We start from the raw sequence: 123,433 nt of genomic DNA on the forward strand, positions 1-123,433 counted from the left end.
GATTGCTAGTCACCCTGCTAAAAAAATATAATACTTGCTGCAGCCACAATATTGTCGGGATAAAATCTTCAAAAAATTAGTCAGTTTTTAACCCTTTGAGGACCAGGCCCAAAATGACCCAGTGGACCGCGCAAATTTTGATCTTAGTGCTTTCGTTTTTCCCTCCTCCCCTTCTAAGAGCTCTAGCACTCTCAGTTTTCTATCTACAGGCCATGTAAGTGCTTGTTTTTTTCAGGAATAGTTGTACTGTGTAATGGCGTCATTCATTTTACCATAACATGTATGATGGAATTCCAAATACATTATTTATGAAGATATAAATAGGTGAAATCGTAAATAAGAATGCAATATGGTAACATTTGGGGGGTTCCTGTGTCTACGTAATGCACTATATGGTAACAGCGACATGACACTATTATTCTATAGGTCAGCCCGAACACAACCATATGCAGGTTACACAGATTCTCTAATGTTATATATGTATTTTTTTATGAAATCCTTTTTTTTGGCAATTAAATATTAATAAAATGGGCCTATTGTGACGCTTATAACGGTTTTATTTTTTCACCTACGGGGCTGTATGGGGGGTCATTTTTCCGCCATGATCTCTAGTTTTTATTAATACCATATTTGTGAAGATCGGACGTTTTGATCACTTTTTATTGATTTTTTTAATATATAATGTAACATAAAATCAGTAATCTGCGCACTTTTTCCCCTCTTTTCGTGTACGCCGTTTACCGATCGCAATGACGCTTGTTATATTTTAATAGATCGGACAATTACGCACGCTACGGTATGTTATATGTTTATCTATTTATTCATTTTTATATGTTTTATTTATATAATGGGAAAGGGGGGTGATTTAGACTTTTATTGGGGGAGGGGCTTTGGGGTAGTGTAATAGTGTTTTGAACTTTTTTTTTTTTTTTTACACTTTTGAAGTCCCTTTGGGGGACTTCTACATACACTACTTTGATTTCTACACTGATGAATGCTATGCCATAGGCATAGCATTGATCAGTGTTATCGGCGCTCTGCTCATTGAGCCTGCCTGTGCAGGCTCAGTGTAGCAGATCGCCGATCGGACCGCACGGAGGCAGGTGAGAGACCTCCGGCAGTCCGTTTCAAACGATCGGGACCCCCGCAGTCACACTGCGGGGGTCCCGATCGGTAAGTGACAGGGGACTCCCCCTGTCACTTACACTTAAACGCCGCGGTCGCGCCGCGATCGCGGCGTTTAAGGGGTTAATGACACGCGGCAGCGCGATCGCTGCAGCGTGTCATTACCGGTGAGGTCCCGGCTGCTGATTGCAGCCGGCCCCCACCTGCTATGAAGCGCGCTCCGCTCCGGAGCGCGCTTCATAGCGGGAAAAACACCCAGGACGTAAGGTTACGTCATGAGTCGTCTGGGGACAGACTTCCATGACGTAACCCTACGTCCAGGGTCGTCTAAGGGTTAAATTTCAAAATATAAAAAGTACCTTATACAACACGCAGAAACAATTTGTATTTCCCGCTATCTTGGAAGCATGGAAGAAGGAGCAAAATGCTGTGATACAACAAATTTCTGAAAATCCATTGTTATTAACAGGCGACGGACAAATGGCCAGTCCGGAATTTTCAGCGAAGTTTTGCATTTATACCATGATGGATATGGACCCCCCAAAAATTGTAAATTTTAATGTACAGCAGCTGGTTCCAGCTGTGTCTTCAGTAGAACTTGAGAAGTCTTCTTTTAAACAGTGCCTAGAAGAAATCTTGGCTTATGACTTAGAAGTTGCCCTAATTGCCACTGATCGTCACGTTTTGATTAGAAAGGTTATGAAAGACGATTGCCCACAGATCCATTATAAATTCGAAGTGTGGCAAGTAGCAAAGTCAGTGGGGAATAAACTTTACAATGCCAGTAAATTGAAACAGAACGAAAACTTGAGTTCCTGGGTTCAAGCGGTAAAAAAAACGTTTATGGTGGTGCTCACAAACTTGCAATAATGACCCATTGGAAATTGGAAATCGGTAGTGTAGCATACACGCAATGTACACTCCTGGACTCCGGACTCTGAGGAAAGAGAATGTTTACATGTACCACTAAATGATACTCAGCTATCTGAAACTAAATGGCTAAGGGAGAATACATCGGCACATAAAACGCTAAAAACAATTGTTGAAAATCCATGCCTAATCAAAGATTTATTCCATTTGTCCCGGTTTTGCCACACTGGAGAAATTGACATTTTTCATAGTGTCTGCTTGAAGTATAGGCCTAAATGGATGCACTTCTTCCTGGACGGCATGATCGCATGTAATCAACTTGCAGCTATGGATCATAATTTCAATTTAGGGCGAATAAAGGCAACAGTTAAAAAAGCCAACAGACACAGTGATCCAATAGCAACCACAAGACATTGCGTGGAGGATTCAAAAGGACGACATGCGTGGGTGGTAACAGCATTGTATGAGGCAACATCTCAAGATTTTCTAATTGACATACTGAAAAAAGTATTTGAATTTGTGCAAAATTCTTTAATTCAGTAAAGGGCACATGTCTTTTCGCCCTTAGCTACAAATCTGTAAAACGTTTTCAGCAGTTTATTTGAAGAATTAAAAAAAAATCTCTAGAGTGGCCCTTTAATATACAGTATTTCACTGTAAATAACTGGATTTTCAACAGTTAGTAATATTTTCAGCAGAGATCAGTAGCGTATAAGTTTATCTCTGTTCCTAAATTATAGAAATAGAGGACAAACTTCCTTTTCTACATCCAATAAACCAATAGAGAGCTCTAAAACTAATAAAGGAGTTGGTTATGCACAAATTGTCCTCTGTTGGATTGGAGCTTAGGAGCACCATCTATTAGCTAAGTAAGTAGAACCCTTTATTGGTCATTTGGATGTATTTAAGCAATAGCCTGTCAGTACTATGGGGTCAGCAGAAAATTTTTAAGTTCAGCAGGAAACTACCTTGTTCCAGACTGAAACTGTATTTTTCCAAAAGGCACTGAATGGCATAAAGATCCACTACAGGTTTTACGCAGCAGCCCTGGAATGAAATGTGTATTCACCATCAGGGGGAAGTTTTTTTGGGAGTGACCAAAGCAAGGGTGGGACAGTCGCTCCCACTCCCCATCAGAGTTTTCCCCCTTCCTAGTTTACCCCTTAACGACACATGATGAGTATACTCGCCATGCCGCTATTGAGGGATGCAGATAGAGCTCACGGCTGCCATCAACAGCCAGGGACCACGGTATTAACTCACGTGGCCGATTGCCACACCAGGCTAATTAGAAAAATAGATGTCCCCATCCCTGGTGTCGAGTAGGGGGAATCACCACCCGTGATGCAGGGTGATCCTTTCATCTTACTCCATCTCAATGAGGTTGATCCCAGCTCGGCAATCCATAACTCTGGGATGAAGCAGCCTAGAGCAATACTGCACTGATCTCATGGATCAGTGCTGTATATGTATATACATATTACTATGAGAGATCAGTCCCGTTGTATTAGAAGTCCACCAGGGGGACTTCAAGCGACTCTGTACCCACAATCTGACCCCCCAAAACCACTTGTACCTTCAGATAGCTGCTTTTAATCAAAGATCTGTCCTGCGGTCCATTAGGCAGGTAATGCAGTTATTGTCCTAAAAAACAACTTTTAAACATGCAGCCCATGCCAAACGGGAGTATCTGTGCCCTAACTTTGCACCACCCCTCCGTCCCTCCTGCCCACCCTCTTCATCATTAGGAATGCTCCAGGCAGATTGCCTCCTATTCCCCACCTATGTCAGCCCGGCACATCGGCTGGATCGTTAAGGATCTGTGCAATGTTCAGCATGGAGAAAATGTTTCAGTGGCATTCCTAATGATAAAGAGAGTGGGGAGGAGGGACGGAGGGGTGGTGCAAAGTTAGGGCACAGATACTCCTGTTTGGCACGGGGCTGCAAGTTTAAAGGTTTTTTTTTAGGACAATAACTGTATCACCTGCCAAATGGACCCTAGGACAGATCTTGGATTAAAAGCATCTGAAGGTACAAGTGGTTTGGGGGGGTCAGATTGTGGGTACAGAGTTGCTTTAAAGGGAACCAATCACTCTTGGACAGTAACGGTCTTCCACAGAGAGATCCCCGGACTATAAACTCTATTCTTCAATCTTATTATGAAACCCTCTACTCTTCCCCTGCCCCTGAGACTGGTATGGGGGTGCCAGATTGGCTGGGAGATCATGACCTGCCGGCGTTGTCGGAGGACCACCTTGCTATCCTTAACTCCCCGATTGGTGCAGAGGAACTTAAGCAGGCCATCTCCAAGCTAAAGTCCCACAAAGCTCCAGGCCCTGATGGCTACTCAGCGGACTTTTATAAGATACTATGTGATGATATTTCCCCTGCATTACTGTCCCTCTTCTCTTCCTATTTGGAAGGAGCCCCTGTGCCAAGCTCGTCCAACACCGCCTACATTAAAGTGTCACTGTCGTGAATTTTTTTTTTTCAGAAATCAATAGTCCAGGCGATTTTAAGAAACTTTGTAATTGGGTTTATTATCCGAAAAATGCATTTTTATCGTGAAAAAGCAGTTTGAAGCTCTCCCCCCTGTCTTCATTGTTCTCCTATGGAGAGAGCTAAAGAAAAGACCAAAACAGGACAACAAAGAGTTAATCTACAAATCCCTCACCCGTTATCTGTTCTGACCAGTAGCGAAATTTGATGGGGGGCAGAGGGGGCGGCCGCCCCCGGGCCCACTCTGGCAGGGGCCCACTGTGATCTCCAGAGATTATAATTTGACGCCGCTGCCCGCCGCTGTCCGCCGCTGCCCGCCGCTGTCCGCCGCTGTCCGCCGCTGTCCGCCGCTGCCTGCCATTGGATGGGTGAGTGCAGCCCCCCCCCCCTCTGTTACCGGCAGCCCGATGCAGCCCGGCCCCGGAGGCTCACAGCTCCAGCCCCGCCTCCTGCATCCCTCTCCTCTCCTGCGCGTCGGCAGACGTGTGACGTCATCCGTTGCTGCCCGCCCGAGCAGGAGGGGAGAGAGATGCAGGCGCCGCGGGTCTGGAGCTGTGAGCCTCCGGGGCCGGGCTGCATCGGGCTGCCGGTAACAGAATATGTAAGCAGCTAACGGCACCGGACCAGAGAGGACCTGCTGGATCCACCAGAGGTGAGTATACTTTTGTTTTTTTGTTTTTTACATGAATGCTCATGTGGGAGCTTCACTTGGGGCCTATAACATGTGGTTACAGAGGGGGTCCTATACTATGTGGGGGCTGTACAGGGGAAAAATGCCATGTGGGGGGCTACAGAGGGATGCTTTTACTGTGTGGGGGGCTTCAGGGGGGGATAATATGTTGTGATTATTCTATGTGGGGGCTGGCTGCACAGGGACCTATACTATGTGGGGGGGGGGGGATAATATGTTATGGCTATACTATCGGGGGAGGGAAATATGTGGGGGCTGGCTACACAGTGAGTGACATCCCCGTATACTGTGCATATACTGAGTGACATCCCTGTATACTGTGCATATAGTGAGTGACATCCCCCTATACTGTGCATATAGTGAGTGACATCCCTGTATACTGTGCATATACTGAGTGACATCCCTGTATACTGTGCATATACTGAGTGACATCCCTGTATACTGTGCATATACTGAGTGACATCCCTGTATACTGTGCATATACTGAGTGACATCCCTGTATACTGTGCATATACTGAGTGACATCCCTGTATACTGTGCATATACTGAGTGACATCCCTGTATACTGTGCATATACTGAGTGACATCCCTGTATACTGTGCATATACTGAGTGACATCCCCGTATACTGTGCATATAGTGAGTGACATCCCTATATACTGAGTGACATCCCTGTATACTGTGCATATAGTGAGTGACATCCCTATATACTGAGTGACATCCCTGTATACTGTGCATATAGTGAGTGACATCCCTGTATACTGTGCATATAGTGACATCCCCGTATACTGTGCATATAGTGAGTGACATCCCTGTATACTGTGCATATACTGAGTGACATCCCTGTATGTTGTGACTTTACTATGTGGGGGCTGGCTACACAGGGACCTATACTATTTGGGGGATACAAGAAGGGGGGAATAATATGTTGTGGCTATACTATGCGGGGGCTACAAAGGGGGATATACTATGGGCGCTACACAGGGGGAAGGGCTATACTATGCGGGGGGGCCTATATTATGTGGGACTGCACAGGGCATCTTTATTATGTGTGGGGGGCTATATGCCTGACTACTATTTGGAGGCACATATTGGGCCTGACTGCTTATGTGGAAGCACAGAGGGGGCACTGTTACTGTGTAAAGCAATGGGGAATATAAGGTTATAATGAGGTATAAGGTTAGGATGATGCTAGAACGTGGAGCCTAAAGTGTTTGTCTCGCAGATTCTGGGGAGACGAGTCATGGCTGGAGAATTCTTCATGATGGGATGAGCCAGATGAAAAGAAAAGGAAAAAACAGACAGCTTTCACTACCAAGAACGTCACTTATGATTCATGTAGGAAGACGCCTCCTGTAAGTCACTGGAAGTAACTGCACAATCATGCATAATCACTTTTTTGGTGCATTCACACGTACAGGATCTGCAGCAGATTTGATGTCGGGTTCCGTCATTGAGTAATAGAACAGGAAAAGAGTTGTCAGCTCACCCACTCAGCCTTGCTTCACCTGATGTGTGGATCTCCGTGATGTGGAAGCTCGCGGGTACTAATATTGGAGACCGCAGCCCGAATCATCCATGATAAGAAAAAATGTGTTCATCCGCAGCTTCATAAAATTCAATGGCTTTATTCAACATCACAAAACATAAAATAACAGGTGATTTAAAAGACACGCCGACGCGTTGCAGGGTGAGAACCCCTTAATCATGGGGATGATTAAGGGGTTCTCACCCTGCAACGCGTCGGCGTGTCTTTTAAATCACCTGTTATTTTATGTTTTGTGACGTTGAATAAAGCCATTGAATTTTATGAAGCTGCGGATGAACACATTTTTTCCGTCATTGAGTAACAAAGCTATCTGCAGCATCAAATCTGGTGCATATCCTTTATGTGTGAACACACTCTTAAAGGGGTAGTTCACCCCAAAAATTTTTCTTTCAAATCAACTGCTGCCATGAAGTGCCAGAGATTTGTTAGTTACTTCTATTAAAAAATCTCAAGCCTTCCAGTACTTATCAGCTGCTGTATGCCCAACAGGAAGTTGTATTATTTCCAGTCTGGAGAGCAGGAGATGTTTTCTATGGGGATTTGCTGCTGCTCTGGACAGTTCCTGACATGGACAAAGGAGGCAACAGAGAGCACTTTGTCAGACAGGAAAGAAAACACCACTTCGTGCTGGACACACAGCAGCTGATAAGTACTGGAAGACTTAAGATTTTTTAATAGAAGTGAATTACAAATCTCTGGCACTTCATGGCACCAGTTGATTTGAAAGAAATTATTTTTTGGTGGACTGCCCCTTTAAGGTCTGTAGATCCTTTGTATAGCTGGATCTCTACCTCTATTTGGTCACTGCTAGAGATGAGTGACCTTACAGTAAGTTCAGGTTCACATGAACCCAAATTCTCTGAACTTCATCTCTAGTCAATGCTGAGGTAGAATATTGCATTTTATATACTGGTGCTATAAAGGGAATATTATTTATAGACAGTACAGCAGTATTATCCAGTCACTGTATTGTGATGACGGCAGTGGTCATGGTATTATTTGTCCTGTGTATACTCATTTTATTGGTATTACTTGTGTTCGTGTAGTGGATTTTATTCAGTGACAGTATAGTGGTATTAGTCATGTTGTTGTAATGATGGTAGTGGCCATAGTGTTGAGGTATTATCTGTTACTTGTATACTGTAATAATGGTAGTATCAGTCTCTTTATAATAGATTGGCCAATAACAGTAATGATGATATTCGCTTCCTGTATACTGGTGTTTTTTGGTAACTATAATAGCTATTTAGAGATATACAGTATTATCATGCATAGAAAATTGTCTTACCAGTGCTAACATTATACAGGAAATGTGTAATATTATTTTACATATCCTACAAATTTCCCTAGGACCCTACTTATATATATTATCACTGCTGTAACCTGTTGTTGCATAATAGATAGATAGATAGATAGATAGATAGATAGATAGATAGATAGATAGATAGGAGATAGATAGGAGATAGATAGGAGATAGATGGATAGATAGATAGATAGATAGATAGATAGATAGATAGATAGATAGATAGATAGATAGATAGATAGATAGATAGATAGATAGGAGATAGATAGGAGATAGATAGATAGATAGATAGATAGATAGATAGATAGATAGATAGATAGGAGATAGATAGATAGTAGATAGATAGATAGATAGATAGATAGAAGATAGATAGATACAGTAGATAGATAGATAGATAATAGATAGATAGATAGGAGATAGATAGATGGGTAGATAGATAGATAGATGATAGATAGATAGGAGATAGATAGGAGATAGATAGATAGATAGATAGATAGATAGATAGATAGATAGATAGATAGATAGATAGATAGGAGATAGATAGATAGATAGATAGATAGATAGGAGATAGATAGGAGATGGATAGACTTGGCACCATTTCTGTAAATAAAAATGAGTTGAAATACAACACAACACGACCTAAGTGTGTTATGGTATGTGGGCTGGAGGGGTGTGAGTGCCAGGGCTGATTTTCAGTCCCAGTCCGGCCCTGCCCCCCCATGTCACTCCGCCGCGGCCGCCGCCATCTTAAGCTGATCGGGTGCACTGAGGTTGCGTATGGCCTCAGCGCACCACTGCTGGTACGTGCGCCGCCCACCTGTCAATCACCTCCGGCGCGGCGCTGTCCCTCTGGGTTCCGTCTCCCGCGCTCGCACCAGGTCAGTCACTTGCTGAACAGCATAGGAGCCGGACGGCCGCCTATGACTGCTGCTGCTGCACACAGAACAGGGGAAGGCCGACCTGGACATGTGGAAAACAGGGGGTGAGGCTGGACATGTGGAAAACAGAGGTGTGCTGGACATGTGGAAAAGGGGGGGTGGTGCTGGACATGTGGAAAAGGGGGGTGGGGTGCTGGACATGTGGAAAAGGGGGGGTGCTGGACATGTGGAAAAGGGGGGGTGCTGAACATGTGGAAAAGGGGGGAGCTGAACATGTGGAAACGGGGAGCTGGACATGTGGAAACAGGGGGAGCTGGACATGTGGAAACGGGGAGCTGGACATGTGGAAAACTGGGGGAGCTGGACATGTGGAAAACTGGGGGAGCTGGACATGTGGAAAAGGGGGGAGCTGAACATGTGGAAACTGGGGGGGCTGGACATGTGGAAACAGGGGGAGCTGGACATGTGGAAACAGGGGGAGCTGGACATGTGGAAACAGGGGGAGCTGGACATGTGGAAAACTGGGGGAGCTGGACATGTGGAAAACTGGGGGAGCTGGACATGTGGAAACTGGGGGGGCTGGACATGTGGAAAACTGGGGGAGCTGGACATGTGGAAACAGGGGGAGCTGGACATGTGGAAACAGGGGGAGCTGGACATGTGGAAACAGGGGGAGCTGGACATGTGAAAACAGGGGGAGCTGGACATGTGGAAACTGGGGGAGCTGGACATGTGGAAACAGGGGGAGCTGGACATGTGGAAAACTGGGGGAGCTGGACATGTGGAAACTGGGGGAGCTGGACATGTGGAAACTGAGGGAGCTGGACATGTGGAAACTGGGGGAGCTGAACATGTGGAAACTGGGGGAGCTGGACATGTGGAAACAGGGGGAGCTGGACATGTGGAAAACTGGGGGGGGCTGGACATGTGGAAACTGGGGGGGCTGGACATGTGGAAACAGGGGGAGCTGGACATGTGGAAACAGGGGGAGCTGGACATGTGGAAACAGGGGGAGCTGGACATGTGGAAACATGTGGAAAGCAACCGAGCTTCAATACCACACACACACACACACAAGATAAAGACAGGGGTGGTGTTTTTTTTTTTTTTCTAGAAGAGAGCAATCATGTTTTTCTTATCCTGAAGAACCTCTTTCATTTTATGTGTCTATATATGTAAATGTAGAAGCCTCTAACACTGCTCTTTATCTTAATTCACTATGAGTAATGGAGCAGAATATACCCTTTATTATTTAGAAAGCATTGTTGTTAAGTGAGGTTCCCTTTGGGTAACATAATCGGTTGGGGGCCCACTCAGACTTGCTCGCCCCCCCTAGGCTGAACCCCTAGCTACGCCCCTGGTTCTGACCATCACCAGTGACCTGTCTGAGCTCAGATTACAGCTGTCACCCAGCTCAGTGCCTGTAATCCTCTGTTATCTGCTTTCTGCTGCCGGCTAACTCCCTCCTTCCTCCTCCCCCCTCCCCTCTCCCTAGAGCAGACAGGGGACGTCTCCTGCAACAAGTCACAATTTTCAGATTTTTCAGAGTGGATGAAAAAGAGGAAGGAGGGGGGACCTGGGAAAAGGCTTTTTACATGCAGATAATGGCAGATTTGGCTAATAAACCCAATTACAAAGTTTCTTAAAATCGCCTGGACTATTGATTTCTGCAAAAAAAAAAAATACGACAGTGACTCTTTAAGCTATTACTGAAGCCTGGGAAAGACCCACAATCCCCAGCCTCTTATCGTCCAATTTCTCTAATGAACCTAGACGTTAAATTACTGTCCAAAATTATGGCTGATAGGTTGGCCTTAATCCTGCCAGACCTTATCTCCCCGACCCAGGTTGGATTTGTTAGAGGCCGCTCAGCGGTAATGAATGTGCGGAAAGTCATGGTGGTGTTGGACGAGGTGGCGAGACGACCTCATATGCATCCATCCCCAGCTCTGCTCTCCATTGACGCTGAAAAAGCTTTTGATAGCGTGAGCTGGGGATGGATGTTGAGGGTATTGTCGGAGATGGGCTTCTCAGGGCCCTTTCTTAGTTATATCAGATCCCTATATGCTGCCCCTGTGGCCCGAATCCATACTCCGGGGTTTCTCTCCACTGCATTCCCATTACAGCGGGGGACGCGGCAAGGGTGTCCCCTCTCCCCCCTGTTATTTAACATGGCCATTGAGCCATTGTCCCGAAGGTTACAGAGAGCTGTGGACATTGAGGGGGTGAAGGTGGGACCGTCCGAGATACGTATTGCTCTTTTCGCGGATGACCTGCTGGTCTTCCTTAACGACTCGAATAGAGACTTGACAACAGTCTTTCAATACCTGACGGATTTTGGATTACAGTCGGGGTTCAAGGTCAACGTGGAAAAGAGCAATCTACTAGATTTGTCGTCGGGTCGCTCCATTAACCCTGGACCTGCTTCGACCCTCCCTATACGGTCCACTAGACAATATATCACTTATTTAGGCATACGGGTGGGTACTACATCTAGTTCCCTATACTCACTTAATTTCCCCCCCATAATACAAAAGATCCGTTCGGACCTCCAGCGATGGTCCGCTTTGCCTCTCTCGCTGTTTGCCAGGGTAGCCCTAGTTAAGATGATGGGGTTCGCTAAACTACTCTACCCGCTACAAACCATTCCGCTTCTACTGAAGCATACGGATGTCACCCTTGTCACGACGGCTATCCGTAAATTCATATGGTCCTCTAGGAGACCTAGAATAGCTCATAAAAAGCTAATGCTACCTAAAGATAAGGGTGGGCTAAACCTGCCCGACGTTCGCCTGTATAACTTGGCCTGTCTCATGAGACATGGCCTGGACTGGCTACGAGGTTCTAGTAATTATTCTAACTATACCTTGGAGTCGCATCTAGCTCGCCCTTGGTCTCTGAATAGTCTCCTCCATACGAAATATGGTGAACTACCTCGGGACATTAAGCTTAATCTAGTTTTCCGGGATTCTATAAAAGCCTGGCAGATTTGCCGTGCCCTTTTGGGGTTACCCTGGCAAGTAAGCGCTTTTCTAGACTTATGGCACCATCCAGCTTTCCCACAAGGTCGCAATAACCCACTTTTTGTTTCATGGAGGGCTAAGGGGGTCATGCGAGTTTCAGACCTGATATGCAACACTGAAAGGCGATACCTGTCCTTTTCAGAGATGCAGGCAAAATATGACCTGAGCCATGGCCATTTCCTGGCCTACAATCAGGTCTATAGTTTTCTTACCTCTCGCCTAAGAAATCTCACTATGGAATTATCGGCCAATCCCATCTCTACCTATGTTACGATTTCTACGCCCCTACATTCCTTATCTGCCTTGTACATGACTCTTAGAGATTCTACCACTGAAGGGACGGTGTCCTCCCTACTGAGATACTGGGAAAATAAGTGGCCTATGGAAGACTGAGTAGCTGCTGCCCTTAAAGGTTGGAATCTGATCAGGTCCATTATTATCTCTGAGCAATGGCGTGAGTCTCAATTTCGTATAATGCACCATGCAACTTATGGATTTACTTTTCCCAGAACTCCGTCCCATCCGGACAGGATTATAGCCTGCCCAAAATGTGGGGAGGCCGGTACTGATCTGGAGCATGGTCTGTATTCCTGTCCTGATGTGCAATCTTTCTGGAAGTCTCTGGTGGACTGGCTACAGGACAAGCTTCATGTGACCTGCCCAATTACCCCTCATTTGATTGCTCTGCATATCCCTCCTCCGGGGGTCACGATTACTCACCTCCTTCATATCTGGATTTTAGTAGCTAAACGCTGCCTTTTGGCAAAGTGGCTTACGGGGGAGATACCCTCGAGGGAGTTTGTCCTTGCTCAGATGAAGCGCTATTTGCTCATGGATCAATTGGACGCTGAGCCAGCCAGAGAACAGAAGGCGAAACCATTTTTCAAAAAGTGGCGGACGTTTATAACTACCTTCTTAGATCAAGCTGAGATCAGGAAAGTGGTATTTCCTTTTCGCAACACTACATGGTACCTCAAGGCAGATATTGCGGGTACGTTAGGGGCCCTCAAAATCCGTGACTAATCTGCTAGCAGCTCTGGAGTGGAGTATGTGTGACCTTATTCCTGCGAGGGGGGGGAAGGGAGGGAGATTTGTTAGGGTGTGTGGGGGGAGGGGGGAAGGGAATGAAGGGGGGGGGGGGTTTTGCTGTTAAGGTTAGAGTTAATCCTTGATAGGAAGAACGCGATATACTTGTTATTGTTTTCAACTAAATTGTACATGGGGGGTTACCTCATACCTTTATTGCTCATATGATCTGTTTAACTGCTATTTTGAAAATTTTTGAAAATAAAATAAAAGTTTGCAAAAAAAAAAAAAAAAAGGGAACCAATCAGCCCACTCAGGCTGATATGGTTCCCTGAACCACTGTATACAGCTCCTGCAGCCGCTGCGGTACGGCTCTTCCTGTCAGCGCGCTCTGAGGGATGATTGACAGGCAGAGCGGCCATTAATGCCCAGATGACTACCTCCCTGTCTCTGCCTGTCACTTGCCCAGGGGATTAAACAGCTTTTTTTCGGTTATTCATCTTTTGCTGCAGCCGTGGCCAGTACGTGCCGCGGCTGCTGCAGGAGCTGTATACAGCGGTTAAGGGAACCATATCACCCCGATTGGGCTGATTGGTTCCCTTTAAGGGGGGGGGTGCCAAAAAAAAAGGTTTCGCACAGGGCGCCATTTACCCTAAGGCCGGCCCTGCCGCAGAGCTATTATTTAAAACCAATTGTTAGATTGCACTGGGAGAAGCGCTCGTTTAACTGTTTCTCTCCTCATCTCTCTGTCTCCTGCAAGTCTATGGAGCCCATCTATGTAGCAAACAGTGACATAGGGAGAGAAGCAATTAGCCGACTGATTAAAACTTTTGACACATCTCTATAACATGTCCAAAGTTTTACATGCATACATCTTTACGTATGCATTAACTATACTGTAACGTTAAAATTCAGCAATTTGTCACTTGAGTTCCTGCTTAGTTGTATGTTACTCTGAGAATCAGTATTTCCACAAATAAAAGAGAAGTGATGGTTAGGGAGGAAACCAAAGAAGAGGAAGAAGAGGAGGGCAATGTAGACAGAGTAAATTCTACTACACAAAGATACAATTAGGAGAGTGAAACATATAAATGGACCGAGACACAGCAAAGTAGAATGATAATGGAATAGAGAACGGAGGGAAACAGTAGTATATAAAAATAATCTGTTAGTAAGGTAGGGTACAATAGAATAAGTGAGCGAAGCAAGAATAATGGCTACCAGTAGGTGGAGAAGAAAGCAATGAAGAGGAAACAGTGTAAATCTAGAGTGACAGGAAAGAGGACATCGCACAAGGGAGGGGACATCGCACAAGCGGTAGCAGTAACGTAGGAACTTCATAAGCTTTGTGCTACAGCTCTACCCAACAAAACAAGCAAGAATTTTAAAAAAATTCTAAGAATTATATCCAGAATCCAGGCAAGAAGGTAAGTCAACGTTCATTGTATGGCGGGAGGTCAGAAAGTATAACTACTAGTAATATAGCTGTTTGGAGGGTTTATGGTTATGGACAGAGCTATCATGGTCTTTTGAGAGAGTGACTATGCTGTCTACCCATAGAATGGAAACATTATTACTATTTTCTATTGTACATTTGCAACCTTTCAGTCTGTAAATTCTTATAAGTGGAGTTGGTTTTAGAGTGCACTGTATGCCGAAGACAAGGGGGATCACTTCTAGTTTGTCCTGACACATGGTTGTCTACAATTACGAGAACTTCACATGAAAGACTTACCTCCTATCATAGCAGTCTAGCAGATCAGAAAAATATCTTAATTTTCATTCTTTAGCAGAACTAGAAGAGATCTCTGCCCCTATGGTTTAATATTTATTTGCCTAAACAGATCTTTTTCTTGTATTTCCGTGACTGTTCAAAGTACCCATATTGCAGAACTCCACAGAATCCACAGAAAGTGAATACAAACATGTCTAGGCCAAATATCTGCCCTAAGATTAGAAATAAAGGAAATAATATAAGGGCAGATTAGATTGACCATGTGGTCTTTTATACCAAAGATCTTCTATGTCTCCATCCTTGGTTGTTATAGGCAACTTCTTATATTTTATTTTGCATTTTTATAATAAATCTACCTGAATGTTTGGTCTGCCAATCTCCTTCAACAATCCATAGAAGAGGACAGTGGTGGCCATGCTGCCTGATCAGAGCAGGTTGCATGTAGAATGGTATCAGTATTAGGTGGCAACCTGTACCAGGGCAGTGCCCAATATGTGTTTGACATCTGCTATGAAAGCCAACCTCTAACAATTCTTTATTATACACAGCTGTATGAAATGGTTCCAAAACTGCATCTATGGAAAACCTTTTTTTACAGAGCTGGTAACGCCAAAAGCGGTAAAAATGCAGAAACCAGAAACAGAGAGAATATTCTGAGGATTCTAAAAAAAAGGAATGCAATAAAAATGTTTCCAAAATGCCTTGTTGATGGGATTACAGTAATCCTATTACCAACACAAATGTAACATGTGACCGCTGCAGTTTTTAAGATGCAGCAAGGTCCTATTACGCAGAGCAATAATCTGCCGAATCTACTGATAATCTGCCAGACTATTGTTCTGTGTAATGATCATCGGCTGATAATGTTTTTTTGTCCTGACCTAAAATCATTGGCCGCCAACTGCGCATCACTACATGTAATAGCGATGTGCAGATGACAACTTTGTAAAGAAATTAATAAAATACATACCTATCTGTACACTTTATTATTTTACACTAAAGGAAAGAGCTACGTGGGCATATATATATATATACAGCCCTTGCTGCATGATTATCGAGCTGTGTGCTGATCGGGCTGTGTAATACGGCCTTTAGTTAGCAAAATTTGCTGTAGATCCAAAGTAAAAGTTGGCAGTTTAAAATGTGAATTACAGCTGGCAGACTCCTTTTAAAGGGGTACTCCGGGCTGGGGTTATTTTTAGGGTACGGCCGGGGAAGGGGTGGAAATAGAGGCCCGCCTCGGCCGATGAATAGCTGAGCTGCCTTGAGACGTCATGTCTCAAGCCGCAGCTCGGACCAGGGAGCGGCCGTGGGACGGAAGAACGTGCCGGCGCGATCTGGGACCCGGTGCTTGAATCAGGGAGGTAAGTGACTGTTGGCGTCTATTTCCACCCCTTCCCCGGCCATACCCTAAAAATAACCCCAGCTCGGAGTTCCTCTTTAAGTCTAAGTTCACACTTGCATTTTGACTATTATTTATAATGGAAGCTAAGATGCAGTGCTGAAACCACCATAGTCAGGTTTGTGACTTGGATGGGTAACTAGTGCTGCATGCTGTGCTAATTCTTACAGTTACAGCAGTGAAATGTTTCTATTACTTACTATTGGAAACTAATGGGGTAAAAACCACAATACAACTGCAATGCAACCTGATAAAAGAAGGTTCTGCTGGCCTATTAGGATATAGTCCTGGTGACAGGATTAGATTTCTGCTCATACGTACCTTTTACACTAACAGTCATGAAAACAGAATGGTCCCCCTGACTTGTTATTCTACAATAGCTGCACCTGCACACACTATCTGCATTGTATCCAGAGCTGCCAAGCCTTGTATTGTCTATGTAATATACATTTCCAAATGCTATAAGTACTACAGATTCTTAATGTAATCTCTAACCTTGCTTTGCAGGGAGTTACTGCCTTCATTATAGTACCCTGCAAGTACAATTCGCTGTACTTTCTTGTATTGGCACTGCCCTCTGCAAAGTGTGCAATACTCATGTTAGGAAATATAAGAATTTCCTGTAAAAGGTGCGGTCCTGTGTGTTCTTACAGCAATGTAGTAACTATCAATAAGATGCTGTGTCAGGCCAGTGGACACTCCTGACTCAAACTATAGTCAGACGACGGTCACAACTACACAGTATTCTAAATATATGATCAGAAAAAGCGTATGTTTCTTGTGATCAAAGACGTTTCCTTTTCCTGCTCACACATCTACTAGCTGAAAGCACAACACATTGGGCTTGTTCAGCCTAGTGTTGGGGGTACAGGCTTGGTTCACACCAACATCATTTTTTCCATTGTTCTGTTTTGTCTTAGCAGAACAACAAAAATAATGGTGGTGCTGAAACCCTGGCATGCAATTGACCCCAGTGGTGTATTCCAAACCATTTAGATGGTGTATGTGATGGAGATACCTGTAAATGAAGCCTTGAGCAGCAGATTCATATACAGTATATAGACTGTTTATAATGCTGATTGGCCTAACATAAAAAGTTTTCTGGTTATATGTAACTAAAGTCTTATTGTGTCATGAAGAGGAATTGAAACACAAAGTATATTGGGAAGTTACAAAAGGTTTCAATGTAAAGTTCTGTGCTGGCTGTCAGCAAATCTAAAGATTGGTATATACTGCTATGGCCAGAGGCAGAAGACCTGCTGTGATCATGAAGCCAACCTAAGCATCATGTATTCTTTCTTCCTATCTGGTTTTAGTTTCAAATTAATAAAAATATTTTCTATACCTTATTATGAGCGGCCATCTTCACTAAGCTGCTTTTAAAGAGGACCTGTCACCCCCCCCTGCTGGGGTGACAGGCTCCCGACCCCCCGTTACAGCCCCCTATACTCACCTGATCCCGCTTCCTGATCCGGTCGGGTCATGGAGATATGAGCGCCCGAAGCCCGGCGCGCGCTCACAGGAGAGTCCGATGCCCATAGAGAATGATGGAGCATCGGACTCCCCATTCATTCTCTATGAGCGTTGGACTCTCCTGTGAGCGCACGCGCCGGGCTTTGGGCGCTCATATCTCCGTGACCCGACCGGATCAGGAAGCGGGACCCGGCGGGATCAGGTGAGTATAGGGGGCTGTAATGGGGGGTCGGGAGCCTGTCACCCCGCCACGGGGGGTGACAGGTCTCCTTTAAATTGTAACTATTATTTGTAAAAATGTCTGACATGTCAGAGGTGTGTACTGGTGGGGGTCCAGGTGCTCAGACCCCCGACGACCCCCGAAGCACTCAGCAGCGTGCACTCTGCCCCTTCATCTCCACTATATAGAGATGAATTCTGTAGACTGCTAATACAAGCAAATGTGGACTGCACTACGACTGTGTATCAGTCGTGCTCGGCAATTCATTGACCACTATATAGAAGATAGCCATCCGTGCCACAACTAGGACCTGTGCTTTTTTTGCGGCATAGATTACAGCCCTGTACTCACATACAGATGTGAACGGGACTATTGAAATACATTGGTCCTATTTTCTGTCCCCTACTGCGGCTCTGCAATTGCAAACAGAACTACAGTCATGTGAATAGGGCCTTAGGCTACAGCCTAATAGGCCATTTCCTACAGCGAGACTAAAAGGGTGACATGTTTGTGGGTTGCTGTGATATTTAAGCTAAAGAACATCTGAAATTATTCTAATTAACGGCATACACTAAAAATACTTCTTTTTGTCATGAAATTTAAATGATCACAATAAGCTGTATAGAGACATGAATGAATACTTTATATGCCTTTAATTGAACGTATTAATATTTCTTTGAAGACTAGGTCAACATGGCCGGAATTCAGACCGCAAGTGGAGAATATATAGATTCCTCTTGGGAACTTCAAGTCTATGTTGAGGACCTAGGAGAAGAGTCAGACCCAATAACTCTCCGAGTGACTGGGGAACAACACATTGGGGGAGTCATGTTACAACTTGTAGATAAAATAGGTAATTTTCATCTGAAGTATCTCTCCTAGCAGTGTTGTTCACACATTTTACAGGTCCACTTCTGTGGTATCTGCTGAGTGTTCCTGTAATGTAATCTTCTTATTCCAGGCTTCTCTGTGGTTATTACTTCCTCCTATCCCTGTCAAGGCATGACACTTAAGACACAAAAATAACTTATTAGAGATGGGAAAGAGGAAGATGTTTTGCAAGTAGACACTGAAGAGGAGCAGAAGCTTCATGGACATTAATGGACACAGAATCAACGACAAAAAAATTAGGAACCCTTATATAAAAAATGATTCACCAAACATGTAGCACCCTCACACACAATACACAGGCGTCTCCCGACTGAATCCTAGGTAGATGAAACACCCTTGAGAAAGTGCTACCTATAAATCCTACAGAGCTGTGCAGTCATTATTAGGGCAATACATTCTGGTCATGTAGGTTTCATAGGGACTTACTGTCAGTCTTTCCTAAGCTGTAGATTTAAGTCTCTCCTAAGTTATAGATCTCTCTCCTTACTTTAAGTCTGCTTAGTAAATTCTTGCAGTCCAAATAAAATTAGAATTCTGGAACATCATTTCTTATAGCTCTGTGCTGTATCGTTCCTCTGTTATTCTTCCTAGAAATATATGAATAAATTGATAACCCAGTGGTACCATTTGGGATCATGTCCCTGCAAGATACATCCTACTGATAAGGGGAATAGTTACACCCAATTGTCAATTTAAATATGGATTTCAGGGAGGAATAACAGAGGCAAGAAAATATGTATGTTTGCATTTTAAACAACAAACAATCTGTCTGCCAGTGACATCAGTGGGAGTACAAGAACAAAAAACACATAAAAGAAATTGATACCAATTATAGATACAAATATTATCCATTGCTCTTGCCATTCTACACAGCATCATCAGATATATATCAACTAAAGTGGGCATATACAATCAACATGGTATATAGCATAACTGTCCAAACCTTCATATATTATCTCAATGTCCTCCAACTTCCTCATCTCAATTATTCTATTGAACATTCATACATCTCTCTAGACCACTATGCTATTGAATTCAACCAACCTGCATGGGGTTCCAACATAGATTTATATGTTCCTTACTGGGTAGAGCCGGGTTATGTAATCTTGAATCTCTTTTTTATAAAATAGGTATTGCCAAGGACTGGTCGGATCATGCTATATGGTGGAAGCAGAAGCGTCAGTGGTTGCTTAAAACTAACTGGGCATTGGACAAATATGGTATCCTGGCAGATGCTCTTCTCTACTTTATGCCCCAACACAAGCCAATCATCTTATCTTTGCCTAACCAGTGTTCACTTAGGATTCGTGTTTGCTTCTCCAGCACCACATTTAGCGCATGTTCTGAGGTCTGTAGGATACTGGGTAAGTGTCTGAAATCACTGGTTCTTGACAAATCCTTCGCGCTAGAATGAGCAAAAGATGAATTATTTCCTTTCTACCAGGTATCAGGAATCCAGAAGAACTTTCTTTCTTGAAAGCTCCAGAAGAACGGGAAAAGAAGAAAAAAAAAGAGAAGGACCAAGTGACGCAAGAGATCTTTGACATCACTTCCTTCCAGCCCACAGTTGGTAATGGACCACATACACCAATATGTTCATGCTGGGTTAAGGGGTCTTCTGGTTGCAGTATTTTTACACAATCTGACTCAATTCCCTGCCACTGCATGTCCAACTTCCTGTCCCCACTGGCCCATAGACAGTGAATAGAGTGGTGGCCAAGTATGAAAACTTAGGCTTCCTTCACTCAGGGGTGAGTGATCATTCTTATGATCAGCCAGGGTCTCAGTAGTAGGACCCCTATGTCACCTATTATGTGGACAGGGGATAACATTTAATCTTGGGATAACCCCTTAATATTGTTGTCACGTCTCCCACTTGGTTTATTCTCTTCTTTAACATCAATGACTTCTGCTTTCTCTTTCATTTGATCTTTCTATCTCCTAACTATACAACCTCCTTACTCGCTTACAGCCAGAGAGGGACAGGTACAGTATGGGGGAGTTCCACCCCACTTTATCGGTACTCCTGAGGGACAGGAATGTTACAAAGCCTTATCCGTCTGCCGGACCGGACTGACTCCTGAAGATATACAAAAAAGATACAAGCCAACTTCAGTGACTGATAAAACAGCGGTGCATGGCAGGTATGAAATGCAATACAGACAGAAATGCATTATCGCTTAGGTTGTTGTCATAGTCTATGTGCAAATAACCACAGGAACACCAAAGACATTTGAGGGATAATGTTATATTATCAGCATCTAAAGGTGAAGTCCGGCAATTTGAAAAACTTCACAGATGACAGGGGCAAAGGTAGAACATAATGAACCATCATAACTCACCTCTCCCTCTGCCCACGAAGTGCCAGTTCACATGCCCTGGACCCTCACCAGAAGGGATTTTACACCGATTTCCGATGAAGTCCCGACTCGTCTTGGATGATGGATTGTGCTCTTAGCCAATTGGTGACTGCAGCGGTGTCCCGTCCCAGTTACTGACTGGCTGAGCAGGCACAATCCAAGTGAGCAGCAACAGAGACAGCACTGATATGTGAAAAATCCTGTGACTTTATTCACACCCCCTTGCCCAAAGTTTCAGCTTTAATCTAGTCTTTCTCAGACATGAGGAAGGCAATATTAAAACCAAAACATTGCACTAGAGAGTGTGAATACAGTCATAGGACATCTCACATATCAGTGCTGTCTCTGTTGCATGGACTGTGTCCGGACGGAGTCCAGTCTGGTGAGGCATACATTTACCTATCTTGATACTGGTGCTGCTTATATGTTTTGGATTGGCTTAGAGGGCAGTCCATCTACCATGATGTCTGTGCAGGAGATCCCGGAGCAGCAATCTAGCGCTGCAACGGCATGGGGTGAAGTGAGTTGGGATTGTTTGTTATGTTCCCCCCTGTTGGATGAAATTTTTTTTCAAATCAAAGAAATTCTCCTTTAAGTATATTTAATATATTTATATTCTCTAGGCTGTATTTTTAATCCCTCTTATGCTCTGTATCATACTCATACTCTCACCATGAGATCCTTGTATTGTGCTGCATATTTTTTGATAGATCTGCACGAAAAATGTTGACGCTTGTGGAATCCCCCTGATGGGATATATTAGGGTCGAGTGCATAGGGCAGTATAAGCTGCAAATATGGGCCGGTCTAAAGTTCTCCATTGACTGGGAACCTTTCATCACTTATGGACTCTCCTGTATGAATTGTGGTATGAACTTCTTACACTATAGGCTGATCTCTCTTATACAATAACCTTTTTGTCAGAGAACTTGAATTATACATTGAATGAATTGCAGATGTAGGCCATGATGCATGTTACTTAGTACAAGCTCTTGAATGGAGTTTAGGGATATTTGCATAGTGAGCTGAAGTTCTTTGATTCTGTCCACTCTTTCAGTAGTGAGGATGAGGAAGGTCTATCATGAGATCACACAGTTCCTCTAAATGCATGCCTAATAAAGATTACAACCAGCCAGCTAATATATTCTCTGACAATAAAAAAATGGCATTTGTGCCATTAAATAGGAAGAGTCTAGTTTCTAGTTTCTAGAGGAGAGTCTGGGGGTTAAAAAGTTCTAAATTGGCCTGTATTTGGTTTGCCTGATATGTGGTGGAAGTCTCTCTTAGTAACGTCATTCAATTCATCAGCAGATGAGACGTTGGTTTGGAGGAAAATGTAGATGATTCTGGTTGGTGTCATCCTAGAAAAACAGAACTTTAACCATGTTGAATTAGTGGTGACGCTAATCGATGGTTCAGATATTGCTATAGCAACAGATGAGACTGATGGCGGTGTTTGGTACTTTTGTACTAGAAGTTGTACATGCCAACGACTATTGTCCTCTTAACCAATAGAATGCAGTTATATTCCATACAAAGACTACTGACCATTTGGAGATTTGTTCATATTGCACCCAGTTATCCTATACTATCCTATAAACTCTAGCTGTATTTACAACATTGTCTTCTTATACACAGGTGGCTTGATTCTTCCAAGTCTCTCATGCAGCAAGGAGTCCAGGAAGGGGATAGACTATGGCTTCAATTTAAATATTACACTTTTCATGACTTAGATCCAAAGGTGAGACAAAATATAACGCCTATAGATAATGTGTGCACCAATTTAAATGCATTATCGGTCACACATCACCTCCTTAGACAGGGAGATGTACGGCCAATAATGATAATTTATAAGGCCGAACAAAAAATTCATCGGCTGATCGCTGGCTATTATACACAGGCCGATTATCCGGTAAATTATTGTTTCTAGGAACATTCATTACCGATAATCGGCTGTGTAAAAAAGCCCTCCAGCAATGCTTTCCAAAAAACTGCAGGTTACAGAAAATCTACAAAGAGAAGGGAACAATACTGGGGTTAATTCATTAACATGTCTACCTCAGATGGATGCTGTACGGATGAACCTGCTGTTTGAGCAGGCGCGGTGGGCCGTTCTTTTAGAGGAAACAGAATGTACAGAAGAAGAGATGATGATGTTTGGTGCTTTACAGGTAACAGATATATTAGTTATCAATTTTTCGGTAATGGTCACATTTATTTTGCCTCATTACATCTTCACACAAGGAAATGCTCACTTAGCCAATCTGTGTCCTAGGTGGGTCAAATTCCCTAAGTGAAAGTTTCAAACCAAAATTTTGTTCAGCTCTCTTATATAAAGCCAGGCTTTCTTTCCACTCCTAAGGTGGGGTCACACATAGGATATTGTTAAAGAGGAACTATATCCACCTTCTGCTCAGTAACCAATGTTTGCTGTGCTGGTCTTCCTTTTACTGTCGGTCCAAATGTTTTTGAGCAATTTGATTAAGATCAAATATGCTAATCAGCTTCTTAAGAGCACTGGAGGCGTTCCTGGCCCCACAGAGCACCCCCTCGGACCGTCCACATACATATTTGTCGGGGGGTTGCTGTGTCCATTATAACGTATGGAGGGGGGAGGGGCCAAGGGGGATGAGTGAGCAGGAAGAGGAGAGAACCAGCACCTACAGTTTGGAGACTGTCTGGTCACAGAAAATGCTGGATTCAGACTGCTCTGTGTTTGTCTGGGAACTTGGTGTGCTGGCTCCTATACTGCCAACTGCAGGGCCTGGTTCTCTCCTCTTCCTGCTCACTTATCCCCCTTGCCCCCCTCCCCCAGACCACAATGGACACAGCAAACCCATCTTTACTGTGCTTCTCTGCGACAGATGGAAAGTGCAGGTGGAGGGGCCATTTGGCTAATAAAACCAATTATAGAGTTTTTCTATAATCGCTTGTACTATTCATCTTGCTTGGAGACCTCATTGTATGCAAACCTCAGACCCTGAATAAGAATATCTGTAAAACAGAGATGTACGTATGATGTTAGTTTATAGTTATAGTTAGTTCATAATCAGCCCAGGACTTAAGGACATATAATCAATAATGCAGAAAGCTCCTTATTTGTACTAATTGTGTGTAAATGGAGAAAACTCTTAAAGGGAACCTGTCACCCCCCTGTCACCCCCCGGGCTGCAGCGGCTGAGATCTCCGGGACCCGACCGAATCCAGAAGCGGAACCCGGCGGGATTAGGTAAGTATAGGGGGCTCTAACGGGGGGTCGGGAGCCTGTCACCCCGGCACGGGGGGTGACAGGTTCCCTTTAAGAGTTAACAGAGTTGTTGCATGTTTGAAGTGCTAGCATACATTCTGGCAACAAGCATAGGGCCTGCAGCGGGTGACTACCCTGTATGTCCATGTACCCTTTGACACCAGCAAGGATTCCTAGTATAGTGCAGAATGTATTGTGGTATGTGTTAATGCCACACCAACATCATTATTATTATTTATTTATAAAGCACCCTTAATTCCAGAGAGTTAGCATCTATGTCCTCTGAATGTAACATACAAATATGCTAAATATATATATATATATATATATATATATATATATATGTAGAACTTTATTGCTGCAGTTTTTATTAGCAATTAGGAATGCCGAATACATTGATCATTTTATCTATCCCTTGGTAGCAATAGGACATTCATTAAGTGGGAATGGTTCTGTTAAGACTTTATGTTCTATATAAATGCCATTATTCCCTCTTGAGTTAAGGATGCAATTCTGCACGGGTAATTAAGCCATCTTTCATTAATGTTTCCAAATCATCCTTACAATATAAGTGCTCGGCGTTCATTTAAAAAATGATCTGGAGTCTGGAAAGTAAATTGAATTTGAGAGGGAGAAAAGATGTATAACTGGAAGTGTTTCTCTACACAACCACTTCACACTTCAGAGGACACTACCATGGTATAACGGCCGTTATACCACATTCCACATGTCAGTAGAGAGAAGGGTCGGGCATGATGGATTTTCAATGTCCGCTCTATTGTTGTAAAAGGAATACGCTGGCACCAGAGGTGTCTAGCAGTGTCTTACTTTTCCCTTGACAAAGGAAATGCAAAAATGTTTGAACGTTCACGTTTATTGGAAATACAGGAGAGAGAAATGTCAGCTGACAGTTGTTCAAAATGTATGGGCACCTTAATACTTACTATAAACTTCTATAGTCTCTCTGAAGCCTGTCTGCCCCTGGCTCTTTCTAGCCACTCCTTCTCCATAGACTTCTATGGGCAGCTCGCTGAGCTGTTTTTCAGTAGGAATGATAAGTTTAGAAGGTGGGTCTGGCAGGAAATAGAAAAAGAGATGTTTTTCTCTGATAAGATATATTAATAAGTTTCTAATATTTGCTTGCACTATTGGTGTAGATAAAGTTGTTACAATGACACAGACCCTTTAAAGGGAATTTATCATTGTGTTAGTGCACACTAACCTGATTTATTCATGTAGTAGCTTATGTCACCCCGAATCCAATACCATTTTTCTTTTTAAAATCCAGTCTGCTCTTCTCAAGATATAGTTGTCTAAAGTTATTTTAGCTTTGTCCAGAGAACAGCCAAATGGATATTAAAAAGGAAAAAGGCATTGGAATAGGGTGATTTGGGCTACTACATGAATAAATCAGGTTAGTGTACACTAACACAATGATAAAGTAAATATTTTATACGGAGCCAAGTTTCTTCCACATCATGATGGAAGAAATTGCACAGGATTATTTGATTGCATAGGGTCTGTAGAGGACCTGCTTACAGTATAAATACCATGTAATCTTTTGTAAAGCAGAATAGCCGTGTAGTACTCGATAAAATCACTGGGTAAATGACATGATAAATCACTGTGGTGTACACCTTCTGTATAAATAGTGCTGCTCTTTATTTGAGTAGCAGTAACCTACTTGCAACTTGTACCCTTATAGCTAGACCATTGCATTGAGCACAAGACGGCAAGCTTAGTGTAACCTGGGAGAAGTGGAGAAGTGGATAAGTTGATAAGTGGATAACATACAGAATGTAACATAAAATCAAGAAAAACAACATGAATAACATAAATGACACTGGTACATAGGGAGACGTGACCATGGTATTTCGGGATACTCACGCTGCACCCACCAACCTTGCCCAATAAGCATTAGGAAAATGTGCAAGGGATCTCCACCCCAGACAGAAAGGAATGAACAACATTCCTCCTATTTCTTCTACAAGGGAGAGAAAAAGAAGAAAAAAGCGGGCACCGGCACCTCGTGTGATACCTCAATACACCAAGGATAAGGATTATGTGAGAAGGTGCTCACCTGGCCGCCACTTGGGCTTTGTGCATATCACCCCTCAACAGGGTACAAATCCGAATCCAGGGTCTTGTTTGGTGACAGTCCACTGTATAGGGGCCTACTACCTCTAGGGACTGCTGAGCTGACTGTACCAAAAACACAGGATGCTCCCAAAATAATGGGGCCCGTGGAGAGAATAAGTGAATAAAATAAAAAGAAATTAAGGTACTCTAGGTCAGCGCTGTCCGCAAAGAGAAGTGGCCAAAAGCTTGAATAAATGAATTTAATATGTTAAAAAAATATACTTAGTATAGCGCAAACATGATGCGTTTCGAAGACATACGTCCACTTCATCAGATAAAACAAAGTGCATGCACTTTGTTTTATCTGATGCACTTTGTGCATGCATGCACTTAGTGCATGCATGCACTTAGTTTTATCTGATGAAGAGGACGTATGTCTTCGAAACGCGTCATGTTTGTGCTATACTAAGTATATTTTTTTACTATATTAAATTCATTTATTCAAGCTTTTGGCCACTTCTCTGTGTGGATAGTGCTGACCTAGAGTACCTTAATTTCTTTTTATTTTATTCACTTATCCTATTTCTCACATATAGAATAGGAAAAGGTGAACAAATAACAAATTGGCTAACCTGGCCCATGCAGTAATGGTAACCAGAAACAATAAAGGGTTCTAGCCTGTCATAGCCAAAACAAAATCCCCTTCAGAAAGACAAGAGTAAATATAAGATTAAAATATTTTTGTGGATGTGGACTTTTATTCTGCTGCAAATGATAGCCTGGATGCATCTGTTGCCATGTGGTTTGTGTGGTTAGGGTCGCTTATAGTAACGTCTCTTCCTTTAACCAATGCACAGCTGCTGAAAACCATGTTCAGCTTCACCCTATACAACCACATGACTGCTGCAGCTAGTCAGACGATTTTAAGAAACTTTGTAATTGGGTTTATTAGACAAATATTCCATTATCTGCATTCAAAAAGACTTTCCCCAGGTCCCCCCCCCCCCTCCTCTCTCTCACTCACTGCTTATTATCAGGAAATCTAGACTCTTTTACATCAGTTGAGCCCTGTGTAACCTATGGTGCGGGGAGGGGGGAGGAGGGATGTTAGTCGCCAGCAGAGAACAAAGGATTGCACAGCGGAATCTGTGTGAAAGCCTTTATTCAGAGGTCAGAGAGGTCAGTGCTGACTTCAGAGGAGATAGCCCAGTGATGTAGCAGTAAATTAACTCTTTGTTGTCCTGTTTTGGTGCCTCATCTCCCTCAACCCCTCTCCTCTCCATAAGAGAACTAAGCTTCAAACTGCTTTTTCATGATAAAAATGCATTTTTCAGCTAATAAACCCAATTACACAATTTCTTAAAATTGCCTGTACTATTGATTTTCACAAAAAAATCATTCCCTATGCTGGCGTATTGTGAAGAAAGTACGCCAAATTTCTGTGCTGCTTTGGCCCATAGCAGGAGTTTGCATAATTCTTTTACACAAAACAGAGCTTTTAGAGTATAGTACTCAGGACAACACGTGTTCTTTCACAAAACAGGGCTTCTGGGCTATTAAAAGCTCAGTCATTGTGGGCAGAGAAGGAGCCTCCTATAGATATAGGCCCACTGTGATAAGGTATACAGACATTACACTGACTACAGCTAAAATCCGGGGCACTGAATCCACCTGTACAACAATATCGTCAAAGTAATAATGAAAAAAAAAGCAATAACAGTAAAGTCTGTTACAAGCAAGCCTTCCTATCAGGCTTTAATATCGTCATGTGCAGCTTACCTATTTCTTGGTGTGGTAGGGATACATTAAGGATCTGAATGAAGGTATAGGTATAAAATATGTTGGTATAGAGAAATATAATTTATGTAACATTTTACATGTATTTTTTCCTCTGGCTCCTCTAGTATCATGTGAACAAACTGTCAGTAACCTCGGACCCCATGCATTTGCCCCAAGACCCTGCTCTTCAGGACCTGGATGCGGCTCTGGCACATCTGGAGGTTAAACTAGAGGCTACTACTCCCAGTGAGGCTCTGGTATGCTAGCATAGTATTCATAATTCAGAGTTTCATAACCAGTGGCTTTCCAGGTGTCTTTAAAACCTTTAAATGGTAGTTTTGCAACAGCTGGAAAGCCACTGCCATAGAGATTAATCTAATGTGCCTCAATACAATATACAGTACTATGTTTATGGATCTTTCTCTTTGCCAGGAAAGAATTGAACTTGAACCAGAACTGCAGGAGAATCTGAAAGTTTTCAGGTGATTCCTTCCCACCTTATAGTCCGTCTTTATACAACATACACTGTATACTACTGTATACATGATGCATGTACACTATTAACTATTTAATGTTGTGCTTAGACCACGGAAAATGACCCTCAAAGGCTACAAACAGAATTGGGTGATGCTGAAAGGAACTAATGTGTCGTGTTATAAAAGTAAAGAAGAGGCCAGAGGAGAACCATTGATTCTACTGGCCTTGAAGGGTGAGTATTGGCAATGGTGATAAAGTGGATCATAATAATACATAGAAGTCATGTGCGGGAATAGCTAGGCTTTCTTTCACCCTGGGCAATAATTTATTATGAAGCCCTAGCCCTGTCAAATAATAAGAAACATCCCTATTACAATGATTACCATATACAGTATAACAATACAACATGGATTTGTAGCTATGTGACCCAATCATCAGTCTGTCCTGCCACCAGGTAGCTGCCTCGCTCTTTTCCATAATGCAGAATATATACAATAGTATATACCTCTTAGGTACACCATTGACCCATATCTGCTTGGAAAGAAGAGCCCTTCCATGTTCTCCTGGGCTGTTTAGAACCCACCCTGTATCATACTGCATTTGTCAGATTGTACAGGTAAATATAGGGATACAAGACTTATATTGCTGGAAATCACATGCCCGTAAACCTCTTTCCAGGATGTGAAGTCATTCCAGAGGTCGATATTGCTTCTCACAAGTTTTGTATTAAGCTAATAGTCCCGTCCCCAGAAGGAATGAATGAGGTTTACCTTCGATGTGAAGATGTAAGTATCACTCAGGTCCCAGAAATCACTATATTACAGGAACTAGAAACTAGACTAATACGATGTACCAATTGGTCTTAGGAGCAACAATATGCCCGCTGGATGGCTGGTTGTCGATTGGCAGCAAAAGGACGCACCATGAGTGACCCGTCTTACAATGGAGAAGTGCAGAGTATACTCTCCTTCCTGACTCTTCAGAAATCCAATGCGCAGGCCTCAGCTTCAGCAGCAGAGTCTATCAACATGCTCGCCCTGGTGTCGCCAAGATACCAGAAAAAGCTCAAACTGAAGCAGGTGGGGAGTTACATCCCGTAAGGTGGATGCATATTGTTCTCTGTTTTCTCTATTATATTTTGCTGAATACAGATTTATGTCATTTTCTCAGTTATCACCGCGTATACTGGAGGCCTACCAGAATATTGCCCAGCTTACTCTCATGGAAGCTAAACTGCGCTTTATACAGGACTGGCAATCTCTGCCTGACTTTGGAATCTCATACTTCCTTGTAAGGTTAGTGATTTTCTCCATTTGTCTGGTAGAAAAACATCATCAGTGTAAGGAGATGCCCCAAGCCCCAGCTAAGGTTTATCTATGTAAACATGAACATATAGCTTGGTGTACTGGGGAACCAAGGCTGATTGCTGAGCCCCACAACTGGCACTGAGAGTGGAGCTGAAATGTTCTCTACTCTAATCCTAGACTGCTGCTTGGTGGTCTTTTCATCTAGGACCCTGAAAAATTTGGCCTTTGGCAAATGCCCAGTTTGCCATTTCCATGTCCATTCTATCATCCCATTTATTGCTGTCGACCTTCTATATGCCTGAACAGTTTGATCATTCCCTTTCACCTATATATCATTTCCATACAAAAAAATTTCAGGTTCAAAGGAGCTCGTCGGGATGAGATCCTGGGCATTGCCAGCAACCGTTTAATAAGAATAGACCTGAATGTTGGAGATGTGGTGAAAACCTGGATGTACAGTAACATGAAGCAGTGGAATGTCAACTGGGATATCAGACAGGTAAGAGGATGCAAGATACATTGGCAGTGGGAGATATATAAATGATCCTACATCTGCTATAGACAGATATTGTAGGTGATAAAATTAAAACTAGTTGGAGAAACCTAGGAGTATAATAGGGCAGCAAAAAATTATTATAGATATATTCTGGTGCTAGTAGCAGACTTAAGTGCAAGTAAGGGTCCTTTTACACTAGAGGATTTCTCAGTCACGGCCAGCTGCAAACCTACAGCGATAAGCGAGGACGGCACTTATTTTTAGTGTCTTTGCACGGGACAAGAAATTGAGCGCCCCCGGCTGCACTAATGATCCTTGTATCATTTGTGCGCCCATGGAAACTGACAGAACGGATATACATATATCACTGATGTCAGTTTCCAGATCACACAGAAATACAAACTGATCAAACTGTGCAAAAGGCCCTTTACATATTTTACTTTTATATTTTATATTTATATTTTATTTTACTCTTTTCCACATTTTTCTTTTTATTGCTGTCAGCTCCTGGTTCTGTTTAGTGTATTCTGTTGCTGCATACCCGGTAAACAGCAGATGAACACAGTGCCTTCCCCCCCACTGATCAGATATTGATGGCCTTTCCTAAACATGAGGATCTGGAACACTTAAATGGAACTGGCTGACCTTGAGTTGGGAGGCTGGGGGAGAGGGGATTGCGGTTGACCTGTAATTCTTATTAATAATTTCCTTACTGGTTTGTATTTCAGGTGTCCATTGAATTCACTGAGAATATTAACGTTGCCTTTACCTGTGTTTCCGCTTCATGCAAAGTTGTTCATGAATACATTGGCGGCTACATCTTCATGTCTACACGGGCAAAAGATGGTGGCAAAGGCCTTAATGAAGAGTTGTTCCATAAACTTACTGGTGGCCATGAGGCTCTCTAGGAATTTAGTGACGCTCAGCAATTATTGTTTTCCATATAGTATAAGATGAGTCTGTACAGCCTGTAGTCACTCTAAGTAACAATCACAGACAGTATTCTCCAGGTTATATTTCTGACTAGCTGACAACATTCTCACCATACAGAAAAACATAAAGCTCTAAGCCATGAATCATTACCTCTGCCAGCAGGCTCACTTCCTCAAAAAAAATGTGACGTCACGTCTCAAGTGCACGTCTTCCGGCAGGGTCCAGCAGGGGGCCCATGTAGAAGTATAGACGACTATGTAGAAGTGCATTGCTCTCTCCCTCCGTCCCTCCCTCCCTCCCTTCCCGTGCTGGCAATGTACCCCCTCCCTCCCATCTCTGTCTCCCTCCCTGTCCCGTGCAGAGGGGTGAGCGATGCTTATCTGCCACTCACCCCGCTGCACCTCCTTCCAAGCCCTCCTATCCTCTATGACCCCCTGCGGCTCCGTACCCCGCCACCCGGTCCCGTACAGGGGCACTCACCCTACCACCTGGTCCCATTGGGGTTAGAGCTCCTGCGCCTCCTCCCGTCTTCCGTGTGCCCCTGAGATCCCCTCTGCACCTCATCGCTCACCCCGGCCGCTTGGTCCTGTTCGGGGTGAGCGCTCCGGCACCTCCTCTTGTCCCCTCTGTTCTCCTTATCCATCTTGTCATTCAGCCCCTGCAGCTCTGTGCCCCGCTGTGCCTCAGCGCTCATCCTGACTCTTGGTCCCGTGCAGGAGTGCTCACCTTGACAGGACCGAGAGGCGGATGATCGCTGAGGCACAGCGGGGCACAGAGCTGCAGGGGCTGAATGACAAGGAGAACAGAGGGGACAAGAGGAGGTGCCGGAGCGCTCACCCCGAACAGGAGCACGCAGCCGGGGTGAGCACCGAGGTGCAGAAGGGATCGCAGGGCACACGGAAGACAGGAGGAGGCGCAGGAGCTCTAACCCCAATGGGACCAGGTGGTAGGGTGAGTGCTCCTGTACGGGATCGGGCACGGAGCCGCAGGGGGTCATAGAGGATAGGAGGACACGGGCAGCGTCTTGGAAGGAGGTGCAGCGGGGTGAGCGGCAGATAAGCATCGCTCACTCATTCATAGGAGCCCCTGGCAGATAAAGCTCTCTAAAATTGCTTCATTTTATCTGTTGACAGTGTCACCTCAAGTGGGTAGAGTGCCCAACTGCCCTGAAGCTTTGCCTAGATGACACTGTCCACCGATGAAGTGAAGCGATTTTAGGGCAGTAAGAAGACGCAGACAAGTGTTAAACAGGTATATATCAAATGTGCAGCATCTAAGCTTGTGGATGGTGCGGAAAACCGCACATAGAGTATCGGGCTGACATCACTTTAAAGTTCTTAACACAAACACAGATGGCTGGGGAGACAAACAGCAGCCATAAACTCAGCTGCCCGTGTTATCTCACTATATAGCTCCTCGCTCCTGTAGATGCTCGGATTCAAAGTCCGACAGCAATGGCACTTCAATAAATAAACTCCATATCACAGACTTAATAAATATTTATTCGCACTCCACATCATACCAGCTGATAAAAATAACCGATTTGGGGCAGAGGTCATTCAAGTTTAAGCAGTTTTCCTGCAAAACATAAAAGTTGAGGTTAAATCAACACCCTGTAAAATATACTTGGATATTCTAGAGTTTCAGATATATGTGGATAGCAAAAACTCAATTAACGTAGGTCAGAATTTTAATACCTCTTTTCTGTCTACAATAATGTAGGGATGCACGGCTTTTGTGCATACAATCGTATACGGCCATAAAAAAAAAACCTTGCAAAGACACAGTGGTTTAACTTAAAGTGTAACTGTCATTTTTTTGGGGGGGACAAGTCAATAGTACAAGCAATTTTAATAAATCTTATTTTAATAAATCTGTAATAGGTTTTATTAGGCAACTGTACTTAAAAAGCAATTTTGGGGTTTCCAGGGGAGGTTTGTTTTGGTTATTCCCTATCTTCTTCCTTTTTGAGACAACGAGATACAGAATCTCGGGATGTGTATTACTCCTGTGATCAGGAGATGGGACTCGTGTGTTAATGTCTCTCAGCCATACTAGGGGGTCAAGGTCATGGCAAGTGCTCTTTGTGATGTTCGTGGTGTTGGACCCATCAAGGACACTTATTATTGGACTACGAGACAAGTTGGAAAGTGTCTTATGAGAACACTGTGGACGCTCTTGTATACGCCCTCTCAGTACGCATTCATGTGAATGTATCTGTTGTTTCCTTTTTTTTTCTGTGAGAACATAATAAAAATGTTAAAAAAAAAGAAAGACTATGGTTACACGTCAAAATGATGCCTGTTTATATTAGACGGCTGCAATTTAACGACAAATAACAACTATTTTTTGTTGTTTAATAATAGCCAATAAAAATGTCCATAACTTTAATGGTGTGTGACCATAGCCTATAAATACATTGGATTTTCAGTGTGTCTCTAACTTTCCATGCAGTGCTGCCATACTGTACGATGTATCATGTGGTTATTATATTTATATGCTCTTATTAGATAGCCTCTTACACTTTTGTACTGATATCTGGGCACAATGCAATGCTAAAGAAAACCACTATGTGTCTCTGTTGCTGCAGGATCAAGGGGAAGATCCTATAGCTACAAAGATTTCTCAATTTTGCTTCTTTTCCTGAAATGTTAATATGTGACTTACTGTGAGGTCTGAGCTGTAGAACCTGTAGAAAATATTTAGGTAGGAGGACACCATCAGCATTCCCGGGTGTGAGGAGGACACGGTTAGCAGACCAGAAGAATGGGATTTGATCTAGAAAGCAAGACAGGATGAAATATGTATCTGCAACATGCGGTATTCTTAATACCACACAACCACATGTGCTGCACCCCCACAACTGCTACTTTTAGTCCATTGTAAGTTGTAACATAATGTCCTCGGTGCGGCTATAGCATTGTAGTTTTAACCTTTGCATTTAATTTATTCTAGTAATAATATTGTGCGAGAAATGCTTATGTCTGATTATGAATGAAATATTGGAACAATTGTATAACAGATGGAGAGAAAGAACAGACTCACCCGCTATGGCTTTTGAAAGGTCTATAAATATTGCTAGTTCACAGTCCCTACGCATGCCTGTGGAGAGACATATTGACCATTAAGTCAATTTACAACGCTGACAAGCATCCTCGGTAAATGAGCCAGTGACCACTTAGGAGTGAGATTTGCCAGACGCCACTTATATCATGTCACAGTTTAATGAATGTATTGCAATGCTCTGTGCCGCTCATGAGGTTCCATCCCCGGTGACCGAGTACACAATGGGTGCCCCATGAGACCAGGCTCAGCTGAAAGTGCATTCACTGCTGGGAAGCTGGTCAAGTCTTTACAGGAAGCAACAATGGCCGTAGCATAATAAATAAGATACACAATAGCTGGAGTTACTCCGTACAGCAGTGATTCCTCTAACTATTCTCTAGTTGGGCAGAAGCCTAAAAGTTACACATTTTCTGCAGGATAATGCCTACGAGTTCCACATAAAAGCCCCCATAGGAGCAGGTTCACATGACTGATTTTGCAACCAAAAAAATCCATTGTGGATTTTAAATACAATTTAAAAAAACCTCTGTACTGTAATAAAATGTAGATTCCCAATGTAAACAAGATATGAAAAAGGAGGAAAGAAAACATATCCCTGCTCATCTATATCTAGCATGTCCCGTTGTGAACAAGGTCTATGTGTTCTTCTCAGTCCCCATGACAACATATCCTGCCATGTGTGCCTTAAAGGGGAACTTAAAAGGCAAAGGGCAAACTGGGGCCAGAAAGTTATATAGATTTGTAATTTACTTCAGCTTAAAAATCTCAAGTCTTCCAGAACTTATCAGTTGCTGTATGTCCTGCAGGAACTGCTGTATTCTTAGAAAGAAAACACCACTTCCTGCAGGACATACAGCAGTTGATACATACTGGAAGGATTGAGATTTACAAATCTACAAGTGAATTGCAAATCTATATAACGTAAGATGACGGAGTTCCCCTTTAAGTTTGGTTAGTAGGACGCCCAGGTAGTACAATCCACAGATGACACAAAGATCACTTTTTACTGGAACAAGCACCATGACGTATGATATAAAATAAGGTATGAAAAACTGCAAAATTTACCCTTTACACCTGTGTAGAGAATAATAATGCAAGGGGGTGACAGTGTCACTTTAAAGGAGCTTTTATACAGGTCTTGTGGGGCTTCCTGTTTAAATAAAATGTACCACCGTTACATTGCTTTTCTGATATTTACATAGATAGAACGGCCCAGCGCGAGGATGCCGGTGCCGCTGTTCTTTTTTTAACCCGGTTCCCACGTACAGCGCCGTTCTATTCCCAGGCACCGGCCGGGGGTGAAGCACTGGAGGTGGGCCGGCCCGCCTCCAGTAGGAGGAAACCCTTGCCCCTCTATGACTTGGCTCAATTGATTGGAATAGAACAGCCCCGGGCCGTGGATTGGAACTGGGCCGTGGTTCAAAAAAGGACAGCGGCATCGGCATCCTCGTGCCAGGCCGCTCTATGTAAATATCAGAAAAGCATTGTACAGGTGGTACATCCGCTTGTTTTTACACACTGCATATTTGAGTTGGATTTCGAGTTGTGGCCCAAAAACTATGGCACAAAGTACAGTACAATGCAAGGATATTGTGCATTTTGAAGCATATTTTTAGGCTTTATTCTATTCTTTTTATTTTATTCTATTCAATTTTTCAACTCCGAGTCAGGTATCATAGAATGTACTTATCTTGTAGAATCTCCCTGAAAGAAAATAAATGATGTCTTATTATCCCATCTGGAACCAATACCAAGGGTTATAAACTATGAAGCATTTCCAGAAGGTTCAACGGGATAATGTTACCATACAGAGATTAAGGGATTTCTGTATCCACTACCTGTAATCTTTCTTTAATAACAAGTGCTGACTGATTAAACCAGTGATTTCAACCTTTTTTGAGCCGCGGCACACTTTTTATACTTAAAAAATCCCGGGGCACACCACCAACCAAAATGGCACAAAATGACACTAAAACAGTACATATTATACATATAGTTAATAATATAGATTCTAAATGTATTTATACTCACTCAGTGTGAAACCTGGGCCTGTTTTCTTCTCCCCCCCTGCTTCTCTCCTGTGCTTCTCTCCACCATACTTCTCCCCCCTACTTCTCTCCTGTGCTTCTTTCCACCATACTTCTCCCCCCTGCTTCTCTCCTGTGCTTCTCTCCACCATACTTCTCCCCCCTGCTTCTCTCCTGTGCTTCTCTCCACCATACTTCTCCCCCCTACTTCTCTCCTGTGCTTCTCTCCACCATACTTCTCCCCCCTGCTTCTCTCCTGTGCTTCTCTCCCCCATGCTTCTCTCCTGTGCTTTTCTCCCCCATGCTTCTCTCCTGTGCTTTTCTCCCCCATGCTTCTTTCCTGTGCTTCTCTCCACCAAACTTCTTTCCCCCCTCCTCTCCGCTGTTTCTCTCCTCCATCCCCATGTTTCTCTCCCCCCTGCTTCTCTCCCCTGTTTCTCCCCCATCCCCAGGTTTCTCTCTCCCATTGTTTTCTCCTGTTTCACAGGGGCACCATAGTTTGGGGAACTTTCCCCGCGGCACACCCAACCATGTGTCGTGGCACACTGCATTAAACTATGCAGAAGTCTATAGAAGAATATGATAATTTATTGCCAAAACCATATGCTGCCTAATGACAAGAGGCGAGCCCTAAAGACAAGCCTGAATCACTGACCGCTGATCACGCCTTCTCCTTCTCCTGGAAGCTGAGTAGAAAGGTGGATATGTGTCCTGTTCATACGAGAAAGGCCACAGCGGAGAATTGAAGGCCAGTGACGGAGATATGTCCCGTGTATGGCTTGTGGAGGAAGCTCGGCTCCTAATGGCGTGAGTTCAACCTCCACCTGGAAACACAAGTTAAAGTATGAGGACACCTTAATGTTCGCACATTCTCTCCTAAAGAATCAAATAGAATGTGTGGTACCTGTATTGAATGTCCTTGGTTAGCTCGGATTTCCAGTGTCCCCTCGTGTTCAGAGGTTCTTATGGTAAACCGCTGCTTATCATTACATCTGACAATGCGTTCAATGTCACCCTGAGAAAAGGAGCGGAACTGTCGCAGGTGGAGCAGGAAGGAAACGGGGACAAAGCCATCTAATGAATGGGAAGACAAGGGGCTGAACTATAACCAATAGACATAAGGAAATCTATAGTAAAATGGCCGAACCCCAAGTTTAACAAATCTGCTACTGATTCATTTATTCTTGTAAAAATCTCTTGGCTTTCCAAGTGTTCTGATCCCGATTGGGATGAGACTCTGGATTGTCACATTACAGACTTCTCCGTCGAATTAGAACGAATAAATGTATCGATAGCTGATCCATTAGATATGGGTTTGGGGTCTGCTATTTTCTATTTAAAAAAAGCTGAACAAGTTAATGAAGCTTATAACAATAATGTTTAAATCGCTTACATTTTTCAAAAATTGGGAGTGGTGAAATAAGTGATGTCTTTGTTTTGTGGAGGTGTAGGGTGTTTTATTTTGTATGGGGCTGGTGGGGCTTGTGGGCCAGGGCTGATTTTTAGCCCCATTTGAGTCCTTACAGATACTGTTATTAAACTGCAGAAATTCGTAAAATAACCCATAAATTGTAAGCATTTCTTCTTTACAAAACATCCATTTGTGCATAGATGATAAGAAATACAATAAATCATAATACAAAGCACCAACCTGACCCCATGGGCAAGCCCAGTTCATTGGCTCCATGGCGCAGAGCATAAGATAAAAGCTTTGATAACCGCACATCAGGGTCCTGTGAACAACAAATATTAAGTTACAGTTCTACACATCACAAGTGAAACAGTGACCGGCTCTGTGCGGTCCACTTCATAGGGCTGCTGGCGAGAACAGATCTGCCGCAGGCTCTGCAACCTGGGACCTGTAGTACATAAGGCAAAAGGGCCAGGGGACCGGGACAATTTCCATTTTAGGTTATGTTCACACTACGTAAAAGTACAGCCGTTGCCGTACTTTTGGCGCGGTGGAACAATGGCTTGCTTTCAATGGGATCCCGGACAGAAATAACTGACATGTCAGTTTTCTGCGTCCGCAATTCAATGAATTGCGGCCGTAGGAAACCCTGTCAGTTCACACTATGAAGCCAGCGGCTCCAGACACTTGCTTCATTGTGTGCAGGGAAGCTCTGATGCGGGCGCGCGCTGATGCGCCCGCATCAGAGCTCTGTGGCCGGACAGATCATCCGGCCAGTACTTAAGTACCGGTCGCGATGATCCTGGCAGAGACCGGCCGTTCCGTCACCCAGCCGGGGTCACGGAACGGCCGGTCTCTTACGACGTGTGCACATAGCCTTAAAGTGTATTTTATTTTAGACATAGTTTTCCTGTTCATCTCTTCACATATATCCTGTGTAGGTATAAATTTGTGCTGTAACCCTCTACTTCAATGTGGAATACAGCAGCCGCAGAACTGACTTAACGTGCACCTAGCTGTCCTATAATCGTGCATTCAGTAAGATGGTGAGATACTTGTAGAGAAACAGATGATATCCGTCCAGGGCTGTATTTAGCACTGGGCACCCATGGTCTGGTGCCTAGGACAGCACATTACAAGGGGGCAGCACCAGAAAGCAGGGGGAAGGAAATTTACTTTTTTTTTTTTTTCTAGTCTTCCACCTACTGTTCAGACTTGCCAGTAAATCTAGTGTCTTTTCGAAGGGGGGGTTGGTATGGTGATATTAGTCAGGTTTGGTGTAGCGGTGTTAAATGTGACGCCAGATGTTCTGCCAGCCACGCAGTTGATCTCAGGAGTGAGACCCAGTGTGATCAGTAACTTTGGACAAGTCTGAGGACATACCATGCTGGTGGACTCTCTTTGTATTACATGCCTAATGACATGTCAAAAATGACTGCAAATGAAAGTAACGCTTTAAATTGTTGTTAGAAAGGCTGTGTCTGGTGTAACCCAGTGCTATTCACATGGTCCATATGTAACATACAGCTAGCCCTGCCATGGGCTGTTTACTGCATGGGGATGATACTAATCTTTTTGCATCTGTAATACAGCCAAAAGTCGGATGTCCTGAACTGATATTATAGGAATCTTCAATACTTTCAATTCTAGTCATTAGATTCATGATCATACCAAAACTTGTGGTTATGATACCAACGTAAAAATGCAGCTGTATTACACTCTTCTGAAACCAGCCCCAAAGTTATTGGCATCATATACAAAGGACAACCGGCATAACACTAAGGGCCCTATGGTTTGAAAAATCGTTAGATTATTCGGATTTGAAGGATAATCGTTTAGTGTAATAGCAGACAACGATTAAACGACCAACGAGAAATCAATGGTCGTTTGATAGAATTTGGACCTATTTTGTAATGTAATAAGACGTTGTTCAGTCGTTCACAGTAATGACGAACGCAATAGCGACAACAAAACGACCGCAAGAACGATCATAAGTATCTATCATCGTTCTGTGTAATTGTGTGAATGATTTCAGGTCGTTCGACATAGTGGTCGTTTGAGCTGTTTATCATCGAAAAATCGCTTTGTGTAATAGTACCTTAAAGCCCCTATTCCACGGGGCGACTATGAGAAGCAAACACGCGCTATTAGCGTTCCCCGCTTGCTGCCACCACTATTACATGCAGCAGCAGCGAGCAGGTTAGTACTGGAGGGGCCAGGGGGAGGTGCAGGGGGGCTGCCCGGGTGATCGCTAGATAGTCTGTGCAGCCCATAGAGGATAGTTGCGGTCTGCTGCCGCCACTCCTATTCCACGGGGCGATGGCAGCAGATCGCTGCTATCACAGTCGTTTGTTTTTCAACATGTTTGAAAGGCAAACGAGCAACGATCAGCCGACATGAACGATGTTGGCTGATTGTTGCCTTCTATTCAACGGGATGATTATCGGCGGTAACGGCCGATAGTCATTCCGTAGAATAGGGCCTTAAAGAGTCACTGTCGTATTTTTTTTTTTGCAGAAATCAATAGTCCAGGCGATTTTAAGAAACTTTGTAATTGGGTTTATTAGCCAAATCTGCCATTATCTGCATGTAAAAAGCCTTTTCCCAGGTCCCCCCCTCCTTCCTCTTTTTCATCCACTCTGAAAAATCTGAAAATTGTGACTTGTTGCAGGAGATGTACTCTGTCTGTTCCTATAGAGAGGGGAGGGGGGAGGAGGAAGGAGGGAGTTAGCCGGCAGCAGAAAGCAGATAACAGAGGATTACAGGCACAGAGCTGGGTGACAGCTGTAATCCGAGCTCAGACAGGTCACTGGTGACTGTCACAGGAGATATCCCGAGGGATTTGTAGATTAACTCTTTGTTGTCCTGTTTTGGTCTTTTCTTTAGCTCTCTCCATAGGAGAACAATGAAGACAGGGGGGAGAGCTTCAAACTGCTTTTTCATGATAAAAATGCATTTTTCGGATAATAAACCCAATTACAAAGTTTCTTAAAATCGCCTGGACTATTGATTTCTGCAAAAAAAAATTTCACGACAGTGACACTTTAAAAGCCTGAATTCTGGAAATGAGTCCTAGGCCCTATTCACACATGCATAGCGTGGAGATTAGACAGTTTCAGAGCTCATGGCACTATAATGAATGATGATGCCTGGAGGTTCGAGGTCTGGTCCGTAGTGTACAGTCCATGCACGGACTATAGATTACACACATGAGAAAAGGGCACTACCAGCCCTTAATATTTTAACAAAGTCTAATCATGTTTGTAAGTTTCAACTTGTGGAGGCTGGACCTACTGTAAAAGACAAGTTGTGATTTGGTCCAGAACCTCAGTGATCAGTATGGTGAGTGGTACATGCTGCTTAGTTGATGCTGGTGATGAGGAGTTACTAGTCTATGTATGTGTACGTATATGTGTATGTGTATAGCTCTATACTTGCCTGGTTTCTCCCTTCCTTCCTCCTGTGACCAGAGTGTGATCCTTCCATACTTTTCAACCTTTTGCACATAAAACAAAACAGACAAATGTTTTAAACAGTAGTCACAATATATATATATATATATATATATATATATATATAAACACAGTACATATATATACACAGTGGTACCTCGGTTCTCGAACTTAATTGGTTCTGGAAGGCAGTTTGAGAACCGAGCAGTGTCTTCCCATAGGAAATAATGTAAATGTGATTAATGTGATAATTACCTACAATACTCATTTATTACACTGATAAGTGCTCAGTATAATCACTACAGTACAGTACAGCACTATATACTGTACAGGACATTAAACATAACTCCTCACCCATCCTTTACTGTATAGCGTCCCCCCCATCCAAGCACTGTAATGTATGGGAGATGGTGGTGCACTGCCTGTACTACTACTGCACTGTATATGCACTCCAGCAGTCTTATACAGCACTGTACTGTATGTGAAGCCTCACCACTGCTTAACTCGCCAGGTACAACCCACCATCCACCCTCGCAAAAACATTCGAAAAACGTTCGAAAACCGAGCAAAGTTCGAATTCCAAACACTACTTCTGGGTAAATTTTCTATCGAATACCAAGCAGTTCGAGTTCCAAAGCGTTCGAAAACTGAGGTATTACTGTATATATATATAATGTTCACTTAGATCAAAAGTTGTCTACTAGTGACTAGGTTGGGTAGTATGACGCATGATTCTGCACTGTATGATAGCTTTATGCATGGATCAGCACTGTATGCTAATACTATTTGGTTACTATGCTAGTATTACACATGATTTAGCACTGTATGGTGGTATTATCCGGTCCCTGCATGGTAGTATTATGCTTGATTTAGCGCTGTATGTTTTCACTGTGTGGTAGTAATATTTGCTCACTGTATGGCGGTATTACACAGTAGTGGATTATAATAGGGGCGTTCCGGGCGGCAGCCCGGGGCCCTGAGTTCCTGGGGGGCCCATGACTACCCAAAAAGACTTATACTTTCAGTGGTGTACTGTCTCCTGGCTACACTTCCGCCATGATTTGCAAAAAATCACAGTTTTTTTTATGGCAATTTTGCACAAATAAGGACATCATGACATTATCTATACTATACTATGAACGCCAGGCTAGTGCTTCCATAGTTACAGTGGGGTGGGGGGGCCCAGGCTTGGTGAACAGCCTGGGGCCTATGGTAAAGTTAATCCGCCCCTGGTATTACATATGATTTGGCACCATTATTTGCTAACTTAATGGCAATATATGGTAGTACTACACATGATTTAGCAGTGTATAGCAGTATTATTTGTTCGCTGTATGGCGGTATTACACATGATTTGGCACCATATGGTGTTATTACTTGGTAACTTAATGGCAAGGTATGGTAGTACTACACATGATTTAGCAGTGTATAGCAGTATTATTTGTTCGCTGTGTGGCACTTCAGCACTGTGTCCATACACATGCTGTATCTCCCTTCCCCGGGTCAGTGTCCCGCTGTGGGCCGCTGTTTCCCAGCTTGTGGCTCCCCAGCTGTATCCCGCCGGCACGCTGGGCTCTGCAGTTCAGCAGCAGCTGCGGGGCCTCTGGTTGGGGGGGACACTGATAAGAGATAAAGCTGGGAACACGGTGGAACAAACCACCTGCTCAGTGTACGCGGGGGTGCTCCACCACCCGACACCCAGACCTTCCAGCTTACACTGCGATGTCACTAAGCGCCGGAACAACGCAGAGCCGCCAGCCGCCCGAGCATCACCACCCGGTCCCTACAGGAGCGCTACAGGCCTCGTATACACCGAAGCTCCGCCCTTACCTCGCCTCCTGTCTGTATAGCGACAGTACGACGATCAGACGGGATGCATGCTGGGAAATGTAGTTTTACAGGATTAAGTATTTATACTGTGGTGCAGAGACAGGGGAGGAGTGTGGTGTGAATGTTTGGGGAGCGATGGGTGAACTCTGACCTGGCAGGGAAACTGGAGATCTATTCCTAGCAGCCTGAGGCTTTGCTTTCCCTTGGATCTGTCCTTGTTCTTGTGCCTTTCAGCACCATGAGGCGGATTTATATATTCTAGTGTAAAAACATTGATGATGGTTGTAGCATATACATAGAGTGCACCAGTAATAGTACATCCCTACATCATGTCCCTTGTATATTGCCTCAGTATGGCAGTAAGAACCCTTTACACCAGTACATGTGGCCCTATGGGTCCCACTGATAGCTGGTGCCTCTATGACAACGATCGTCTTGCCTAGAAGCAATGATGGCCCTGGGGGTGACTACCTGTGAAACACAGAACGACCTTGCAGCTGTTCCTTACCTTGGCGCACTCTGCCATGCTGTGGTTCCTTGCCTTGGTGCACTGTGCCATTTAGCGGTTTCTTGCCTTGGTGCACTCTGCCATGCTGTGGTTCCTTGCCTTGGCGCACTGTGCCATGCAGCTGTTCCTTGCCTTGGTGCACTGTGCCATGTAGCTGTTCCTTGCCTTGGTGCACTGTGCCATGCAGCTGTTCCTTGCCTTGGTGCACTGTGCCATGTAGCTGTTCCTTGCCTTGGTGCACTGTGCCATGTAGCTGTTCCTTGCCTTGGCGCACTCTGCCATTTAGCGGTTCCTTGCCTTGGTGCACTGTGCCATGTTGTGGTTTCTTGCCTTGGTGCACTGTGCCATGTAGCTGTTCCTTGCCTTGGTGCACTGTGCCATGTAGCTGTTTCTTGCCTTGGTGCACTGTGCCATGTAGCTGTTCCTTGCCTTAGTGCACTGTGCCATGTTGTGGTTTCTTGCCTTGGTGCACTGTGTAATGTAGCGGTTCCTTGCCTTGGCTACTGTGCCATGTAGCCTTGCTGCACTGTGCCAGGTTGCGGTTCCTTGCCTAGGTGCGCACTGTACAAGGTAGCGGTTCCTTGCCGTGACGAACTGTACCAGGTAGTGGTTCCTTGCCTTGACGAACTTTGCCAGGTAGCGGTTCCTTGCCTTGCTGCACTGTGCCAGGTAGCGGTTCCTCGCCTTGCTGCACTGTGCCAGGTAAAGGTTCCTTGCCTTGGTGCACTGTGCCAGGTAGAGGTCCCTTGCCTTGGTGCACTGTGCCAGGTAGAGGTTCCTTGCCTTGCTGCACTGTACCAGGTAGCGGTTCCTTTCCTTGGCGCACTGTACCAGGTAGCGGTTCCTTGCCTTGATGAACTGTACCACGTAGCGGTTCTTGGCGCACTGTACCAGGTAGCGGTTCCTTTTCTTGGCGCACTGTACCAGGTAGCGGTTCCTTGCCTTGCTGCACTGTGCCAGGTAGCGGTTCCTTGCCTTGGTGCATTGTGCCAGGAGGCGGTTCCTTGCCTTGGTGCACTGTGCCATGTAGAGGTTCCTTGCCTTGGTGCACTGTATCAGGTAGCAGTTCCTTGCCTTGGTGCACTGTGCTGTACATGTTTGGCGTGCTTGCACTACAGGACACAAATAATTTATTTGTTTTTCTGTATATTTTATAGTAAAATGAAAAATTACATTACAAAGTACAAGATCCCAGATGGCTGTGTGGATGAAAAAGTAAAGTTCTGTCTCTTAGAAGACGAAGAGGAAAAGGGAAAATGAAAATTGGCTGTATCCTCTTGGCCAATTCAGATGGCGTTCTTAAAGGGTAAATATATATTCCTTCTATAGTAGTTAATCTTTTTTTGTTATGTAACATAATCTGGAGAAAATATGCATCATGTTTCAGTTCCTTAATATGATGTGGAATACTTTCCATACATGACCCTATAGGGGGAGCTATAGCACACTTATGTTATAGTAAGGTTTTATTTATTGCCCATAGCAACCAATGACACTTCAGCTTTTTCATATGGCCCAGGAAAAATGAAAGCTGAGCTGTGATTGATTGTTATAGATAACAAAAAAGTGTTCCCCCCATAGTGTATACCCTTTCTCATTTTCATGGCTGTCACAATGTAATTCTCAGCACCTCCATCCCTTTCTTTTACGTTTGGCTTGTTCCTATATAAACAACACAGATGGGGCCTCACTTAAACCGAAACTAAACCTCCCAGCCCGGGGCCAGCGCTCTGAACCAGTGGTCATTGCTCTCTGCTTATTGACCTCTTCCTCCAACAAGCACTCCATTCAGACTGACATTCCCAACAGGATGCCTCCTCCAGCGGCCTGCGGGGCGCTGCTCTCCTCTACACCCCCTTCATATGTCACAACTTTACGCTCAAGAAGCCAACAACATTGCCTAATGCATAAACAAGTAGGGTTTGTTCCCATTAAATGTTATTAGAAAAAAAATAGTCAGTGTTTTTCACTTTTTATGCCCTTTTATTATCATCATCTATCTATAGAATAGGGGATAAATAACTGATGGAGGGGGGGGGGTCTAACTTCTGGGGCAGTACTGGGGATAGTGGTTAACTTTATTAGATTGGGGGGCTGAAAGGCAATTGCCCCCATTATAACCTGCTTTCAGCAGTATGCACAGATGCAATTACAGGTGATCTGTTGGTGTAAGCTGCAGTCAGTGTCTGTCCTGCTTGGTACATGTAGGGGGTTGGAACAGCCCCTTTAACCCTTTGAGGACCAAGCCTAAAAATACCAAGTGGACCGCGCCAATTTTTATTTTTGCATTTTCCTTTTTTCCTCCTCCCCTTCTAAGAGCTCTAGCTCTTTTTCTATCTACAGGGCCATGTAAGGGCTTGTTTTTTCAGGAATAGTTGTACATTGTAATGGCGTCTTTCATTCTACCATAACATGTATGATGGAATCCCAAATATATTATTTATGCAATATCGAAACTTTTGGGGGGTTCCTGTGTCTACGTAATGCACTATATGGTAAAAGCAACATGATACCATTATTCTATAGGTCAGCGCAAACACAACCATATACAGGTTTACACAGATTCTCTAATGTTTTTTTTTTTTTTGCAAATAACTATTAATAGAATAGTCCTATTGTGACTCTTATAATGGTTTTAGTTTTTCATCTATGGGGCTTTATGGGGTGTCATTTTTTGCGCCATGATCTCTAGTTTTTATACCATATTTGTGTAGCTTAAACGTTTTGTTCATCTTTTATTTGTATTTGTAATCCTGGCTCTTTTTTCCCGCTTTTTGTTTACGCCGTTTGCCATATGGGATGATAATTGTTATATTTTAATAGATCGGACAATTATGGTATATAATATGTTTATTTAATTATTTCTATAAATTTTTATTAGGGGAGGGGCTTTGGGGTATCTTTTAAAACATTTTTTTTTTTTACACTTTTTAAGTCCTTTAACATGCAATCACTGGATTGCATACACTGTTCATCGCTATGCCGTAGGCATAGCATTGATCATTGTTATCGGTGCTCTGATCATTGAGCCTGCCTGTGACAGACTTACTTAATGAGCAGAGCGCCAATCAGACCACATAAAGGAAGGTAAGAGACCTCCAGTGGTTCAGCACAGTGATTCTGTCCTGTCTCTTACATTTAAACGCTGCAGCGTTTAAGAGGTTAATGACAGGCTGCAGCACGATTGGTGCAGCCTGTCATTAAAGGGGTAGTGCGGCGCTAAGAAATTATTCACAAAATAATACACATTACAAAGTTATACAACTTTGTAATGTATGTTATGTATGTGAATGGCCCCCTTCCCCGTGTCCCACCACCCCCTTCTGTAATCTTCGGGAGGTCGGCCGACCCGCTCCTGCCGTCCCTCATGCTGCCCCCCCCCCCCCTCTGCCGTGGCATAACTGTGCTCAGCCGCGATTGGCTGAGCATAACTGTGCTCAGCCAATCGGGGCTGAGCAGCTGATGACATGTGCCGCATCATCAGCTGCTCAGCCGCGATTGGCTGAGTATAACTGTGCTCAGCTAACTGCGGCTGAGCATAGTTATGACGCGGCAGAGGGGGGCCGGCATGAGGGACAGCAGGAACGGGTCGGCCGGCCGGCCTCCCGAAGATTACAGAAGACGGCGGACGGGGGTTGACACGTATCAGGTATGTATAATACACTACACTTCCGGGTCCACGGTCGGGGAACACGGGAAGGGGGCCATTCACATACATACACTACCGTTCAAAAGTTTGGGGTCACATTGAAATGTCCTTATTTTTGAAGGAAAAGCACTGTACTTTTGAATTAAGCTAACTTTAAACTAGTCCTAACTTTAAACAAATACACTCTATACATTGCTAATGTGGTAAATGACTATTCTAGCTGCCAATGTCTGGTTTTGGTGCAATATCTACATAGGTGTATAGAGGCCCATTTCCAGCAACTATCACTCCAGTGTTCTAATGGTACAGTGTGTTTGCTCATTGGCTCAGAAGGCTAATTGATGATAGAAAACCCTTGTGCAATCATGTTCACACATCTGAAAACAGTCTAGCTCGTTACAGAAGCTACAAAACTGACCTTCCTTTGAGCAGATTGTGTTTCTGGAGCATCACATTTGTGGGGTCAATTAAACGCTCAAAATGGCCAGAAAAAGAGAACTTCCATCTGAAACTCGACAGTCTATTCTTGTTCTTAGAAATGAAGGCTATTCCATGCGAGAAATTGCTAAGAAATTTAAGATTTCCTACAACGGTGTGTACTACTCCCTTCAGAGGACAGCAAAAACAGGCTCTAACAAGAGTAGAAAAAGAAGTGGGAGGCCGCGTTGCACAACTAAGCAAGAAGATAAGCACATTAGAGTCTCTAGTTTGAGAAACAGACGCCTCACAGGTCCCCAACTGGCATGTTCATTAAATAGTACCCGCAAAACACCAGTGTCAACATCTACAGTGAAGAGGCGGCTGCGGGATTTTGGGCTTCAAGGCAGAGTGGCAAAGAAAAAGCGTTGTGGACGAATGAATCCAAGTTTGAGGTGTTTGGATCACAAAGAAGAACGTTTGTGAGACGCAGAACAAATGAAAAGATGCTGGAAGAATGCCTGACACCATCTTTTAAGCATGGTGGAGGTAATGTGATGGTCTGGGGTTGCTTTGGTTCTAGTAAGGTGGGAGATTTGTACAGGGTAAAAAGGATCCTGAATAAGGAAGGCTATCACTCAATTTTGCAATGCCATGCCATACCCAGTGGACAGCGCTTGATTGGAGCCAATTTCATCCTACAACAGGACAATGACCCTAAACACACCTCCAAATTGTGCAAGAACTATTTACAGCAGAAGCAGGCAGCTGGTATTCTATCGGTAACAGTGGCGGATTAAATGTAACCTGGGCCCCGGTCTGTCCACCCAACCTGGGCCCCCGCCCGGTCAATCCGCCCACATTATAATCCACTACTGCCCCCCCCCCCCAATGCTGTCCCCAATAAACATAATGTTTGGTCCCTTGCTGCACAGAGGATGTCAGGAGAGGAGGGGGCTGATCTTATAGGGGAGGTCACAGCAGCACAGAGGATGTCAGGAGAGGAGGGTGCTGATCTTATAGGGGAGGTCACAGCAGCACAGAGGATGTCAGGAGAGGAGGGTGCTGATCTTATAGGAGAGGTCACAGCAGTGCAGAGGATGTCAGGAGAGGAGGGTGCTGATCTTATAGGGGAGGTTGCAGGGTCCCAGCAGCACAGAGGATGTCAGAAAAGGAGGGTGCTGATCTTATAGGGGAGGTCACAGCGTCCCAGCAGCACAGAGGATGTCAGGAGAGGAGGGTGCTGATCTTATAGGGGAGGTCACAGCAGCACAGAGGATGTCAGGAGAGGAGGGTGCTAATCCTATAGGAGATGGTCCCCCTCTTCCCCCCTTATAGATGGTCACCCTCTTCCCTCCTTATAGATGGCCCCCCTCTTCCCTCCTTATAGATGGTCCCCCCTCTTCCCCCCTTATAGATGGTACCCCTCTTATAGATGGTCCCCCTCTTCCCCCCCCCTTATAGATGGTCCCCCCCTTATAGATGGTCTTCCTCTTCCCCCCTTATAGATGGTCCCCCTCTTCACCCCCTTATAGATGGTCCCCCTCTTCCCCCCTTATAGATGGTCACCCTCTTTCCCCCCCTTTTAGATGGTCCCCCTCTTCCCCCCCTTATAGCTGGTCCCCCTCTCCCACCCCCCTTATAGCTGGTCCCCCTCCCCCCCCTTATAGCTGGTCCCCCCTCTTTCCCCCCTTATAGATGGTCCCCCTTCCCCCCCTTATCGCTGGTCCCCCTTCCCCTCCCCTTATAGATGGTCGCCCTCCCCCCCCCTTATAGATGGTCCCCCTCCCCCCCCCCTTATAGCTGGTCCCCCTTCCCCCCCCCCTTATAGCTGGTCCCCCTTCCCCTCCCCTTATAGATGGTCGCCCTTCCCCTCCTTTAGATGGTCCCCCTCTTCCCCCCCTTATAATTGGTCCCCCTCTTCCCTCCTTATAGATGGTCCCCCTCTTCCCTCCTTATAGATGGTCCCCCTCTTCCCCCCTTTTAGATGGTCCCCCCCTTATAGATGGTCACCCCTCTCCCCCCCCCTTATAGATGGTCACCCTCTGCCCCCCCTTTATAGCTGGTCCCCCTTCCCCCCCCCCCCTTATAGCTGTTCCCCCCTCTTTCCCCCCTTATAGCTGGTCCCCCTCCCCCCCCCCTTATAGCTGGTCCCCCTTCCCCTCCCCTTATAGATGGTCCCCCTTTCCCCCCCTTATAGATGGTCCCCCTCTTCCCCCCCTTATAGCTGGTCCCCCCTCTTTCCACTCCCTTATAGCTGGTCCCCCTCTCCCCCCCCCCCTTATAGCTGGTCCCCACTCTTCCCCCCCTTATAGCTGGTCCCCCCTCTTCCCCCTCCCTTATAGCTGGTCCCCCCCCCCCCCCCCTTATAGCTGGTCCCCCCTCTTCCCCCCCTTATAGATGGTCCCCCTTTCCCCCCCTTATAGATGGTCCCCCTTCCCCCCCCCCCTTATAGATGGCCCCCCTCTTGCCAGCAGATAACACAACAAAAACAAAAAACAACACAACTCACCTGCCGTCCATTCCCCCGTCGAGCCTCTCTCCTTCTGCAGCCTCCGGCTGATGTGCGGCTGCCGGGGGTGTCCCGTCCTATCCCCGGCAGCGCACGCATCAGAGAGCTCTTCCCTCCTTATAGATGGTCCCCCTCTTTCCCCCCTTATAGCTGGTCCCCCTCTTCCCCCCCCTTATAGATGGTCCCCCTCTTCCCCCCCTTATAGCTGGTCCCCCTCTTCCCCCCCTTATAGCTGGTCCCCCTCTTCCCCCCCTTATAGATGGTCCCCCCTCTTCCCCCCCTTATAGATGGTCCCCCCTCTTCCCCCCCTTATAGATGGTTCCTTCTCTGCCCCCCTTATAGCTGGTCCCCCCTCTTTCCCCCCTTATAGCTGGTCCCCCCTCTTTCCCCCCTTATAGATGGTCCCCCTTCCCCCCCCCCCCCCCTTATAGCTGGTCCCCCTTCCCCTCTCCTTATAGATGGTCGCCCTCCCCCCCCCCTTATAGATGGTCCCCCTTTTCCCCCCCTTATAGCTGGTCCCCCCTCTTCCCCATCCCTTATAGCTGGTCCCCCTCTTCCCCCCCCCCCCTTATAGCTGGTCCCCCCCTCTTCCCCCCCTTATAGCTGGTCCCCCTCTTGCCAGCAGATAACACAAAAAACCCAAAAAACAACACAACTCACCTGCCGTCCGTTCCCCCGTCGAGCCTCTCTCCTTCTGCAGCCTCCGGCTGATGTGTGGCTGCCGGGGGTGTCCCGTCCAATCCCCGGCAGTGCACGCATCAGAGAGCTCCCCGTGCGCCGGAAGTCACAGCCACAGGCGCACAGGGAGCTGTCTGATGCGCGCGCTGCCGGGGATAGGACGGGACACCCCCGGCAGCCGCACATCAGAGAGTCAGTGGCGGATTATAATGTGGGCGGCGTGGCGTTGGCCCCCCGGAGCCTCGGTCCCCGGCCGGCCGCCCAAACCGTCCATTTTATAATCCGCCACTGATCGGTAATGGAGTGGCCAGCGCAGTCACCAGATCTGAACCCCATTGAGCTGTTGTGGGAGCAGCTTGACCGTATGGTATGCCAGAAGTGCCCATCCAACCAATCCAACTTGTGGGAGCTGCTTCTAGAAGTGTGGGGTGCAATTTCTCCAGCTTACCTCAACAGATTAATAGCTAGAATGCCAAAGGTGTGCAATGCTGTAATTGCTGCAAAAGGTGGATTCTTTGACGAAAGCAAAGTTTGATGTAAAAACAATGTTATTTCAAATACAAATCATTATTTCTAACCTTGTGAAGGTCTTGACTCTATTTTCTATTCATTTCACAACGTATGGTGGTGAAGAAGTGTGACTTTTCATGGAAAACACAAAATTGTTTGGGTGACCCCAAACTTTTGAACGGTAGTGTAACATACATTACAAAGCTGTATAACTTTGTAATGTGTGTTATTTTGTGAATAATTTCTTAGCGCCGCACTACCCCTTTAATGGTAAAGGCCCAGCTGCGGAGCGCGCTTCATAGCACATTAGACACCCAGGACCTACATGTATGCCCAGGGTCATTTGGTGACAGGAGGCCAGGGCGTACATGTACGTCCTAGGTCATCTAGGATTTAAGAGACTCTGTCAGTAGGTTTCTGCTGTCCTATATAAATGTAGCATAAACTAGTGACAGGTGTTTCATTGATGGAAAGAAGGAAGAAGCAGGAAGCTTTATGGCGCTGCAATATGTGATGGACCCCCAACACAACACATTATAATCAGGTGTTAGATGGTCACAATTTTATTTAAAATCATGCAACACTAGAAAACAGGTAAACCATTTTGAAGGGCCTTGTGCTGTTAGCGCTGCCCTTATATGAGATGGAAGAAGCATGGCGGAAAGATAAATAATCAACAATAGAGATGAATAGATAGATAGGGGATATATAAATATATCCAGTATGAAATAAATATCTAGCAGCTCATCATGTATGTTAAATTGCACATACATGTATAATTCCAATGTAAGAACTTAACCAGCAGCCACCTTTTAATGAATAAAAGCAGAGCTGCAGATCTCATCAGAGAGGAGTTACCGCCAGCGATGACGTAGCCGCTCCAGGGACCGCTAAGGGGCCGCTGGTCTTCACCAGAGCCCACCACTAGGCGGCATGGACTTGCTGCGGCAGACAACCCCCAGGTCACCACCCCTGGCTAGGCTAGGCCTGGCTAACGGCAGCAGACAAGGTGCAGCTGGAGATAGACAGCAGTGCTGACGCGCGTGAAGAGACGCTGCGGCCAGGGAGGACTGCTGAGGGGGGAACCGCAGCTAGGGCAGACAGCCACGGCTGTAACACTGATCATCGCTTGTAAACTTTAATATCGTCCTATTCTTGACCAGCTGAAGTGTCACAGCGACAGCTGCAGCGATGCCCTATATGTCAGTTAGTCAGCAGGAAGGGCGGGGTGAGAGGTGCTGCTGTGACTCAGCTCCGCCTCTATGACACTTCAACTGGTAACAAAAAGAACAATTAAAAAATGTTGTAAACAGTGATCAGCAGCACTAAAGGTCATATCTAAAGACCAGCGAATCTACAGTAGAAACAAAGCGAAGTGCTTTGTTCCTATTGAGATTCTGCTCATCAGGCTGTGGACTTTGAAGTTTCCCAGGACTGGATCCATCTTTTCCCATCACCTGGGGAGGAGCCGCTTGGAGCAGAGCAGACTTCAAGGCCCACAGCCTGGTAAGCAGAATCCTGATAGGAACAAAGCGAATCGCTCATCTCTAGTCATATGAGTTATATCTCATCACCATATGTCTGCCAGGACCTTTAGCTCTCTACCTGATAGGGACCTCACATAATCTATGGGTACGGTCACACTTTATCCTTTGCACATCTGGTGCTGCCTATTTCATAAATTTAAATACATTCCTAAAACCTGCAACATCAGATCCAGAGCAGATTAAGTACATGTGAACGTAGAGATTGTCCTCTACTTGTAGGCCTTTTCTGTGTGCTTGCACCCCAGGCTACATATATCCTGCTTAATAGTAGGCTGGTGAGGGGTTGCCATGTGAGATGCCAGTCTTAGTCATTTTCCCCCAAAAGTTTACAATCAGTGATGGCCCTGCGTAACAATATCTAATAATATACAATGTACACTTGGTGCATACAGTAATATGAGGATTTTCTTATTCTTATGCGTTAATTTAGATCTTCTTACAGAAAAGGATCTGCGCTTCACTAATCTACCTGATAGGACTAGTAATCAGCCTGAGGTGCTTAGAGTGTCTCCCTCTGCTGTATACACAAGGTATTGCATGTTCTTTTTTATACACTTACAAGCTATGCATGTTTCTAATCCAGGTTGCAGTTATATGGAATAAAATAAACCTTTATCGTTGCCAAAATGCTAACGTCCACTGTTCCCACATTGCTGCTGTGTCTTTCCTATAGGGACAGCATGTCACATCGGCGAGCACATCAGCTGTAGTGATGCCACTGTGGTCGACATGTCGCTGCAGTCATGTTGGAAAGTCACATTCCTATTATTTCCCACCATCATCTCATCCACTGCTCACGCTGACAGTGCAGTTCTCCAGGATACATCTGTTATTATCTGGATTTGTTAGTGAAAGGACTAAACTACTTATTAACCCACATGAACTCATGAAGCTGGATCCTGACAGTTGTATTGATAAGTCACTTGTTTTGCACGTTCACTGATATCCGCTCACAGCATGTAAAGACTTTATATAAGCACAAATGCTGTTTGGCCAGTGGTTATCACACCTAATGCCCATAATAACACGCTGCTATGGAGCTAGGAAGGATGAGCAGCTGCTAGAAAGGACAGAACAAGATCATATGAAAAGAAATCCAACATGTCTGAAAGGGAATGTGTCAGCAGAAAATTACCTTTTGTTTAAATCAAGTTTTTCATTTTTATTATGTCATAAAAATAATTGTGAAAGTTTTTAGTCTGGCTACAAAGCCTAATAAAATAAAGCCTAATAAAATGGTGCTTCCTGATCGGTATAGAACACTTTTCAGCAGTCTTCTCCTTACCAACAGGAGCACAATGAAAAGTGACATCCAGGGGCGTAGCTAAGGACTGATGGGCCCTGGTGCAAAATTTTAGTTGCCCCCCCCCCCTTATAGTCACTGTAAGGTGACGCCCCCTAATGTGGCACTGTGTCCCCTCACGTACTGTACTACTGCCCCCTATTATTAATTGACTGTACTGTGTCATTCTGTAATTGTTTTCTAACCTTTGACTCAACAGCTGTATCACTCCATGTCCCCCTGTATATAGCAGACCAGTACTCCTCCCTGTGCCCCCTGTGTATAGCAGACCAGTATCCCTCCATGTCCCCCTGTATATAGCAGATCAGTATCCCTCCCTGTGTCCCCCTGTATATAGCAGACCAGTATCCCTCCATGTCCCCCTGTATATAGCAGATGGAGAGAAAATGGAGAGCAATCGCCTCAGATCAAAGAAGATGTCACCTGTGAGTTACTGAATTACGTTTTTTTTCGGTATTTTGTCAAACTTTATTTGGTAGGTGTGCCCCGAGGTGTGCTATACCAAGGGGCCTGTTGAGGCTTTCTCGCCCAAGGGGCCACAAAAACCTGGAGCCGGCCCTGACTGTAGGCTCCTGCAGGGTGTAGGCCCCTCCCCCAGACCAGGTCACGACCCCATACTCACTGATGCTTTCCTTTCCTGCTGCACAGCGTTGTGACCTGGCCTGGGGGAGGAGCCTCCACCCTGCAGGAGCCGCATACAGTGATGAGGAGATGAGAGGAGGATTGCAGCAGCGCGATCCTCTCAGTTGAAGCGCCGCCTGCACGGAGGAGGCAGGAGGAGAGGACGCTGGTACTAGCTGTCATCTGACTAGGTAAGAGATCGAGTCAGATGACAGCAAGTGCCATCAGTTATGTGCGTGGGCTGGGCTGGGCTGGCCCACAGGAGGAAGTGGCGAGGGGGCCGGCGGGCCCCCCTAGCGTAGGGGCCCTGTCGCCATGGCGACTGTTGCGACCCCTATAGCTACGCCACTGGTGACATCCATGTATAGATAACACAGAGTCCACCATTCACAATCAGTAATTACAGCTTACAGATTACAGCTCCCCTCCCTGCACAGTCTATTGTTCCCTATGACCAGGCAGCTGCTGAAAAGCATCTCTACAAACGCTCTGTTGAAATCTCAAGCAATATTTCTGTCCCCCAAATCAAATAAAAAAAAAAAAAAAATACAATTAGAAAAAAAAACAGAAGAGAAAACATGCTTCAGTGTCTGTATGTGGCTCAAATCAGTAGAAAAAAACTTAGTTATTAGTATATTCCCTTGAAAGTAATCGAGTCACCTAGATTTTTTCATTATCAATACTGAAACATTTTTTATTAACCTGTTTTTCATTCATTAGCTATGTTCACATGCTGTACAAACAATGGCCACTCCGCGTGAAAGGCCATTGTTTAACGCTACCTACAGCCGGAATTAATTGCAATTATTTATACATTATTATGGTGGCAGCCATATTGCCTGAGCTTCTATTTTGGTCTATTAACAGCATTTAAAGATATGCTTTACAACAGCGACATGGACTATAGGAAACAATAGACTGGAGTTGACTCATTGACTTCTATAGGAGAGTTTTGCTCTGTCATTTGTGCAGAGATTACTGTGCAGTAAGGTGGAGGACATGGCCTGTAACATCACCTATTTTGAATAGTGAATCCTGTCTTATCTTTACTCTGGTGTCACCTTTACTATAATCCTGTCTTTATTAAGGACGACACCGTTGGAAAGTGATATCTACAGAGCAAAAAGTGTCAGCTTATCATTAGACTTAGCCGCCAGAATAAACTACAATATTTCAGGAGTACTTTACAATATACATAGTAAAATGAAACATTTGAAAAACATTACCAAAATTCTTTAGCAGATATCATTAAAGGAGGAGTCGAGCGTTTTCTAAAAGCCGTCAGCCTGCAGGGGGAAATTGATTTCAAGTAACAACTTACCTCTCCCCATGAGAGGTCCCTGGAGCAGCCACGGGACCCCCGCTAGTCATCTTCCCCCCTCACCAAATCGGTGACTGAAGTGGCGTCCCTCAGCGGTGGCCATCAGCTGGGCCGTGACGTGGACACCCCGGAGGTCCCGGAGCTTGGTGGGGGTCCCGCGGCCACTTCTGCTGCTTAGCGAGGGCATGGGGAGAGGTAAGTTGTTATTTGAAATTAATGTCCCCCCTCCCCCTGCAGGCTGCCGACTTTCAGAAAACGACAGACTTCTTTAACATATAAATTTGATTTGACATCCCGCTGCGAGTATGTAAGTTAACCTCCCGGTGCTCTGGCTTGCTTCAGGGGTTCCTGGCAGGACGTCACGCTCAGCCAATCAGTGGCTGCGGCGGGGCAGCCCACTGATTGGCTGAGCAGGACCAGCAGACGCCGGGAACCCCCAAAGCAAGCCGGAGCGGGGAGGAGTTGATGTACAACTTGACATCCCGCTGTGAGTATGTATTCTCATAGGGACGCTGGACCCGCAGCGGATTTCCATACGAATCCGCAGCGTGAAATCCGCTGCGGATCCGGTGTGTGTGAAGGCACCCTAAACGGTTATTCCCATCCCAACTAATATAGTTAATCTCATAGGGCTAAGTCAAGTTATATATCTTTGCAAATACATTTATTTAGCCCATTTGCCTCCCTCTACTGTTATGCTGCCTTTCCCTACCATTGTTGACAGCTCGTTGTCTAGGTTACAGACCACCACTCTGCTCTAAATACATGTCTGTTAGTGTATATATAAGCGAAGTAAATTTAGAAATATTTTACAGTATTAACACACTATCTTGCTATACGTCTACATTGTAGCTATATAGGGTGGTCAGTAACCTAGACAACGAGCTGTCAACAATGGGAGGGAAAGCACAGCATTTACGAGTCCTACAAGTATAACTATATTAGTTGAGATGTACCGGATCACGCTGCAAGTTTTGGTACTGTCATTTAGGTACTGTCATTTTCTATGGGATTACATACTCGCAGCAGATTTTTCATTTCCCTGCGATATGTAAACCCATAGAAAATGACATTACACAGGATCACAGTGTATTTCGCTGAAGAACACACAGAGTGAAATCCGCTGCGGATCTTTTACGTGTGAAGCTACCCTTAAACTCTTTTACATCAGTCACAGGTATCCATACACATGGAGCCCAAGGAAGACAATAGGACCTGTCCCCAAAAGACCAATGTGTGTGGACAATGTTAAACCCCTCAGTGTTATTTTCACACTGAAATTTAGACACTGGCTTTTTTCACTTAGGGCCCTATTCCACCATACGATTATCGTTTAGATTATCGTTAAATCGTTCGAATCTAAACGATAATCGTTCGGTTGAAATGCAGTTAACGATTAACGACCGAACGAGAAATCGTTGATCGCCTTATAAGACCTGGACCTATTTTTATCGTTGCTCGTTCGCAAAACGTTCGCAAATCATTCACATTGAATAAGACATCGTTCGGTCGTTCGCAATAGATACGAACGCAATAGCGAATAAATAGCGAAGAAAAAACTATCGCACTTACGATCATAAGTAACGATTATCGTTCCATGGAAATGAGTGAACGTTTTCAGGTCTTTCGCAATAGCGGTCGTTTGAGATCGTTAATCGTTAACGATTATGCAACGATAATCGTCCGGTGGAATAGGGCCCTTACAAACAGGAGACGTGGATTGATTACTCTGTTATTAGTAAGAACTGGGTGTACCATGATGCGGTTGGCAAGCATAACAATACTTTGACCAAAATAAGCAGCAAAGCCCTCAACTTTCATTAAACAAATAGAGAAGTCCTCTAAGCCTTCAAGAGGACTGCACGTTTCACAATACAATGTTTGTTCATGTCTGTTTATGTTTGGTGTGTGTCAGCTCTGTGTAATATTCAGCCTAATGCTGGGTATGACATGTCTCTCCCTTAGGTTTTTGTATCCTGAATGCCCTTAGACACTTATAGTAGACAGTCATTAGTCATTTATAAAAACATGGTCAGGGGACAAAGGCGTCATAGAGGAGAGAGCTGGACAGATCTCATTGCTTGTTTAGGGATTTTAAATGTTTGCTTCAATGAGACGCAGCAACTGTGTACTTAAACCCCTTAACAACCCATGACGTACCTCGTCATGGCGTCGTTAGGGGAGTTCAGAGAGGGTCTGCGCTGCGACCCTCCTGCCACTAATTAGAACATTTAAATGCAGCTGTCAAACATGACAGCTGCATTTAAATGCCCTGCAGTGCCCCTCCGTGCTGGTCTAGTGGAGGGGATTCTCCCCTCTACGATGCAATCCCAGAGGGAGCATCCCTTCTCCTTACCTGGCCGAGCTTGTCCCTGGACAACACTAAAGTGTTCCTAGAAAAAAATGTCAAATGTTGGCAACTAGGTTTTTGTAGTAGTGAAATACAATCAAATGTTGTTGCAATGGGATCAATACATGTTGATAGTAGTGAAATACAGAACTTAAAGGACAATTCCGGGCAGGGAGATTCTTTGTAAAAGTGCCAGGGAGGCTGAAAGAAATAACATGCTCTTACCACATCACGACCCGGGTCCCCTCTCTAAGCAGGAAGCGGCCAGATGACCGCAGCGGCAGTATGTGGCGTCAGCGCTGGAGCCGGGAGGTGAGAGCACATTATTTCTTTCAGCCTCCCCATCACTTTTACAAAAAATCACCCTGACCGGAGTTGTCTTTTAGCCAGGCAAGAAATAAAAAGGATTTATCTGCATCTTTGTCAGTGTTTTGTTTTCTTTTTATTCTTTATGCTATTCTTATCTTCAAATTTTTATCTTTATTTTCAAATTTTATTTATATGGAGTACACACAATGATAAAGATGTCAAGAAGATTCAAAAGGTGCCTCTGTTTTACAGATCACCTATTCATATGGATTCTATATTGTATACACACTTTATATTGTTCTTGTAGGTCCAATAGGTAAGTTATATTAGAGAATTAAAATTCTCCTAGATTATGATAAATCCAAGTGTCAATATTTTCAGTATGAAAGTACCCTCATAGCCATCTGTTTGCTTTATGTTACAATAAGGCCACAAGTTTCACATACTAATCTTCAAGATCGAACTAACCTTCACCAGTATCCTGATCCTGATCTGTACCCATATTGTGTAACGTTAGATTGGCACATCAGAAGGCATTTTTTTCATTGACCTTGTGAGCAGCAGCAAATTAACATTGAAACTGCCTAAACTTGAATGATAAATTGCATTAAGAACGGATAATACCATCAGTGCCAAGTGCTACTGGTGTGTACTTGTCTGGGGTGAGGGATGTGGTTTAGTGGAGCAAGAAACTTATTAGCTATAATTGGAGAGAATGTACAATGAGAATACAGGATGCAAATCGGATTGATGTCATTACCTAATGGATTTAAAGGGAAACTAACAGCAGTTTAGAAGACTCTAACCAGCTGTTACCTTCCAATAGAGGAAGAGATGCTGAGGAAGAAGGTACTTTTCTTACCTTCATCTGCAGCACCGTTTTCCTTTAATCCTCCATTTTATTGATATGTTAATTAGGCGGTTCAATCCACCAGCTGCCTGTCCTTACAAATATTTATCTGGCGCTCTGCAGGGAGGAGCAGCCAGAGTGATGTAATTACAGAGCACTGCCCTAATACTCAGGGGCGGTATACCGAGCTCTGTAGTTTCTTCTTCAGGGCACAGAACCGCCTGATTTACATATTAGGAAAATGCAGAATTTAACGAAAATTATGCTGAGGATAAAGATAAGAAAGCTATCCTCTTCCTCAGCATGTGGCCCCTGTGTGGCGCACTGTGTTCAAGCCTTTCAGCGGAAGTATCTATCAGAAAGTTAGTCTCTGACATTTGTGAGTACATAGGCATACAATAGTATGTCGTCCATTGACTCTAGTTGTAAAAAGAAAATGGTACCACTTTTTAAAAATTAAATTTTACTTTTTTTCTATGCAGTGCAATATGCTGCACTTTTCTATATACTGTAGTAGAAAAATATACCTGCCTGATAGAGGCCAAAGACACATGTTTTCAGCCTCCATTGGGTGAATTAAGCCCTATAGGTATTGATGTAAATGACTCTTGGTCTTAAAATTATAAGCCTTGACCAGTAGATCTACATAAAGGACATACAACCCACAGTCGCCGTCCTTCTAGGCGCTGTCTGATGCCTATATAGTCTTCTATATGATTCTATTTTTACTAGTGCCCAAAATGAATACTTTATATAGTTATCTCAGAGACATCTCACCTTAGGCCTCATGCAGGAGCTGTATATTTAGTGTCAAATAGGGGATGGATTTAGCTCTTGTCTACTAAAACCTGAAAGGGGAAGGGTTTGCTATTATGTATGTCCTGTGTATGACCCACACTATGGGAAGATATACAGTATGTGTGGAAAATGATCACATGAAGTCTCTATGGGTAAAAATACACATAACAATTATAGAAAGCTGTCTGGGGTTTACTAAAAAGCCTCCAAATAAAGCAATCCATAAATAAGCTAGTACATTTTTTTACAGGACTATTTTGTGGTCAGTATTTTTCCTCAGTTTTTTATATCCAAAACCAGTGAGTTAAACCTACTCGGGTTTGCGCCTTTTCCATGGTCTAGATCCTCTCCTAGATTTTGCTTACATGTACTGACAAAAAATATGGGCCAAAATACTGACATGTAAAGTGACAGGATTAATATGATAGTATGAGCCATAAAGGCATTTTACCATCATAATGGTAGACGCTGTGCTCAATGACTGTGCTGCTGTGCATGTATAATTCCAAATACAGTGATTATACAATAGCAGCAAGCACAGTAGTCATATGATGTCAGCCATAATGGACATATAACACTAGCCAAAAATTACAAATATAATGCCTACCAAAATGCCCATACAGTGAAGTAACTGCCACAATAGCAGTTTGTAATTTACTTCTATTTAAAAATCTCAAGTCTTCTAGTACTTATCAGCTGCTGTATGTCCAGCAGTAGTTCCTTACAGTCTGGAGAGCAGGAGAGGTTTTCTATGGGGAATTTCTGCTGCTCTGGACAGTTCCTGATGTGGACAGTGAATTAGACTTGTGGCCTATGAGGCTATGGGAGCATGCCAATTATGCCAGCTGCCCAATGCAGGCATCAAACTGCAAGCAGTGTGGCACCACTGATGTGCTCAGTGTGCTTCCAGATGAAAGGAAGGCGCTGTTGCTGTTTTTAGGGGACATTATTGGCGTTTTGGTGGCATTACTGTTTTTGCACAATTCTACAAATTGCAGTAGAGCAGCACCAAAATACATCACAAATGCTACATGAGAAGAGAGCCACTTTCATCTACAGCACAAGTGTCAAACCTGTGAGCCTCCAGCTGAACTACAATTCCCATCATGCCTGGATAGCCAAAGCTTTTTAAGGCATGATGGAAGGTGTAGTTTTGCCACACCCGAAGGGCAACCAGTTTGACACCACTGATCTACAGCATCAGATCATTTATTTGAAATTATATAAGCTGCAGTACCAGGCACAGCCACAACTAAGTGTATGGTGCTGTGCCTGGGTAAAAAAGGGGGTTAAGCACTTGGAGGATGATTGCAGCTACTTCATTTAGCTGACTGGTGGGGACGCTGAGAAATAATCCATCATTATTACTGTCTCCTTAACCTTTTACATTTCTCTTTGCCATTGCTGCTTCAGGACTATTCAGCCAGTTACCAGGAGACTGATTATTACTGTGAAAAATTTGTACAATGGACAAGTAGGTCGCTCAGCACATCCTAATCTAAGGGAGCAAACAATGGTTTTTGCCTCCGTTCTTTCTATATTTATAGTGTTTCATATCCTATACAGCAGCCTGCTGTTCAGTGTACATTTGTCTGCTGGTAAATCTGCATACTGTCATTTATGTCAATGGACAAACCTATTTAGCAGAGAAAGTTACGGTGAAGAAACCTTTGAGCTTTCTTAGCTACTTGTAACAACATGTGACACTGTTATCTATTGCAGCCTTATAGTCCCAGTTGCCTATGAGTAACTAGACAGGGGGTTCTGGAAAAGTATAGAATGAGGATTTCTGTATTACGGTTGGTCTGACCACAGGTCTAATGGCCTGGACTGACAGCTGACATTCTGGGGCATGAGACCGGCGGTCAGGCCAGACCTTGAGGCCATAATAAAGCCGTATGGACCCCTAATCAGCTATATGCTTTCTATAGTAAATATACACACACAAAATACATCACTATTTGAAAATATCGTATATTGATAAATGATAGTATAAATACATTTGTATATATATACACATGTGAATAGCTTTACTGTGCAGTAACAAAAAGTATAGTATATCATACAAAGATAAATACATTAATACATGTTGAATGGATAAATAAATATAGTCTTTATTAGTTTTGTTTGTTAGCATTTCCTTAAAGGAGAAGTCTAGCCAAAATTTTTATTGAAATATTGTATTGCCCCTCAAATGTTATACAAATCACCAATATACACTTATTACAGGAAATACTTATAAAGTGCTTTTTTCCCTGTACTTACTACTGCATCAAGGCTTCACTTCCTGGATAAAATGGTGATGTCATGACCCGACTCCCAGAGCTGTGCGGCTGTGGCTGCTGGAGAGGATGATGGCAGGGGGATACTGAGGGACACAGGGCACTGGAGGGACACTGAGCATCCCCCTGCCATCATCCTCTCCAGCAGCCACAGCCCGCACAGCTCTGGGAGTCGGGTCGTGACATCACCATTTTATCCAGGAAGTGAAGCCTTGATTCAGTAGTAAGTGCAGGGAAAAAAGCACAAGTGTATATTGGTGATTTGTATATCTTTTGGGGGGCAATACAATACTTTAATAAAAAATTTTGCCGGACTTCTCCTTTAAGTAGGTATACTTACTACACCCATAGAAGAACCTTGGCTATAGCAAGAGCTGATTTTCTAGTTTTATGCACTAGTGTTATAGACTTAAAGTTGTACATTTGGGATAAAGATAGCTCAGACATTTTCGATAGTATATGAAAATGTCTACCAACATAGACTCAATATAGGAGATGTCTGATCACGGCTGCCAAACTGCTGGGACCCCCTGCGAGAACGGGCCTGAACGAAGTAACAGCTTAGCCAAATACAGCTCTTGCTGTATCTTTCCTATTACTTCTTAGGGTATTTTCTTATATGCCAGATATATGCACACATTTCTGTAGCTGAAAAACAACTTCATCCGTCTGAATAGCATTGGTTCTGCATCGTATGCATGGATTTTATGCTAGCCATATTTAGAGGAAATTTGTGAAAAACATCTCCTGTGGGTGAATATACCCTCCGTTTTTTCGATTTCTTTTTAGGTTTTACATTATTGATAATGAAATCTAGAGCTGTAAAACACTCCACAGTATTAGCCCCACTGATACTTACGGACTAGGGCTTTTCTGGACATTTGGGGTAAATTATTAGTTTAGTTGTTAATAGGGTATTCCTATCTAATATGTTCAGAATAATAATAAAAAAATGTCCTGTATGGTCCTGATGGCTTATTTCTTGTACAGCGATGCCCTTGGCTTCCTACATATGAGGGGAAGTAAGACAAGGCACTTTTTAAGTGAATGTGGCTATGCTGCAGTTACCTGAACATCAAGTGTCCTGGTACGTCAATGTGCACAAAAAAATGTGTAAAGAAGCACCAGCAGTAATACTCCTCCACCCTGAGGAACGCTTAGCATACTGGCAGTGGGACCGAACAGTGATGGTATACTAGCAATATGCTATCATTTATGACAGGTATAGAGGATAACTAGCTGATCATTCAGGGTTCAACTGCTGTGTGTTGTGACCCCCACCAATCACTGGAATGGACATAATTAAACCCCCCCCCCCAAATGAATGGAGCCGCAGTGCGCAAGCTTGACCCTGGGGGCTGGCATTGCACAGCAGCGTGCCAATGTCTTTACTACGCCGCACATGCACAGTAGAGCAACGTCTTCTCCCGCTGTACTGTGCATGTGCGGCGTAGTAAAGAGGTTGGCCGCGCAATGCCGGCCCCAAGTGACATCACAGGAGAACAGCGCTTTCAACTACGCCCAGAGGGAGGTGATTACAGCACTGAAACCTGAGCAAGACGAGGACTAGATGGAGGAGCCACACGCCCAGATGACTACTTGCCCGTAATTTACATACAGCGGGGGAGATTATGAAAGTAAGATTACAGTTTATATACACATGGGACGCAGGCTACAAGGGTATGTTTGGGAAGCGTGCTGGGTGATGTACAAGCACGTTTCCATAGTGTTAGGGACGTTTTGGGCGTGATTGGTTCCTTTTTAAGACAATAGCTATGTTCTGCACTTGGCAATGTGCGAAAGTCCCATGGGAAATCAATACAAATGGATTATGTGTGCCTTAGCTCCATTCATTTGGGGGTCAATTGTTCTCCTAAACCCTACTGATCAGCCGGTTACAAGATAGGAGATAACAGTTAATCTTGGGAACACATCTTTACCGTAAATGCAGGAAAATACTAGGACTGTGTATACATACACAGTATGTGTGTAAAACAAAATCAGTATCTCATTTCAATCACAAGAATTACATTAGCATCAACGGGTTACTTTACATTCACGATTTTGGAATCTCCCAGCATTTCTTGTCCTGCTGGTTTGCCTGCACCAGACACTGTATAGTAATCCAATGTATAATCTGTATAATATTATGAGTTTCTTATATAAGGAGATACAGGCTGGCTAGAGATTGCAGTCCTAAATTGCAGGAGAACCTGGATTTGCTATATTGAACAGAGGCGAGTCTAGGTGCAGTCCACAATTGTCACAGCCCCAAAAAGTACTAGCGTCTAGCTATAGCCACTAGTTCTTGTGATTCACCAAAAAATGTGGTTTGCACCTGGACTCGAATTTGTTTAAAGGGCAACCATCAGCAGGTTAAATTAATCTAATCTGCTAATAGCCCCCTATAGTGCCTGTGACGTGGAGGAAGGTAAGAGACGTACCTTTCTCCTCCATGTCCTGGGCGCTAAAGGGGATCTCAGAAGGTCTAACCTGCTGATAGTTCCCCTTTAAGGCGGCCAATCCAGGTCTGGCCTACAATTTAGGACTGCAACCATCAGTCACAGCCATAGCACTGTGTGTAGGAGGACTCCCTTATGCTAAGAAAGTGTGAACCTGGCTTAAAGGTTAGTGGTATTACAGTGTTCCCTTTCAGCTCACACTTGATAGAACAAGCTGTCCCCAGTCCCATATACTCTAATACTCCTGTTGATATCCTTGATTATGAATGTTAGGCGTCTTTATGGACATTTGTGACGTGTATCTAGGGTATAAGGCAATTTTGAAAGTAACACCGTCAACTGTTAACTACATACAGCCTTATCATTGTAATGTACAAGCTATAAGAATGGATTTATTTGACAGACTATTTGTCACTTGTATTATATGCATTGCCTTTGCTTTTGTGTGCAAATGTAGAGGTCACTGTTCAGCATGTCCACCTTTTATACAGCAACCAGGTAGGATGCCAGTGTGACTGTGTATAGATGGCGGAGATGACTCCCGTATCTATAACCATGATATTTAGTGGCTGATATTTTCCAGTTGCTATGTCCTGTTTACCAGCGAGTTTTCGGCACTGACACTGAATCTGGCTCTGCACGGTAAACCTTTCAGTCTGTAACGATTCTGTTTGCCAGGTGACTGTCAGCTTCTTGGCTTCTCACACCTGCCAAGAAGAGCAGTGATGAAAGAATATTTAGCAATACCTTTAAGTAATCATACGCGTATTAAACATACATTAAACGGCCTCTAAGTAATGTCTACTGGCACATCTCTTCTTAAGGGTTTGTCTGGTTTAGCAAATTCCTTTTTTAAATCCCCCTATTAAATATTGGAAGTGAGGCCTCATTTGTAGTCTTCATCAAGATGGAGCCAAGAGGAGCCTATAAATATAATCTCCTGCTCTGGAAGACCCAGCCATACCATCCAGAAATGCACAGCATGTCATTTTTTATTTGCCCTGTTGGGGTGCTGCAGGGAAATTGAACATTTGCTGCAAGGTTCATCCCTAAATGACAGCTGGTTGCTGGCAGACACAGCAGTCGTACAGCTTGTGTTCAGATTCTCGGGGGGAGATCCTTCTAACAAGGTAAGTGTATAAGGTGATTTTTCTTTTCTGTATTTGGAGTGATACTCCATCCTGGGCTATGATGCTTTAGCACATTCTTATCATAGCTTCTCTAGGTACCTGGGCAGGGAGGGGCACACAGGGACGTTACCTGCAGCGCTCTGTATTCAGTATCAGGCCTCGCCAGTTACATTTTGCTTCACTTAAGTCACAGACACATTTGCAGTTTTTAGGATTTAAAGTTCTGCGCCGGCCACATGGTGGACAAATAGACCTGAGAGAAGGAAGAAAGAGGTAAATTAGTAAATTTAGTCTTTTTATGTCGTCCTGTAAATGTGTAACCTGAACAGATATATCTAAACCTATGTTTAGTAACACAGCAGGAAAATCCAGATGTGTATTGAAAGTTTATGAGATACTATACTTTTTGCTTACTCATTGTAAGTGAAAATACAGTAGGGGGTCAGGCAATGGTTCACCATTTCCTCCATCCTAGAGTTTACTGCCATGAAATATAGTTGTCCCCAGGGCATACAATAAAGAGACTCTTCATATGCTAAAGCCAGAGACAGTTGTGCTTTGGGAGCCATATTACTGGCAATTACCGTAGCACAAGCAACTAGTGTACTTGCATCAAGGGAGATGTCATCTGCAACACCACAAGTGATAAGTGTGAGCAGACACAACAGTAGTGCCATGACCTTGTTGAACCAAGGTTTATAGTTGAATGAGGAATGAATAGCGAGCCCGCTTTGTTTGACAAAGCGAAGAAGAAAAGGCAGACATCCATTGAGACAAGCTACTCAATTACCTGGAAGATGGAGTAAGGAAAGGAACATGTGAGAGATGATGCCATTGACTTTAATAGTCTAGCCAAAAGACAGGAGAAGTGTGAAAAGCACTGATCCGTAGAAAATAGCTAGTTCAGCCTTTTACTTGATAAGAGTATTAAGTCCAGGCAGACAGATGCTCCTGTTGATCATAGTAGGGTTATGGGATGAAAAAGCCATATTCTATTCTGGATTTTGTTCTGGTTTCTGCCTGAGTAATATGGTTTGCCCTGGGAGTACATGGATGGACTTAAAGAAATAATTAACATAAAGGGAACTTATCGGCGTGATTGTGCTGGTAAAGCTGCTAGCAGCACCAAACAGATGCCCTAAAAAGCAGCTCTACCATATTTTCTGTTGGTGCTTTGGTATCTATATATCCTGGAAAAATGTCTTTTATTCTGGTACGTGGGGTATGCAGCGATCTAGGCATCGGTATGGAGTGCGGGCCGTAACTAGTCACAACTGTCTACCTGTGAGTGCGTCTGCAGGGTGACTGGCAGGAAGGGCCTGTTAAAACCTCTTTGCTGTCAATCAACCCTACAGAGGGCAATGACAGTGATAGGGCCGTGACTAGTTACAGTCCAGTCTCTGCCCCGATGTCTAGTGGGAATTTGAATAACCCACGCACTAGAATTAAAGATGTTTTACCCTAGTACAAACTGAATATATGAGAGGGGAGCTGTTTAGGACATCTATTTTATGCTAGCAGTTTTATCAGCACAATAGTGCTGATTGGTTTCCTTTAAAGGCAATGTATCATCGGAAAATGACCTATTGTTTAAATCAAGCTTTTATGTTAAAAATATTTTTGAAGAATTTTTGTTGATATTTTTTCTAATTTGCCATTATACTATCTATATGAATAATAATAATAAGTACCCCTTTAACCCCCAGTGTTTTCTGATGGAACCACTGAGTAGCAGCAAGACACACACATTACCTTTTGTCTCAATTTAAAATCTGGGATAAGCCCTTTAAAGCGACTCTGTACCCACAATCTGACCCCCCCCCCCAAACCACTTGTACTTTCAGATAGCTGCTTTTAATCCAAGATCTGTCCTGCGGTCCGTTCGGCAGGTGATGCAGTTATTGTCCTAAAAAAACAACTTTTAAACTTGCAGCCCCGTGCCCAACGGGAGTATCTGCGCCCTAACTTTGCACCACCCCTCCGTCCCTCCTCCCCACCCTCTTCATCATTAGGAATGCCACTGGAACGTTTTCTCCTGTCTGAACATTGCACAGGTGCCTTAACGATCCAGCCCATGTTCAGTATTCACACAGTTGATGAATAGGAGACAATCTGCCTGGAGCATTCCTAATGATGAGTAGGGTGGGGAGGAGGGACAGAGAGGGTGTGCCAGCCTAATGCATACATAATCTAAGCCCCCGACGTTGTTTTTTAGGACAAAAGCTGCATCACCCATCGAACGGACCCCAGGACAGATGTTGGAATAAAAGCAGCTATCTGAAGGTACAAGCGGGGGGGGGGGGGGGGGGCAGATTGTGGGTACAGAGTCGCTTTAATATATGGTTGTATACTAGTGCATAAAATATAAATATAAAATAAGGTATTGTCATGCTTTATGTCTGTGTATCAGTTTTGATCATCTGATTTTTTCTTTTAAATATAAAAACTCCAAAACACAACAGTTAATGGTAAGGACTGGTTTTAATATACAGTATATAAAAAAATGTTAGGAAAAAAAAGCAGCGCTATTTCTACGGATAGAATATAAAAACTGTAACAGTTAAGATTGTAGACAATTGATGACGATGCATATTGCTACTTGATGTGTATGGGAGTTAGTGTCAGTTCATTTCCAGTGTTACTATTCAGAAAAGCAAACTAACATGATCCCTTTTTCAGAGTCTTTCTCTTTGATCTCTACCCTTTGACTTCCCAGAAGACCTTCCCATGACCCAGCGATTGCTACCACACGCTAACATGTCACTCACCCTCCTTCCTGCTACAAACCTGGCATTTTTAGAGGCTCCCTTCCCCTTTTTCCCTTTCCGCCTTCTTTTCTTTGCCTTTTTGTCACCTGAAGTAGAAGTGAGCCTGTGGAGAGAAAAGCAAAGCAGAGATGAGGGAAGTGGATGTAATGGGGACAATATGTTCTATATTTCAAGAAGAGGTCTAGGAACAGGTCACATTTTGTGCTGTGGTATAAAAGAAGCAAAGTCGTTCTAGACAAGAAGCAGAGATGGCACAATGAATGAGTGCCACATCCTGGCTGTACGGATGTTAGGTGGCATCGGCAGCAGCCAGCCAGTGACTCACCAATGTTGTTCAACTAGTCAGAGATTTAGCAGAGATTTAGCAGAAGGCACAATAAAGCTATGTAGTTCATCCATCAAGCTCTTTGTGACATCAGCAAATAAAACTTAGCTGATGAAAGGAAAAAAGTCAACTAATGGGTTTATTTGAGGTGAGGAAGCATGAAATGCACTAAACTAAACTGGTCCCACTGTATTCTGCTTAGAGACACAAATATCAAGTCTATGGGACACTCTTGGGTAGTCCCCCCCTGGGATATATTAGATTGTTGAAGGGTCTGAGTATTGGGTGTCCTGCCGATCACAGCTGTGGGAGTCCTGGGCCACTTCTATGCTGAGATCTACCTGCTGTACAACTTTTTACTCCATTATTGTATTGAATCTGGTCTCCCATGTGCCCTTCTCTACAATGTATATGTATTTTTCTTTTGGTTGTCAAAACTTCAACAAAAATGTATTTATGCAAAAGTAGATAATATGCATATATATATATATATATATATATATATATATATATATATTTGTTTTAGTGAAATGATAGAATCCAGGGATTTGATCAAATCCCAGGAAATGATGAATTGAACAGGCCGTTCCATCATTTTCCTAGGGATTTGATCAAATCACTGACCCCTTTCAGGGAAATGATGGAATGAACGATAGAGGAGTCCCCCGGCTCTATGTTTGGCGGCGGAGGCAGTCAGGGCAGGCATATGGCGGCGGGGGCGGACAGGAACTCGCGGCAGGCATGGCGGCGGAGGCGGATGGGAGAGCAGAGCGGCACACCTCCCCGGAAGGCATATGGCGGCTGGGGAGACCAGGGGAGCAGAGTGGCACACCTCTGGGCAGGCATATGGCGGCGGGGCGGACGGGGAGCAGAGTAGCACACCTCCCGGCGTGCATATGGCCTTGGGGAAAACGGGTAGCAGAGCGGACAGGCCGGGGGAGCAGTAGGCATGTCGCAGGGCGGAGTGGACAAGACCGGAAGGAGAGCGGCAGTCATATGGCGGCGGGGGCGGACGTGGAGCAGAGTGGACAAGCTGGGGGAGAAGGAGGCATGAAGCAGGGGAAATGAGCAGAACGGGGAGGATAGAGGTGGAGGAGGTGGATGGGGAGCATAGCGGACAGGCCGGGGGAGCAGGAGGCATGTCGCAGGGCGGAGTGGACAAGACTGGAGGCAGAGCGGCAGTCATATGGCGGCGGGGGCGGACGGGGAGCAGAGTGGACAAGCTGGGGGAGAAGGAGGCATGAAGCAGGGAAAATAAGCAGAATGGGGAGCAGAGAGGTGGCGGAGGTGGACGGGGAGCAGAGCGGACAGGCTGGGGGGAGTAGAGAGGCTATACGGTAAGCAAATTCTATGTTGCAGGGGGAAATGAGGGATTTTATTCCATCATTTCCCTGAAAGGGGTCAGGGATTTGATCAAATCCGTAGGGAATTGATGGAACAGCGTGTATATTTAATTATTTCCCAGGATTTCATCAAATCCCTTAGGGATTTGATCAAATTCTTGATTCTATCATTTCACTGCAATATATATACATATATATATATATATATATAATTACAGGCATAAATTGTAAAAGAGCAGAGATATTGAAACCGGAAACGACAGTGGTAGGTAGAGCTGGTACCTGCTCGCCTTCAGTGTGATATTGCCATGAGGTCTGCAATGCAGAAAGAGAATAGAGATTATATTGTTGTTCATAGACACGAGACATAATTGGAATTTACTTTATAAACATTTACTATTCAACTGCCTAAAGGAAGGCTCCTGATTACTAATTTATGAGGCATGAAAATCCCATTATCCAAATGAATCTCGCTTACAAGGTGGAATTTCAATCACACAGAGTTACGACCAGACATGAGATTACAGCATATAGCTCTTATGGTACAATAAAAAAAAACTCTTTAGAGGATTAATTGGAGAAAAAAGGTAAAATTAATAGTAATGCTCTGATATATGCCTAATATATTGGTGTTTGGGGTCAGTGGTGTAGCTATAAGAGTTGCTGTAGTCGCCATTGTGACCAGGTTTGTATGCTAGGGGGGCCCGCATTCTGTCACTTTGCAGTTCTTTTGAATATATAATAGTCGATTTGGCAAATCTGCAGACTTCCAGGAAAGAGTGATTAAAGAAGCTTTTTCCTGCCAGACGTGACTAGTTACCAGCAGAGCGCTGCCCACATGCCTGCATAGGTAGGAATTACAAACTGTGTTTTGGGGCCATATAAGTAAAGCTCATATGCCTGGAAACAGTGCTGGGATCTGTATACCAACTTATTTATAGCTACGGTTGGGGTGGGAATTTTATGATGACTGAAGTCCCGCTTGTCTGACAGGCCGGCAAGCAGGCGCATCAAGGTGGGGAGGAGGCGTGGCCCTCTCCTGCGTCTGATTTATCACAATTTACGCCTGCAAACAGGTGCAAACCATGGCAGAAATCTTTCTGCACCTGCATGCACCTTTTGGTAAATCTGGTGGACTGCATGGGGGCTTTATTTAAGACCTTGATAAATCTCCTAAATCAGCTAAATCACCTTTTACCTTACACCTTTACTTGACCCCTTTACCTCAGTAAAAAAAAAGCTTTACAGTCTTGACCACTAGGGGTCTTACTTCTCTGCAATCTAATGTCCTGGAAAAATCTCCAAAAGTCTCCACCCTCCTGGGGATTTATACTGTCCTTAAAGGGTAAATCAAGACTTCCCTATCATCTCAACAGCAGCTCAAGCAGTTTTTTCCTTCTTAGTATAACATATTCATGCTTTCTGCTGCAGTTTTATTAATTTCCGCTCACATAATACCTTGCAAAATCAGTGCACCAGTAACCCCTTCTCCTACCACGCCATTAGACTTGGTGTTCAATCATTCCCTAGCACTATGCCAGCCTATTCAGTCCAGTGCACTTTCACGAGCACTATGTCAAGTCATACTAGTATACAGGGACGACTCCAGACTTTTGTGGGCCCTTGGGCGACAGAGCCTCAACGGGCCCCTTTGTGGACCACTCACGTGGCGACAGTAACACAATTGGTCCCCCTCTGTGTAGCCCTCTTATACATGCCCCCTCTTACACACAAACATCTTAGGCAGTTCAACACCTTCCTCTATACAAGCTCCCAACAGTAACAGGACCCTCTTTGTGCCTTTAAAGTTATCTCCTTTCTTTATGCCTTTCTGTGGTTATGATCCCATCTGAAGTTGAGCCCCCTCTTTTTACCCCTATCTGTAGCTCTGCCCCCTCTTAGTGCGCATATCTGTTAGGCCTACTTTCTGCCCTTCAGGCTTAAATCTGTAGTAAGGCCCCCTCTTTGTGCAAAAAGAACTTTGCCCTTATGAACTGTACCACTACTCCCCCCTCTTCCCAATAAACTGTGCCACTTTCCCCCTATAAACTGTGCCACTGCTCCCCCCAATAATTTGTTACACTGCCCCCAATAATCTGTGCCACTGCCCCCCAATAAACTGTGCCACTGCTCCCCCCATTAATCTGTGCCACTGCCCCCAATAAACTGTGCCACTGCTCCCCCCCCAATAATCTGTGTCACTGCTCCCCAATAAACTTTGCCACTGCCCCAATAAATTGTGCCATTGTCCTCATAAATCAGTGTTTCCTAACCCAAGAATCAACAGTTGTTGTCAAACTACAATTCCCATCATGTCCTGCAAGTAGTGGATGATGGAAGTTGTCGTTTTGCAGCAACTGGAGAGTGAGTCACATGTTGGAGAATACTGCACTAAATAAACTGTCCTCATAAATCTTTGTTTCCCAATCAGTGGCTTTTCAGCTGTTGCGAAAACTACAACTCCCATTATGCCCTGCCAGCAATGCATGAGGGGAGTTGTAGTTTTTGAGCAACTGGAAAGTCACGTGTCACTGAACTTATAAACTGTCCCACAAGTCACTGTTTCCCAGCAAGTGACTCTTCAGTTGTTGTCTAACTACAACTCCCATCATGTCCTGCTAGCAGTGCATGATTGGAGTTGTAGTTTTACTGCAATTTGAGAGTCACATGTTCTCTAAACACCCCACAAAACACTGCCCTCTTCCTCTTTGTACACTCACCATCACCTGGCCCAGGAGCTGAGCTGCTCTGGCCTCCTCTAATCAGGTCTGGGCCAGAGCAGAAAGATGCAGGGAGTGCAGATCCCACTGATCTGCTGCATGTAGGAGACGCTGGCCCGCGGGGCATGGAGATGACTGTTCGCTACCTCCAGCCAGTCTCAGTGAGGAAAGAAAGGAGCCCTGGTGTGACTGGGCCCCTAGAGATGCTTTGGGCCCCTGCACTTGCCCAGGTAAGCCGGGTGCTGACGCCAGCCCTGGTAGTAAAGACTGGGTGCTGTGCTGTGACTGGCCAGACAACTAAGGAAAAAGAACAAACTGTGGGTGTACTTTTGGCAAACATCCAGCTGTGGTTCTGGTCACTAAAATGGGGGTAATAAGAAATAGCCTCTCAGAGGCTAAAAAACTGTAGTGAGAGCCCAACAATCACCTTGTACAAAAGCACCAAACTGGCCCCGTCTGTTCTTCAGCAAATACTGACAGGTCCACAATCCCATCATTGCACAAGCTGTTCATTGATTTCATTGATAGTAAATGTTTTCCCGCTACCTGTGTGAACATGCTGAATAAATACTTTGTTCTAATGAAAGTTTTGTGAAACCCTAAGGTGTTTGCCTCTCTTTTCATCTGTGTAGATTACATTGTTATTATCATTATGAATTTAGCCAAATTACGCATAGCAAAGGACCCAATTAAATTATTCTTTATGAATAGGTTTCACATGGAAATCATTAACAGGAGTGGTTGGCTACCGACCATCTGGGAGCCACAACAATGACTAGCTGATATTTAGGAGTCACAAACATGAAAGCACAACATGAAAACACCCTAGTCCAAGGCCAGGATGCACCTGCAGAACCAGCCCTAGCTGTAACGTCAGGACCATTGTATGTAACACAGCTAGTGACGTAGCTTACAGCGATCAGTAGCCGCACCATTGTCACTTGTTTCTAGAGAATTTAGCTAATAGTGAATAACATGACACACAGTACAGTGGTTAACTCTGTAAGCTAGTGAGGGGGGGGGGGGTCTTGGATTAATACATGGTACTCAGCAAAGGTTTAAGTAATAGAGCAGATAAATTCAGCCCTATGTCATGCGGTCACATTTGTTGCCATTATGTATGGCATAAAACTATGTACATGCCTCAACTATAATCTGTGAACACATGGTGTGAATAGACCTAATATTAAACAGATTTAATGTTTCTATAATGTTGGGTTAAGACATAGTCAGCCACAACCAGAAGAGGAACCACCACAAAGAAAAAGGAAGGCTTCTGATTACTTTTATGGAAGTTTTGCATCCACTCCTGGTTGGTACTGACCAAATATACTGTACAATGTGTGAACCCAGCCCAAGCACCATTCTGTCATTAGATATCGATGGACTTTTCACATCAGTATCTAACAAGCTGTGTCCCTGCTTTACACCTCCTGGAATCATGTAGTAAGAAGGTGTTATATCCCGTGTCGGCGCTTTTATAAATATGGTGCCAGACTCCAGGGACAGCTTTCTGCACAAGCACCACTTTTATGGCATAGGTACAATGATAAACCCACTAATGTGCATATTATGTAACAGATACGAGTTGCATATACCATGCATTGCAAAGAAAAGTCTTTTATACATATGCATCCACATTTTTATTAGTAACAGTCCATCCGTCTAGTAAGAATGAGATCAGAGATCAGGCACATCATGAATTTACCTGCATTCACACTCTGTGTGTTGAAGAACAGAGATTTCAGTGTACTCTGGATCCGAATAGGTTTTATGAACTTGAACCTGAGAAAAAGGAAATAAGATGAGTGGTCTATTCTCAGAATATCAGATAAGATATAGATCAATGGGGGGACAGTGTGCAGTGCGGGGATGATTGGCAAGCAGAGAGACCCGTTAGATGTATAGTTGCTGCCCCTCTCCTGATTTGTGCTGATTTGTTCCCTTTAAAGGAGAAGTTTGGCAAAAAATTTTATTAAAGTATTGTATTGCCCCCTAAAAGTTATACAAATCACCAATATACACTTATTATGGGAAATGCACATAAAGTTCTTTTTTCCCTGACCTTACTACTGCATCAAGGCTTCACTTCCTGGATAAAATGGTGATGTCAAGACCCGACTGCCAGAGTTGTGCGGGCTGTGGCTGCTGGAGAGGATGATGGCAGAGGGACACTGAGGGACACAGGGCACTGGGAGGGACACTGAGCATCCCTCTACCATTATCCTCTCCAGCAGCCACAGCCCGCACAGCTCTGGGAGTCGGGTTGTGACATCACCATTTTATCCAGGAAGCGAAGCCTTGATGCAGTAGTAAGAGCAGGGAAAAAAGCACTTTATAAGCATTTCCCAGAATAAGTGTATATTGGGGATTTGTATAACTTTTGGGGGGCAATACAATACTTTAATAAAAAATTTCACCAGACTTCTCCCTTAAAGAGTCACTGTCGTATTTTTTTTTTTTTGCAGAAATCAATAGTCCAGGCAATTTTAAGAAACTTTGTAATTGGGTTTATTAGCCAAATCTGCCATTATCTGCATGTAAAAAGCCTTTTCCCAGGTCCCCCCCTCCTTCCTCTTTTTCATCCACTCCAAAAAATCTGAAAATTGTGACTTGTTGCAGGAGTCGTACCCTGTCTGCTCTAGGGAGAGGGGAGGGGGGAGGAGGAAGGAGGGAGTTAGCCGGCAGCAGAAAGCAGATAACAGAGGATTACAGGCACGGAGCTGGGTGACAGCTGTAATCTGAGCTCAGACAGGTCACTGGTGACTGTCACAGGAGATATCCCGTGAGGGATTTGTAGATTAACTCTTTGTTGTCCTGTTTTGGTCTTTTCTTTAGCTCTCTCCATAGGAGAACAATGAAGACAGGGGGGAGAGCTTCAAACTGCTTTTTCATGATAAAAATGCATTTTTCGGATAATAAACCCAATTACAAAGTTTCTTAAAATCGCCTGGACTATTGATTTCTGCAAAAAAAAAAATTCACGACAGTGACACTTTAAGCTTGAACAGTCTTCTGCACATGGCTCTGCTGTGTAGTGCCTTATAGGTACTGTCCTGCTAAGGGTCTAAGGCCACACTTACTAAAAGGCACTGTTGGTGTGTCATTAGGCGAGACCATGTGTGTTTTACCATGGATTGCCGCAAGAGTTAGTGTGTGTTTCTAGAGAGCTTTATCTGACAGATTGTTGAAGCCAAAGCCAGGAACAGACTATAAACAGAGAACAGGCCATAAAGGAAAGACAGCAATTTTTTCCTTTTTTAAAATCAATTCCTGGCTTTGGCTTCAAAAAATCTTTCTGTGTAAATGCACCATAGCCCTTCTAAATTTTTATAGCAGTTGTTCCTTGGGAAGCTCAGCAGAATAGTGAGCATTGAAGTGAAGCTGCGTATTGCATGGGTGTAAGGTTTGGTTTCACATTTGCATTCGGGATGCAATTGTGGACAATTGTGCATAAAATGTCAGACATTAATATTAAGCTACTCCAGCGTATTTCTTTGGACGGCAACTGTAGCTGTTCATTACTTTTCTTACAGAACTTAATGAAGATGGCTAATAATCGTAATCACCTGCATTCTGATAATATTCGATTGCAAGGGAAAGCAACTCTGAGCTTCATCCAGGCAGCAGCCGGCACAGCGCAGGACTGACACACACGGCGGTTTGAAGAGAAAGTCGGAAAATTGTGGTAACTCATTTAGCAGATTAAGAAGCACCCACCGAGGCTGGCACTTACTCCTGTTAAATATATCCATCCAGGCCTGGCCTGAAAAACACACATCATAACAATCATGTTATTATGTCACGTAGGAGAACCTTCCCCCCAGGCGTTAATCCAGCTCTAGTTATAAGGCTTTTCTAGAGTATGTATGGTGGACTACAGAAGAAAGAGTGTTTACATGCAATGAGATAAAAGGGTCTAAACTAAAGCTGGCCATACACATGAGTTATTGTTGTAGGAAACATCCTGGGCCCAGCAATTAACACCGCTGATCCCCCATTAGCCAATAACATGCATACTTGGCAGTGTAATAGAGGGACAGAGAAAAAAATGCATTTTGTTTAGTATGCCTAAAGTGAATATCCACCGTTCTGGGATGAATTATTTCGTAATATATGTTCATAGCGGTTAGAGCTCTGTTTTTCTAAACTGGAGCTTTAAATCATATATCGATATAGATTTGGAACATCACAAAGAATACAAACCTACCATTCTCTCTGTATTACAATTAGGGCCTTAATGCATATTGCTTTATTATTGTCTTTAATGCACAGTATTAGACTATGGAATAAGAGCCAACGCTTCATCTTACCATCTGTGTACAAATCAGGAAGAGGCAAATCTCCATTAATATAAGAACACAGTAAATAATTTACCAGCATAAAAAAAAAAAATAACATGGTTTATAGGTGGACATTCACTTTACCCTGATCAAATGTTAATATATTAGTCAATTACAACACAAACAATATGTATATAATTACTATATAATATAACCACAATATAATAATTTAGAGGCAAGGCTTCTGTTTCCTGCAGCGAGTCCTTTCTAACAATATCATCTAAAGCTGGAGGCTACATAAGGTTACTAGACATATGTTATAGGGAAGGGAGAAGTATTAACTCCCAAATCACTATTTCCTTGTAGAAATAAACTTGCTTTTATCCATATCATCTGAATCCGAAAGATTTTTAACGCCACATTGTTTCTACTCTATGTCTTGTGTTTTTTAAAGTATCATTGCTCTATATCAGTATTCAGGACTGTAGAAACATATTACTTACAAATTTAATGATTTGTGGATAAGTTGTCCAGAAAGAAGAAAACTTCTGACAAGAAACTTCTGGTCCTACTGTTGACCCACCTTGGTAAACAGCTCACCTATTCTATGTCTGGCATTGAAGGGGTTATCCAGTGCTACAAAAACATGGCCAGTTTTGACCCACTCTTGTCTCCAGGTCAGGTGTGGTTTGTAATTAAGCTCCATTTAGTGGGAGTTCTACACACAGAAGATTTCACTTTTGGTCCCTATTGTTCTAATAGTTCAGTACTTTAGAACCCAACTAGTTCTAACAATTGGTGAGGGTCCAGACCATGACCGATAAAGTTCCATTCTGCTCCTTCCAGGTGATGGTCCTCCCAGGGATTGAGTCTATCCTCTCTCCTTGCCTGACAGTGAAGTGATGTCCAATAACATTAGAGTAAATCCTCCAGAAGTGTTCTTCACTTGCTGGAGCCAAAACAGATGGATCCATATCACCTTGTATAGACTACCACGGCCAGAGTAATATCACAGTAAAGAATACATACTCACATCTGCTCATACCATAAAAGAAGTTTGTTATTTCTCTAAACTGCATCAAGATTGAGATTTAGACAAAAGAGAGAGATGAATGAAAGAATGCTTTCAGCACCTCGTATGGGCAGTATGAAAATCTATATGGACTTGTAATTTACTTCTTTTTAAAAATCTTCCAGTACTTATCAGCTGCTGTCCATAGCAGTAGCAAATCTGCGCAGAAAACCTTTCCTGCTTTGGTCAGTTCCTTGAGGTCCTTAAGACTTGAGATTTTTAAATAAAAGCACATTACAAATCTATATAACTTTCTGACACCAGTTGATTTGAAAGAATTTTTTTGCCAGAGTTCCCCTTTAATTCTATGGTCTGTCACATTTCTGATTGATCTTGTGGCAATGACCCTAAGCTCCATTTATCCTCCTCTGCAAAACATTAATGACTATAGTGGGTACCACAACCTGCAATAAAGTTTAAGGATAAACCTTGTGGAGGTTAAGGGCAGGGCCGTATTAACAGCTGCTGCTGCCCTAGGCACTAAACCTGAAGATGCCCGCATCTTGGGGAGCGTGGGGGAGCATGGTTTTGGCCACATGGTTTTCTCTATATGTAGAAACATTGTCTGAATCGTGTTTTTCATGTTTTTTTACTGCTTAAACATAAACAAATTTCCACATTGAATCAATGATTAGAGCAGTCAGCATATTGTCTGAAGGAATTCTTACCACATGATTGGTAGATTGGTAGGTAATAGCTCCAGGCATTACATTTACCACCACCATACCAGACCTGACCAATACCGCCATACTGTGACTGGATAACACTGCCATACCAGATCTGACCAATACTGCCATACTGTGACTGGATAACACCGCCATACCAGACCTGACCAATACCACCATACTGTGACTGGATAACACCGCCACACCAGACCTGACCAATACCACCATACTGTGACTGGATAACACCACCATATCAGATCTGACCAATAACACCATACTATGATGACTTGATAACACCGCCACACCAGACCTGACCAATACCACCATACTGTGACTGGATAACACCGCCATATCAGACCTTACCAATACCACCATAGTGTGAATGGATAACACCACCATACCATATCAGACCTGACCAATACCACCATACTGTGACTGGATAACACTGCCATATCAAACCTGACCAATACCACCATACTGTGACTGGATAACACCACCATATCAGATCTGACCAATAACACCATACTATGATGACTTGATAACACCGCCACACCAGACCTGACCAATACCACCATACTGTGACTGGATAACACCGCCATATCAGATCTTACCAATAACACCATAGTGTGAATGGATAACACCACCATACCATACCAGACCTCACAATACCACCGTACTGTGACTTGATAACACCGCCATATCAGACCTGACCAATACCACCATACTGTGACTGAATAACACTGCCATACCAGACCTGACCAATACCACCATACTGTGACTGGATAACACCGCCATATCAGACCTTACCAATACCACCATAGTGTGAATGGATAACACCACCATACCAGACCTGACAATACCGCCATACTGTGACTGGATAACACTGCCATACCAGACCTGACCAATACCACCATACTGTGACTGAATAACACTGCCATACCAGACCTGACCAATACCACCATACTGTGACTGGATAACACCGCCATATCAGACCTTACCAATACCACCATAGTGTGAATGGATAACACCACCATACCAGACCTGACAATACCGCCATACTGTGACTGGATAACACTGCCATACCAGACCTGACCAATACCACCATACTGTGACTGCATAACACTGCCATACCAGACCTGACCAATACCACCATACTGTGACTAGATAATACCACCATACCAGACCTGACCAATACTGCCATCCCCCCTCCCCCCTCTCGAAAAGACACCAGATTTACTGACATGTCTGAATGGGAGGTGGGAAAGAAATGTAAAAAAAAAAGTTGTTTCTTTCCCCCTGCTCCCTGGGGCTGCCCCCCTGCAAGGTGCTGCCCTAGGCACCGGACCACGGGTACCTAGTGGTAAATACGGCCCTGGTTAAGGGTAATGACCAGGGAGTTCCACAAACTTGAATGAACTGTGACCTAGAGAATCCCTATTCTGGTACTGTAATGTCCCAGAGGGGCCACACTTAAAATATTTAGTATGATATAAATTAAATATATATTTGTTCACATCAATGAGGAAACAGAACGAAACCTATTGAGCAAAATACGATGCATTTCAATCCTAACCTACTCTATGACTATTTTCTCAGTAGGTCATGTAGTGCCAGATCATGCACTGAGTTCTGTTTCTGAAAGCAATTTACTGATATAGGGGGTAATAGTTATACCTTACTCATCCAGTGGGCAATTGCCAAAAACTAGACATCTCAATGGAAAACAAGTGATTCAGCTAAAGACAGGAAATGCTTAGATCATCATCTCTACTCGATTGGGAAAAAAACTTAAAAGCACCAAAATGTTTTTTTTTACAACTTAACATCTGCAGACGATAAGAGAATGTGACAGGGGTGCTTTATCATCATTAAGCTGATATATGGTTGTACATTCACCACTACAGAGAATTGAAAGTGTTAAAGTGACAGCCATGTGTTGTTGTGATAGATATGTGTATATTTTACAGTGGCAGGATAAAGTGTGGTTCCTTACCCCAATTGTATTCTGAATGTTTTAATATCCTTGAATAGCATACGTTAGGTTGTCCATTGACTTACCCATTATACAATATGGCTACATGCATACACTCTTATGCTGAATGAATATTGTAAGGCACATACTGTGATGCAAGAAGTATTTTCCACACTGTTTAGAGCAGTGATGGCTAACCTTGACACTCCAGCTGTTGCAAAACTACAATTCCCATCATGCCTGAACAACCAAAGATATGGGAGCTGGAGTGTCAAGGTTAGCCATCACTGGTCTACAGTCAACAATTAGAGGGACATGGCAACCCTATGGCTCAATATTTCAACTTTATCATGTGCAAGAGAGTCTGAATTTCTTCCTCCGCACATTATGGTGCATTCCCTTCCCACTATAGACAGTTATAACGTATCCATAAGATCTAATAGGGGTTGATAGGTGCAGGTCCCACTTTAGGCCCCCCCCCCCACTTATCTTTAGAACAGGGGTCTCCTGGCCTTCCTTTCACCTAGTAAAGTGGGTGCACTATTCAGGGAAAATTATTGGAATGGTAGCGGTGCACATTATTAAGCAAGACTGTGGACTGTAAATAGTGTGAATTGTCAGTGAAATCCACAACGTATGACTTCACCGTTAAATCAATGTAACTTAAAGTCAGCTACTGAAATATGTTTTAATTTTTTCTAGATTTTGATTATAGATTTTTTCGTATATTATTATGGGGTTGACTATCTTGCCCGAGCTGTTTTGAACTGCATTTAGAGATATACTTTACAGTTTTCTAGGTATGCCCCGTGACCTGTGCAGAGGTCATTAGCCAGGGAGGGGAAGGTTGAGCTCTGTTGTGAATGATCTTATTCCATCTTATGTATACACTGGTGTCACGTTTTACTCTAATCATGTCTGTAATGTTAAGTAGAAGACTCCTTGAAAGCTATTTCTTTAGAACAGTGTAAACTTATTGTTAGGCTTAAGGGCCAGAATGAAAACTGAAAGATTTCAGGATTATTTTATAATATAGGTAGTAAAATGGAAAACTGAAAAAAAAAAAAAAAACTATTCATAAAACATCTGACAAAATGAAAATGTTATAAGCTTATGGTTTGATATACCACTATGAGGCTATGTACCGAATACAGGAATGTGCCGTCATTTAGCTGGGAAAGGTCATTATTTGTGGCCATCGTTATGAATAGACGGCCACCCCCCCCCAATTGAAAGGATAATTCAGTAGTGGGACATAGCCTGATTGCTATAGGGGTTTTGATGATCTAAAATCACCTCAGCACAATCCTATGAGGTCTGGGTGTTGTGGCTGTAAGATTAACACTACATTACAGCTACGATAATATATTACATGTATTGGCAGGTATAGGATGAATTGCAACAGATAGAAGTATTGAATAATAACCATGCACATAATACCTTCTAATCTCTGGGTCTGTGAAGTCTGAGATACTGAAAGCTGAAAACAGAAGAAAATATGGTTTTAATAAGGCTCTAAAAAAATCCTTTTGCGCAGTCTCTTACCCAGAATGCACTCATCACCCCAGCCTATTCTTCATTTTGACATGACATTGTATAGTTTTCACTTGACTCTTTTCGGCCTGTATGCACCCTCACCTTCCCCCACAGGCTCTATGCAGCTTCTGCTACCCTTTCCTCTATAAACAGCCAAGTACTTTTCCCCTATTACAGATATAATCTGATCACAGTAGCCAGACTGTCTGCAGAATCGTACTTTTCCACAAAACATATCTGCATACAACACACGCTATCCACAGACCATAGTGGCAGGGATAGATGTGGAGATCACTGGTGACATCCCTGTGACATTCAAAGATGCAACGAGGTCCCAATAATGTGTAATGTACAGGTCGCTTCATCCACCTTCTGCCAGTAGTACAGGAGGCATAGTATAAATCCCTGCATGATGCCACCTATATAAGGTGATGTATGAAGTAATTATTATAATCATCAAAGTCTTGGAGCCAAAACTCATTATGTCAGATAATTACAGCTTTATTCTATGATATACAATCTACTTTTTGGCACTATGTATTTATGGGAGTCTTACATGCCCATTTCATGCTAAACCAAACTCGGCTGCAATTTTTATTTTGGAAATTATTAATATCAGATCAGTGGCCCCTTCTGATCAGCTGACTGAGGGAGCCGTGGCACATGGACAAGCACAGACCCTCTTTATTACCAGACAAAGCATCGTACATTTATAGCAGCTATGCCTGGTACTATACATAGTACAGTAAGCTGCAGTACCAGGCATAGATGCTACAAAATGTATGATATGATGCAGGGCCTGGGAATGAGGAGGGTGTCGTGCCTACTACAGTGCTATGTCCCCCTCAAGCAACTGATCTGTGGGGGCATTGAGAGTTAGAACCCCATGGTTTTGTTGACAATGATTAAAAAAACTGAAATGTTGTAGAGTGGGGGTGTCGAACTGGCGGCCATCCAGCTGTACAGTTTCTATCATGCCTGGACAGCCAAAGCTTTAGCTTTGAATGTCCAGGCATGATGGTAATTGTAGTTTTGCAACAGCTGGAGGGCCGCCAGTTAATGAGGGGAATCATTGGGGTTAACCCAGGGACAAAGGAATATCATTGATTGTTAACTACAGGATCATGGGGGGTTAACTACAGGACCAGGACATCATTGGGGGTTAATCACAGGACAAGGGATATCATTGGAAAGTTAACTACATGACATGGGGGAAATTATTAGGGGTTAAAGTGACTCTGTACCCACAATCTAACCCCCCAAACCACTTGTACCTTCGGATAGCTGCTTTTAATCCAAGATCTGTCCTGGGGTCCGTTCGGCAGGTGATGAAGTTATTGTCCTAAAAAAACAACTTTTAAACGGGCAGCCCCGTGCTCAACGGTCGGGGCTTACATTGCATATGCATTAGGCTGGCACAACCTCTCTGTCCCTCCTCCCCACCCTCTTCATCATTAGGAGTGCTCCAGGCAGATTGCCTCCTATTCCCCACCTGTGGCAGCCCGGAACATGGGCTGGATCGTTAAGGCACCTGTGCAAATGTTCAGCATGGAGAAAATGTTCCAGTAGCATTCCTAATGATGAGGAGGGTGGGGAGGAGGGACGGAGGGGTGGTGCAAAGTTAGGCCACAAATACTCCCGTTTGGCATGGGCTGCAATTTTAAAAGTTGTTTTTTAGGACGATAACTGCATCACCTGCTGAACGGACCGCAGGACAGATCTTAGATTAAAAGCAGCTATCTGAAGGTATAACTGGTTTGGGGATGTCAAATTGCGGGTACAGAGTCGCTTTAATTATAGGACCAGGGGTATCATTGGGAGTTAACTACAAGACCCGGGCACCATTGGGAGGTTAATTACAGGTACAGGGCACCATGTTGGGCTAACTGGAGGACCAGGGGCACCATTGGGAGTTAATTGCAATACCGGGGCACCATTGGGGGTTAACTGCAATGCCAGCAGCATCATTGAGGGTTAACTGCCCAAATGGCCCTCAACCAGAAAAATGTTCCCCACCCTTGCTATCAGGCATCTGCATGATGGAGTTTTTTTTACCAAAAGATGTTTAAAGGGAATGTATTACCTAGATTTTCTTTTACTGTTCTATTAGCATAATCTGTTTCTATTTACTGACTGTAATTTCCCTTTTTGTATGTTGTTATGGGGGCTGCCATCTTGCCTAAGCTGTTCTAAACAGCATTTAGTGACATGCTTAACAGCAAGGCTCATGGACATAGACCACAATAGACAGAGTGTGTTCCCTTGAGATAAATGTGTATATTAACTGAGTGTACTCTGTGACCTTTCAAGAGGTCACTCCACAGGAAGCTGCTATTTTCTTATACTGATGCTACCTATCTACTGATGTCACATGTCATTGCAATGCTGTACAGATCACTTTACAGCAGCCTCCTCAATGGGAGACAATTACGGTGGTTGACTATTTTCTTTGGGCCCATAGACTGCATGCACCCTACGTGTCCATCAGCCACTCTACCCCATGGGGTTTTAGCTTTCTTCAGTCAACTCTATGGAATAACAAGCTGATAATGTTATCCATTTTCTGTGCACATCTATGTTAACACTAAAGTCAGTAACAAAATATTTGATGGTAGGAATAGCATAGCATGTAGCATATTACACAGACAACTGTGTTATTTGTAGAATTCCATGGAACTAGTAAAACTTGACTTTAAACTCTATGTACAAAAGAGACTATTCAGGGACAAATGGTTCTCAGTTATATTTGTAATAGCTGATATATTATATAACAGGGTTGACATGCAGCACTGGGTCTGAAAACAGAATCCCCAGTGCATCAGCCAGCGGTACTCTCAATTTGGTTTCCTATTTGATCAACTTCTTTATAGATGAAGTTTATTCTACATTCATCTTTGCATGTACACTAAGTACGAATTTTCAGTAGTTCACCAATATGGGCAACTAAATTCTACAGTTTAGGAGGCAGAACATTCAATTAAAGTCAGCTCGAACATGGCTAATGATGAGCTTTATTCTACTGGAACCGTGTTTAAGAAATACTATATGCACCAACCCCCCCCCCCCCCCATCAAACTGCTGGTACCATAGGTTTGATAAGATTAAGTCCTTCCTGGGCATGTCTTTTAAAATGTGCCCAGTACCTTGGTTAGGGCAAAAAAATTATGTTTTAATCTTCAGCAGCCGAGTCAATGTCGTGTGGCTTCTCCTATCTGTATGTTTTTGGGTGTGGGAGGAAACCGGAGTACCCAGAGAAAACCCACGCAACACAGAGAGAACATACAAACTCTTTGCAGATGTTGCCTTGGTGGGATTTTAACCCAGGACTCGCTGCAAGGCTACATTGCTAACCACTGAGCCACCGTGCTGCCCCTTTCTACTTTCCCGCCCTCCTCATCTTTAGGAATACCCCTGGCAGGGTTTTTTCTATTCATTGCTTGTCTAGACAAGTGATGAATAGAAGAAATCATGGTCAGGGGTATTGCTAATGATAAGGAGGGCGGGAAGGAAGAAAGGAGAGGCATTGCAGGACTAGGGCACAGACACTCTTGGCCACATTACATTGACTCAGCTACTACACATTAAGGGTAGCTTCACACGTACTGTATTGCAGTGGATTTTCTGCTGCAGATTTGCAGCAGATTTGACTAAATGAATGAACACAGCAATAAATCCCCACTGTCAAATGTGCTGCGGATCTGCAGATTTGATGCTGTATCCTTTCATTTAGTAAAATCTGCAGCGGATCCGCAGCAGAAAATCTGCTCCAATACGGTATGTGTGCAGCTACCCTAAAAGATAAAGACCCGACAGGGAAGGACTTACTCTCATCAAATCAGCTGTTTGATTGAGTAGGTTGGTGAATACAGTTTCTCTTTAAAGAGTTCCTCTCATTAGAAGTTTTGATCGGTTGAGCTGCAAAATGTCAAGAGTTTTTTTCTAATTGTTGGGAAACTGTAAAAAGACATCAAACTTAATGTATCAACTAGATATTTTTCTCAACTAAATTCTTTTTTCATAAAAGCGCGATCTGCGAGGATGATTGACAGGCAGGGAGACCACTAACGAGGCTCTCTGCCTGTCAATCATCCCACAGAGCGTGCAGACAGTCAAATAGCCATCACTAGTCACAGGTGGCTCTCCACTCAGATAAATTGTTGCCGCCCCTCTCCTAGTCGTGAGCACCGGAATAAAACTCCTTTTTTCTAAATGTTATTTCCACAAACATGGTTGGGCTGGGGAGCTGCACAGAAGATCTTTAGTGCTGTGTGCTGATTGGTTCCCTTTAATGGTATATTTCCCTTAGCATGCTGCTAAAATGTGGCAACCAATGGCCACAGGTGTATACTGGCAAACTCTTGTGGCCATTGGCTGTTGTACTTCAGCTGCATGTGGCCAATGGCTTGTGTGGTTTCACCCTTAAAGTGTACCTGTCGTTATAACTTTTAAAGCCTAAATCAACATTAGTTGTGAAATAAAGCAATTCATTTTTATTTTTTTTATTATCATGGAAAACACGGCACCTTCTGTGTTCTGACTCTTTTTTTTTCAGTCTAAACACAGAAAGGCCTGTGTTTCCCGGGTCATCTGCACGCTCACAAAGAAGGCAGTCATGTGGTTGATGGATACATTAAGCCGAGACACTTTATGTCAGTGTTTCCCAACAGGGGTGCTACGGCACACTGGGGTGCCGGGAGAACCCTCCAGGGGTGTCGTGGGATCATGGTGGGAATAGTGACGCTTTAAGCATCTCCAGAAGCTGCGGCCGTGCAGCTTCTCGGGATGCACAGATCACTTTGATATTCCGCCTGCACTGTGAGCGGGCGGAACATTAAAGTGAACAGAATGTAGGAGCAGAACCTGTCAGTGTCCTGCTCCTACATTCACTCCCATAAGCCACCAGCACTTCATGCCAGCAGCCTATGGGCCTCTGGGACGTGACCTCTCCATCTTGCAAGCCGCGGGTATGGAACCTACGGCAGGCGTGATGACGTCACATCATCACGCCTGCCGTAGGTTCCATACCCGCGGCTTGCAAGATGGAGCCCGAAGAGGAAGGAGAGCTACTGCCTGCAGCCACACAGCCCGGATTAGGGGAGTATGTTTTTTTTTTTTTTTAACTATTAGTGCACAGCAGGTGGGGGGCTTAGAAGTATGGGGGGGGGGGAAATCATGGGGGCAATAATTACAAGGGGCAGAGCTGAGGCATTATTATTGTATGAGGGTACACAGCAGGCAGCATTATTAGTATATGAGGGCACAGAAGGGGGCATTATTATTTGATGGGGGTACACAGCAGGGGGCATTATTAGTAAATGAGGGCACAGCAGGGGCATTATTAGTGTATAAGGGCACACTGGGGGGGCATTATTATTGTATGGGGGTACACATCAGGGGGCATTATTAGTATATGAGGGCACAGCAGGGGAACCTACATTCCTACTCGCTTTACAGAGCATAACACCAAATAGCGCAGTTACTACTGTATGGGAGCCTATAGGTGGGAGAAAGGATAGGAGGTTGCTAAAAAATGTGCAGAGCCTAAGATGTTTGGCAGGTTCTGAAGAGATGAAATGTAGCTGGAAGAAATCATCATGGAGGTCTGGGCCGTATAGAGAGGAAAAGGGAAAGTGATGCCTCAGATCGAAGAAGACGTCACCTGTGAGTCAGTGAATGACGGTTTTCGTATTTTGTAGAACATTATTTAGTAGGGGTGCACCGAGGTAATTTTTTTTCCGAGGGATGCCTTTTTTTTCAACCAGCACAAGACTAAAAATCTGCCTTCCGGAGACTGGACCTGGATTTTGTTATATCAATGCCCCATACAGCTCCTTATATATTACCACAACCAAACATACCTCCCACCTTACAGATAGCCAGTGGCTACCATTTAATGTAGATTTATAGAACATATTCAGCATTTAGGGTGGAGTAACCATACTCAGCTAGATATCTTGAGTCAATTGACTTGCCAGGACTGAGATTTATAGTAACCGAGTTTGATTCACATTTTAGCAGATTAGAGTGTTGCCTTATCTCTGATAAGCAAAGCACAGATCGTAACGTAGTAACGTTCAGGTTGACTGCTATTGTAACTCAGTGTGAGAGGTTATCAGATTGGGATAATTCTGCAAACAAGGTAAAACAAGGTGAGACTGTTCAATGGGCTATGGGGAAAAAAAATTGACTGTCCCATCGGTAGGGGCAGAGGGAAAGTTTCCCAATGTTTCCCAACGTCTGACTCTCCAGCTGTTCCAAAACTACAATTGTCATCATGCATGGACAGCTGGTGGTGGTCTGACCACCCTGAGAGTTGTAGTTCTGCTCAAAACAGTTCTGTAACCTCTATGAAACATTACAAAATTCTGATAGTATAGCGTGATGTTAATAACTGCACCCCCGATTCTGGATACAATGCAGTATATCAGATTGTATAGAACATAGCTGAATTTGTCCATTCATTCTTTAATACTGCGCACAGTGATAGCACTTTCACTATAGTGAATGCATTTATTTTTAGTTCTTTATAAAAAAAAAAAAAAAACTATTCGGGGACTTTATTAATGGTTTTGTTTAGGTTTTGGTGTCAATCTGTTGCACATATTTGAGCAATCACTTATCTATTCAAACATTTGCAACTTTCCATGTGTTTTGTGCAATTATTTGAGAACATTGGCCCACATTTACTAAAAGTGCAAACTTAGACTGGACAGTCTTTAAATGTGCCGGAGTTATTAGGATGTTTGATCTGTCGTACTTAAGGACTGTCTAGTTTTTTGGTGCAAAGTTGACACCATCTATTACTTGGCTTGAAGTCTGCCAGAATTTTCTGCCAGATTCAGGTGCATTTTTCGGTGCAACAAAGACCACGCCTCATTTCTGCACAAACCCCACCCCTTTTTTCGTACCAGAGTGTCTGAAAGTGGTAGAAAAGTGTCTAAAATTAATAATAAATGTGGAAAAGGTCCCGTGCACGAATATTCAGAGACACATTAGTAAATCTGGGCCATTGTGCCAAAAATGCCAAAAAACTTGAAGGCTATGTTCCCACATGTCTTTTTTCACAATCATTATTTGCGGCTGTCTTTTGTTGCTGAAATGCCAACAAAAAGAAGGCTGCAAAAAAATAAAATAGCCTTAGGCTATGTACCCACTAGGTAAAAATAAGGGCAAGTAACGGCCATTATTTGCCCTTATTTTTACATTGTGGGAACATTATCTGTTGAACGCATGGAAAAACTCCCCCCATTGTCGTATAACACACAGCGATATCATTATGTGTTGTACCAAATGATAGTTAGCTCTGCTACATATATAACTACTTGGAGTCAGAATACAGTGCACTAAATCATTTGCGACACTTACCGGAGTCAGGATACAATGCACGAGGATAGAAAGCCATACGAGAGAGCTGCCAATCATGCAGTCCATTTTACTGGATGGTTATCCCAGATCCTGTCCTCAGAAGCCAATCCTAAATCTTGCAAGGCAATTGTCCGGCAGCGTCTTTTCTCCACAGATTCATTCACATGCACAGTCTGTTCAATAGAGAAGGAAGGTAAGAGAGGGACAAGAGCAGAGAGCTAAGAGAAAAGCAGCCTTAGACTGGACATAGTTATTCCAAAGGGTCCAGCCACCCCCATCCTATGTAAACTCTCACAAACTAAACACAACATTCCTTGTCCAAAAGAAAATAGTCCCAATTACCAGGATTTGCGTGTGTCATAGAAGAATGTGTATGGATCGAGCCCTTCTCCTTCCTTTACTGCTTCTTTCATTCTGTTCCCTTGTCTCTCTCCCCCCTGTATCCTCCCCTTTGTCTGTATCCTCTCTTCTCTCCTTATGATCTGCTGTCTCTCTAACTTGTACTGAGCACAGGAGACCCTGACTCTTCACACAGATAGGTAGGAGAGATAGGCAGATAAGCAGAGGGGAGGAGGGATAGAATAGGTCACATCCAGGGATGAAACAAGAGAGAGTTTAGGTGGTTTGGATGTGTGGCTGAGAGCTGAGCGAGCACTCACACCCAGTCCACTTTCCCAGGAATAGACAGCACAGCACATTCTGTCAGTGAGTGGTTGACACTGCATGTGTATAAAGAGAGTGACTCCCAATGTGCTCGGGCTGTGACTCCATGCACGTATAACATGGGTCTGTACTGGCTGAACTCTACTATTGTACGGCATTGTCTAGATATGATTACAGAGCAAAGATTTCTGGACATTAACCACTCAGCTTTTCTGGAAGTTTAACCCCCAGACACCTTTACTGTTCAACATGCGGAAAAGAATTACATAAATAGTTGAGTACGTGACTTACCGTGTACTTATCCTGTATTATAGCACAGAGCTCCCTTTACTATTTCAGGTCACACAAAGCTAAAATCTCCCGATACATCCAGCTGAGTTAGTAGCAATGTGCGCAGAACTAAAAGGTCTAACTCCTGAGCTGTATCATATATTTCGTTTTATATTCCTATACATCGAGGCAGATTTACTATGTCAAATGCAATAGAGTTCTAGCAAAATTTTTCACATGATTAGCGTCAAGTTTATTATAAGCATTGAACACATTTTAGATGCTTATTTGTTGCATACAGAGTATCAGCAGAGGGGGGCATGGCTTTGGTTAAAGGGGCTTGCCCTTAGAAGCAACATCATGCGCCAAAAATGCACCAGAACAAAGCTAGCCTAATAGTTGTTTTCAAATTTAGACTAGACAGTCTAAGAATACAAGAGATTTTACAAACACGGTCTAGTCTAGGTTCCCCCAGACTAAAAATTAGACAGTTTTAGGAGATCTGGGCCATTATTTTCATTCATTATACGTTGATGAATAGGTATTCCCATCAGTATTAGTGTATCAATAGGATATGACATTGTAACAGACAGTGAGTGTGGGCCCAATATGCTACTCAACCGTTTTGGCTTTGGGATGTGCCCTCTAGGTCTTTACCCTTTATCCCACTCCAGGATGCTGCTAGAGGACACCAGGTTGTTCCACAAGTGTGGTCCCGGTGTGGGCAGCAGTTGGCCCCCTAGGTCCAGACAATTGGTGCAGGCCGGGTTGTCAGCAGGAGAGTCAACATGGTACCAGGAATGAGATGGGTATTGTAGTCAGGCAGGCAGCTTCAGAGGCAGGTAAGACAATCAGAGTTGGCAAAGGGAGAGGCAAAAGGCACAGACAGGGGTCAGGCAGGAAGTGTAATCTGAAGAACAGGCACAACAGGCAGAATACACAGGGATTAAGCAGAAATAGCAGTCAGACACCTTTGCTACATATGCAGGAATGCAATAACGCTCAGGCAAGGAGGAACAGGCAGAGGGACTTTAAAGATAATGTGTCTTCAGAAAATGAATTGTTTAAATGTTTTTATGTTAAACATATGTTTTAACAATTTTTGGTGTTTTTTTTCTACTTTTGCTTTTTACTATATATATTATAAAATAATATTGCAGTTTTCATTTTCACCATGGAGGCTTAAACTAAGCCGAGACATCCTGTTCTGTCTGTGGTGATAAGAGGAGGCTGTTGTGAAGTGATCGATACAGAATTACAGCAACATGTGACATCAGATAGCCCCTATGGAATGACCTCTTCAGAGGTCACAGAGTACGCTCAGTTATGTTTCACTTTCATCTCAATTTATCTCTATTGTCTTCTACGTCCATGAGTCTTGCTGTAAAGCATGTCACTAAATGCTGTTAAAAACCACTCAGACATGTCCACGATTATACTGCAGATTGCTCTGTACTACCGCTGTTTATTGTGTACTGCATTCTTGTACTGTTTTTATGAAAACTTTAATAAACATTACAGTTATAAAAAAAAAAAACCACTCAGACAAAATGGCAGCTCCATAACAATGTCCAAAAAGTGAAATACAAAAGAATTACAGCCAGAAAATAGAAACAGATTAGAATAAAAGAACAACTTTTAGTATCTGACTCTAATCAGTAAAAGAAAATCTAGGTGACACATTCCCTTTAAATACGTACAGGTGGAGTTTGATTGCAAGAAAGGAACCACCAGGTTGAGATAGGTTGGCCATAAAAGTTCAGAGCAGGTTGCCACATGCATGTCCTAGTAGCCAGAGGTGTCAGGTGACAATACAACAGGGATCAGGAGGAAGCAGATCCCGCGAGATGTGAAGGCTGGCAGAGACGAGCATTGAGTACAGCAGATGACTGGATAGAGCGTTAAGGCGAGCAGGTGTGGGACCTGGACAGCACCCTCGCCAGTGGGTATGTTCAGGTGGTGTTACATCCTTTCACTCTGGGACTCCAGCGATCTTGAGAATGAAGGGGATGCAGCACTATATCTGTGCTACATTCTCTTCATTCTCGTGATCATTGGGGGTCCCAGTGTTTAAACTGATACTATCATAATTTTCAGGCATGTCAAAAGTTATTGATCACAGCGGGTCTCACTCCTGAGACCTGCTGTAGCTAGGCAGAAAGTATGTCAGCGCACTTCATTCCTCAGCTTCCAAGTATATTTTTTAAAGTGAAAGAGTCAACTGTTAGGCTGGCTGGGGAGCAGAGAGCTTGCCCCCTCTTCTCAGGCTGTATCTGACAATTGTAGCTGCCTACGACCTGCTGTGATCAATAACTTTTGACATGTCCAATAATATGTTATGTAAAGACAATAACGCTTTGTACCATAGTGATGTGTCATCACTTAAACTATGGGTAACCCCTTAATGGATGCATCCCACAGCCATCTTGTTACCTGTCATCACTGTTACCAGTGAACTATAAAGTTGGCCATATACATCAGATGACTTTACACCCAGCCTATCTCTTCTAGTGAAATTGGCTTACTATCCAATACCTGGATTTCAACACGCCCAAACTTTTGTTTTCCTGTGAAATAAACAGTTGCCAGAGGTGTCGGAAAATGCCTTATTAACTCCCCCTATTAAAATAAATATGTACACTTATATTCTAAGTATGCTGTTAGCTGGCAGCTATTTTCTGTCTATGGGCAGCTCAGGACCTGTGCAAAATAACTGAACACTTAGCAGAGTTACTCAACATTTCCAGTCACATAGTAACTGTGTCCCTGGTTATGTCCTAGACCATATCTCTGAATTTTGTGGCTGACCAGTTCTTACTCAGTTCTCCTATGTGTCCAATCTGTGTGTCTTGTCCTAGGGACCACAAGTACTTCCCTAAATTATCTTCAATGTTGGACTGAACCAGAGGCCTGTACAGTAAAACGAGAGGCCGGTCACAAAAGTAATTTGTTCATCCCTATTAGTGGACCCGGCTTATCATGCTGTAATGAGTCACTGAGGACTAGAAGGTGGAAACCTCTTCTGGAGACTTGGGAGTAAATCGCTTAGCACTAGGGTCTATAGTTTATGGAATGACCAAAATATTCTATTACAGCCTCTATTACAGCTGCACCTTCAGAATGATTTTCTATGGTGGGCCCAAGTAACCCCAGTCCACCACTGGCCATACACTAATGTGTATGGCCACCTGATCATAGTGGAGAACTGCATTATAAATGTCCTCATTCTGTATGCAAGTGATATTACCACTGTTATTAACAGCACATAAAGTGGAAATAACTGCTCAATAATAAATTATTCCAATACATGCTTGCACTTTGTTTGCAGTCCTCCTGATCCTGAGACTTTGGAATCAAACTTTCAATTATTTATTCTCTCTAAAATGGAAAAAATAATGAATCGACTTTGCCATCAGTCTGAACTAAATATTCCTTATTTAATTAAGGCCTGTGCAGGCCTATGCATCTCCATGGTAACAGACAGCAAGCAAAATCTGTGTAGTCTGATTCTGAAGTCATGCTTGCTTTATTGCGTGCCCTACCTCTTGTTACCCTAATGAATATATGTTAGTAAGAATTAGAGAACAAACAAAAGATATTATGAGTGAAGGATCAGACTACATAGTGTTTGTTTGTAGTCTAATATCATGGAGACACATTGGATGTAGGAACTATAGTAGCAAAATGGTAGGGAATTATAATCAAGTCTTTTTTCAGGATGGTCTATTTTTCATTTTTGATGCATTGGTACATTAACAACTGTCTGTTATGGTGAACTTAACCTTTAAATAAGAACATAAATGCAATATAAACTGCTAAAAGGTATATTAAAAAGCAGCAGACACATGAAATACAATATGGACAATGTGAGAAATAAAAATCTAGAGATTTGCACATACAAATATACTATGTACATACATAAAGCCCCCCAGCCAGTCAACACATGTCTCTCCCATTGACAGGTAGAGGAAACACACTGTGATTCATATACTAGTCAGCTGCACATGTTTCTGCAGCAGAGCTATGAAACACAGAAAGTCATGCTGGATACAAGCTGGAAGATAGAAATCATATGCAGGCTACATCTACTAAGATTGTGCACCTGGATCTATGTACTGAACCCACCTTATTGTAATAACAACCTTAAGTTAGGTAAAGGCACAAGTGTCTGTACCATGGGGACAGCCATGAGATTGTTATGGCATCTTAGAGACAGTAGCACATTTTAGGTCTGTGACATCCTCATTTTCTATTTCAGAAGTTTATAAAATAAAGGTTAACAGGTAAATAGTCATTATTGAGATATGACATATGCATCACAGTATAGCATGTTTAGGTACACAAAAAGCAAAATAATAATCAAAATATGAACTAGCCTGAATACAATAAAAACTATGTAAAATACACAATGCAACAGCCTAGAAAACAAGCAATTTTAAGCTTCCTAACGCTAAATATTAATATTTTATATGTTAGTTAATAGTGATGAGCGAATACTTTTCGATCGAATAGTACACTATTTGAGCTATTCGAATGCATTTGAATATTCGAACGCCAACACATTAAAAATTCAATTAGTCCTCCCACCCCCCATGGTGCTTTTTTCCAGCCAATAAACATGCAGGGGGAAGGGATAGGCACTAAGAATAGGCAGGACTTTAAAAAAAAACTCTAACCGTGATTGGCTGGCTAAACTACGTCACCTCCTGAATATAAGAATAATGATTTCAGATTTGTGTCAGTTGGTGGTTGGAGCTAGAGAGGGACAGGCTGTACAACAGGGAAAGAAAGGTTTTAGGTGAAGTTAGGTAGGGAGGGACCCCCAAAAGCCCTTGTTAAGGCTAAAAGTATAAAAACCATATATTTAGAAGCTGTTGTGAGACAGGCAGTGTGTTCAGACATCTACTGATAGTGTATATGGGATAATAACTGTTATCTTGCTATTACTGATTTGCGCAGTCTGTGTCCTGTAAAGGAGTTGACCAGCTCTTTAATTTTATTATTTTAAAAACCAATTATATATCCGGTATACGGCTGTATACTGTGAGTGTAGGATAATAACTGTTATCTTGCTACTACTGATTTGTAGTTATCGTTAATTTTCGTTATTACATATTTTACACTGCACCTGACCTGATATGTACTCAAGTGCATACTGCTAGAATCAAACGTACGCTTCTACTTTACGTTCATAATTTTTTTGTGAATCTTCGGCGTACACTTGGGAAAATTGTGATGTTCACTTATCGCTAGTGTTAGATGCACCCAGGCATTCTTCCCCTGGTGTTCTATATGCATTCCAGAGGTGTTGGCATCATTTCCTAAAGGTGTCACTGGGCACTTGGTGACCTCCTAGCGATCGAATATTGATTTTCAGGTCCCAAGTATTTTTCTCCCATAGACTATAATAGGATTCGGTATTCATTCGAATATACGACTATCGGGAGCTATTTGAATCGAATTTCCAATTATAGAATATTTCACTATAAGACAGGCTTGGGTGGACAAAATCAATTCTTGGTTGAATTGTATAGCTGTAACTAAAGCCCCTATTACACAGGGTGACATAGAGCAAACGAGCGCTGTCAGCGGTCGTTTGCTCCTCGTTCCTCGCTTGCTGCTGCTTTTACACGTGTCAGCAGCAAGCGGGTAAGTGCAGGGGAGGTGGCGGGGGGACTGCACCCAGGCAGCACATAGAGGATAGCAGCGGTCTGGCCACCATTCCTATTCCACAGAGCGATGGCAGCAAATCGCTGCTACTAAAGTCGTTTGTCTTTCAACATGTTGAAAGACAAACAACAGTAATGATCAGCCGACATTGTTTATGTCGGCTGATCGTTGCCTTCTATTACATGGGACGATTATCGGCCGTTCCGTGTAATAGGGCCTTAACAGAGTTACTCTGTGGTTTGTAGCAATTATATCATAATTATATGATTATAAAGAATCTACAAATACTCTATAAATAAAGTTCTGTATACATATAAGTGCTTGTGAAGGTATCCCACAAAAAAGGACCCTTGAGAAAGTGTAGCTAGAGGGACGGAACAGGTGGGGACTGGTAGACCCTGGCTCCAGCTTTAATTTACTTGGTGATAGCCTTTTCAATTGCTCTTCCTTCTGCTTGTTTTGCACACTTCATATGTACATACTTACTTTATTATTTGACATTTACTTCGGAGAATGCACTCAGCACCAACAATTTATGGTGGTATAGTTAGAGAACTTTGTATTACTTGGATCTAACTACAGTCTATATCTATGGTTAATTGTATATAAACGAGGCAGCCATTTGTATTTATGTGTCAGCAGGGCCGGCCTTAAGGTAGATGGCGCCCTGTGCAAAACTTTTTTCGGTGCCCCCCCCCCCCCCCCCCCAGGGGATCTGCTGAGACCCCCTCAAGGTGACATAAAGCTCCTACAGCTTCCCACTCCTCCAGACGACATCCAATACCTGTCACCCGAGCCATACACACAACTACTACTACCCCCTCCAGCCATAGACACAACTACTACTTATCTAGCCATACACACAACTGCTAACCCCACCAGCCATACACACAAATACTACCCCCACCAGCCATACACACAAATACTACCCCCACCAGCCATACACACAACTACTACTATCTCCCCCAGCCATACACACAACTATTACCTCCCCCAGCCATACACACAACTACTACTCACCCAGTCACACACAACTTCCCCCTCCAGCCATACACACAACTACTACTTCCCTCTCCATCCATACACACAACTACTACCTATCCCAGCCATGTAGTAGTTGTGTGTATGGCTGGAGGGGGAAGTAGTATCCAGTACACACACATGCACACCTACACATTGAAAATACATTATATAACAGAACACACACCCCATACACATTATATAACAGTACACCCCCATACACATTATATAGTACACACATATACAATGTCACACATATTTAAACACACATTATGCATATATAAACCTCCAGTTCACACACATGCACACCTACACATTGGCTATACATTATGTAACAGTACACACACTATGTACATTCTATATACATATACTTGCACTTACATACATCTAGCTGGCAGCTGGTTGTGGATAATGCAACAGCTGATGACTGGGCCCCTTCCTCGACCAAGCGATGCTATTGGGGGGGGGGGGGTTATATATATCCAGTATTAACAATAATACCAGTATAAAGAAGGAAATATTATTATCACCATACATATTACCGCTATACTGTTACTGCCCAAATTCTGTATACTGAGACCAATATTACCAATAATACTAGTATACAAGGGGGAAATATTACCACCACACCACAACCACTACCATCACCACTATATTGTTGCTGACCCAATCCAGTATACTAAATCCATATTACCACCACATACTGATTAACACCACCACATACTGACTAATACCACCGCATACTGACTAACACCACCGCCGCTACTGAATAATCCACTGTACATAGATCACTATCACCTCATCCAGTCATATAGAGGTGGACACAGCTCTACACAGGTTCTGTACACCATATACATTACAGTGCAGTTATATCAAGTGACTCACAGGGGACGTCTTCTATGATCAGAGTTGTTCCCCTTTCATTTTCTTCTTCTTCTGCCCTGGTCCATTCTCCGAGCCATGAATCCACAGAATCTGCGAGACAAGTATATTAGGCTCCTCACTCCTGGCACCATCCTCATCTCTCTACACACTGCACATCTGTATCGGCCCCTTTACACCCTCATTTAGTGAGTAGGCTGACACTATGTGATCCCCCTTATAGTATATGCCCCCCTCTATTTAGCCTCCTTATAGATGGCCCCTTGTTCAGTCTTCCCTATATATGACCCCATGTGCATCTCCTTGAGAACCCCCCTCTGTGTAGTCCCCCTATAGTATATGGTACCCCTCTTTGTAGCCCTCCCTTATAGATGGCCCCCTTATGTTGTCCCCCTTATAGATTGCCCCCTTGTTGTCCCCCTTATAGATTGCCCCATTATTTTGCGCCCCCCTTATGTTGTCCCCCCTTATAGATTGCCCCTTTATGTTGCCTGCCCCCTTATAGATTGCCACCTTATGTTTTCTCCCCCCTTATAGATTGCCCCTTTATGTTGTCTGCCCCTTTATAGATTGCCCCCTTATGTTGTCTGCCCCTTTATAGATTGCCCCTTTATGTGGTCTGCCCCCATATAGATTGCCCCTTTATGTTGTCTGCCCCCTTATAGATTGCCCCTTTATGTTATCTGCTCCCATATAGATTGCCCCTTTATGTTGTCTGCCTTCATATACATTGCTCCTTTATGTTGTCTGCTTCCATATAGATTGCCCCTTTATGTTGTCTCCCCCCTTATAGATTGCCCCTTTATGTTGTCTGCCCCTTTATAGATTGCCCCCTTATGTTATCTGCTCCCATATAGATTGCCCCTTTATGTTGTCTGCCTCCATATACATTGCCCCTTTATGTTGTCTGCTTCCATATAGATTGCCCCTTTATGTTGTCTCCCCCTTTATAGATTGCCCCTTTATGTTTTCTCCTCCCTTATAGATTGCCCCTTTATGTTGTCTGCCTCCACATAGTTTGCCCCCCTATGTTGTCTGCCTCCACAAAAAACAAAAACACATAACTCACCTAACATCTCGCTCCCACGCCGCAGCTCTCGTCTTCTACATCGCCCCCGGCCGATGCAGACACTGAGGTCACTGATGCGTGCTCTGCTGGGGAATCCCCAGGGAGCGCGCGTCAGCTGTAGGCGTACTATCTGATCAGTCTTGTGACCGCAAGTCTTGCTCTGCTTGCGGTCACAAGATTGATAGGACAGTACACGGCGCCCATGAGAAGGCAGAGGGGAGCCTGGGAGGAACAGGCACTGGAGGAGGGCGCCGGGTGGCCAGCTAGGGGAGTGCTCTGCCTGAGCGCCCCCTAGCTGTCCGGGAGTGATGCGCCCTAGGCAAGCGCACAGGTGGCACACCCCCAAGGCCGGCCCTGTGTGTCAGGGTCCTGGGATCTAACACCTTGGACAATCCCTTGTGGTGTTATATGTGGTTTTAAGTGATTTTAATGTTGTTCTGTGTATTTGTAATATGTTGTTATTTGAAGCATTTACAAATTATTATTTTGTGGTTGGTGTGCCAGTTATTTTATATGACATACTTTGCCTTTTTTGTGGGATATATTGCTACATGTTTCATTTACTGAGCACCCGCTCATTTATATTTTTTTTTTCGTTTTACAGAGTTATACTTTCCAGAAATCCAGGTCCAGTCTCCTAAAGGCAGATTTTTAGCCTTGTGCTGGTTGAAAAAAAGAGACTAAACACAGGACGTCCCGGCCAGTACAGAGTGTCATGGCTCAATCACATGACTGTCTTCTCTGTGAGCATGCAGATGACACAGGGAAACAGCAGCAAAAACCTCATGGTAAATGCTACCATGATTACACTCCCCCCCAAAAAAATTTAATGTAAATTGCAAACTTGCTTTTTATATAAATGTTGATTTAGACTTATAACAATAGACACACTTTAATAAACGTGGTTAAAAGGAATTGTAATATATATATATATATATTTTTTTTTTTTTTTTTTTTTTTTTATCTACCTTCTTGTCTGTGCTCTTAGCAGAAAACAGGACATTAATTTTTATGGTATTGAGTGTTGTGGGCATGCTCTATGAGGTGACAGGGAGAAGGATCTAAGCTGTTCTCTTCATCTGTGCTCGTGAATAGTGAATATGATAACTTGATGCACATTGTTGTGATTATTGCTTGGCTGTATATAAGCTTTAGTTTGCTATAATGTAGAATTATAACCATATGTATTCTTCTCAACCGCTTGGCAGCCTATTTTGGGAGGCAGCAATTTTTTTTTACTTTTAAATAATTATATTAAAGAAAGGGGTGAGGGCTTGTTTTTTTTCCGTAGTTATATTGTCTAATGATGCTATATAATTTACTAGATAACTTATGATTTTTTTGACTGGAAAAACAGCAGTCCCAATATTATTTAGGGATTTTATATTACACTAACAAATTTTTATTTGTTTATTTTAAACTTGGAAACTTTCCCAGCAATTACTATCATAATATAATGAGATACTACTGTAACATTTCAGTGTTACACTGACAGAAAACCTGCCTTAGACACGTGAGAAAAAGGAGGCAAAATTGCATGGACGGCAGTTTCTGCTGACGAAACTATGTAAAGTGCTGCGGAATCTGTGTGCGCTATACGAATAAAAGCATTATTATTATAGCTGAAAGTAGTCGTCTTTATGGTGATCTGGGATCTGTGTAAAATGGCCCTCTGGTGCAACCAGAGCATAATAGTGATGGAGCATGCGCAAGTCAGATTGCTTTGCATTTGAATACCAATGGCGGACGTAGTTGGATTCAGCCCTAAGGAATCTTGGAAAACATGGATACACCCATAGGTCTATGGCTTTATCCATGTTACCTTGTTAATGGCTAGGTGGAAGTACCTTTTCTCCCTTACAAATCCAGGTCCACCTCTGAAAAAGAGGAAGACTTCATGGCTACCATGGTGACTACAGGTGCCCACAGTGTGATGCCACACTTGTGACCAAGAAAGTTGCTTATGGTTAGAGCACACCAAGAACACAACAGATATTACACAGGTAGCCAAAGAAGGACACATATGGTTCCCTACACCAGAACTCGCAGCGTGAAATCCGCTGCAGATACGTTGTGTGTGAACCCACCCTTAACAACAAATGAAAGAAAATGATCTTTTAGGGAATTAATTAACCCCTTAATGACCACGGGCGTATATTTACGCCCTGTGGTCGCCTCGGGGAGTTCAGAGCGGGGCTGCGCGGCGATCCTGCTCTGAACCGCTGCGGTCCCAGGTGCTTCATGCAGCCTGGGACCGCGGCTATTAGTGGGCATGGTCCGATCGCTCCAAAGTTGCTGCATTTAAAATGCTTGCTGTCTCACTCCCTGGTGTCTAGTGGGGGGGTTCAGGGAGGAGCATGGTCGCGGAGGAGCGATCCCTGCATCTGAGCTGGGCCAGGGTCTGTGCCGTAATGGTGCCGATCCTGGCTCAGCACTCGATTGCTTTTGGCTGCAGCAGCCGAAAGCAATCCAGTGCCTATCTCATTAATCTATGCAGTATATGTATACTGCATAGATCTCAATGAGAGATCAGTGTACTTATACTAGAAGTCCCCCAGGGGGGCTTCTAGTATATGTGTTAAAAAAAAAAAAAAAGTGTTTTTATTAATAAAAAGCCCCCTCCCCTTATAAAATTCAGAATCACCCCCCTTTTCCCATGTTATAAATAAAAACAAATAAACATGTTTAGTATTGCCGCGTGCGTAATCTCCCAAAATATTAATCTATATCATAAAAATCAAAGTCTGTCTGTCTGTCTGTCTGTCTGTCTGTCCTTCTGTCTGTCTGTCTGTCTGTCTGTCCTCTATAGACTTCCAAACGCCTGAACCGTTTGACCCCAAATTTGGCACACAGATACATTGGGTGCCCGGGAAGGTTATTGCGAAGTCCCGTCCCCGCCAGATGTACAGGAGGGGAGGGGGAGGGGAAAGAGAGGCGCCCCATAGAGATGAATTGGAAAATCTCCTCACTGCAAACACAGGTGATATAATTAGCTGCAGCAGACACGGCAGTTGGAGCCTTAGCAACCAATAGGATTACTGCTTTCATTTTCACAGGGAACAATGGTTGCTAGGGAAGCTGCCTCACAACATCCACAGTAATAACTGGTAGACCCCCTACTCCATCTATACAGTACATGTATATACAGGACCCCCTACTCCATCTATACAGTACATGTATATACAGGACCCCCTACTCCATCTATACAGTACATGTATATACAGGACCCCCTACTCCATCTATACAGTACATGTATATACAGGACCCCCTACTCCAACTATACAGTACATGTATATACAGGACCCCCTACTCCAACTATACATTACATGTATATACAGGGCCCCCTACTCCATCTATACAGTACATGTATATACAGGACCCCCTACTCCATTTATACAGTACATGTATATACAGGACTCCCTACTCCATCTATACAGTACATGTATATACAGAACCCCTTACTCCATCTATACAGTACATGTATATACAGGGCCCCCTACTCCATCTATACAGTACATGTATATACAGGGCCCCCTACTCCATCTATACAGTACATGTATATACAGGGCCCCCTACTCCATCTATACAGTACATGTATAAACAGGGCCCCCTACTCCATCTATACAGTACATGTATATACAGGGCCCCCTACTCCATCCATACAGTACATGTATCCAGGACCCCCTACTCCATCTATACAGTACATGTATATACAGGGCCCCCTACTCCATCTATACAGTACATGTATCCAGGACCCCCTACTCCATCTATACAGTACATGTATATACAGGGCCCCCTACTCCATCTATACAGTACATGTATACACAGGGCACAATAGGTATACCAAACTGTGACTGGGTAACACTGTCATACCAGACCTGACCAATACCGCCATACTGTGACTGGATAACACTGTCATATAAGACCTGACCAATACCGCCATACTGTGAATGGATAACACCGCCACACCAGACCTGACCAATACCGCTATACTGTGCTGGATAACACTGTCATACCAGACCTGACCAATACCGCCATACTGTGACTGGATAACACTGCCATACCAGACCTGACCAATACCGCCATACTGTGCTGGATAACACTGTCATACCAGACCTGACCAATACGGCCATACTGTGACTGGATAATACTGCCATACCAGACCTGACCAATACCGGCAAACTGACTGGGTAACACCGCCACACCAGACCTGACCAATACCGCCATACTGTGACTGGATAACACTATCATATCAGACCTGACCAATACTGCCATACTGTGACTGGATAACACCGCTATACCAGACCTGACCAATACCACCATACCGTGACTGGATAACACCGCCACACCAGACCTGACCAATACCACCATACTGTGACTGGATAACACCGCCATACCAGACATGACCAATACCGACACACTGTGACTGAATAACACTGCCCTACGGGTAAATACAACCCTGCAGGTATACAGGACACTACAGGTATACAGGACCCCAAAACTATACACTACAGGTGCATGGGACCTCCTCAAAACTATATACTACAGGTATACAGGACCCCAAACTTTACACTACTGGTATACAGGACCCCAAAACTATATACTACAGGTATACAGGACCTCCACCAACTATATACTTCAGGTATACAGGACCTCCACCAACTATATACTACAGGTATACAGGACCCCAAACTATACACTACAGGCATACAGGACCCCAAAACTATACACTACAGGTATACAGGAACTCCACCAACTATATACTACAGGTATATAGGACCCCAAACTATACACTACAGGTATACAGGACCTCAAAACTATACACTACAGGTATACAGGACCTACACCAACTCTATAATACAGGTATACAGCACCTTCACCAACTCTATACTACAAGTATACAGGACCCCAAATATACTACAGGTATACAGGAACTCCACCAGCTATATACTACAGGTATATAGGACCCCAAACTATACACTACAGGTATACAGGACCTCCACCAACTCTATACTATAGTTATACAGGACCCTCTAACTATTTACTACAGGTAAACAGGACCCCCGAACTATATACTACAGGTATACAAGACCTCCACCAATTATACACTACAGGTATCCAGGACCCTCAAACTATAAACTACAGGTATACAAGACCTCCACCAACTATACATTACAGGTATACAGCACCAACTATATACTACAGGTATGCAGGACCCCCGAACTATACAGTACAGGTATACAGGACCTTCACCAACTGTACACTGCAGGTATACAGGACCTCTCTCAACTATACACTACAGGTATACAGCCCCCCCCAAATACACACTACAGGTATACAGGAACCCCCCCCCCCAACTATACACTATAGGTATACAGCCCCCCCCCCAACTATGCACTACAGATATGCGAGACCCCTAAAAACTATACATTGTGGGTATACAGAACCCCTCCAACTATGCACTACAGGTATACACTAATTCCACTGATTAACTCATATGAAATAATACCTTTAGCTTGGCCTCCTGGGCACCTTAGAACAAATCTAATTAACACACTGACACTTTATACCCGGGCAGCGCCGGGTACATTTTCTAGTCTATATCATAAAAATCAAAGTCTGTCTGTCTGTCTGTCCTTCTGTCTGTCTGTCTGTCCTCTATAGACTTCCAAACGCCTGAACCGTTTGACCCCAAATTTGGCACACAGATACATTGGGTGCCCGGGAAGGTTATTGCGAAGTCCCGTCCCCGCCAGATGTACAGGAGAGGAGGGGGAGGGGAAAGAGATGCGCCCCATAGAGATGAATTGGAAAATCTCCTCACTGCAAACACAGGTGATATAATTAGCTGCAGCAGACATGGCAGTTGGAGCCTTAGCAACCAATAGGATTACTGCTTTCATTTTCACAGGGAGCAATGGTTGCTAGGGAAGCTGCCTCACAACATCCACAGTAATAACTGGTAGGCCCCCTACTCCATCTATACAGTACATGTATATACAGGACCCCCTACTCCATCTATACAGTACATGTATATACAGGACCCCCTACTCCATCTATACGGTACATGTATATACAGGACCCCATACTCCATCTATACAGTACATGTATATACAGGATCCCCTACTCCATCTATACAGTACATGTATACAGGACCCCCTACTCCATCTATACAGTACATATATATATACAGGACCCCCTACTCCATCTATACAGTACATGTATATACAGGGCCCCCTACTCCATCTATACAGTACATGTATACAGGGCCCCCTACTCCATCTATACAGTACATGTATATACAGGGCCCCTACTCCATCTATACAGTACATGTATATACAGGGCACAACAGGTATACCAAACTGTGACTGGGTAACACAGCTACACCAGACCTGACCAATACCGCCATACTGTGCTGGATAACACTGTCATACCAGACCTGACCAATACCGTCATATTGTGACTGGATAACACTGCCAGACCTGACCAATACCGCCATACTGTGACTAGATAACACCTCCATACCAGACCTGACCAATACCGCCATACTGTGACTGGATAACACCGCCACACCAGACCTGACCAATACCGCCATACTATGACTGGATAACACTGCCACACCAGACCTGACCAATACCGCCATACTGTAACTGGATAACACTGCCATACCAGACCTGACCAATACCGCCATACTGTGACTGGATAACACTGTCATACCAGACCTTACCAATACCGCCATACTGTGACTGGATAACACTGTCATATAAGACCAGACCAATACCGCCATACTGTGAATGGATAACACAGCCACACCAGACCTGACCAATACCGCTATACTGTGCTGGATAACACTGTCATACCAGACCTGACCAATACCGCCATACTGTGACTGGATAACACTGCCATACCAGACCTGACCAATACCGCCATACTGTGCTGGATAACACTGTCATACCAGACCTGACCAATACCGCCATACTGTGACTGGATAACACTGCCATACCAGACCTGACCAATACCGGCAAACTGTGACTGGGTAACACCGCCACACCAGTCCTGACCAATACCACCATACTGTGACTGGATAACACCCCCATACCAGACATGACCAATACCGACACACTGTGACTGAATAACACTGCCATATGGGTAAATACAACCCTGCAGGTATACAGGACACTACAGGTATACAGGACCCCCAAAACTATACACTACAGGTGCACGGGACCTCCACAAAACTATATACTACAGGTAAACAGGACCCCAAACTTTACACTACAGGTATACAGGACCCCAAAACTATATACTACAGGTATACAGGACCTCCACCAACTATATACTTCAGGTATACAGGACCTCCACCAACTATATACTACAGGTATACAGGACCCCAAACTATACACTACAGGTATACAGGACCCCAAAACTATACACTACAGGTATACAGGAACTCCACCAACTATATACTACAGGTATATAGGACCCCAAACTATACACTACAGGTATACAGGACCTCAAAACCATACACTACAGGTATACAGGACCTACACCAACTCTATAATACAGGTATACAGCACCTTCACCAACTCTATACTACAAGTATACAGGACCCCAAATATACTACAGGTATACAGGAACTCCACCAGCTATATACTACAGGTATATAGGACCCCAAACTATACACTACAGGTATACAGGACCTCCACCAACTCTATACTATAGTTATACAGGACCCTCAAACTATTTACTACAGGTATCCAGGACCCTCAAACTATAAACTACAGGTATACAAGACCTCCACCAACTATACATTACAGGTATACAGCACCAACTATATACTACAGGTATACAGGACCCCCAAACTATACAGTACAGGTATACAGGACATTCACCAACTGTACACTGCAGGTATACAGGACCTCCCTCAACTATACACTATAGGTATACAGCCCCCCCCCAACTATGCACTACAGATATGCGAGACCCCTAAAAACTATACATTGTGGGTATACAGAACCCCTTCAACTATGCACTACAGGTATACACTAATTCCACTGATTAACTCAGATGAAACAATACCTTTAGCTTGGCCTCCTGGGCACCTTAGATCAAATCTAATTAACACACTATATACCCGGGCAGCGCCGGGTACATTTTCTAGTTTATCATATTCCTGATCTTGCACGGTAAACGACAGAAACGCAAAAAAAGTGCAAAATTGCGCATTTTTTAATGCATCAAATCCAGAAAAATTGTAATAAAAAGCGATAAAAAAATCGCATATGCGCAATCATGGTACTGATAGAAAGATGACACCTCACACAGCCCCATAGACCAAAGGATAAAAGCGCTATAAGCCTGGGAATGGAGCGATTTTAAGGAACATATATTTGTTAACAATGGTTTGAATTTTTTTTAAGCCATCAGATAAAATAAAAGTTATACATGTTACATAACAAGCACAAAACATGTTATATAACAAGTCAGTTTTACCCCAGGGCGAACGGCGTAAAAATAAATACCCCCCAAATAAAAAAAAATGTGTTTTTTTCACAATTTCAGCACATATTGAATTTTTTTTGATTTTGCAGTGTACTTTGTGAAAAAACTCAGCCTGTCATTGCAAAGCACAATTAGTGGCTCAAAAAATAAGGGCTCATGTGGATTTCTAGGTGAAAAAATGCAAGTGCTATGGCCTTTAAAGCACAAGGAGGAAAAAAAACGGAAGTGCAAAAATGCAAATTTGCCCGGTACTCCTAAGGGTTAAAAACCGGACTGTCCCCGACTCATAGAAAGTAATAGAGTTACAAATTATGATGGCTGGGAAAGGATAGACTAAGTAAAAAGACAAAGAACATACTGAAAAAACTTAAATGTGCTACAGTATATATATATGTGGTAGAGTGAAGCCAAGTGGAAAAAGTGATCTATGGTCCAATGAAGCCTAAATTTAACCAAAAGATTGACCTTAAAGGACAAGTCCGGCGAAAATTATTTTTTTATATGTTATTACTTATGAAAAGTTATACAATTTTCTAATGTACATTAATTATGGGAAATGCTCATATACTGCTATTTCCCTTAATTTAGTGTATCAGGAAGTGTTAGAATTATCTCTGAAGCAGTGACGTCACGACCAACGGTGTAATTCCTATGGAGTGTCCAGCAGGGGGCGCTCTATATATAGAAGTCAATGAGTACCATTGACTTCTATATATAGTGCGCCCCTGCTGGACACTCCATAGGAATTACAGTGTATGTAATGTAATGTAATGTTATGCACTGTACTGTTGTGACTTTATGAATACATTTATGGAATACTTTGGGGAGCAAGTGTCCTTGCTCCCCAAAGTATTCCATAAATGTATTCAATGAATAAATTTGCTGGGCACCGAGCAGGGAGGGAGAGAGGTGCCATCTACCTCCCCCCCCCCCCTTGCTCGGTGCTGGGAACATATACAAAGTACTACTCCCCCATTATCTGCAGATAATAGGGGAGTAGTACCTGTGCTATCCCTATCACCGCCCGCGCCGCCGCCGCTCACACAGGGGCTGCTATTCATGCCCCCCCCGCCGCTCCCCCTCCTCCTCCTCCTCCTCCCCCTCCTCCCGGCATCAAACTTACGATCGCGCCGCTGATTCCCCGCCGCCCGCGCCGCTCCTAACTACCCGCCCGCTCGCTCGCTCGCCCCGTTCCTGGCCGCCGCTCTCTGCTCATGCCGGGCGCGTCAGCCCGCCCCCACCCCGGCCGAGGACACCAGGAAGCGCCGTGCTCCCGGCCGGGGTGGGGGTGGGCTGACGCGGCCGGCATGAGCAGAGAGCGGCGGCCAGGAACGGGGCGGGCGGGCGGGGAATCAGCGGCGCGATGAATAGCAGCCCCTGTGTGAGCGGCGGCGGCGCGGGCGGTGATAGGGATAGCACAGGTACTACTCCCCCATTATCTGCAGATAATGGGGGAGTAGTACTTTGTATATGTTCCCAGCAGGGAAGGGGGAGGTAGATGGCACCTCTCTCCCTCCCTGCTCGGTGCCCTGCAAATGTATTCATTGAATACATTTATGGGATACTTTGGGGAGCAAGGACACTTGCTCCCCAAAGTATTCCATAAATGTATTCATAAAGTCACAACAGTACAGTGCATTACATTACATTACATTACATACACTGTAATTCCTATGCAGTGTCCAGCAGGGGCGCACTATATATAGAAGTCAATGGTACTCATTGACTTCTATATATAGAGCGCCCCCTGCTGGACACTCCATAGGAATTACACCGTTGGTCGTGACGTCACTGCTTCAGAGATAATTCTAACACTTCCTGATACACTAAATTAAGGGAAATAGCAGTATATGAGCATTTCCCATAATTAATGTACATTAGAAAATTGTATAACTTTCCATAAGTAATAACATATAAAAAAATAATTTTCGCCGGACTTCTCCTTTAATTTAGTGTATCAGGAAGTGTTAGAATTATCTCTGAAGCAGTGACGTCACGACCAACGGTGTAATTCCTATGGAGTGTCCAGCAGGGGGCGCTCTATATATAGAAGTCAATGAGTACCATTGACTTCTATATATAGTGCGCCCCTGCTGGACACTCCATAGGAATTACAGTGTATGTAATGTAATGTAATGTTATGCACTGTACTGTTGTGACTTTATGAATACATTTATGGAATACTTTGGGGAGCAAGTGTCCTTGCTCCCCAAAGTATCCCATAAATGTATTCAATGAATAAATTTGCTGGGCACCGAGCAGGGAGGGAGAGAGGTGCCATCTACCTCCCCCCCCCCCCCTTGCTCGGTGCTGGGAACATATACAAAGTACTACTCCCCCATTATCTGCAGATAATAGGGGAGTAGTACCTGTGCTATCCCTATCACCGCCCGCGCCGCCGCCGCTCACACAGGGGCTGCTATTCATGCCCCCCCCGCCGCTCCCCCCCCTCCTCCTCCTCCTCCCCCTCCTCCCGGCATCAAACTTACGATCGCGCCGCTGATTCCCCGCCGCCCGCGCCGCTCCTAACTACCCGCCCGCTCGCTCGCTCGCCCCGTTCCTGGCCGCCGCTCTCTGCTCATGCCGGGCGCGTCAGCCCGCCCCCACCCCGGCCGAGGACACCAGGAAGCGCCGTGCTCCCGGCCGGGGTGGGGGTGGGCTGACGCGGCCGGCATGAGCAGAGAGCGGCGGCCAGGAACGGGGCGGGCGGGCGGGGAATCAGCGGCGCGATGAATAGCAGCCCCTGTGTGAGCGGCGGCGGCGCGGGCGGTGATAGGGATAGCACAGGTACTACTCCCCCATTATCTGCAGATAATGGGGGAGTAGTACTTTGTATATGTTCCCAGCAGGGAAGGGGGAGGTAGATGGCACCTCTCTCCCTCCCTGCTCGGTGCCCTGCAAATGTATTCATTGAATACATTTATGGGATACTTTGGGGAGCAAGGACACTTGCTCCCCAAAGTATTCCATAAATGTATTCATAAAGTCACAACAGTACAGTGCATTACATTACATTACATTACATACACTGTAATTCCTATGCAGTGTCCAGCAGGGGCGCACTATATATAGAAGTCAATGGTACTCATTGACTTCTATATATAGAGCGCCCCCTGCTGGACACTCCATAGGAATTACACCGTTGGTCGTGACGTCACTGCTTCAGAGATAATTCTAACACTTCCTGATACACTAAATTAAGGGAAATAGCAGTATATGAGCATTTCCCATAATTAATGTACATTAGAAAATTGTATAACTTTCCATAAGTAATAACATATAAAAAAATAATTTTCGCCGGACTTCTCCTTTAAGGGTGCATTCCCCCTACAGGATCTGCAGCTGATTTTCTGCAGCAGATTTCATTGAAATAACTGAACACAGCATCAAATCTGCTGCAGATCTGCTGCAGATCCTGTAGGTGTGAACGCACCCTAAGGTTACAAACACACTTGCCGGATCTGCAGCGAGTCTCCTTGCTGCGTTTTTGCAGCGAGACTCGCTGCAGATCCTGGCCCTATACTTTCAATAGCAAAGAAACTCGCAGCAGGGATGTACATCCCTGCTGCGATTTTGTCTGCAGCCCGCCCCATTAACCCCCCGGCCGCCGGACATTATACATTACCCGGTCCCCGTTCCTGCTTGCTTCGGGGCTCCCGGTGTCTTCACGGCCCGCCCGGCCAATCAGTGCGCTGCGGCGGGGCAGCGCACTGATTGGCCGGGCGGAACGTGCCGGGAGCCGCCGAAGCAAGCAGGAGCCGGGATCAGGTAATGTATATCCTGCCCTCCCCCCCTGCAGCCCCGATCGCCCCCAGCCCCCGTCCGCATGATCGCCCCCAGCCCCCGGCCGCATGATCGCCCCCAGCCCCCGGCCGCACGATCGCCCCCAGCCCCGCAGCCCCCGGCCGCACGATCGCCCCCAGCCCCGTAGCCCCCGGCCGCACGATCGCCTGCAGCCCCGCAACCCCCGGCCGCATGATCGCCCGCAGCCCCCAGCCCTGCAGCCCCCGGCTGCACGATCGCCCGGGGGCTGCGATGCTGGGGTGATCGTGCGGTCGGGGGCTGCGATGCCGGGGGCGATCGTGCGGTCGGGGGCTGCAGGGCTGGGGGCGATCGTGCGGCTGGGGGCTGCGGGGCTGGGGGCGATCGTGCGGCCGGGGGCTGGGAGCGATCATGCGGCCGGGGGCTGCGGGGCTGCGGGCGATGGTGCGGTCGGGGGCTGCAGGGCTGGGGGCGATCGTGCGGCCGGGGGCGATATACATTACCTGATCCCGGCTCCTGCTTGCTTCGGTGGCTCCCGGCACGTTCCGCCTGGCCAATCAGTGCGCTGCCCCGCCGCAGCGCACTGATTGGCCGGGCGGGCCGTGAAGACACCGGGAGCCCCGAAGCAAGCAGGAACGGGGACCGGGTAATGTATAATGTCCGGCGGCCGGGGAGTTAATGGGGCGGGCTGCAGACAAAATCGCAGCAGGGATGTACATCCCTGCTGCGAGTTTCTCTGCTATTGAAAGTATAGGGCCGGGATCTGCAGCGAGTCTCGCTGCAAAAACGCAGCAAGGAGACTCACTGCAGATCCTGCAAGTGTGTTTGTAACCTAAAGGAGTATTTCTAGCACCCAAACTTTTAAGTAATAGGGAATGCAAAAGAAAGTGATTTTGCAAATCTGAGCTGATTCAGCTTGGTACCACTACGTCACGGCATTGCAATACCCCCCCCCCCCCCCTATACACACACACATACACAGATACTCCAAACCAGGAAGTGAGCGGCAATGCAGCAATGCTGATCTGAATTATCTGGGACAACCCCTTTAAACATAAACTACTATACTTGGCATAAGCCAAATGCAAAATCACTCTATTCCGACACGAGCATCATGCATTGGGGTCACTTCTCTGTGACAGGCCCTGGCAGGTTAGAAAGGCAAAAGGTAAATTTCAGTAACGTATTCTAGAGAAAATTGATGTTCTAGCACCACAATAACCACAAGCATAAAACCAAGACTGACACAGTGTGAGAGTGCTAATGTACTGAAGTGACCATGTCAGAGTCCAGACTTCAGTCCAAGTGAGAATCTGTGGTTTGACTTAAAAATAGCTCCCCAACCACAATGCCCAGGCAACTCGGTAGAGAATAGATTGCAAAGTCTCAGTGTCCATATATGTCTACTGGATGGAGGACAATGCATATAGACCTCAGGCTGTAACTATGGCCAAAGGTACCTCTACTATATGGTAAAATAATGCAAATAGAAATATTCATTTCAGTACAGAACTTCGGAGACTCCAGTTGCATTGAGAGCTGCCAGGTGATCATTGTACAGGTATATAAGCAATAACACCATCTTATCTCATACTAAAGAGCAGAAGGATTTAGCTTATTGAAGATAAGAAAACGTTGTGGGATATTGATTTCTTCATCCAATCGTTTTCTCCCCAGCAGAGCTATCAGGTCAGGGCATGCAATGCCATGTAGCAGTAAGTACAAAGTCTGCTCTATGATATTATCCACTTCATCCCAGGTAAAGACACTGAGGGGAATTTACCATTGCATTTACACAGCTTTATTGTGAACTCACTCTAGCCCAGGCCACATTTAGATACTTTCTATTTATAAAGAACATGTGGCATTTTGATACATTTGGTGCAGGTACACATAACTTATGACCAGGGTTTAAGGTCCCCATACACTGTAGACTATTTTCGGCCATAGCCACCACTTGTGGCAGGTTTTTTTTTCATACTGATTTTAGGCCTGGGTTACACTGATCTGGTGGTGCGACGGCATTTCCCTGCGATGCAGGAGAAAAGCACTGGAGGGAAAAGCTTCTTTGAAGTGATCCCATTGTTTTCAATGGGACAGTTTGAAGCATGTGGCGCCACATCCATTGAGGTCTATGTAGCGTTGGAGGCCTAACCGGTACAGACGCATATATATATGAACCCTCCGGCACTCCAATTAAAGAAGATCTTCCCAACTATAAATGTATGAATTAAATAAATGTATGAATTAACCCCCCATTAACCATTGTGACAGCAGAATGGTTCCTAGCAGCAGGGTCAGCCCACTGGCTCCTTTATACATATGCAGCACCCTATGGGAGATGTCCCTATGTCCTGCTGCCCACAGTAGAGGGCTCCGATGTGAGTTGTCACCCCCTGTAGTAGTTTGCCTGCTCTGGTGCTGCCTTCTATTGTAGCTGACCGTATAGTTGATGGCCCCCTGTAGGGTGTACTCCTACAGTAGATGGTCTCCTGTCCTGCTGCCCCCTATAAAAGATGGCCCCCTGTAATGCTGACAACTGATGGAATAAACTTATGGCAACTGATGGTAAGTTGTAATTGATGGTAACTGTCTTCCACCTCCATGGAGAGGGTGGATACAGCTGGAGGACCGCCTGGAAAACTGGGATACAGCCTTAGCCATAGGCTGTATCCCAGTTTTCCAGGCGGTCCTCCGGCTGTATCCACCCTCTCCACAGAGGTGGAAGACAGCGGGAATCATTGCCGAGAGTTTAGGTTCGTACGAACCCAAACCTCGGCAGGTTCGGACCATCCCTACCTTTTTGGCATCAGTTGTGACATCAGTTGGGGGTCAGATTTTTTTAACAAAAAAATAAAAACGGAAACTGATGCAACTTGTATATGTAAACTTAGCCTAAGACAGATCCTGAAACATTCTTGTTTTGTAATCTGTTTCTTTGTTCTGATTGCAAATATTTGTACAGTATTATGGAGGCAGCCATATTGCCTGAGCTTCTGCACTGCTCAGCATTTAGAGAGATGCTTTACAGCAGCAAAATGGACATAAGAAACAATATTCTTGAGCTGCCTGAGCTGTGTCCTATGCAGAGGTTGTTTTGCAAATTGCTAGAGGGAAGTTGTAACCAAATCACCTATTGCAGCTTTTTTGTTGATCTTTAGAGTTGAGTGAACCTTGAGCATGCTCGAGTCGATCCGAACCCGAACTTTCGGCATTTGATTAGCGGTGGCTGCTAAGTCCTAAGGCTATGTGGAAATCATGGATATAGTCATTGGCTGTATCCATGTTTTCCAGACAACCTTAGAGCTTTATCCAAGTTCAGCAGCCCCCGCTAATCAAATGCCGATCGTTCAGGTTCAGATGGACTCGAACCCGAACCCAATTCGCTCATCTCTATTGATCTTGCAAGGCATGGGGGATAACGCCTAAACGATTAAAGGGGTACTCCAAAGAAATTATTTCAAATCAACAGGTGTCAGGAAGTTATACAGATTTGTAAATCACTTCTATTTCAAAATCTCCATCCTTCCAGTACTTACCAGCTGTTGTATGTCCTGTAGGACATGGAGTATTCTTTTCAGTCTGACAGTGCTCTCTGCTGCCACCTCAGTATCAGAAACTCTCCAGAGTAGGGGAGGTTTTCTATGGAGATTTGCAGTTCGTGACACAGACAGAGGTGGCAGCAGAGAGCACTGTGTTAGACTGAAAAGAATACACCCCTTCCTGCAGGGCATACAACAACTGATAAGTACTAGAAGACCGGAGATTTTTAAATTTACAAATCTGTATAACTTTCTTACATCATTTTTGTTTCCCCTCCGCAGTAGGTTAGGTTAAGACTGGAATACAGATATGTTTCTATTACTACTTATATGGCAGTAAAGTCTGCCCCAGCTATAAGCGTTGAAGGGCTGAGATCATTGTGCAATACTGACATACTACTACATATTTTTCACCATTAGTCACTCTTATATTAGTCATCTCATATTTTAAGTGAATTGCTACAGGTAGATGTGACAGTCGCCACAATAAAAGATACAACAAAGTGGTTACCCGCTGACAGTGTAAAGGCCGGATGTTTGTGCACAGGGTCATGTCAGCACATATAGAATTAATAGCATCTGTCTGACATCTGTATCCACGCTCATTGTTAGCGGACGAGCCTTTGTGACTTAAGATTAAAGCCTTCAGCACTCTGAGAACATACATGTAAAGCTGTCTGTGCTTTAATGATGCACAAAGCAGAGACCTCCTTCCTTACCTCAATTATGAGGAACACAGAGAAGATCTGAAGAGATGAGAGGCAGCATGTGTCTCTGTACAGACCCTGATATATGGCATCCATAGGAAGTTCTTAGAAGGAAAGAAACAAAAGCATCTTTAGTCAAAAGTTTACTGTCAGGAGTATCTGAGATCAGTTCTCACAATCTAAAGTACTCAATGTGCGGAGTCCATGACAGACTTCTAAGAAACGGCGCCTCTTGTGCCATAGTACAGTTGATATGATAATAATGGATGACATTTACAGTAGCAGAGAAGATGTGAAAAGACTTGTATAAATGCTTCTGAAAATGAATGAAATGTGCACAGCAAATGTTGTATTAGAAGGATCCGCGGAATAAATTTTGAAACTATCTTCAGTTTACTTCATAGGGTGGATTCATAAATGGCATTTTATTGGAAAACAATATAGAGAACACATGTTTTTTACTAAAATAAATGCTGTGGCCAAATGATAGCTGGGAGTTAATAGGGAAACATAAAACGCCATACCTAAAGGGCTTTTTTTGTGTTTGTGATTTTTTTTATTTCTGGCAGATTCTTTGGTGCTTTTCCACCTATTCTGTACTGGGCTGTAGTTGCTATTAGGCAGTGGTGGTCCTGTGCCTAAGGTGGCAGTGTTGAGGTGGGAAACACTTCAGTAAGTAAAAAAAAAAAAAAAAAAAAAAAAAAATATATATATATATATATATATATATATATATATATTAGTGCTTTTGATGTAGCTGCTGCCACCATGCTGTGGCCTAGAGAAAAAAATGATTGAATTTACATGAATCCGAACTAAAGCAAGATTTACCAGCAGATTTGCAGTTGCAGATCTCCCACAGGCCTCCATAAGGTTTTTCTCTTTAAAAAAAAAAAATGCAAGTGTGAATGTGTGTTTGCATTTTTCCCACTTCTTTTCTATAGAAATCTATAGAAGTCATATGATAAAAAAAAAAAAAAATTGCCCGACTTGTAATGAGAAAAATGCAACTGATAATAAATGCAGCAGGAAAAAACACTTCTGAACACTAAGGGTGGGTTCATACTACGGAATTCTCGCGGACGATGTCCGCGGAATTCCGTTGTGTGTCCGCGCTTTCGGTGGATAGCGGAATACGCTGGCCCATAGAATGGTGTCCATGGAGCCGGCGGAAAGGCGCGCGCCCATGCGCGCCGACATACTGCGGAATTCTGCTGAGTTTATCTGCGAGAATTCCTCAGTATGAACCCACCCTAATATTGTGAAACTATAAATACTATATTATCACTTGTGGTTATATAATTTTTCTGTGAAATGCCTTAAAGGGGAACTATCAGCTGGTTAGACAAATCTAATCTGCTGATAACTCCCTACTGTGCATGGGGTGTTGAGGATAAAGGTATCTCTCTTACCTTCATTCTTGACGCCATTCCCATGTCGCTTAAATGTTGTGCTCTGTCTGATAAGGCCATTTGGAGCACTGCCCCAGCCAGGCCGGACATCAGCCCCTGGCCATCCCGTTCCTTCTAATGATTATCAGTGGGGTGGGCTAGATCAGCGCTCTGGGGGTGGGACAGTGTGCCAAACGGTCAAATTCGCTCAACACTACTCATGTAGCCCCAACAGGTCATGTTTTGAGGATCTCTTCAGGCATTACTCGATACAGAAAAGTGATTTTTTTTTTAACATGTTTCTCTGATTACATTGTATAAAAGTCTCCAATATTGTGCTATGTTTTCTATTGTGACACAATGTTTGACCCTTTACATTGCTAATCAGAACATTACGCTATACGCTGATGCAGTCTACAAGGCTGAAGGGTCTGTCCACAGCTTGATGTTCTGCGCCAACAAAATCCTAAGGTGTTAGCTAACAGGTCTGACATGTTAGTGGAATTTACGGAAGTGCCTTCTTATTCTGGAGAGCTCTGGTTTCTAACACCTTGAATTGCCCTGTGCCAGATGTTGTATGTATTATGTATCTGTAGCATTTGGTTAACTATGAGAATTTATGACTTTATGACATTTCAGGAAGTTACACTTGCTGGATTTAGAGCACTTTCATGGCCTAGGCTAAATTGCACCAAAGTGTTTCTATCTAAAATAAATGATAACATGACAGAAAATAAAGACAATAGACATAATTTCTATATAATAAACTTAGTGTAAAGTGTATATAATATTCCTGTGCATCCGCACAAACCAACACATAGGGTCAATGACATTCTGCCAATCAACTTGACCATCTCATTTTCTGTACACATGACTCCTACTTCCTCTGGTTTCTCTACATATCTACATCAGGTTAGACATCCCACTAAGATGCCATTGTTATGTTCTTCATGGTGTTCAGGTATGTCAGTTTATTGTCTCTGTAACCAACACATAGAGACAATGACGCTCTCAACAGAAAATTACATTCTGCCAATCAACCTGACCATCTAATTTTCTGTACACATGACTCTTTCCTCTGGTTCCTCTACACATCTATATCAGGTTATACACCCCACTAAGATGCTATTGTTATGTTCATGGCGTTCAGGTATGTCTCATGTTGTCGTCTCTGTAATCCATTCTTCAGTGTTCTGGCCTGCACATCTTAGTGGTTTCCTCTTTATTTCCTTAACGAAGAAGTCCCACAAACTGTAAAAACAACAGACAGACAGGGGTGGGTGAGAAAATAACAAAGTGAACTCACCTCTGTGCCTCTGTGGCGCCGCTCCCGGGACCCATTCACATCAGCCGGGGTCCTGCAGCTCTGCTAGCTGCATCGTCAGGACCCGAGTGACTGTCTGCCCAGCCAATCAGTGACTGGTGCAGAACACCGTCCTAGTCACTGATTGGCTGAGCAGGCGATCGTTTAGCGAGGCTGTGGTATTGCTGATGCAGGAGCCGGGTACGTGACGTTCCCGTTTCCTGCAGAAGATGACATTCGGCAGCAATGAACAGAACCCTGGAGTGGTGCAACAGTGGCACAGGGACACTGTTTTTTCTCACCAACCCCCACCTGGCTGTGGCTTTTATAATTCATGGGACTCCCTCTTTAAAACCATAAATAAATCTGTTGAGAAAAAGGTCTGGACTAGAGATGAGCGAAGCTGGAGCATGCTCGAGTCCATCCGAACCCAAACTTTTGGCAATTGATTAGCGGTGGCTGCTGAAGTTGGATAAAGCCATAAGGCTATGTGGAAAACATGGATATAGTCATTGGCTGTATCCATGTTTTCCAGACAACCTTAGAGCTTTATCCAAGTTCAGCAGCCCCCGCTAATCAAATGCCGAACGTTCGGGTTCAGATGGACTCGAACCCGAACCCGGTTCGCTCATCTCTAGTCTGGACATATTACAGTTTTCATACTGGCCACTAGAGCAGTCACGGTAAGTTGACTTTTGCAGTGTTCTGTAGCTCACTTTTCAATTTTACTGTGTATGCTTGGGCATGGCAAGCAGAGTAATCTGATCTTGCTGCCACTTCCAAAACTAACTCATCTCGGCAGTGACACTCAGCCAATCACTGACTGAGACAGGACAGGCCGTGGCTACTGATTGGCTGAGCTGGCTGTCACTGTCAGGACAAGTTTGTCTCATAAGTGGCGGTAAGAACGTTCAGCTAGGAATCCGAATACACTGCAGGAGGGGAGTGTGGTGAGGTAAGAACTGCAACTTTATTATTTTGTATATAATTGCAGCAATATATTAAAAGTTTTCCAACACCGGAGTACCCCTTTAAACTATTGACACTTTTCTGACAATGAAAATCCCTTTGTACTGCTACCACAAATCACACATCGCGAGCTTCAGACAATGCCAAACACAAGAACAAAATCATGCAACAGCGAATTACAGATTACATTGTACATTGTAAGCGTCACTACTCACTACCGAGTCCCTCTACCACAACATAGAAAATGCAATTCTTAACCTATATTTAATGGAAACCTGTGATACTGATAATGTCGTCCAATCTGCAGGGCTAAGTTATCATGGTTAAATTTCTACTGAGTGTTTGATACCTCTCTCCATGCACATTTATACACAGATAGCTGTCAGCAGATGAGTAGGACCGCAGGTACTTATTACGCCCCATGACAACACCTATTCCATCGTCATACACTACATTCCAACAATACTGGAGCCACAGTCTACAACATTCCACATAAAATACTTTGCAAGCACTTCATACACTGCTGATCGTGTATTGATATTGAGTTACACAATGTTTGTCACCAGTTTTCTTATATCAAGAGGGCAGAGAATTGTAGGGGCTCCGATAATTCCAACATTTTTAGATCACATGTGGAAGGAGGCTAAATGCGGTTTGTTTACAAAGGTGAGGAGCAGAATGTTGACATGAAATAACTCAAAGTGATGCAAAAACGGTAACAAAGTATTTTCTAAATTGCTCAGCAGAATGTGGCGGAATTCCCCAACAGAATCCCATCTGCCTCAGTGTCAGACGGCATCTCTATGGGAGGACATGTCAATTGGAGAGCGGAGGAGAGCGGAGGCGCGTGAACCCTCCCATAGAGATGCTGTCTGACACTTTGGCAGGCAGGATTCCTCCACATTTACTCAGTGTAAATATACGCTAAGGCTTTGTCCACACAATGCTCGAACAACGTCCAGTTGCAGTGAAAATTGATTGACTGATTTCAATGCACAATGGCCGTAAATAATTGAAATTTCAATTATTTCAATAGCTGCAGCAAATAAGGGCTGTTGTTCAATACATTGTGTGAACAACGGCCGCTGTTCGCATTGACTTCAATGCAACCAAAATCAGGAGTAGATTGAAAACACAGAAAGGCTATGTTCACACACTGATGAAATTGAGTGGATGGCTGCCATTTATTAGCAAATAATTGCTGTTATTTCAAAACAACGGCTCAAGTTTTACTGATGGCTGAATTGATCCCCTTTATGTCAATAGAATTCAGACCAGGTGACAATTGATGCATTTTTTTTTAATCAGTTGTGGACAGATTCACATGTGTGAATGCAGCCTTACATTTATACACTTTTCTAGCACATGCATTAACAGACTATGCTATACTCCATGTAAAAATGAATCTTAGAGATCGCTAGTGCACATATACCCAGTTTTAGTAACCAACCACCCCTCCATAAGTGTCAAAACTGTTAGTAGAAGGAATAACTGATTTCCACATAAGGACGTCATTTATTCTCATTATTGAGATCTTGAGGTAAGAGTCCGGTTTCCTTAGCATTGTTTGTGATGCCAGATTTCCCAACACGCAGCTGTGCAGCGGGGCATGCTGGGCGTCCTGTGACATTACCACTCAGAGGATATGGAGGAAGCTGATACGTATAAGCTGACAATACAACGAAGGAAGGAAAAAAGACAAATTGTGTTTTCTCATTGATTTGTAGCAAAACCTGTTTATGTCAAATCCAAGTTTACTGAGCGCAGCTGCCCCATGACAACACACGGGGAGGAAGCTTCTACAGCTATTCAAACATCCCGAGAATAACAAGGTAGTGAGACATTAATACCTCCCAATAATGGGATGCCTCCCACTGCTCATGAGGGCGCAGAATGCCAAATCTCTTTCTTAGAGCTGATCCCGGTCATGTCTTCCCATGTTCGTATCTGCTTTCACACCTGAACTCCTGCCATGTGTACTCAGGTCTTTCTATGATCTGTAACTGTGTCACCTGGGAAAGCTACAGATGTCACTATCCTATTACTCTGCATGTCCTGGCATTTACCTCTGCTGGCATATAAATCTGGCATCATCAGCTCCGGCTTATGAAAGTAAGCCATGCATTATGTCTGTGATAAATTCCCATTTACACCTCACTCCAAGCCTTCTGTCCACATTGGGAGTGCCTTTGCTTTATCCGGAGTACTCTGTACAGTATGTAATATGAAGCTGGCTGTGCATATTTCTTTCATGGTCCCTGAGAACTGTGAATGGGCCCATACTGCACAGGGAACCAGTGTACCAATTAAGTCTAAGGGACATATTTCCCTATTTATGTTCCAATACTCGCAACCGAGTGGGCCTTAAAGTGACACTGTCACCCCCTTTTTGCATTTTGACTGCTCTCCACAGGTGTAAAGGGTAAATGTTACAGCTTTCATTACTTATTTTATATCACACCACATGGTGCTTGTTTTTACCAGAACAAGCACCATGAGGTGTGATATAAAATAAGTAATGAAAGCTGTAACATTTACCCTTTACACCTGTGGAGAGCAGTCAAAATGCAAAAAGATGGTGACAGTGTCACTTTAAGGGGCTATCTATCAGGGTGGTGTGGTGCTCTCCCCATCATTGAGCCACCCCGTGGCAACAGGATAGAGATATCTGGCTATCCCGTGTTTTGAGACTCGCAACCGAGGCTCCACAGACTCTTGTTTTGCATGTTTAAGGGCCATATTAGACAGCTCAATGCACCGGGTATGCGAGTGCAAGTGATATCCCTGCAGCCCTTGTTTTATACAGAAAATAATAAAGATGTAGACTTACCTTTTCACGCTCCTTCGACGGTTTCCTCCTGCTTGTTCCCTGCTGACCGGAGCTACCAATGAAGCTTCTAAACCCATCTCTGAAGTAACACACCGCTCAGCCAGTCACCAGGACGGGACAGTGCTACTGCCAGTGATTGGCTGAGCCAACTGTCACTTGGTGTAGAAGCTTCCGGTCAGCAGGGAATAGGCAGGAAGAGGCCGGGGAGAGTAGACAGATAAGTACACATTTTTTTTTTCTATATACTTCAGTCAGCTGCCGACCATGCATTGCTCTCTGTAAGGGTGGGTTCACACTACAGAATTCTCGCGGACAATTTCTGTGGAATTCCGTCAGCTGTCCGCCCGCACATCTGGGCGCCTTTCCGCCGGCCCCATAGACACCATTCTATGGGCCGGCGTATTCCGCTA

General features: G+C 44.0%; 3 protein-coding genes and 1 long non-coding RNA gene across 10 annotated transcripts; 2 read left to right on the forward strand and 2 right to left on the reverse strand.

Annotated features, from left to right (window-relative positions):
- The first annotated feature begins 14,036 nt into the window (after positions 1 to 14,036).
- FERMT3 (FERM domain containing kindlin 3) lies at positions 14,037 to 31,529 on the forward strand. The gene is made up of 15 exons (XM_069968257.1): positions 14,037 to 14,390; positions 18,476 to 18,646; positions 19,815 to 20,048; positions 20,129 to 20,254; positions 20,657 to 20,828; positions 22,682 to 22,784; positions 23,107 to 23,214; positions 28,274 to 28,405; positions 28,581 to 28,630; positions 28,733 to 28,857; positions 29,304 to 29,410; positions 29,492 to 29,704; positions 29,796 to 29,920; positions 30,290 to 30,431; positions 31,157 to 31,529. The coding sequence occupies exons 2-15, from the start codon at positions 18,487 to 18,489 to the stop codon at positions 31,334 to 31,336; spliced, it is 1,977 nt and encodes a 658-aa protein (XP_069824358.1). The 5' UTR covers positions 14,037 to 14,390; positions 18,476 to 18,486; the 3' UTR covers positions 31,337 to 31,529.
- Positions 31,530 to 32,848: 1,319 nt separating this feature from the next.
- On the reverse strand, positions 32,849 to 43,198 carry TRPT1 (tRNA phosphotransferase 1). Of its 5 annotated transcripts, none has more exons than XM_069965448.1 (9): positions 43,034 to 43,138; positions 41,475 to 41,528; positions 41,304 to 41,361; positions 38,106 to 38,187; positions 37,359 to 37,528; positions 37,110 to 37,278; positions 34,407 to 34,463; positions 34,029 to 34,139; positions 32,849 to 32,939 (listed from the first exon to the last, which is right to left on the reverse strand). In XM_069965448.1, exons 3-9 carry the CDS (start codon positions 41,349 to 41,351, stop codon positions 32,917 to 32,919), a joined length of 660 nt encoding a protein of 219 aa, XP_069821549.1. In that variant the 5' UTR covers positions 41,352 to 41,361; positions 41,475 to 41,528; positions 43,034 to 43,138; the 3' UTR covers positions 32,849 to 32,916. The 5 variants fall into 5 exon arrangements, with proteins under 5 accessions (XP_069821549.1, XP_069821550.1, XP_069821553.1 ...); XM_069965449.1 differs by lacking the exon at positions 43,034 to 43,138 and adding an exon at positions 42,978 to 43,026; XM_069965452.1 differs by lacking the exons at positions 41,475 to 41,528; positions 43,034 to 43,138 and adding an exon at positions 43,148 to 43,198.
- On the forward strand, positions 42,933 to 54,063 carry LOC138788021 (uncharacterized). Of its 2 annotated transcripts, XR_011362541.1 has the most exons (4): positions 42,933 to 43,206; positions 44,813 to 44,961; positions 53,399 to 53,498; positions 53,642 to 54,063. It is a non-coding gene; the product is annotated as an uncharacterized lncRNA (long non-coding RNA). The 2 variants fall into 2 exon arrangements; XR_011362542.1 differs by lacking the exons at positions 53,399 to 53,498; positions 53,642 to 54,063 and adding an exon at positions 45,335 to 45,565.
- Positions 54,064 to 65,636: 11,573 nt separating this feature from the next.
- Positions 65,637 to 91,099, reverse strand: LOC138788022 (vascular endothelial growth factor A-like). Of its 2 annotated transcripts, XM_069965454.1 has the most exons (9): positions 90,786 to 91,099; positions 90,444 to 90,616; positions 82,983 to 83,022; positions 77,120 to 77,316; positions 75,259 to 75,335; positions 71,113 to 71,145; positions 69,182 to 69,265; positions 66,525 to 66,647; positions 65,637 to 65,971 (listed from the first exon to the last, which is right to left on the reverse strand). In XM_069965454.1, exons 2-9 carry the CDS (start codon positions 90,507 to 90,509, stop codon positions 65,950 to 65,952), a joined length of 642 nt encoding a protein of 213 aa, XP_069821555.1. In that variant the 5' UTR covers positions 90,510 to 90,616; positions 90,786 to 91,099; the 3' UTR covers positions 65,637 to 65,949. The 2 variants fall into 2 exon arrangements, with proteins under 2 accessions (XP_069821555.1, XP_069821556.1); XM_069965455.1 differs by lacking the exon at positions 71,113 to 71,145.
- Between the last annotated feature and the right edge of the window lie 32,334 nt (positions 91,100 to 123,433).

Source organism: Dendropsophus ebraccatus, chromosome 4 (genome assembly GCF_027789765.1).
Source record: "Dendropsophus ebraccatus isolate aDenEbr1 chromosome 4, aDenEbr1.pat, whole genome shotgun sequence".
NCBI classification, from domain to species: Eukaryota; Metazoa; Chordata; class Amphibia; order Anura; family Hylidae; genus Dendropsophus; species Dendropsophus ebraccatus.

Excerpts from the sequence above, each read along its gene's own strand:
- FERMT3 (XM_069968257.1), top strand. The coding sequence starts at position 18,487 with ATGGCCGGAATTCAGACCGCAAGTGGAGAATATATAGATTCCTCTTGG. Across the intron at positions 28,858-29,303 it reads GATTCTACTGGCCTTGAAGG|GATGTGAAGTCATTCCAGAG; the intron begins GTGAGTATTGGC and ends ACCTCTTTCCAG. Across the intron at positions 29,411-29,491 it reads TTTACCTTCGATGTGAAGAT|GAGCAACAATATGCCCGCTG; the intron begins GTAAGTATCACT and ends AATTGGTCTTAG.
- TRPT1 (XM_069965452.1), bottom strand. The coding sequence starts at position 41,351 with ATGGAAGGATCACACTCTGGTCACAGGAGGAAGGAAGGGAGAAACCAG. Across the intron at positions 34,464-37,109 it reads AGGAGAAGGCGTGATCAGCG|GCATGCGTAGGGACTGTGAA; the intron begins GTCAGTGATTCA and ends GTCTCTCCACAG. Across the intron at positions 32,940-34,028 it reads TCTACAGCTCAGACCTCACA|GAAAACTGCTTAAACTTGAA; the intron begins GTAAGTCACATA and ends TATGTTTTGCAG.
- LOC138788022 (XM_069965454.1), bottom strand. The coding sequence starts at position 90,509 with ATGGACTGCATGATTGGCAGCTCTCTCGTATGGCTTTCTATCCTCGTG. Across the intron at positions 83,023-90,443 it reads TGCATTGTATCCTGACTCCG|CTTTCAGTATCTCAGACTTC; the intron begins GTAAGTGTCGCA and ends TTCTGTTTTCAG. Across the intron at positions 75,336-77,119 it reads CGAATATTATCAGAATGCAG|GTTCAAGTTCATAAAACCTA; the intron begins GTGATTACGATT and ends CCTTTTTCTCAG.